This window comes from Temnothorax longispinosus, chromosome 7 (genome assembly GCF_030848805.1).
Source record: "Temnothorax longispinosus isolate EJ_2023e chromosome 7, Tlon_JGU_v1, whole genome shotgun sequence".
Classification (NCBI taxonomy): domain Eukaryota; kingdom Metazoa; phylum Arthropoda; class Insecta; order Hymenoptera; family Formicidae; genus Temnothorax; species Temnothorax longispinosus.
This window is the reverse complement of record NC_092364.1, coordinates 5,794,450-5,918,142: the sequence shown is the minus strand read 5'-3', so window position 1 is coordinate 5,918,142 and position 123,693 is coordinate 5,794,450. Positions and strand designations below refer to the sequence as shown.

Genomic DNA, 123,693 nt, shown 5'->3' with positions numbered 1-123,693 from the left:
GTTTTCAGACTTTAGCTAAAATAAAATGGATTGAATGGTTCAAAGAGAAAAAAAGAGAAACGTACCCTCTCTCAAATGTAAAGTCGGTTTGGGAGAAAAAAGCCACCCAATTGGCAGAGAAGTGGCAGAGTGTGTCCACTTCTACAGATGATAAAGATGAACCCCAACTTATAGAAAACTTAGAAGATTGGGAAAAAATAATTTTTCTAAGAATGTTAAAGTTTGATTACACAAAATTAAACATAACAAAATTAAGAAGACTTGAAGAACAATATAATTTTGAACGAGAAGCAACGATGATAGATATAAGGTAAATATGCATATCTTCATTCAGTTGAAGTATTTCTTTAATTCTTAATCTCTTAATCTCTTTATTTCAATTAACCAATTTTTTATAATAATATTTAAAAAATGTTGAAAGATAAATATCATGCAAAAAGAATGGTTTTGATATCTGTTTCACCTTGCCCAATAAAATTTCGTAAAAATGCCTCTTTTTTGACCCATCAAGAATGGATCCTTAAGCGGCGCTACATTCTGTTGTTTCTTCGATCTAATGTATAAAATGAGTCTTCCCAAGAGGGGCGATAGCACTGATTTTCAATCATAGTAATTACGACAATATTTTGGGTCTTTTACCTCGCTCTGGTACTGATAAAGATTGCGAGGATTTAAAAAAAACTTTAGAAAAGCTTGGATTTGAAGTGAGGCCTTTCGATAATTTTACCCACAAAAAAATAAACCAAGAATTACAAAGAGCTGCCGAAATCGACCATACAGATAGCGATTGTATTTTAATAACCATTCTAACTCATGATTCAGAAGGTCGACTGTGGGCTTATGATACAAGTTATGAAGCTAATTGTATTTGGTATCACTTTACGGCCGAAAAATGCCAAAGCCTGGCAGGAAAGCCAAAATTATTTATTATTCAAGCATGCCAAAGAAATAAATCTGACCCCGGTTGTGACGTGGATATAGAAATGGATGGGTTAGATACAATTTCCGCACCAACACTTCGTATACCAATTCATGTGGATTTTTTAATAGTTTTCGCAAGCACTCCAGGTTTTGCTTCCCACAGGAATAATACAGATTATGTTCTTCAGGTGTTTTCAGGTACACGCCACTGCGGGTCCAGTAAAGCTATCGAGAATATCGAGATGTATCGAATCGAATCGAATCGCGCGAGGCGATTATCGATCGAGGGACCAAGTTTGAAGAATTTTCGGTGTTGTCATACTTGCAATTACTTGTCATCGAAAGGTTTGACGGTGACGGTGCGTCTTATAAGATTAAATCGTTCAACCGCTTGGTGTGACGATGTCCAAAGACTTCTGCAGGTGCAAAGGGATCTGCACAATTAAATGGGCATGCAAGTGCTTAACTATTACCCACATAGCACAAAACTCAACAAATACCTTTCAGAAACCTTCGCAAAGCGTTACAAAAAAATCTCATAAATGTCTCATATACGTCTCGGATACGTGAAAATGTCCGCTCTTTTGTCACAAAGACATTTATGAAAGGTTGCACATACATCTCCTAGAGATTTTGCAACCATCTCTGAGATGTTTTGCAAAACGTTTCGAGTACGTTGTATAGAGGTATCTAGAAATTATTACATGCGCTCAAATAAAATAATTAAAACCGTCAGCTAAATACAGGGTATCTATAAGTGATCGGGTATTTGCAATCACGTAATTGATCCTGCTTAGGTAATCCAATATGGTGGCTTTGGCACGCTTTTTTACAAATAGCTATATTGTGCAGAAGTTTTGTGTCTTATCCTAGGATTATTCTGGATTCATTCCTTTGCTCTTAATCCTACGATAAGACACAAACTTCCGCACAATATAGTCATTTGTAAAAAATTAAGCGTGCAAAACCACCATATTAGATTGCCTAAGCAGGACCAATCACAGGCTACTGTGAATATCCGGTCTCTTAAATATACCCTGGATAAATAGGAAAAAGCTATGGCAAACCACAAAATAAATTGTATTTGATCGCGTAGTTTGTTTATATATTTATTTACAATCTTAATTATTCTCTAACGTTCTGCCTCATATAGATTTATATTAACTTTCAATTTTATTAATTGTATTTTATGTATATTTTTGATTGATATTTATAGTCCCGACTGAAAAATCACTGATCATGTTAACAAAAAATAGTTTTATCATACTTATAATTTTGTATTTGAGAAAATTATAAGATTATTTTTAAAAAATATGAAATTTTGTATTTGAGAAAATTATAAGATTATTTTTAAAAAATATGAAAAAATATATCAATTAAATATTTAATATTAATTCTTTTCTTTGCACCGCTTTATTTTATAATTAAGTATATAAAATAATTGCAACAAAGACGAAATATTATCAAAAAGGGTAATTTTATTTTAAGATCATAAGTATAAACCATTATTAAGTATATAATTTTCTATAATATAATTAAGTATATAATTTTATATACTAAATTAAATAAAAAAAAAAAAAAAAAAAAAAACAATTTTGTAATGTAAAAATATTTAATATAATTACCATTGCACATGGAATATTATAAGTAAACAAAAAACACAAATATTAAGAAATAAAAAAATATTACCAAATAAGAACGTTAAAAATAAAATATTTCTTAAAGCACACAGGACAAAAACGTTCTTGAAACTCTGTATCAAAATGACAATTTTAAATTAGCTCTCGCTCTCATCAGATGTATTTTCTTCCTCGTCATCCATGTCTTCAGTAAAAAATTCTTTCTCGGATTTCTTAGACCTAGAAAAGAATAAGCTGTTAAATGCATTTATTTAAATTTAATTTGAAATTAAATACCTTCTAGTCATCAATATATAATAAACACTTACGTAGCTCGCGATATTCTGAGCTTAGCATTTATTAACCATCTTGAAATTATTGGTTTTATTCCATTTAGATCTTGACTGGGCCAACGACGCCTAACTGCTTCTAAAATATATATGACATTTTACATAGTACTCACAATAAGTAGAATGTGTATGGATAAACACATTACAAATATTTAGAAAAACTAACTTGTAATTTCTTTCAGTATATGTAGATTACGAAAACATTCCTTTTTTCGACCATCCCAACTGAACTGAACAGCCACACTGTCTGCCAAAATTTCTTTAAGTATATTTGTGATCATTTCTTTGAAGTCTCTTCCCCCAATCGACAGAAAGTAATTTATTAACTGTAAAAAATATATTATTTAAATAAGTATCTTGCAGCAAATAATTGTATCTTAAAGATTAATAATAGTAAAAAACAATAATACATATCTACATTATTAAATTGTATTATAATACACTATATACAGATTTTAACAAAAAGATGGGGACACACTTTGAGTGCTTGTAGGAAGGGTTGATATAAGTAATTTGAGTATAGGAGTGCTTGTCTGCTAAAGCCTTGTTTCCGTACTACACCACTGTGAAGTTGCCAAAATTTCTGTGTAGGTAAAATGTCTTTTCGGTAAAAGATAGGTAGGAAAAGTTTTATTTAAGAAAGCAGAATTAAAAATCAGGCATATATACCAAATTTTGAATCAATCGACCTACTTGATTCATAGCATATCTGACTTAATGACAGTTAATGATACAAAAGCAAAAACGCCAAAGTATGCCGATTAATTCAAAATTTGATATACGGTCCTGATTTTTAATTCGAAACAGTTTTCTCAAATACAATTTTTTGCCGAAATGCCGAAATGCAATTTTTTACCGAAAAGGTACTTTACCTACACAGGACAAGGCAACTTCACTGCCGTGTAGCATGGAAACGAGACTTCAGCGAACATGCATTCCTATACTCAAATTACTTATATCAACCCCCTTACAAGCACATAAAGTCTGTTTTTCATCCATCTTTTTGTTGCACCCTGTATAATAAAAATATATTATTTTTTTTGTAGGGATAAATATATAAAATAAAAAGTATTTACCACTTCTCTCGAACACGTTTTATTTGCTAATTTTTTATCAAAAGAATATAGATCTTCCTGAGTCCTGAGAGGAAATATTTCTTCCAAACTTTCTGATTCTGCTTCTTCTATATTTTGTTGTTTATATGTCGTATTTTGTTCATTATTTGCAATCGTTGACATACCCTTATTTAGCAACTCAACCTGCACCACTAAGGTACTCAGTTTCTGAAGTACTTTCTGCAACACTTCTAGTAAGAACAAATTTAAATAAAATATTTTGTATTATGTTTGCTGGTATATAATATATTATAATTAGTTAATGTAAAAAAATAAACATTACCTATTAAGTATACAAGTTTTTCATCAGCAGTTGATGAATCAAGGGATAAATTACTACTAACTTCCTTACGATATGAAACATTCTTCTGTTTTGTCATATTACCAACATTATTGACATTGTTTGCATTCTTATCCAAATTAATTTTAAACGATAAGTTTTTATCATATTCTTGTTCATTATTTGTTTGCCTTGTTAATAATAACGTATTTAAATTTTTTGTAAATAATGATTTCCTTGATGAAAGTGTTGAAGTAGATTGCTTCATAACAGTAGGACAATCACTTGTTTCTATGTCAACATCTTTAGAAGAATTTCCAGAGAGTAATAATTTTTTCTTCTTTTCTGATATTTCATAATCCTCATTGTCAGATAAATCTAAATAATGATTGTTCCGTTGTTTTACATTCGAATCTTCGAATGATGATGTAGCAGTTGTAGTACATTTATTGTTTACCGACATTTTTTTAACTTTCTTCATATTTTGTTTTTTAGAAGTGTCACTAACTAGAGGTACGGCAAATTTATCACATAATGTTGACGGTGCTTTTGGAAGTGGTGGCATATTTTTTTTCTTCTTTTTATCCTTCATATTTTCTTGGTCACTTGAGATTGCATTATCTGTAAGTACAACTTTTGCGCGGGAATGTCTAGTTTTTATATCGGTGAAAACATCATCAACGTCAGAAGAAGTTTCAGCAGATTTCAATTTTTTCACTGCGGTCTCATAACAATCTGAAATAATTACTCTTTACAATTTTTGTTAAAATATTCATCATACCCGGGAAAAAAATATTCATATATGATCATATATAATCATATATGATTGGCCATATATGGTCAGATATGGAAATTGGCCAGATCTGAGGATATATGATCTGGTATTATTGTATATGTTAATATCTGATCAGATATGATCAGGTATCATCAGATACGAACTGACACAGTTCAATCTGGACATATATATTTAAGTAAGTTTCAGAACATTGTTATATATTTTCAAAAGTTATTTTTTAAGTGTGCCACTTTATTATAAAAGTGGACTCCACTATACAACTGATACAAAAATTGTGCCGCTTCATAGCGCGAGACAGTGTCGTGTCTTTTGATACCATTCTTATAACACTGTTGGTCAATTTTAAATACGAGAAACAGATCCCATCGAATGCCATCTATCGGATACTTTGAGATGCAATATCTGATCTGATCATATATAATCTTATATGACTATATAAGTTCATACATGATTATATATGATTTTCAGTTTAAATTATAAGATATTATGTTTGCAAAATAATACGATTAATATATTTATTTATAAGAACTATAATATATATTATATAACAGTTTTTTTCATGAAGGTAAAATTTTATTGTTTATAAAAATATTTGATAAAAATTAATATGTCAATTAAAAAAGATTAAGTGTCTTATGCAAAATTAGAAAAAAAGAAAAATTTAAAATAAAACAAGCACTGAGATGCCGTTTTTGGTCGAAGTGGATCTGGGTGCTTAATAATATTTCACAATATCAATTATTATTAAATACATTTTTCAGTTTTTTAAACTGCGTGCCAATATGGACTTTGTCGGACTTAAAACACACATATATATATAAACGCTCTATATATGGGCATGTAAAACTTATATCTCATTTATATATGTTCATATACTGTCAGATATGAATATTTTTTCCCGGGATATAATGATATAAAATGTCCGGGAAAAATATTCATATCTGACAGTATATGAACATATATAAATGAGATATGAACAGATATAAGTTTTACATGCCCATGTATAGAGCATATATAATCATATATGGTTATCTATCGCCATATATGATTCTGATCACCATATATGGTTATATATGCTCTATACATGGGCATGTAAAACTTATATCTGTTCATATCTCATTTATATATGTTCATATACTGTCAGATATGAATATTTTTCCCGGAAATTTTATATCATTATATCCCAGTCTGGTCATATATACATCGCGTCTTGTCATATATGATCATGTACAGTGCCGATATAGTTATGTATGACCATATATAATTATATCTGATAATACATGGCCAAACATTCTTTATATACGATCATGTAAGGCCAGATACGATTATGTATAGTGTCATATCTGCTACACATAATAATATGTCTGACCATATATGAACTTATATGATCAGATCTTGTGTCATGTATAATATACGATCTGATCATATATGGCAATAGATAACCATATATGATTATATATGCTCTATATATGGGCATGTAAAACTTATATCTGTTCATATCTTATTTATATATGAACATATATGAACATATATAAGTTTTACATGTTCATATATAAATATATATTGTCAGATATGAATATTTTTTCCCGGGTATATTTAAATATATCATATTACCTTACCAGCTGTGCTAATAATCCTCAATACGTCAAAGGAGCTCCAATCCGATGTAGGAAGTTCCATTTTGTCAATAGCTAGCATTATTTTTCCATCATCCTTGTAAGGAGGCCATTTTGCCTTTGTTTTATCCTCGTTTAACCAATTCTCTGGTATCATTGCTATTGCATTGTCTCCAAATTCAACAATAAAGTACATCATGTTAAAAGACCAAATATTTCTATGTAGGGCTGTGTCAAAACCGACTATTCTGAAATAATTAACAACTTTATGTTACGGAGCTACATAATCTTGTTCTTTTATCTTATTTTAATATAAATATAGCATAATATAGCATAACAATAACATTATTAAATATTACGATACCTGTGTTAAATTCATGTTGAAGATAATAAATAATCATAAATCTTATATCAGCAATAATACATTATAAATTTACTAATACATGTTAAAATATGTGAATTAAACGTTACATAAAACTCTTAAAAAGTATGATTATTAACAACTAAATTTATATTTTAAGAATCAGCATTTTAATTATAAACTTATCTTTTTTAGCGTAATATACATATAATATTTATATATAATAAGAACATATTATTTTACAATATAGTCCATATTCCAATAAAGTAGATAATACTAGGACTCTACAATAAACATACGTATTTTGTCTCATTACTATGTGTACCGCAATTAATACTACTAAACTGTAATGTAAATTTGTTAAACTATTGAAAAGTATGAATAATAGGTATGAGAACAAAGCTGCGTTTATATGGCAATTTACATAATTTTGCTTTTATAAGTCTACATGGCCATATTTTTAAATTGGACATCTCTTCACATTCGTTATTAGTAACCACATGTATATTAAAGTTTCGTGAATGACAAGGTTCCGTGTATAGATCTGACGAATTATGCATTATTTCTTTTCCTATTAAATAGCTTTCATTCTCATATTGTATAAAATTATGTATTTGTACACCGATCCCATTGTCTAATAACACACAATCATTTCTTGTATTATTAATATCTAAAAAATAATGTTTTGTTTTTAAAATAGAAAATTGGCGACAATTTTTGTGGCTGATCCCGTTTAGTAGTGGTCCATTGCGATGACGTTTTTTCAGTTCAATGTTATCAATATTTTCTAAAACTTCGTTGCCATTGCAACTATTTGTATCAATTTCAGTTAATCTTCTTGCAATTTGTTGCAAAGGCTTATCACCTTTACGAATCAACTTTTTTATTGTAGATAGATAGTTTTCGAATCTGAATGCGCTAAAATTGTCTAATGGACCAAATTTTTCTGCATCATCAGCTAGATGCAATAAGTTATGTACATTGTGCGAAACGTACTTCTTCCCATATATTATTTGGAAGCATTTAACAAAATGTTGTAAAAGTTCTCTTGCATACTGAATATTTTCTATCTTAGCAGATAAATGTGGACTAACTAAAATTGTTATTGCTGCGTGTAATGTCAGAAAATTGGAATAAACACTCTCGTCTAAAATACCTTTAAGTGCTATAGGACCGGTATACAATAAAAACTGCCTCAACTCAGTTGCTTTCCATAATTTAATGTAATTCAGATCTCGTGGTTTTCTAGAAAATTCAACAGGGACGTATTTTCTAAAATTAATTAAAGCAGTTGAAATTTGTTTTTTTTTAGCAATTGATAATTTGAAATAAAAGGGTTTTGTAATCCACAATAAAAGAAGTTTTCGGACTATACCCAGACAAACTAGATGCATATGGTCTAAAAGCACATTTGTTACTAAACCTAAGTAAGGAATATTACATAAAATAGTCTGCCCAATTTGGTAATTGTTGTTATATGCAAAATTTCTGAAATTTTCATCTGTTCTAAGTACTTCATTTCGATCATAGGGAAAACAATTTGTGTCATCTATATATTCTCCTTTTATAATACATTTAGTACAACTGTAGTAACCATTGTGAGACTTAACTTTTAAAATATAAGCTTTTGCAGGTGCATCACATATTATACCTGATACTCTGATATTAAACAAAGTATTATTTACGGCAATGCCATTATTTATAAAATATATTGCTTCATTCACAGTTTGTTCAAGCAAATTATTAGAATCCTTTGGTTTTGCTTCACCACAGTAGATACCGATAAGAAAAACTTGTTTTGTAAGAAAATCAGAACATAAAATAGGCCACAAACTTTTTTCACTAGACTTTCCTAAAGGAACACCATCTATGTTAAACATCAGATTTACAATGCGTGTTTCAAACCCTAATTGTAAATAATTTTCAATTATTTTAATAATTGCGTTTTTTAATCCTAAGTGACAGTACTGTCCGCTTTCCATTCTAGAAATATTAGTCGTGCGAGGTGTTTTTAGTAACGTTCGAGCATCTTTCGGAAAAGGAGCTTCTGTATACTTTCGCAAAATTTTAAGCAAAGTAGTAATTGCTGCAAGCGGAATCGTAGAAACAAACTCAACTGCCCACATTGCAATTTCGCTAACAAATTCATGTTGACGTTGATCTTCATAAAAATTATTGAAATCATCGTTCTCTGAATTTCCACCATCCGATGTTGTACTTTCATTTTCATCAACGAAAGACATGTCATTTATGTCTTCAATATAATTGAATGATTGCAGTGATAAAACACTTTGCTCGTTGGAAGTGCTAGTATTGTCAACGTCGTTTACGTTTGCAGTATCAATATCTATATACAAATATAAAATGTATTACATATATATATATACATATATACGTGTATGTGTGTGTGTTACAGTTACATTTCATATTCCAAATTTTTAAATAATTTTATAATTATAATTATAGATGTCAAATTTTATTTCAAAACATAACTTCAATGAACGTTTTAGTATAAAGTTATTTTTTTTTAGTTCATATACTTTTACTGTAAAGATAGCTTTTAATTAAGCTTTTAAAAGTAAAACCTTAATTATTTGTAAATTTACCTGTATATTCAGTTGATTCAACTTCATGGATGGGTTGTGAATTGCGTAATCTATCGTATATTTCAATGTTATGTTGATCATAATTATCAGAATTATTAGAATTATTTAGCTGTTGTGGCAATACTATATGTATTCCTCTTTCCAAAGATAACCGTTCATTATGAACCAAACGACGAATATGTCTTTTAGAATATGTGCGTTTCATGTCTATGTAGGAATACACGGTACTTAAATTGAATGAGAACGTAATAGAATTGTGTAATATACAGACATAAATAATTATTTTATAAAATAGATAAAATTTGTGATTTTTCAACGCAAATAATTAGCTCTATAGCATATTCTGTGCCACAGTATTATAACGTAATAATTTAAATAAATAATATACAACCACTTTAATGAATATTAATATACATATTTTTACTTCACGTTTTTATGTTTTTTGTTTGCGAAAGAGCAAGTCGTAGCTGAGTGAGTCCAATCGAAAAATACGCACGAGATTTGCGAGCAACTGACTAACATAGAAACGTCGGTCCGTATTTCTCGGTATCCGATGAGTAAGAGTATGTGCATGCACCTTACAATTAGCAAATAAATAGACTATTTACATAGAATAAGCGATAATCAAGGTATATTGGATGAGATTCTGTGCCAGCAGAATTTAATTTCATGGATGTCAACGCACCTCGCAATTATTCTATAATCTATATCATGTTACATATGTATACACATGCTCCTACTCGTTGGATATCGATAAATATGTACCAATATTTGCATAAATGATTAGAGCAAACTCACCGATATGGCCGGAATCCTGTTTGTGGAAAATTCTCACTAACCTCGCTTTTGAGTGCCTTGTTGACATACACGGCACATGGGGCCACTGCAGATCTTCTTTTTTATATAACGTAATACGTAAAAAAATCTGCGTAATAACAAAATCACAGCACTGGCACTTGATTGCACGACAACGTACGGGGCTAATGGCAGGATGATACAGGATCGCGATCGAAAGAGTCGATGGGTAGCGGCGGCTTGTGCTTGCACAATGGGGGTGAGCCTCACGCGACCGTTGGCGTAGTAATAATAGCGCCCGGCCGCGTGATACGCGCGTGTTTTGCAGCGCGACGCTTCGCGCCAAATCCAAATGCAGTACTCGCCGTTTTTCGCGGAACCATTAACGATACACAGACCTTTTTAATTACAATGAGACATTTTTAGAGAGATGAGATTTTCTCTTATTGTCTAATTACAGGGGAATATTAAATTTTTGTTATGTAATAATTAACGGACTTTTTTTTTAGTCTCCTGCATATATTTGTAGATATATATAATATGTACATAATTACTATATATTATATATATATATATATATATATATATATATATAAAATTATAATATACGTAATATATATGTAATTTATATATATATTATATTTCAGCTGAGACTTCTACGTAAAAACCTTCCACAAACATCGCCTAAACGTTTCAAATATTGTGTTTCTATGTCATGTTTTTTAAACATACCAGCGACGTTTCAGTGTTACTTAGAAACTTTTTGGAAACTTTGAAACATTTCTGAAACATTTCTGTTAAGTTTTGTGCTATGTGGGTAATAATATAAAATGCACGAAACGATGCCGATTATGTAATTGTAAAGATGTAAGTATAAGGGCCGATATCACAGTCTCCGATTAACGTGATTAAACCTCCGATTAAACTCACTCTGCATCTCTTTCTAACTGCCCCCCTAGTGGGTTTACGATTGTTGCAAATATGCTTCTCCATTACATTTGTCTTTCAAAAACTTTAAATAACGAAATGCTGAAATGTAAATGGATTTGGTCTTGAATTTAGAGAAGATTTCGACAAAAACGTACAATAATTGTTTCGAAACTCTTCGTATAAAATGCTTAAATTGCTTAAATGCTTAAAGGAATAGATGTCCAATCAAAGCATTGGACAATAAAGCACCGTTGGAAATGTGGAGCGATCGAAAACCGTACGTGGGTTTCATGCGTACTTTTGGATGCAAGGTAATATCCTTGATCAAAGGAACAAATAGAAGAAAATTCGAGGCTAAAGGGAAACCTATGATAATGGTAGGCTATTCAAGTAAATTCAAAGTTCAAAGTTTACAGGTTGTGGCAGCCAGGCTCGAAAACGATTATCAAGCGCCGCGACGTGCGCTTTCTCGAAGATGCACAGTCGAATTACAATCAAGCAGTTGAACTTTTTGAAGCTCCAAAGAATTTAAACGAAGAAAACATTGACAACTACAATAATACAAAAACGGAATCGATAGAAGAAAAGGAAGAATTTAATACTCCAATCGCGATCGTGGACCGTGAAGAACCGTGCTACACTCCAAGGGGAATCAGCAATGAAGATAATGATCTATATAAAGAACCAAATGCATCAATGGAAAATGTAAGAATCGAGAGCGGATTTTGGATAAAATCACCAACTATTACTAAAAGGATCAGGAACTATAGAACTCGACTGAATGCGACAAGAACTCCCTTTTATTTTTGATCTGCTGGAAAATGATATGTCAACTTCACCGACATCAAAGCAAGACATATAAATCAAAACACCCGTTCTCGCGCACCCGTTCTCGCGTGTCCGGATTTTTTCGCGACAGTTCCACCTTCAAACCGACGCCAGCACCACCGGTCTGGGGGCCGTGCTGACGCAATACTTCCCCGAGGGCGAGCGCGTTATCGCTTACGCCAGCCGCACGTTAAATAACGCCCAGCGGAATTATAGCGCGACCGAACTGGAGTGCCTAGCCGTAGTATGGGGAATCCGACGGATGCGCGGCTGCTACCTTGAGGGGTACCGATTCACGGTAATCACCGATCACCAGTCGCTAAAATGGCTACAAAAGCTAGAGTCTCCGTCCGGCCGGTTGGGGCGATGGGCATTCGAGTTACAACAATATGACTTCGAGATCAAATGCCAAAAAGGGGCACTCAACAAGGTAGCCGACGCGTTATCCCGACAACCCGAAATCCTCGTCGTCACGCAAGCAAAGTGCCCATGGTATACGCGCATGTGGCACGCGGCCGACACTACGCCCCACGAGGTGCCGGACTTCCGGATCGACCAAGGCCGGCTGTGGAAGCACGTGCTCCACAGCCTTGATTTCAAAGACACCCCAGCCGCCGAACAGTGGAAGGAATGCGTACCAAAAGCCCAGCGAGGCCCGCTCCTCGAACAATACCACGACGCACCGACCGCCGGCCACCTTGGAATAGCAAAAACAATCGCAAAAATCGCGCACAGGTATTATTGGCCCGGGATGTTCCGCGACATTGCCCGCTACGTCCGCGAATGCCCGACGTTCCTCGCCCATAAAGTCGCGCAAGAAAAGCCCGCCGGACAATTACACCCGACCGCACTCGGCCATCCGTGGCAACAGGTCACCCTCGACCTCGTCGGCCCACTCCCGCGATCCGCCGCCGGCCATGTCTGGCTCTTCAACATCCAGGACCGCTTTACGAAGTGGGTCGAGCTCCGGCCATTACGACGGGCCACCGCGCCGGCCATCGTAAAACACGTAACCGAAGCCATTATCCTCCGACACGGATGCCCGGACGAAATTCTGTCGGACAATGGCACGCAATTAAAATCCCGGCAGCTCGCTAAACTCCTCGCCGACTGTGGAATCCGCCACCGCTTTACGCCAGCATACGCGCCCCACTGCAACCCCGTAGAGCGCACCAACCGCGTAATCAAGACCATGATCGCGCAATACGCAAAACGACACAAAACCTGGGACTTGCCGGAGCTCCAGTTCGCCTATAATACCGCAACCTACGACGCGACGGGCTACACGCCCGCGTTTTTAAATCACGGCCGCGACGCCCCGGGGAGAACGCGCCGCGCGACGAACCAACGCCGCCGACCCACATGCATCGCCGGTTAGCAAAAGCGTACGACCTAGTGAAGATCCAGCTGGCCCGCGCGTTCCAGCACCAAGAAAAACACTATAACCTCCGCCGCCGCGAATGGAGACCGCATATCGGGGAATGGGTATGGAAGCGCGACCGCCCGCTCTCCAACAAGGCAGCGGCGTTTAACGCCAAGCTCGCGCCAAAATTTATTGGTCCGCTAGAAATCCGCCGCATTATTTCGCCCGTCATAGTGGACCTCCGCAGCCGCTCGGGGAAATGGTATCGACACGTACATGTGCAGGATCTAAAGCGCGCCCCGTCCGACGCACCATCCGACGTACCTGGCCCGGACCTCGGTAGGGGGGACACGCTCGCACCGACCAGCGCCGCCGTGCAAACATACACGGCCGGAAAACGCGCGCCAAGACGAGAACGCCGACGAGCGAAACATTGTGACGCGACCTCCCGCGACCCAAACATTACTGTTAACCACAGAAAAATGGAAACAAGCGCTAAGACACCCGGCGTACCGAGGCGGGGTCAAGCCGATCGTCAGAACGACCGCAACCATGACGGACGAAACAACGTCGCAAGAGCGAGACATTCTAACGGAGATAGCGAAAATCCTCGGCGAGGACGACAAGGAGTACGATCCGGCCAACCCCGGGATCGGGCAAAGGTGGGCCGCATTCTATCGGGGCGAGCCCGACACGGCACCGCCACCACCGCCGCCGGCCAGACCGGCTCCGCCGAAGACCGTGCTGCGGGATGTCGCTGAAGCTAGCAGCGGGAGCTCAGCAGCGGAACGTCTCGCGGACAGGGCCGAATATCATGTGGGTTCCTCAGGGGGTCGAACGTATCGTAGGTTAATTATTATCGGCCGCTGGGCTTTCTTAGATATTATTAATTAATAAAGATTATATTCTCAAACTTTTTTTCATCGGTTTGATATAAAAACATGTTTTAATAATTTTTTCTCCATAGGGAATTACGTTCTTGCGATAACCAAACGATTCAGCAATTATTTGCGAAGGGACGAATTGTTATTAATTTTTTATTAATAATTTATACAGCGCGACCGATCGGTACAAAGAACGATTCTCTCTAAATTTTTAGGAGATCACGTTCTTGCGATAACAAAACGATTTAGCAAGTATTTGCGAGGGGACGCGGTTTCCTTTAATTGTTATTAATTTTTTATTAATAGTTTATTCGGTGGCGACCGACAGCAAACACGATTTTTTCCAAATTTTTAGGGGATCACATTCTTGCAATAACAAAACAATTTAGCAAGTATTTGCGAGGGGACGCGGTTTCCTTTAATTGTTATTAATTTTTTATTAATAGTTTATTCGGTGGCGACCGATAGCAAAGAACGATTCTCTCCAAATTTTTAGGGGATCACGTTCTTGCAATAACAAAACAATTTAGCAAGTATTTGCGAGGGGACGCGGTTTCCTTTATTTGTTATTAATTTTTTATTAATAGTTTATTCGGTGGCGACCGATAGCAAAGAACGATTCTTTCCAAATTTTTAGGGGATTACGTTCTTGCAATAACAAAACAATTTAGCAAGTATTTGCGAGGGGACACGGTTTCCTTTAATTGTTATTAATTTTTATTAATTGTTTATTCGGTGGCGACCGATAGCAAAAAACGATTTTCTCCAAATTTTTAGGGGATCACGTTCTTGAGATAACAAAACAATTTAGCAAGTATTTGCGAGGGGACGCGGTTTTTTTTTAATTGTTATTAATTTTTATTAATAATTTATACAGCAGCGACCGATCGCAAAGAACAATTCTCTCCAAATTTTAGGGGATTACGTTCTTGCGATAACAATACGATTTAGCAAGTATTTGCGAGAGGACGCGGTTTTCTTTAATTGTTATTAATTTTTATTAATTGTTTATTCGGTGGCGACCGATAGCAAAGAACGATTCTTTCCAAATTTTTAGGGGATCACGTTCTTGCAATAACAAAACAATTTAACAAGTATTTGCGAGGGGACGCGGTTTCCTTTAATTGTTATTAATTTTTATTAATTGTTTATTCGGTGGCGACCGATAGCAAAAAACAATTCTTTCCAAATTTTTAGGGGATCACGTTCTTGCAATAACAAAACAATTTAGCAAGTATTTGCGAGGGGACGCGGTTTCCTTTAATTGTTATTAATTTTTTATTAATTGTTTATTTGGTGGCGACCGATAGCAAAGAACGATTCTCTCCAAATTTTTAGGGGATCACGTTTTTGCGATAACAAAACGATTTAGCAAGTATTTGCGAGGGGACGCGGTTTTTTTTAATTGTTATTAATTTTTTATTAATAAATTATACAGCAACGACCGCGCGATCGCAAAGAACGATTCTCTTCAAATTTTTAGGGAATCACGTTTTTGCAATAACAAAACAATTTAGCAAGTATTTGCGAGGGGACGCGGTTTCCCTTAATTGTTATTAATTTTTATTAATTGTTTATTTGGTCGCTTGCCAAAATGTTTTGTTATCGCAAAAACGTAATCCCCTAAAAATTTGGAGAGAATCGTTCTTTGCGATCGGTCGCCGCTGAATAAATTATTAATAAAAAATTAATAACAATTAAAGAAAACCGCGTCCCCTCGCAAATACTTCCTGAATCGTTTTGTTATTGCAAAAACGTGATTTCCTAAAAATTTGGAAAGAATCGTTCTTTGCTATCGGTCGCCACCAAATAAACAATTAATAAAAATTAATAACAATTAAAGGAAACCGCGTCCCCTCGCAAATACTTGCTAAATCGTTTTGTTATCGCAAGAACGTGATCTCCTAAAAATTTTGAGAGAATCGTTCTTTGCTATCGGTCGCCACCGAATAAACAATTAATAAAAAATTAATAACAATTAAAGGAAACCTCGTCTCCTCGCAAATACTTGCTAAATTGTTTTGTTATCGCAAGAACGTGATCCCCTAAAAATTTGAAGAGAATCGTTCTTTGCGATCGGTCGCTGCTGTATAAATTATTAATAAAAATTAATAAGAATTAAAAAAACCGCGTCCCCTCGCAAATACTTGCTAAATCGTTTTGTTATCGCAAGAACGTAATCCCCTAAAAATTTGGAGAGAATCCTTCTTTGCTATCGGTCGCCACCGAATAAACAATTAATAAAGAATTAATAACAATTAAAGGAAACCGCGTCCCCTCGCAAATACTTGCTAATTGTTTTGTTATCGCAAGAACGTGATCCCCTAAAAATTTGAAGAGAATCGTTCTTTGCGATCGGTCGCTGCTGTATAAGTTATTAATAAAAAATAATAACAATTAAAAAAAAACCGCGTCCCCTCGCAAATACTTGCTAAATCGTATTGTTATCGCAAGAATGTGATCCCCTAAAAATTTGGAAAGAATCGTTCTTTGCTATGTTCTACAATTATTTATCGAATAATCTATAACAATTAAAACATGTTTTTATATCAAACTGATGAAAAAACAGTTTGAGAGAATATTGTCAAAAATATTTATATATAGATATATTTAATCTTTATTAATTAGTAATATCTAAGAAAAGCCCAGCGGCCGATAATAATTAACCTACGATTCGTTCGGACCCCCTGAGGAACCCACATGATATTCGGCCCTGTCCGCGAGACGTTCCGCTGCTAGCTCCCGCTGCTAGCTTCAGCGACATTGCTGCGGGTCGGCACGATTATACAGAGGTCCGATGCGGTAAATCGAGCGAAGCAGGCCTGGCTCCTGGCACCGCCACCGCCGCCGCCGAGGCGCCCACGACCACTGGTAGAGGCCCCCCGACGACCACGGCCGACGCTCCAACCCGCGAGAGTGATGGGACCATTGCCGTCACCTCCAATCCCGGTCCAGGTCGAACCGGGGTGATCGTGGAGGTCCCCCATTTCTCCTGCCATGCCCGGCAGTATAAGCATACGATCGGCGCTGGCACATCCGGGGACGGTTCCGTCCGTTGGATCAAGGACAAGTCCCGGAAACCGCCAGCATAAGGAACCACCCGGTCGACCGGCACCTCCAACCAGCCGGACATTGTGCCCCTGTGCCTCTCGATTCAGGCACATCTAAGGGGAGGGTGGTGTAACGATGCGCCCCTCACGATAAGGCATCGTCCCCGGCCACCACACGCCGGATGCCGCCCGGCCGATCATCCGTCGGGCGAGGACAGGGCGCGGTGCGCCCACATCTTTTTTAAACACTCGAAACGCACCGTGTGCGCGGGGAACCCGCCGCACCGGTGCCTTTCCGCACGACGCCGACGAGCGCCGACGGGAGCCGATCCCCGCCGAAGACGAGCGCGCGGGATCGCGCCGCTCCCACCACCGCGCGATTCGCCTGACGATCGGCCCCCTCCTGCCGACCTCGCCGCGCCGGGCGATATATAAGCCGGCGCGCTCGGCGAGAAGACACTTCGTCTCTACCACGGCATTCCGCTGCTCCTGGCGAAGCCTATCCTCCAGATCCCAAGGCGACACACAAAACGAGGTCCAGCGTATGAGCCTCGACTGAGCGTTCTCAGGTGTCTCCGAACTCCATCAAACTTACTCCCAAAGGTCACGGCACAACGAGGTCGAGCGTGCTCGGCCTCGTAGCGAGGGTTATCGCGACCGTAACCCCGGGATCCCGCAATTCCCCGTTGCATATAACGCGTTCCCGCCCACGGTCTCAGCCTTGCCGGCATACAGCACGAGGTGCATACGCCCCGGTAAAACACCGCGTCCCTCGACTATTGTAAGCCCGCCTTCGTTTTATCGTCCAAATGTACGGGCACCACCGAGCATTGTAATATACCGCGTTTCACTAGTCTCTGTAAAGTCGCGTTCCGTTATTATCTCGTATACCGCGCCGAGTGCACATGCACTACCGATTTGTGTAAATACCGCGTCCTGCCGTAAAACCGCGTCCATTCCTATCTCGTATACCGCGCCGAGTGCACATGCACTACCGATCTATGTAAATACCGCGTCCAGCTATCAACCCGCGTTCCGCATGGTCTGTAAATACCTATTAGAAGTTAGCCCCCCACTTTTAGAATTAACATATTTTCACGGTTGTGCTGAATTGTGCTAGGTTTGTGCTATATTGTGCTCGAATATTATAACCATAATATTGTTACGTCCCTGGTCTTTCATCTCCTGAATATCTTCCCTTGAGTGTCATCGTGGAGTTTCATCATTAAGGGGGTTGTTTATTGACAACCGCCCGGTCGTTGTTTTTGGGCTCCATGACAGATTTGGTCTGGCTGTCGCATCGTGCAGACGCTTTCGAGGCTAATGAGCATTTGCGGATATTACATATTATATTGCATTGTTCTTTTGTACTGGATTATCATATTAAAACTCAGTACCACCTTAAGAGCTTTTATTCTTTTCGGGCGCGTTCCGGGAGTGTGAGAGTGTGCGAGTGATTCGTGAGAGAACGTCCGATTTGCGAACGTGCGATCGGCGGTGGCGTCGGCTTGGCGGCGATTGTCTTGCGCGCCAAGTATGTTGCTGCGGTGATGCGGCGGGCCGGCCTCGGTGGTGGCGGGGTCGTCAGCCACTCCATTTTTCGTCGGTGCTGGTGGTCCGACCTCTGGACCATGCATCCGACCGTTGGCACGTTTTTACGTGGCGGCGGAGCTGCTGCGGGTCTTGAGTCCTCGGCGGCGGCGGCAGCGGAGACGGCGGATCCCGTGCTGAACAGCTTCGTCCAGGTTGTGCCGAAATCCGGGCAGGCCGGGTCGTAAGCGACAGGCTCGGCGAGGAGTTCCTCGATCTCCTCGAGGATGCTTTTCTCGGTCGTGGCTGTCTCCATCTCGGGAAATTTGACTCGAGTGTGTCTTTTGACTTCGGGGCTCGTTTATATAGCCGACTTTTTGTTTATTTAGCGGGTGTCCGGGAGGGGATATAGGGCAATGTTTAATACTCGTTGTTGTCCTCGGTGTCGTTGTCGGGGTCGCTGGTGTTTTCGGCGTCGGTTTCGCTGTTGCTCTCGCTGTCTGTTTCGGCATTTTCTTCCCCGGTCTCGTCGCCTAGAGGGGGGTTTCCGGCACGGCTTTCAAGTCTTGTACGTGGATATGTCGGATCCACTTGCCGCTCTTATCGCGCAGGTCCACGATTACGGGGGATACTATACGTCGTACCTCGAGGGGGCCTCTGAATTTCGGCGCGAGTTTTGCGTTGAATGCTGCGGCTTTATTGGAGAGTGGGTACTCACGCTTCCATACCCAGTCTCCAATTTTTGGTGTCCATGCTCGTCGTCGGAGATTATAGTACTTCTGTTGTCGCTGAAACGCGTGTGCGAGATGTATTCTCGCGAGTTCGAAGGCCTCCTCGAGATGTCGGCGCTTTTCGTCGGGCGGCGGTGCGGCGCACAGTGGGCCAAAACGGCAATCTAGCTGGACAAAAGTCGATTTTCGAAGATTAATATTTCTTAAAATAAACGATTATATTTTTAAGAAAGATATCTGATAGTTTATTTTCTACAAAATATTTACCATTTACACTTGTAGTTGTGTTATAACAATCATTTGAATACGTCGTATAAATGTCATCTCGCAAAACGTTAAATGATTACTTTAGCAGCGCTTGAGAAAGAAAGAAGTATTCTGCTTATATTGAAGAATATTAAACTTCAAATTAGATAAATATAGAGAAAGGTATATATTTTTAAATTTTATTAACAAATTTTAATAATAGTTTTTTAATAATAGCGGTATTTTAAGTCAAACATTGCCGATTTTTAATTATAAATTTTCAAAGTATGAAACTTAGAAAGGTCTACAAAAAAAACGCTGTGGATTGCTGCCGTCATTTTACCAGCATATTATTCCTTAGACATTTCTGAGTTTTTCCTTGAAAACTAGCTGCCACTAAGTGCCGCTCTCATAGATACAGCGTTTTTTAGAACTCGCAACTCGTCCGTTTGCGTAAAGATACACGAGACGGTCTCGCGCTGCGCGTGTACTTGGCGAGACTACCGTGTCTCTTGATATTGACATCTATCTATGGTTATCTATAGTTATTTATTTTACATTTTATTTTTTCGACATGCCTTATTCATTTCACTTTTTTATGTCTTTATTTTTCTCACAATTTATTTATTTCCATATTTCTTTATTATAACTTTTATTTATTACCTTTCTCTTTCACATGACTTTTATGTCCGTTTATCACTTGCGAATTAGTGTCATCGTTGTTATTGTTAATATTGTTTATCGTACACCGTTGCAGCAATTATAGATAACCATAGATAGATGTCAATATCAAGAGACACGTAGTCTCGCCAAGTACACGCGCAGCGCGAGACCGTCTCGTGTATCTTTACGCAAACGGACGAGTTGCGAGTTCTAAAAAACGCTGTATTTATGAGAGCGGCACTTAGTGGCAGCTAGTTTTCAAGGATAAAACTCAGAAATGTCTAAGGAATAATATGCTGGTAAAATGACGGCAGCAATCCACAGCGTTTTTTTTTGTAGACCTTTCTAAGTTTCATACTTTGAAAATTTTATAATTAAAAATCGGCAATGTTTGACTTAAAATACCGCTATTATTAAAAAACTATTATTAAATTTGTTAATAAAATTTAAAAATATATACCTTTCTCTATATTATCTAATTTGAAGTTTTAATATTCTTCAATATAAGCAGAATACTTCTTTCTTTCTCAAGCGCTGCTAAAGTAATCATTTAACGTTTTGCGAGATGACATTTATAGACGTATTCAAATGATTGTTATAACACAACTACAAGTGTAAATGGTAAATATTTTGTAGAAAATAACTATCAGATATCTTTCTTAAAATATAATCGTTTATTTTAAGAAATATTAATCTTCGAAAATCGACTTTTGTCCAGCTAGATTGCCGTTTTGGCCCACTGTGCGGCGTCGCGATTGAGAGGGGATACCGGCTCGCGACCGTAGACGAGATATGCAGGGGTGTATCCGGTTGCCTCGTGCCGCGCCGTATTGTACGCGAATTGCAACTCTGGTATTCGCTCGTCCCAATTGCGATGATTTTGGTCTACATATTGGGATACCATTGTCTTTACTACGCGGTTCGTTCGTTCTACCGGGTTGCAATGTGGCGCGTGCACGGGTGTATATGCATGCCGCACGTGATGTGCGGCTAGCATTTTTTCAAGTTTCGCGGACCGGAGCTGCGTCCCATTATCTGACAGGATTACCTCGGGGCATCCGTGTCGGTACAGTATCGCTTCGGCAATGTTCGTCGTGACGGCAGGCGCGGTGGCGCGACGTAAGGGACGCATCTCCAGCCATTTTGAAAAACGGTCCTGCATGGTCAGGAGCCATGTATGCCCTCCCTTGGAGCGCGGCAGCGGTCCTATTAAGTCTAACGTGACTTGTTGCCAGGGGCGGACGACAGAAGTGGCGTGTAGCGTGCCGGCTGGTCGTGTTTGCGCGACTTTATGCTTTAAGCATTTTGAGCAGTTTCGGACGTACTGCGCTATTTCCCGAAACATACCGGGCCAATAATAGTACTGCGCGATCCGGGCGATTGTTTTCGCGATCCCGAGATGTCCAGCCGTAGGGGCGTCGTGATTCTGGTATAGGATTTCGGTGCGGCGGTCTTTGGCTACGCACTCTTTCCATTGCTCGTCGGCGGGTGTTTCTCTAAAATCGAGACTGTGGAGTACGTGACGGAGTAGTTTTCCCTCCTTTATTTCGTAGTCTGGATATTCGCGCGGGGCGTGTTGCACGGCGCACAATGTGCGGCGATACCAGGGGCAGCGGGGCGGGGGGGTAACGGCGGCTGTCGTGGGTTGGCGAGATTTATGGCGCCCGAACAGGGACCCGACCGAAAGGCTCAGGCACAAGACACGGGTAAAATGAAAGCGTATTATTATCGGCTGTCCAAAGCCGAGCTAGTAAGCGAACTCCAGACCCTCGGGCTCGACACCGAGGGCACGCTCGAAGAGCTCCGCAACCGATTAAGCCAATTTATCGACGCCCATCCCGAGATGTTCCAGAAAACCGCGTTAGAGAACGACCCCCCGCCGCTGCTGACACTGACCGTACCCGCCGCGACATCACCGGTAACCATAATTCCGGCCGACCGCCCGGCACCCCCCGCACCCCCCACCACCCAGATCATGGACCAAATGCGAAAATGGGGACTACACTTTGAAGGAAAGAATCCCTGGGCGTTTCTCGAGCGCATCGACGAACTTCGCGCCGCGTACGAATTCTCGGACGAACACTGGCTCCGCGGATTACCCGAACTCCTGCGAGGAGACGCGCTCCTCTGGTACCGTAACAACCGCGACGGATGGTTCGATTAGCACGACTTTATCGCGGACTTTAAGGAAACATTCCTACCGCGCCGGTACCGATTGCAGCTCGTTAACGAGATCCGCGACCGTACGCAGCGGGACGGGGAGGCCTACATGAAATACGCGACACACCTACTCACGCTCATGCGACGGGCAGGGGGATACTCCACCGAGGAGCAGGTCGAGCAATTATACGAAAATTTGCACCCCGACTACCAGAGCCGCATCTGGCGAGGCGACGTTAATAGCCCTCGCGACCTTCAGCAGCGAGCCAGCGAATACGAAAGGCTTCAGCAAAATCGAAAGAAACGCGCCCCCGCGAAAGCCGATACCGCCGAAACGCCAATCGCCGCCGCCGCGCAGAGTTGAAGCTTGAACTGTGCTACTGTGAACTACTGTCTGTGTTCGGAATAAAATACAGTTCCACAGTTCTCGGAATATGGCTCAGCCACCTTATATACAGCCAGATGTTGCAGATAACACGTATGTCCCCGAACTCCCCGATCTGCAATATAATATCCCATTGCCGGCCATGCCGGCAATGAACAACGAGCAGCAGCGATTCCAGCTGCTGCTCGTCGCGGATTAGGAAACCACCTCGGGAACCACCAAACCATCAATTTGTTACAGTACAACAGTGGCACGTACTATCGCAGGAAGTACGCCGGTTACAAAGTTTTGTGATAGAACTTCAACAAATGGTATTGAAGAATAAAGATGAGAATAAGCAGACATCTCTGCGCCGTAATCGCCGTAATCGACACTAAGTTTAGATCGCCGCCAATAATAATATTATAAAGATAGGAAACACCGGTAAGTGATTCAACGAAGTCATTAAAAAGGGCGTCCTTAGGTCTTCTACAAATCGATGCAAACAGCACCCCCTCGTCACTCGGCAAACGAATTTCGACTAAAAGAAATTCCGGAGCATTCAACTCTACCCCAGTAGAGGTAGCAATTAACTTGACCTTTAAGGAGTTGTGTATGTAGTAAGCAACTCCTCCACCCATCCGCCTTACCCGATCATGACGGACTACTGTCTGTGTTCGGAATAAAACACAGTTCCACAGTTCTCGGAATATGGCTCAGCCACCTTATATACAGCCAGATGTTGCAGATAACACGTATGACCCCGAACTCCCCGATCTGCAATATAATATCCCATTGCCGGCCATGCCGGCAATGAACAACGAGCAGCAGCGATTCCAGCTGCTGCTCGTCGCGGATTAGGAAACCACCTCGGGAACCACCAAACCATCAAATTGTTACAGTACAACAGTGGCACGTACTATCGCAGGAAGTACGCCGGTTACAAAGTTTTGTGATAGAACTTCAACAGATGATATTGAAGAATAAAGATGAGAATAAGCAGACATCTCTGCGCCGTAATCGCCGTAATCGACACTAAGTTTAGATCGCCGCCAATAATAATATTATAAAGATAGGAAACACCGGTAAGTGATTCAACGAAGTCATTAAAAAGGGCGTCCTTAGGTCTTCTACAAATCGATGCAAACAGCACCCCCTCCTCACTCGGCAAACGAATTTCGACTAAAAGAAATTCCGGAGCATTCAACTCTACCCCAGTAGAGGTAGCAATTAACTTGACCAGCTGGAATCGCTGCTGCTCGTTGTTCATTGCCGGCATGGCCGGCAATGGGATATTATATTGCAGATCAGGGAGTTCGGGGTCATACGTGTTATCTGCAACATCTGGCTGTATATAAGGTGGCTGAGCCATATTCCGAGAACTGTGGAACTGTATTTTATTCCGAACACAGACAGTAGTCCGTCATGATCGGGTAAGGCGGATGGGTGGAGGAGTTGCTTACTACATACACAACTCCTTAAAGGTCAAGTTAATTGCTACCTCTACTGGGGTAGAGTTGAATGCTCCGAAATTTCTTTTAGTCGAAATTTGTTTGCCGAGTGACGAGGGGGTGCTGTTTGCATCGATTTGTAGAAGACCTAAGGACGCCCTTTTTAATGACTTCGTTGAATCACTTACCGGTGTTTCCTATCTTTATAATATTATTATTGGCGGCGATCTAAACTTAGTGTCGATTACGGCGATTACGGCGCAGAGATGTCTGCTTATTCTCATCTTTATTCTTCAATATCATCTGTTGAAGTTCTATCACAAAACTTTGTAACCGGCGTACTTCCTGCGATAGTACGTGCCACTGTTGTACTGTAACAAATTGATGGTTTGGTGGTTCCCGAGGTGGTTTCCTAATCCGCGACGAGCAGCAGCTGGAATCGCTGCTGCTCGTTGTTCATTGCCGGCATGGCCGGCAATGGGATATTATATTGCAGATCAGGGAGTTCGGGGTCATACGTGTTATCTGCAACATCTGGCTGTATATAAGGTGGCTGAGCCATATTCCGAGAACTGTGGAACTGTATTTTATTCCGAACACAGACAGTAGTCCGTCATGATCGGGTAAGGCGGATGGGTGGAGGAGTTGCTTACTACATACACAACTCCTTAAAGGTCAAGTTAATTGCTACCTCTACTGGGGTAGAGTTGAATGCTCCGGAATTTCTTTTAGTCGAAATTCGTTTGCCGAGTGACGAGGGGGTGCTGTTTGCATCGATTTGTAGAAGACCTAAGGACGCCCTTTTTAATGACTTCGTTGAATCACTTACCGGTGTTTCCTATCTTTATAATATTATTATTGGCGGCGATCTAAACTTAGTGTCGATTACGGCGATTACGGCGCAGAGATGTCTGCTTATTCTCATCTTTATTCTTTAATATCATCTGTTGAAGTTCTATCACAAAACTTTGTAACCGGCGTACTTCCTGCGATAGTACGTGCCACTGTTGTACTGTAACAAATTGATGGTTTGGTGGTTCCCGAGGTGGTTTCCTAATCCGCGACGAGCAGCAGCTGGAATCGCTGCTGCTCGTTGTTCATTGCCGGCATGGCCGGCAATGGGATATTATATTGTAGATCGGGGAGTTCGGGGTCATACGTGTTATCTGCAACATCTGGCTGTATATAAGGTGGCTGAGCCATATTCCGAGAACTGTGGAACTGTATTTTATTCCGAACACAGACAGTAGTCCGTCATGATCGGGTAAGGCGGATGGGTAGAGGAGTTGCTTACTACATACACAACTCCTTAAAGGTCAAGTTAATTGCTACCTCTACTGGGGTAGAGTTGAATGCTCCGGAATTTCTTTTAGTCGAAATTCGTTTGCCGAGTGACGAGGGGGTGCTGTTTGCATCGATTTGTAGAAGACCTAAGGACGCCCTTTTTAATGACTTCGTTGAATCACTTACCGGTGTTTCCTATCTTTATAATATTATTATTGGCGGCGATCTAAACTTAGTGTCGATTACGGCGATTACGGCGCAGAGATGTCTGCTTATTCTCATCTTTATTCTTCAATACCATTTGTTGAAGTTCTATCACAAAACTTTGTAACCGGCGTACTTCCTGCGATAGTACGTGCCACTGTTGTACTGTAACAAATTGATGGTTTGGTGGTTCCCGAGGTGGTTTCCTAATCCGCGACGAGCAGCAGCTGGAATCGCTGCTGCTCGTTGTTCATTGCCGGCATGGCCGGCAATGGGATATTATATTGCAGATCAGGGAGTTCGGGGTCATACGTGTTATCTGCAACATCTGGCTGTATATAAGGTGGCTGAGCCATATTCCGAGAACTGTGGAACTGTATTTTATTCCGAACACAGACAGTAGTCCGTCATGATCGGGTAAGGCGGATGGGTGGAGGAGTTGCTTACTACATACACAACTCCTTAAAGGTCAAGTTAATTGCTACCTCTACTGGGGTAGAGTTGAATGCTCCGGAATTTCTTTTAGTCGAAATTCGTTTGCCGAGTGACGAGGGGGTGCTGTTTGCATCGATTTGTAGAAGACCTAAGGACGCCCTTTTTAATGACTTCGTTGAATCACTTACCGGTGTTTCCTATCTTTATAATATTATTATTGGCGGCGATCTAAACTTAGTGTCGATTACGGCGATTACGGCGCAGAGATGTCTGCTTATTCTCATCTTTATTTTCAATACCATTTGTTGAAGTTCTATCACAAAACTTTGTAACCGGCGTACTTCCTGCGATAGTACGTGCCACTGTTGTACTGTAACAAATTGATGGTTTGGTGGTTCCCGAGGTGGTTTCCTAATCCGCGACGAGCAGCAGCTGGAATCGCTGCTGCTCGTTGTTCATTGCCGGCATGGCCGGCAATGGGATATTATATTGCAGATCAGGGAGTTCGGGGTCATACGTGTTATCTGCAACATCTGGCTGTATATAAGGTAGCTGAGCCATATTCCGAGAACTGTGGAACTGTATTTTATTCCGAACACAGACAGTAGTCCGTCATGATCGGGTAAGGCGGATGGGTGGAGGAGTTGCTTACTACATACACAACTCCTTAAAGGAAACCATCTCGGGAACCACCAAACCATCAATTTGTTACAGTACAACAGTGGCACGTACTATCGCAGGAAGTACGCCGGTTACAAAGTTTTGTGATAGAACTTCAACAAATGGTATTGAAGAATAAAGATGAGAATAAGCAGACATCTCTGCGCCGTAATCGCCGTAATCGACACTAAGTTTAGATCGCCGCCAATAATAATATTATAAAGATAGGAAACACCGGTAAGTGATTCAACGAAGTCATTAAAAAGGGCGTCTTTAGGTCTTCTACAAATCGATGCAAACAGCACCCCCTCGTCACTCGGCAAACGAATTTCGACTAAAAGAAATTCCGGAGCATTCAACTCTACCCCAGTAGAGGTAGCAATTAACTTGACCTTTAAGGAGTTGTGTATGTAGTAAGCAACTCCTCCACCCATCCGCCTTACCCGATCATGACGGACCAGAAAATAGCCATCCAAGGTCACAAGTGCATCAGAGACATCAGAGTGCAGCCAGGTTTCCAGATACCAAAATGACGTGAAAGAAGTTGGTAGCAAAGTGTATTCTGATGAAATCAATATGTCCCCTAAGTGAATTGGCATTGAACTGAGCCACACGAAACTGAGACGATTTCACGAGAGGTTTTTCACGATAAGCTGAAGGCGTCTTGCAGTGATGTCGATCTGGTCAAATTAGTTTAGTTAGGTCCAATTCAGAATCAATGTAAATCACAGGCTTGTCGTCTGAAAGTCTTACACGTCCGCGCTTAGTTCAAACATACTTATAGGACTTATTCTTTGCAACACGCTTAGTCGATTGCAACAGATCATAGGTGACCTTGGGTAGCACCTCATTCACATAAATTATATTATCTGTGTTGTTTCCGCATACCTCTCTCTGCTTGATTACACGCTTAACCCGTCTTTTAGCTATGACGGCATCGCGAACCGCTCCAGAGGCCAATTAACAATTAACGAGTTAGTGCAAGAAGAAGCCAAGGGTCTGCTATCCGCAGCCACCGGAAGAGGCTTACGGACAACAGTTCTAACATTAAGAACATGACACGACAGACCTGGAACATCAAGCGCAGCAAATACATTACTAACGACCATGTCAAGCGTAATTGACATTACCGCCGGCACACCAGAAATAATTATTTCATTTCTGTTTTAGTCATGAGCCTGAGGGGCCACCAGAGTTGACTTCAATTCATTGACCTCGCGCACAATTGCCGCGCTCTCCCGCTCCAAAACTGCAATGCGCTGGCAACTCTGATCAACAGTTTTCGCGATTCGATTTAATTGGTTAAGTTTATCGTTGATTTCACTGTTTGTCTTCTGTTGACTCTCAATGAAAGTAGAGAATCTAGTATTGGACTCTCTCAACTGTTCCTTGATTTCACTGTTTGTCCGCTGCTGACTCTAAATGAAGGCAGAGAGTCTAGTATCAGACTCTTTCATCAAGCTCATATCATTGTTGGCCTCCGTCCGTAAGACCGTGTTGTCGCTTTGCTATATTTCTGTATCTATCTCTGGACGACTCTCAAAGATGTGGGCGACGCTGTTGGTGCTGAACAGGCAATTTAATTGTTCAGGTTACAACATGCAATCTGCACCTTTACGCGTCTGTGATGACATAAAGAAGAGAATTGATGGCAAGCTTATCACAATTATGATTCTCTTCGACTTCAGTAAAGCCTTTGATACTGTTCCACATCTTCGTTTACTTATGAAGTTAAAAGAATTAGGATTCTCTGACGAGATCCTTGTGTGGATATTTTCCTATCTCACTGGCCGTTCTCAGGCTGTAATTGATGACGAAGATAATCTCTCAGACTGGCTGTTCACATCGTCCGGCGTCCCTCAAGGTTCTGTACTTGGTCCTCTTCTGTTTGCACTGTATATTAATGATATAGGTGGTTTTCTGTCGTTTGTGTATCATATGCTCTTTGCTGATGATATACAAATATATCTCCACTGTTTTCGCGCTGACATTCTCCATGGTCTTGAAATGATTTCCAGAGATGCGAACGCTATTTTTGACTATGCCAATTTGAATGGTCTTAGACTCAATCCTGGAAATCTAAGGTTTTGATTTTTGGTAGTCATTCCTATGTTAATGATATCAACTTCCATAGTTTACCACCTATTAATAAAACCAAACATCTATACCCTTTGTTAATGAAGCCAAAAATTTGGGTGTAATTTTTACGTCTAACTTGTCTTGGAGGAAACACATTTTACATATTTCTCAAAAAGTTCATTTTTCTTTACATAAACTTAAGTTTAATAAAAATTCACTTTCTACGAGGTTAAGGATAAGGCTGGTATTAGCTCTAATTATGCCACACATCGATTACTGCTGCTTAGTCTATCACGGTTTAAGTGGTGAGTTAAATACTTTATTACAGACTCGTCAATTGTTGCATCCGCTTTATCTTTGATCTCAAGAGAGATGAACATATTACTCCGTATAGACGCCAACTAAGATGGCTTTCAGTTAAAAATAAAAGACTATATTTTCTTGGTTGTCAAATGTTTCGCATACTTCACATGTGCTCCCCTTCTTACTTGCGGAAATATTTTACGTTGCCTGATCCGCTGTTGAGGAAATCTGACCGCCTTCCTCTTGCATCTCATACATTTCATATTCCTTCTCATAGAACAACCACCTACAGAAATTCTTTTCATCTTTCTTTTATTTATTTCTGGCACTCACTTCCTGTTAATATCACCTCTACTTCCTCATTCCCCACCTTTAAGAATCTTCTCAAAGCATTTTTGCTTGCTCGGAAAACAGAGTAACTTTCTTACTTATGTCTTCTGTTTTCTCCTGTACTTCTTGTTTGTTGTTGTTGTTTCTTTACTACATATTATACTGTATATATAACCAGTTAAGTTGCGTTTATTGTTAGTTGCACTGTATATACTACTAGTTAAATTGCGTTAGTTCTTAGTTGTACTATTGTTTTGACTATACTTGCTGGTTTATTGGACACTTTGATATCCAGCTCTTCGCTACTTCATTTGCCTGTCTCATATGCGAGAGAGAACACGCATATATTTTTTTTTTGTACTGAAGCACTGTATCTTAATTTTGCCCTTTAGCCTTGCTTGGGCATAATAAATCATATCGTATCATATCATATCTCTCTCACGCACAACTGCACATCCGCACCCACACCCGCAATACAATGTACTATTCTGCAGTTCTCCACGCTAACCAATTATAAAATTCTGTCATACAGTTATGTAAACCCTCTTTTCTTTATCTTACAGAAGCGTATTTACACTCTTGCTATCACAATCTGTCACCCAATAAAAATTTTGCAATTCTCTAAGCCGTAACGTTTAGTGTAACTAAATGATCGCTGTAACATTTTGCGACAACCCGAATGTTTTAATGTCATGGAGCTCACACACCTACAATGTACTAAATTCCGCAATTCCACGCATACCAGTTACAAAAAATTAAAAAAAAAATTAAAGAAATTAAAGAAATCAAACAAACAGCTCAAAAAATCAAACAAAGAATTAAAAAAAGAATTTAAAAAATCAAACAAACAGCTCAATTCAAGGCTTAATGAGTTCGAAAAAGAACTGCCTAAAAGTAACAAAAAAATTAGAGCATTTACCAACTTAATATAAATTTTGACCTTGGGCGAGGACGCACGAATCATTTAAAAAATTATCGACAAATATCCACGACATCCACGACAGATCAAATTCTTGAAGAAAAATCAAGTTTTTCTATAGAATCTCTTAATAGAGATATACGCGTAATAATTAAACATCGAAACAGAATTGCGCATTGCAAAAAAGAGGAGGTAGATAAAATTTTAAATAAATTTTATAACTAGACTATTTCGTTACAAGAAACTGAAAAAAAAATTTCTAGGAACAAAATCTATTTTAAGTTAAAAAATTTAATTGTAAAAATTTTATGACAAATTAAATTATGAAAAAAAGAAGAAAAGAAAGTATATAACTTTAAAACTGAATAGTTCTGAATAGCTCATCTGAAGCATTTTGAAGAGTACTAGAATTCCTGATAAAAGAAAAAATTTTAATTTTTTTCAAAAAACAAAAAAAAGAAGTTTGATTTAAAATCAAAATAGTTCTAAGTAGCTCATTCAATTCCTTTCGAAAAGTTCTAGAGTTTCTGATAAGTAAAAAAACTGCAAAACCGTAGAATTGTTTTAAAAAATCATCATCAAAACGCAAATGACATTCACGGCAGACCTTCGAAGTCGAATATCTCCTTCATTCGAAACTCCCATCAAAACGCCTGCAACTCTATCACTAACTACTAGTGATCCGGCCACTAGTTAAGAAGATATTCGAAGATGCAACGGATGAAATTCGACTAAGACCCATTGTTGAGAATCTAACGCTCGAAAAGTGAAAGCGAGCACCGTAAATATTCGAGAACGCTCGATTTGCTCCAAACAACGAGTATTTGCTTTCCCCCCTTTTTTTTGTGTGTTTTCGCGAGCGCCCGGCTCGCAGGTGTACATCGCGTGATCGCACGCACCGCGCCCAATAGTCGGTTCGCTAGACGATTTGGAGCCAATCAGCGTTTCTCACGTCTCGAAATTCCTCGCGGAAAAGTTCGGAACTCCGGCCGCGATCGTTTCGCTTGCTCCGGCCGGGAGCTCAGTGAGCCATCACAAATCGTACGCGACACTTGTGTTTGTCGACATCGAGAATACGGAGTCAAATCGTAGCGAGTACGAAAGTGCGAAATAGCGAGTGCGATATTACCACGCGAATATTCTGACATTGTAACCAGCTTTGAATAAAGTGACGCTTGTCTCGTTTTAACGAGATACTGACTATTTTTTGTGCTTTCCTCGGCGCGGCGCGCGAAAACATCGAGCGGTCCACTAACACCCATTTCACACGTATCCGACACTGGACTACTGACGCTGGGTATCCGATCGCGAAGTGTATGGATTAATATGGGAGCATTTACACGTTTGTAGAATAGCCGAATTGTGAAAACAAAGAAAATCCATCGGATACCCGGCATCGGTATAACTCGGTGCCGGATACCTACGTGTGAAAAGAGCCTAAATCTTTCTGTCCGTAAACGTTACGGGCACGGCACGGTTATGTCTAAATCGACCTTAAATCGGAGATATATTTACGGAGGGAGTTCGTTATATACGAGTACGAGTAATATTGATATAAATCTCGCAGCATCAATATATACGCGCATAATCGATTAAAGATGCAACGATAAGAGTAAAACGCATAATTTGTTGCATCTAGTACAGACATTCATGGTGGCGTATTAAAAAGTTAAAGAAAATTAAGTGCAACGTGCGTAACTTTCTTTCATTTAAAAAAGAAATGTATAATTTTATGAAATAATGAGAGATTCTTTTTCTATACGGCTAATTCACTACAAATCCAAGTGTGATATTTTAACTAAAGCTCTTCTTACACATTTCTTGTCGTTTTGAATGATGCCATTTAACACGATTAAACATATTAATACGGTTAAACGCGTTGATTTAACACGCAACAAAACATGTAAAATGAGCTTCAGTCAAATGTATCATTTTTAAACGTTTATGCGTGTAAAAATAGCACACTTGGATTTACAATGTATGATAAAACAGCTTGCAATTACAATTAATTACAAAGTTTTCTATACATATAATCATTAGTCTATATACTCTATATAAATCAAAATGGTATAGTTACCATAGTTGCCTCTACGCTATTAAATATTAAAAGATAAAATAGAAGCGAGTTCACGCCGACAAAATTGGAAACGATCAGTCAGATTACGTGATCGAAGGCACTGTTGGTCGTGTACCGGACTCGCGGCCGACCGACCGGTCGCTCGCCGATCCGCGGTAAGTACGCGATCGCGTATGCAGTATTCATTCTCTCGGTCGGATCTAGTACCGGTAATCACGCTGGCCACGGCGGCCTCTCTCCCGTCCGCGTTGCAAACAGTGGCAAGACTACTACCTTTTGTAATTCGTGGCAGAAAAGAACGCGAAAAAGTGGCGAATCCGTGTTAGAATCCGAAGATTCAAATAGCCTAAAAACTATGCTGGTGCGAGCACTCTCGTATTGTATTGAAGTCAGGCTGCCTTAGGCCCTTGATTCTCTGCACGAGTCTCTTTGGGCCTGAGGTCAAAATCAGTTACTGGTCTGGTGATGCGAATATATAGCCTCTCCCAGTCAACTCATGCGCCCACCTCCCAGTGGTCTCGCTGGACCGCTGCAATGAGGCTGTTCCGATTCAGTACGGCTCGGTCGCAAGATCTGATGTCGGCTAACCGGCGCGCTCTGCAGTAACCAAGTGGCGTCAATGGCGATCTGACTGCGCCTCTAGTGAGCTTGTAGTGATACAGGCCCAAGTACCGCTGGTGAGTTGTGGAGCCAAGGAAGAGCACGGTTATCTGGGAAGGTTTTGGCTGTCAATCCGTTTGCTCCCCAACACGCAGTAAATATGAAAAAGTCAAGAATGAATCTTCACACCCGGGTGCCTGTAATATTCTCGAATATTATAGGCACTGCACGCACGATGCGAGATTGATGACTCGGTTAGTGCGGAAACACCCAGTGACTGCGTAGCTGGCTCCTCGAGAGTAGGCGCTAGTTATCGGGTATAGAAACGATTACGCCTCTTGATGCACGAAACTCATGCCACGAGTAGCCGTGGCCCCCAATAGCTTTTTTCTTTTTCTTCTTCTTCTTCTTTGTAAATTTTATGGCACCTAATCCTCCTCAGGATCACATAACGGCCAAGAACAAGTCGAAAATAATAAATACAGACTCAAAAAATTCAATTCCAAACTCGGCGCTGATTGCATCAGCAATCTTCAAAAATTATTCAGGACAAAACACGTCCGAACATGTCCACGGTCTCGACGAGATTCGCTCCTAGTAGCCGTGTCAAATTAAAATAGAAATAAATAGTAATAAGTTATTTCGTGAATGGATATCCATCTGTGTCAAACGCAGTGCACGGGCAATGCGTTTCAATCATGCCCGGCGCCGGGGATCGACTCGCAACGGTGGCGGGATTCGCGTCCGCTTCTCCCACGTTGCAAGGCCGGCCAACTTCGACTCCCCAGCTAAAGTGAAAGATAATCGTATGCTTTAATGGGCTTAGAACCCTTAAAAGGGGGTCGTTCGGCTGATTATATTCGGAGTCGTAGATCAATGAGACCCCTTCGTCGGGACTGGAATCCGATTGGGCCTGATAATCGATCGAATGATGCTTTCGCTTGAACCGTAACTGACCCGTCTCGCGAAAACCCTTCGCGAATGGATTGTTATTGATCTTCAACTTTGTGATGTTCTCGTTTTCGTAGGCCGTCACTGCGATAAATTCCGTCTCTTTAAAAGCAAACAACGCGGTTGGATGAGTAAAGAGCTCGTTGTAGTTCTTCGCATCGAAGCAACGGACTATCCAGATCCTAGGAACGTATTTGTGCATCGATGTTAATACCACGTTATTGTTGGGATCGTTGATGTTGTTCGTGAGCTTCAATTTATTGAAGCTGATCGGATTGTCCATCCAGTGGCTCCCCGTTGCCGGACTCTCGGGATGCTTATAAATCCTATAGCCGAAGAGCTGTTGCGGTTCTGCCGGCCCCGTAAAACTCCAGCCACCCATATTGCTGTTCTTGCCTCCGTTCTGGTATCCACAGTACTTGTTGCGGCGATCGGAGGCCGGTGCTATCTCCATAAAAACATAATAATTCTCACGTTTCTTCAAACCGCTTACGTTTATCTGAACGGACAGGAACATGCGCCGACCGCTCTTGGTAATTATCATTTCTGTATTATTCTCGTAGAATTGCTGTCAGAAGTTTCGATTAAGCAGCTCCACGTTGACTCGCTTGAATTCATCCTCTCACCTAATTTGCGTTGTAGAGCGATCAGTGACTGCGCGAAAAGTGGCGATGCCAGTTGCATATTCAGTTCCAGAGGCATCAGTGCGTTGATTGGATCCTGAAGAAACATTTCCGATGATCGACGTTTCTTCTCCGACACCGTCTGTGTAAGGTATAAGGCAAAAACGGAAATGCTCAAAACGAATGTCGAAATCACGTGCAGTTGTAGAATGGAACTAAGACGACCGGTTCTCGCCTACCACAAAACGGGATCAGTGCAATCCGCCGAAACTAGGCGAACTATATGTGTCGTCGGTCGTTCGGAGCCAACACATGAGACAACCATGTGTCCATGAACCTTTTGTCCTTTCTGCCACGATTAACAAAAGGTAATATATAAGGTAACAAATAACGTTCACGTGATAATTTTAAATGCCATAATCACACTAATCTACTGAGCCAGTTAAAATAAATATTAACTTATTACGCGTTGCTAATCCATTTGTCGTAACTTTCTCTGTCTTTAACCCTTTAGGGGCCACACATCGATCCCGTTGGAGTAAAATGTTATAATTTATAAGGTGGTCTTAAAAAACGTCCCTGATAAAAGTTTTGTAGTTTTTTTTTTATGTACATAATTATGTACACAGACCACTAAAGGGTTAAAAATGTTCAGATACTGTCTGTTCCTTTTCCGGGTAATCTCAGTAGAGACATCCTGCACTTTTTCAAGCTTTTCATATATTATACATATTTGCCTTTCCGCTGAAACTCGATCAGTCGAATTCAAGATATTAAGAGTCTCTAATGATTCGATAATATTCCAACAACGTTCAGATGAAGAAATTATTAGATTAATGCGTGTATAAATGGCAACAACTGGTTTCTTTTATGTACATTTTACATTAGTGATATATATTAGCGATGACAAATGTGGATGGGGTTTCCGAGATTCCACAGTGTATAAGTATAGACAAAATAAGACTGTGTATACCTAGGGTTAAAAAAGATAACATGCAATTTATTCACGCTCATGTACAAAGTAACGTCGACTACGCAGAAATTATTGATAATGATAGTACGGGTACAAAATTCGGTTTTATAAAGCGCAAACGAAAGCCAGAGACTTGCAGAGTTTCTTATTCACGCATCATGGAAATGCACGCCCTTAATCTATCTACACATACGGAAAGAACGGTTTTACTAAAGTATCTAAAAATTTAACTAGATACAGTCTATAAATAATTTTGTTGCACCGTTAAAATAATTATGTAAAGCAATCAAACTGATTACTAACATCAAAATTTTTATCTGTATGTAGCTAAATTTTTAGATACGTCAGCAAAACTGTTCTTTCCGTGCACCATTCTTTTTTACACTCTTTACAAATATAGAAAGAGGATATCAAAAAATGAAAATGAATTAAGTTATTACAATGTTAAATTAACGTAAAAATCCATGTACACGGGTGATCTCGAGATTTTTAGAGTCTCTTTTTTCTCTCTCTGCGGTAATAAAAGTTCACGTTTTCACGCCAAATCGCGTGTTACGATATCGTATTAAAACTTATAATAAACGACCGTTTCGGCCAAATAGATTCGGCCGAACTTTAACCGATGATATAATGTGCGCCTTTAAATATAAAAAAAAATACATAATTATACTCAATGTATATAAAATAGAAAACAATAGACGTTTAACTTGTACACGTAAGTGAATCTCGTGTATCACTAATGTATATTATAAAAGTGTACTTGGCGCTTTTTTTTACCTTTTTTGAAAATTACATTTACATCATTAACAAAAAGATATTTTCACAAGCTCGAACTATTCTTATAGTATATCTGCTGTAATCTACTTTTCATTAAAAAGTACTCTTTCGTAAACTATTCATCATACTGTGGGTACCAATAAATTCTAGATTTAGTAAAAACATAAGATAAATGGTATCATTTATCAAAACTCATTTAACCGATAAGCTTAAAAATGCAATTAATTATACGGATTTAACTTTAATTGTGATATACAAATTATCTAATTCTCTAATAAAAATTCAAACAGTTAATTCCACTTAAAAATGATTAAATGTCTAATACAAAATCTAGAATATTATTTTGCATATAATAAAAAAAAAGAAAATATCTTATTAATTATTTCGGCTTTTGCGGAGAAAAATTATTTAATTTTCAGATCCAATTAAGGTATAAAGGTACCAATACTCGGACACTTAAGAGTAGGTAAATGTACCAATGCCTGGACACGTACCTGTCTGAATACCTTTAAAAAAATATAAATTTATGGAAGTAAACATTTAGATATCATAACTAAAGTTTCAAACTACAAGAAAAAAATATTTTTATTTTTTATTTTAATTCACGTTATAATTATAAATAATAAAGGTGTCCAGATATAAGTACACATGTCCGAGCATTGATACTTTTAACTTAATTTCTAAATGTTCAGCAAGAAATAATATATTAACTTCTTAATGGCTAATTAAGAAGATATTCGACTTCGAGGATGCAACGCGTGAAATTCAACTAAGTCCGCATAACATTTTTTTTTTTAAGTTCTAGACGTTCTGATAAGAGTTCCGTGTTTTACTATAGTAGAACTCTAAGAATTGTGAAAGGAATTTCTATGATCGAAAACGATCCGGTCACTAGTTAAGAAAATATTCAACTTCAAAGATCTGCCGTGAACATCATTTGCGTAAGTTTTGATGATTTCTTTCAATAGATTTTTTTTGCAAAATTACCAAAACTATCGCTAAAAAGTATCAGAAACTATAAAACTCGACTGTATGAGAGAAGAACTCTCTTTTATTTTTTTTCTGCTAGAAAATGATCTGCTACGGGAAGTTAGCAGATCATTTTTTCGATCGATTGTTTTTTGGGTAAAATCATCAGAACTATTACTAAAAAGTATCAGGAACTATAGAACTCGACTGCATGCGACAAGAACTCCCTTTTATTCTTTATCTGCTGGAAAATGATACGTCAACTTCACCGACATCAAAGCAAGTCATATAAATCAAAAAGATATATTTCGTACATCATACAATCGGTAGAATAATGCGTATAACATGTAACAACACTGTCTTAAAAAAAAACATATGACATTAGCGTTACACATCGACGTCATAAATGGACATAAAAAAATTAGAAAACCAATAAAATGCAGAAATGAAAGAAATCACAATTAGTTTAAAAAAATTTAAATTAGACTAAAATCTATCGTTCGTTGTTAGGTGCTTCTTAAGTGTATTAATTTTTAGAAGAAAGCCGGTATCTTTACATAAATTCGAATAAGTTGAAACTAAAAAAAAAAACAATTTCTTTAATCTGACGATAAAATTATTAACTATTCATATTTCTAAAAAAGTATTTCTAAAAAATTTTCCTTAATATTTTATTAGTTATATGTTTTCTTTATATTTATTTATACGCATGTTATTTTCTTAAAGAAAAAAGAACACATATATACAAGTCAAGAAATATCATTTCATAAGAAAGCGTTTCATAGACTAAACTAGTCGAAAAGAGAGGTATGGTTTAATTACTTATTAGTAATAAATTATTACCTAAACCTTAGATGAATGTAAATATGTACGTAATAATATGTTGGGCAAAAGATTATACGTATATCCATATTTACAAATAATTAAACCTCTCTCTTCGACCTTTGTAAGCAGTTTTTCAAACGGTTTTTAACGCGATTTCTGTATCGCGCTTAGTGTTACATAGTGTTTCAAACCAAACAGTACAGAACTTTGCTAAATTATAATGGAATTAAGAAAAATTATAAAACGTCAGGCGAACACATGGTTTAAACCAAATCCCGAAAGAACAGAAGTAACGTGTTCCATTTGTCCAAAAAATTTCCAAAATTTTAAAGTATCCAAAACACACAAAGCTCGAGATATCAGAATCCATATTAAGGAAAAAGGTCATGATAAGCATTCAATTTATTAAAAGAGCTATATCCAATACCTGATCATCTACAGTCTGCTTTCGATGAATCAACATATATTCATCACTATTAATATATTTTTGTTTTTAGATGTTAGATGATGTGAGATTGAACGAGTGGTTTTTTAACAAATATAAACTTATCGACCCCCTCTTCGCGCAGACAAAGTCGGTTTGGGAGACGAAGAGTTTTAAATTAGCAAGGAAATGGGTTACGTGGAGTAGGTCGCATAGAAAAATACCTGATGCACCTGAGGGATTTGTCGATATTCAGAAAATAATGTTCCTACAAATAATTAAACCTCTCTCTTCGACCTTTGTAAGCAGTTTTTCAAACGGTTGTTAACGCGATTTCTGTATCTATAGGGTCAGTGCACCATTTGTGGCCACTGCTCCATTTGTGGCCACTTCGACGAATCTTTCGAATTATTTAGTTAATGATTTATGTTCGCGCTACGTAAATTGGAGGATTTTGTTTTTACGGTATTTGTGTTGGTCAAGCTACCCGCCAATGCAGAATACAGAACTTGTTTTATGACAAAACTATGGTTTATAACCGAAGTGTGTGAACTGTTGCATTTTCTTATGGAAAACGTTAAGGATACGAGATAAGTTAAACGTTATAATAATTGTGTAAAAGACATAAATTTGTGTAAAAGACATAATTGTGAGTAATGTTTGTGTAATTGGCTTTCGAAAAGTCTAAAAATTGACCTCGAAGTGCATAACCACGTATTTGACTTCTATTTAAAAAATAATAATGAGTGTCGAAAACTAGATCATGCATTAATATAATTCTCCATTTTTGGCCATGGTATGGCCAGAACTGGTTATTGCAGTGTTCCAGTTGTGGCCAGATAATCTCCAGTATCGTTATTATTCGTGTAGGTATACCTAATGCATATACGACGTACGTATAAGTATTTGAAATACTTATACACCGATGTTATTAACCGAGGTTGTGGTGTATCATGTCTGGAAGACAAATTAGGTAAAAGTTAAATATGCCACATATTATATTTTTATCGTTTATAATTTGCAACTAAAATGTCCATGAACCGCATGAGAATTGTTTAAACAATGATTTAACTAATAATGTTCAGGAAATTTGTACAACGCAAATATCAGTAATCTCAAACACTAGAGAAAAAACTTTGAAAAACATTTTAGTTTATCCTGAAGTAAAAAAGTCATCAAAAAAGAAAAATATAAATAAAATACAATTACCTTCAGTGATTACAAGTGATTGGTTACAGTTAAAAAAACAAGAAGAGAATAAAAAGCGATTATTGTTAGAGACAGTTAAAGACAAAAAAAGAAAACAGAATTAAGTGATAAAATAAGAAAAAAATTTAAGAATAAAAACAAAAAAAAGAGAAAAAGGCAATAGAGAAAAAGAAAAAACAACAAGAGAATGAAAAAAAAGGATAAAATAATTGCTAAAAAAATTACAAACTGCTAATAAAACAAGAAAGTTTTAGAAGTAAAAACTCTAATAGATAAATTATTTTAAACAATGTTAATTTTTTGATATTTTTATTTTACAATTTTATTTGATATTTTATTTTATTATTTTATTTGATATCTGATTTACAATTCTAATTAAAAACAGTTAAGTTACTATTGATGACGTATGAATCTTCATAAAATACATAAATTTTTTAAATTCTCGATATTAGTTGATAGAGGTTATGTATAATATGCTATATATATAATATTTTATTAAAAATAAATATTAATAATTAAAATAAATCATAATTTTTATTATATATATCTATTTATTAATTGTTTAATTAAAAATTAACCTTAGTTTTATTATGTGGCCAAAACTAGTACTTATTGTGGCGAAAACTGGTGTTTTGATGGCCAAAAACGGTGAAATCGGAACTTATAATAAAATTTTTATTTTTAAAACATTTATTTAAGTTTATTTGTTTGCCGAACTTAAATTTCTTATCTAAAAAATTCTTAAAAATATATTAAAGTAGTTAAAAGCGTTACATAACAAAACGTATTTAATTAAAACGCATTTATTTCGTCAAAAATCCTTAAAATGGCCACAAATGGTGCACCGACCCTATAAAGAACTATTTCCTTCACCATTTTTTATAGGAAATATGGTGGTATGTATATTTCCTGGTATTATACATTATTGTCCCGTAAAAAGTAAACACAATTCAAACTTACAAGAGTTTGTAGTATCTGACACTTTTTGACTTTTTAATACAGATATGCAGTGAAGATGTCGATATTTTAATATCATCTCCATGGCAAAACAAAAAACCTGCGCCATGGGTAAATTTTCTCGGATGGAGTGTCGAAGATAGTTATATTGGTATGTAATATTTGAATTAGTGTTACATAGTGTTATTGATATTAGTGTTACATAGTGTTACATATCTAAATTTATTTTACACAAACCTGAACAAAGTAAAATTAAGAGGAATATTAGATCAATATGAATTTGATAGAGAACATACGATGACTGAAATATGGTAAATATGCATATCTTCATTCAATTTAATATTCAATTGATATTCAATGTATAACTTACGTAGATAATACGTACAATTTCGCAGATTTACTTGGCTACAATTTCGACCTATTTTAGTACGAGAAATTACCTTATTCTCACTTGTACTACGATTTCGCGCCCTACCCTGTGTATATACATATAAAACTACACGTATATTGTACTAATAAAATATCTTATGACCACGTAGGTAAAAAAAGAAACTTGACATGGCGCCATATCTCACGATAAAATGTACAATGTGTGATTACATTTTTCGGAATTATAAAGCACAAGACGTGAAGGAACACCTAAAAACTGAACATCAATCAGTAATAAAAAATCTATGTGAAGAAATTCAACATATAGGGCATTATTTATGAAGTAATCCACCCCAAATTTTCAGTTTTCCGATCATGCTGAAATTTGCACAAATTGTAGTCCTATGAGAACTAAAATAATTGCCCAAATTTTTTTTAACCCCTGTCCAACGGATTGTCCACTTACAGGGGCTTGGATTTTTATCATTTACGCCGTCGCGTCGAACTTCAAACGCCGATAAATGCCAGTAAACTACTCCGATTTTAAAAAACAAGGTGTGATTTTAAAAGGTCTTTTTATGCCCTTTAATGCTATAGAATCAATTTTTTTTCTTCAAATCAAACTTAAGATTTTTGAAGGTAAAGATAAAAAATCGTTTTTTCTCAAATTTGAACACCTTCGATTTTCTTCTAAAAAATTTAAAAAAAAAATAGGATTCTTTAAAATAATTCCAGGCTCAAGATGGGCAGACTTTTAGTTTTCGAGATATGGTCCATTTTAGGACCGAGCGCATCACCCATGGTGCAGTGTGGGCGCTATTACAAGTGCCACAGATGAATATAGCAGTAAATCTATTGAAAATCGTGTGATTCTTGGTAACTTAGTGACTTTTGTAAAAGAACGGCATAGCAATAGTTCATCTTGTCTGTCGCGGAAAGCGAAAAAAAAAACAATGTAAAACCAACTGAAAAGCAAAGTAGGTTAATCAATATTAATCGACTCATGTCTTACGATGCTAGTTATGCAACCACTTCTATTTGGAATTATTTCACGGCCGAAAAATGCCCAACTCTGGCGGGAAAGCCGAAGTTATTTTTCATTGGAGCGTGCCAAGGCAGTCAGTTTGACCCGGGCTATGTTTTCTTTATATTTATTTATACACATGTTATATTCTTAAAGAAAAAGGAACACATGTATACGAGTCAAGAAATACCATTTCATAAGAGAGCGTTTCATAGACTAAACTGATTTTTAATTTTTACCGTAATCTAACTAACTTCAACATTTTTAATTCTCATACACGCTGCGTGTGTTTTAACTTAAAATTAATTTAAATTTAGTAATCAAAGGAAGAGAAGATAGAGCCGTACGATATGATATGGTTGAGCAAAAAATTATACGTACATCCACATTTACATACATCCAAAAAAAGTTTAAGTAATAAATAAAGTAAATAAAACATCCCTCTCTCTTCGTTTTGCTGAGCAGTTTTTCAAACGCTTGTTGACGCGATTTCTGTACCACGCTTATTACTTAACCGTCTACAATAGAAGACGCAAGTAATTGTGACAATCGTTATGGCAGAAATATCGAACTGGTTTGAAGTAGATAAAGCCGAAAACAAAGCAACGTGCAACGTATGTCATAAAAAATTCAAGTTATCAAAAAGAAATAGGACACGTGATTTAAGATCACATATTAAAAAAAAATAAATAACACCGAAAATTGGATGGAGTACTTTATATCAACATTTTCCTGATAAAAAGAAGGTAAATTAACATTTATTAACTTTTCATACACGTGTACTACTTCCATGTTGTTTTTAGATGTTAGACGATAATATGTGGTATATGCGGTTTCTTGATACAAAATCTCAATTTATTGAAAATCTTTTTACGCTTAGTTCCACATGGGAAACAGTATGTTTTAAATTAGCAAAAAAGTGAGCCACAAGTGAAGAAGTACTTAAAATTGCAAAGCCTGAAGAATTTATAGATATTCTACAAATAATGTTCTTAAAATATCTAGATTTATTTCTTATAAACCAAACAAATCTAAAAAAATGTGCAAGTAAAAACTTGCACATTGAAGAAAAAAAAAACACTGTAATCCCTCGCATGTTTATATTGTAAATTCATTTTGTTTCAGTTAGAGTTATATGGGATATAAATTTTTTTTTACTATTTTTTTTACTCAAATGTGTGAATCATATGTACATCAAACGTAACTCAAATAAATTCTTCTTTTACTTAAGTAATATTATAGATGCACTTATTTTGTGACTTTCTATATTAACATTGCCCTTATAGAAATTTAATACTGATAAGTGATTATTTGGCTATTAAAATACTAAACATATACTCAATACAGCAAATATGATAACACATATCGGTTATTTATATTCTATATTTATTTTAAAGGAAGTAATTGGTCTTAAAAAATGCGTGTTTTATTTTAGTAAAATTTTTAAATATATAAATCTGATATTTTACACACAATAATTTTATATATTAGAATTAATATTGCTCATTAATAAAATCTATATTTACCTGAACTTCTGTACTTTCTGGAAATAGAAAGAAGCCTGATATCTCTTCTATAATTTTTAACATAGGATACCACGCTACATAATTTGTTTCACGTGATAGATAGTGCGTGAGATTTTTGAAGAAACGGAAGTCGAGTTTATTCTTTAATAGGAAATAATATGCGTCATCGATAATCTGAGCACGATTAAGTACATGTATATTGATATATTCCGTTGAATTTAGATATTCTTTAAGTTTTTCCAATTATCTTTGTCATAATTTACACGATAATATCCTGTCGAATACAATAAATAAATTTCATGATTAATTATGCAGAAAATTATATAAAATGGATATAGAAACACAATAAATTTATTGATTTATATTCACCAGCTTGTTGTACGTTGACGATAATCCAGTCATTTTTCTTAATATCAGTTAAATGTAAAATTGGCATCTGCGGAGTCAGCCATTTTTCCTTAGTAATATTAAATGCATTCTGTGTAGTATAAGTCACTCGAACATACAAGTCTTTCGGATATGATTTATCAAGATATTCTTGCAATGTTATTTCGACATCGTCTCCAGAAGATTCTCGGGTCATCTGCAGTAGGGGATAGCGATTTCGCGTTGTCCATTTATTCATTTTCATTGTTAAATTAATATCTGATTTATACAACTCCACTTTTTGAAGAGCATCAAAGAATATGTCGGTTGTAGTAATATAAATATCGTCGGATATAAATTGGCTAAATTTGTAAAGTTCAATATTAAAAGTTAACAAAGACATTGCATTAGAAGACATAAAATTGCGATTCATTTTATCCGTATATTAATTTTATAATAAATATTTATTATTACATTTGTTCATGTATTCAGTACATAATTATTATATTATAGTTATTTTATTACTTACTACGTGCTTAAATATTTATTAAGACCTTGGAGAAATGTATGTTCGGATACCATTTGTGACAATGAACGTATAAAAACGGGTGCTACAACAATTAACATCATAGAAATGTGATTAAACAGGTGTAAAATAATTCAATTTTAAATTTTAATATATTCGAAATTATAACTAATTTTAAAGAGAAAAATGAGTTTAAAATTTTAAATTAGGCCTACGTATTGTTTTCTTAGTAAAAAATATGTCTTAGCAATATTATAACCGATAAATAGATTAGGTATAGACAAAGCAGTAAATCTTCTATATAGTTTTATGATCTATAATCTATACACTTAGATATTTTTTATGGATAATAATTTAGCGACACTTACTCTTACCTTTAATGTAATAAGTAAAAGAAAAAAGAGAATTTATATCAGACGGTGAATTAACAGGTTCTATTATAAGAGGCATATCGTAGTAATCATTCAAACGGAGAGACTCATGTTGAAATTGTACTGCGAGTAAATCCATCAGATGAAAATTTATAAACTAGTGACAAAAATTTTAATTTGATCAAATAATTATTTAATAAGAATATATAGTAATATATTGTTTGCTATTGCAAAATAAAGCTCTTTACTTTTATAACAATAACAGATTAAATGTATAGTAACATTTTCTAAAATGACATATATTTTAACGAAAACTAATCATACTTTTTAATAAGTTTTTATTTTACTTTTAGGAGGTGTGTGTAATTTCACACTTAATATTTATTTACACTAGACACTACAGCGCGCGCTTCGCGCGCGCTATTTAGCTTTAACATTATGCTATTACTATTACACAATTAACCCTTGATACACACAACTGTCAAAATATACAATGACAGCTGCAAATGAAGTAAGCGCAGCAAGAGAACCAATCGGCATCGCGGAAAAGTGACAACAATACCTACGACATGCCCTTTTTAGAAGAGGACTAAACACTACAGACGCGCGCTACGCGCGCGCTATTTATCTTTAACATTTCACTATTAACCCTATTATACACAACTGTCAAAATATACAATGACAGCTGCAAATGAAGTAAGCGCAGCAAGAAAACCAATCGACGATACGTCGTTCTGCAGGGACGGAGTCCGTTATATTGATTTTGTGCGGACGAGTCCCGAGAGAGATTCATTAACGCTTTGGCCGTGTCCTACTTAAGTACTCCAATCGCGAAGTCACTCAGGAACGAGTCCAGTGCGTATACACGGTGGAGGCGGCCAAGGTACTTCGAGGTCGACGAATGGAGTGGCCAAATCATGTCGTAGGTATTGTTGTCACTTTTCCGCGATGCCGATTGGTTCTCTTGCTACGCTTACTTCATTTGCAGCTGTCATTGTATATTTTGACAGTTGTGTGTATCAAGGGTTAATTGTGTAATAGTAATAGCATAATGTTAAAGCTAAATAGCGCGCGCGAAGCGCGCGTCTGTAGTGTCTAGTATATTAAAAAATAGTATATATTAAAAAATTATAATCAGTTGAAAATTTTAGTCAAGTTAACAACATTTTTATCTCAGTGTATATATAATAATTAAACTCGATATTAGTATTGTAACAAAGAAAGATGTCGTTAGAGCGGATTACTCCCATCGTATTTTTAATCTGACGATAGAATCATTAACTATTCATATTTCTAAAAAAATATTTTTAGAAAATGTTTCTTAATATTTTATTACTTATATGTTTTCTTTATATTTATTTATACACATGTTATTTTCTTAAAGAAAAAGGAACACATGTATACGAGTCAAGAAATATCATTTCATAAGAGAGCGTTTCATAGACTAAACTGATTTTTAATTTTTACCGTATATCTAACTAACTTCAGCATTTTTAATTGTCATACATGCTGCGTGTGTTTTAACTTAAAAATAAGTTTAAATTTAGTAAAAAAATCGAAGAAAGAAGATAGAGCCGTACGATATATGTTGGGCAAAAAATTATACGTATATCCATATTTACATACATCTAAAAAGTTGAGGTAATAAATAAACCATCTCTCTCTCTTCGATTTTTGTGAACAGTTTTTCAAACGCTATAGTTAACATGATTTCTGTACCGCGCTTAGTATCAAACAGTCCGCAAAATAAAAAGGTATAATACTAAATCATAATGGCACCAAAAGAAATATTAAAACGTGCAACAGTGAGTGACTATTTTAAACTATATAGAAACAAAATGAAAGTAAAGTACTTAAAATGTAATATAAAATTTGAAGTATAAAAAAAATACGGCCAAAAATATAAGACTGCATATTCAAAAAGCAGGACATAATGAAATATTCCAATTACTAAAAGACCACTACCCTCTCGTGAAGTTCGCTTTTAAACAATCAGTGTATTATATAACGCAAAATATGCCTTTTGTGACAAAACCATATGCTATCTATGGAAAAGATCGTACCTAAAAAACCATTTTGATGTCCAATATAGATTCACACAGCTCTGTTTTCGACCCTATTTCTCCTCCCCGAACTTTCCACCTGCTCCCCCGCCGAGGGCTAACGGGGGAATCTCACTCTGCGTATAATGGAGGTTCATGATGAAGATGCTGAATTTCATGACGCTATTCACACTCTGAATACACTGATCGGGGAGTATTATGATAGAGATGATGTATTTTTTTGGATAAGCCTGACTTTTTGGCTAAAGTAATATTTTCCGCAATAAATTTAATAATTTAATTTAATTTAATTTATTTAACAGGCTTTGCACAAATACACTTTTGCTATTATCCATGAATAATGTTTAATAATGCTCCACTGTATGTATGTATGTATATATGTATACGTGTGACCACGCAGGTGTTTGCATTTTAAAAAGATCACTGTGTCGAGATGCTGTTTGTGTATGTTATGTAGGTCGTATCGATATGATCGATCCGCAGAATGTGGTCGGAAATATCTCGGGGATTGGAATCGTGTCGCGTTTGCTCGCATTAGTTGAAACTCGAAATCATTTCTAGCATATGGAGCATTTAAATAAGTCGTTTAAATGTCACGGTACGGACTGGAATTTTTCGAACATCTGTTTTCGGATACAAGTCGGACACAAATTCACGAATTCTTAAAACATAAAGTGCTCCTCTAAGTAGGTTGCAGCGGCCACTTGACACGAAAAATTTGACACGAAAAAAATTGCAGGTGCCGTACTTTTAGAAAATCGCCTTTATATGCTATTCATGAGATACTCCTATAATATTTCAAATAAATAAAGCGTTCTATGTATATGGAAACGTAATGTTATTTCTAATCGTTTAGAAGTAGAAAATTATTGTATATCAAATAAATAAATTATAATATTTATTTATAGTAAACCTTCAACGAATATTGATGTGTTTCAGTTAAACCTTTTATACTTAAAGAATAAAAAGTTAATAAACTTAGGACAAATAGCGTCAAAAGTTTATAGCAAGATGAAAAAAGAATAAAAAGTTAATAAACTTAGGACAAATAGCGTCAAAAGTTTATAGCAAGATAAAAAATAAGTCAATATTTAAAGTTCACGCCGCCATTATAAATGTCTAATTATGCGTTTCTTGTGGCGTTTTCTAATTCAGTAATTGTGTAATGTGAGAATCTCGCGATATCGATTTCGAATCCGTATCGGAGACCTAACATATTAATTTCTCCACTGTGTCGAAATATAGTGATGGCCAAGATTAAAAATGGTGCAAATTGAAAATTTGCACTTGGCTTCCTCGTAGAGGAAATGACGTCTTAAGATGCTAATACAGCCCTTTGATTGGCTGATGACGCCTTAAGACTATACTTAACACGATCTTGAATATAAGACCCGACTATGAATACCGGCCTTAAAGAATTATATAAAATAGAAATAGAGAGAAGACTGAAGAATATAACAAAATTAAAAATAGACCGATATCTTAAAATTTACAGAAGTTAAAGCTATTACAGACATTTTTCTAAAAATTAGGGACCTTTGATCGCGTATAAAGCTGAGTCTAATCAACCAAATCTTAAAGAATCCATTTCTAAAAAAGGCGTGTTACCTGAGTGAATTTCGTTTGTATCGTAAAATTGAAGCCTCTTTTCCGCGATGCCAATTGGCTATCTCGATTGATTGCCGCGCCGCGTAGCTTGCTTCATCCCGTGAGGGACTGTCATCGCGGAGTGTGGCGAGTTTCGTGCGTGTAGTGCGTCGTGTGTGTCATGATGTGACAGCTCGCGTCGTGTCGCGAGATTAATCGTCCCGCGTCGTGTCGCGATTATTATACAATAGCATAATGTTAAAGCTAAATGGCGCGCGCGAAGCGCGCGCGTCTGTAGTGTCTAGTCCTTTTCTAAAAAGGAGATGTGAAGTTTATTGTTGCCGCTTTTCCGCGATGCCGATTGGTTTTCTTACTGCGCTTACTTCATTTGCAGCTGTCATTGTATATTTTGACAGTTGTGTATAATAGGGTTAATAGTGAAATGTTAAAGATAAATAGCGCGCGCGTAGCGCGCGTCTGCAGTGTCTAGTTATATATAAAATAGGGGTAGAAAAAACTGAAAAATATAATAAAATTAGAAATAGATCGATATCTCCAAATTTGCGGAAATTAAAGCATAAACAAACATTTCTGAAAAAATTCAAAATTTTATTTAAAAAGAACCCATTGATTATTAGCAATTTTTATTAATTCTATTATATTCTTCAGTTTTTTCTACCCCTATTTCATATATAACTCGCTAAGATTTGGTTGATTAGTTCTGGAGTTATAGAAATTTCGGTAAATTTGGCACATACACACACACACACACACACACACACACACACACACACACACACACACACACGCGCACGCACACGCGCACGCACACACACACACACACACACACACACACACACACACACACACACACACACACACACACACACACACACACACACACACACACACACACATACATACATTTTGCTTCCTCATAGAGGAAGCTTTGTTTTCGTAAAAAAAATTTTTTTTGAGTTGCTTTTGCCAATGTGTTCAGAATGTTCTAAAACGTCGAAAAATCGCTATTTTAAAAAATGTCGGTTGTGTGTATGTATGTGTGTATGTGTGTATGTATGTATGTGCCAAATTTACCAACATTTCTATAACTCCAGAACTGATCAACCAAATCTTAACCAATTATATATGAAATAGGGGTAGAAAAGACTAAAGAATATAATAAAATTATTAAAAATTGTTAATATAATAAAGGGGTTACCGATTTTTTTTTATATATAATTCTTTAAGGCCGGTATTCATAGTCGGGTCTTATATTCAAGATCGTCTTAAGAATAGGCTTAAGGCGTCATCAGCCAATCAGAGGGCCGTATTAGCATCTTAAAAAATATCACTTCCTCTATGAGGAAGCCATGTGCAAATTGCTAATTTGCACCATTTTTTATATCAATATAAACAAATTTATCTAAAGTAAATCCTATCATTACACAGAAAAAAAGAATATTCTTAATTTGATAATATCTTTAGTTTTAACGAGGAAATCTTGAAATAAGATTATATTGTGTTAAAAAAAGAAAACTTGCTTTGAATGAAGAAATTTCATATAGTTTAACGAAGAAAAATATATTCTTATTATTCAAGAATAATTTTCTTGAATGAAAATAGAGAAAGTGTTGGATAGAGAATAACGTATTTGCTAAATAAAAAATTATAATTTTCTTAAAGTAAGATTAAGTAATTTCTATTTAAAAATTCGTTATTCTTAAAGAGAGGCAAAGAATTGTTGGATCAAAAATAACATTTTCAAATCAAAGATTGTGCGCATAACGCACATGTTGATACATGTCGGTACACGTCTGTACCCATAGCAGAAATAAGACGCGAAGCTTTTTCGTTCATTATAGTGTGTCGTGTTAGGCTGGATTTTCACGAGCCGCTGAAACCGACCGTTCGAGCGACAAAACGGATCACGTGACGACGTTTGTATCGTTTGTATGGTACAAACGTCGTCACGTGATCCGTTTTGTCGCTCGAACGGTCGGTTTCAGCGGCTCGTGAAAATCCAGCTTTATACTAGTATTCGATATACGCGGGAACGCGGGAATTTGTGGCGCGAGACAATACCCGCGCGTTCCGTGTCGCAACATCGCGACCGTCACTTGTCTGTACGGGTCGACGACGGACGACGGAAAACACATCAGTCACAGTCAATTCGCGACTCGCGACCTTGGTTGTTTTGCCGAGCAAGCTTGTGATTGTGAGATTTTGTCAATTCGTCAGTGCAATGGAGAATCTAAACTTAATTGCTACTTTCAAAGGTAATAAGTGTTTATACCATGTGATATACAGGCGTACAACGCGTTGTAACGGTTCGTTTCCTGAGACAAGAGGCGTCATGAATATACTTCTATATTCCCCCTTATCTCAAGAAACGATTTATCCGCCAGTGTACATATATTTTCGCGTGTATTATTTGACACTCGGCTGAAAATTTACAACTAACCTTAACTCGATACTTTAATCTTCTTAATACAACTTTTTTTATTGTTGAAGGAAGATGTTTTTCTTATTAAGCTAATTATATTGTATTCTTCATGTGACAATTATATTATTGAAATAAGATTGTAATATTGTTGAAATTTAATATTATCAAATTCTTAGAAGAAGATTACATATTCTTGCGTATATACGAAACAATGATCGCGTTGATTTAAGTATATAAGTTTTGGTTTAACACTTCTTTTTTTTCTGTGTAGAATACATAGTTTTCTTTCTAATAATAATATAAATACATTCTTTAGAATCTCTTTTAATTTCAATCTCATAATTACATTTTGCTTTTTTTTATTAATCGATCGATTTTCTTGAAACCGGTGCCAAAATTTTTTCTTTGGCAAAACTGGTGCGCGCTCAGTGCACATTAAAGCCGTTGTACACAAATCAACGTAATGTGTATGTTTAATATATACGGGTTAAGTCATATTAAGGCGAAAGCCTTAATATTCTTTATTGTACTGTTTGGTAAAATATGTATTGGCTATTTTATCAATTGAACTATTTGCATTATACTTTAAATATTAAATATTAAATCAGTGTACAACGGCTTTAATGTGCACTAAGTGCGCACTAGTTCTGCCAATGAAAAACGCTATTAATTTTTCTTACACATTTAACGGTGACAAATTACTTAATCTTTTTTACATAATTCGTTGCAGATATAGAAGAGATACTTCGAAAAATAGAGTACAAAAGAAATCAGTATTGGGAGAAACGGCGAGACGCCGATCTACAAAGATTGATCGTCCGGGCGGGTGGCGGAGCGGCGGCGTCGGTAGCAGCCAAAAAATTTATGTATTACTGGAAGAAAGGAGACATCATGCCTTCCAATTGGCGCGAAACAATCGAGTCGTACCGGCCTGGAGATTTTAACACCCATTTAGGCGTAACCAGCTGGCAACCAGAGCCGTACGACGAATATTTCAATGACTGGCGTTACACGCCAGAATTCGTCGTCAAATCAACACCCAGACAGGCAGTGAAAAAAAGGGCCAGCGAAAGAAAAATGTGGCTGGCTGCCGAGGAAGAGCTGGAACGCCGACGCCGAAGGCGAAAACAAGGTGTGCGTGTGTCTATGTGAGCGCGTGCGTGCACGAGTGCGTGCGTGTTAATAATTTTATTTTAATACAGGAGTACAATGTGCAAATTGTATAGGCCAACCAATACAACCCTTTGGAGACGAAACAATAATGGTGAGCCAGTCTGCAATGCGTGCGGCCTTTATTTCAAATTGCATAACGTAAGTGTTGAAATTACATAATAATATTACATTTTTTTATTCGTATATATTAATCGTATTTCATTTGAACAGAAATTAAAAAAAAATATTTAACAAAAAGTAGCATTCCCTTTTTCTATCGGTGGTGTTTGCGAGTGATGTTCTAAGAACTGCTATAATGCCTTCTATTCTCGTGCGATATGAAAACACCAAAAAAACAGCGAAGAAATTTTTTTAATTAACATTAATCTTACTGCGAACTGGTCAGCACGTTGTTATCAGTCTTTTTACGATTGCTAACCGCGATAACGACGACTTGATTGTTTTATGCAACACGTGCATGGAAAGTGCCCCATTACGCACGCTACGCGTGCGTGATAGACCACTTTCCGGGCACTTGCAACATAAAATAGGGTGTGTAAGCCGTGTGTAAAAATGAAAATTCCCGGGTGTGGTTACCGCACTCGCCTTCGGCTTGTGCGTAAACTCCGCACCCGGGATTTTTCATCTTACCTCACTTGTTACACAAATTACTATTTACGCACGTGAGACGACCCCGTCTCGACGTTGAAGAGGAGCGCAGATTATCGCGCGAATCTGTGCAAACGATCGTAACAACAAATTTAATTAAAACAGAAATCGATGCGCGAATGTACCGAGGTTTTCGATCGAAACGATGCTCGTTCTGTCTACCTCTCTCCCCCCTCTCTCTCTCTCGCTTTTATTAGTCATAATATAAAAGTTCAAAATACAAACGATTTCATGCTTTAGCTAGTCAAAGATTATTAAAAGAAAATAATTTTTCGAAATCTCTTATACAGAAATATAATTAGATTTATGCGAATAGGTGAATAAGCCTTTAAGTATGAAAAAGGAAGAAATACAGACGCGGAAGAGAAAACCGAAGAATCATTCGAGCATCACAAATCTACCCGGTCCTAGCGGTATCCACAAGACCGATATCAAGTCCAGTCTACTTGGTGAGTCTTCGGTGAGCAAGTCATTATACAGTTTATTTTTACTAACACCTCCCATCAATTTACATTTTAACAACTATACGTGATATACATCTTCAGCTTTGAATTATTGTTCGTCAAAAATTTTTTCAATTGACGACAATACCCTAAATAGTTTCATTTTCACGAACATTAGTTGGGCATTCAACTAATTAGATTAGGTGTACCTACAGGTAGGAGCCAGTAAAATACTTTCAAGAATATATATTTGCATGCAAAATTATTATGATATGATATGATAAACTACTGTAATATCTTATTACTTAAGCAGTTATAAACACTAGGAATATACCATTAAGATGAATCATTATATTATTAGGATCATTATTAAAAAAAATATTATTTAAAATGTACAGTTTGGAGCTAAAAATTATTTTTAACCGTCGCTATCATAGACGTGTAAATAATAACTAACCGATTTCTCCGCGTACAAATATCATTCTTCATGGAACGGTCAGCCAATAATTCCCGTCCCCGTCCATCGGCAATCGCGATGGCCGACTAAATACACGTTCGCGTGTACATGTGACAGTATATGAAGAAGGGTCGGGGAAACTCTGACAAGAGCATACAAGAACCGATAGCGCCTCGGATTGGTCAGAGCTCGGGATGTACTCTGATAGCGGCTAACACATACCTTTCATCGATGGGGGATCAACCCGAAGAACACGCACGCGACGCGTTAAGATATCCGGGAGGGGGGCGTGAAACGTTACCTTCGGTTCGTCGATGTTTTCCTCACACATAAGATCATAATAAAATTAAAAAATGATCAGCGAGTGATCGGCATCACCAGGTTGCATGTAATCTTCCAGAAAGCTATACTTCTGATCGATTAAAAAATATATTAGCACGTTCGCTCCCAATTGAGATATACTTTTTTATTTACAATAATTAAACTGTTATATGGTATTTCGAATTAACGTGATCGAGCATTATCGCTTATTGTTAGTCGAAGTCCTTCAGATTTGCAAAACCGGATATATAAAACTGGTGAATAATAATTCGCGAAATTTTACTTGAGTTACACATGCGCTTATCTTTCCCTAAAATCACGCTACGCGGCCTTGGGGCACTTCCTAAGTAAATGACAAAATAAAGATTAAAACCGATTAATGATTGTATGAGCATCTCGAATATTCATCGTGATAAGAAGCTGATAGCTAAACCTTTCCGATTTAAGTGTCAAATATACATAATTAACAAAAAAATAAGTGAAAAGACATAAACAAATTCATTATTGGAAGAAATCTATTATTAACAAATTTAAACGTATCATAGAATAACATCACGAATAGTGCGTTACCTTGAAAAACAATTTATATCCATGCATATATTGCTTGTCAAAAGAAGTTATGAATAATGCAAGAGCATGATCAGCGCGTCAAGTGTGGTAGTCGAGTAAATTAATCATGATCGATATTGTTTTTTGTTGACATTGCAGTGGACTCGTTGCAGTTGAACATGTACGCAACCGGGGGTGCATGGGGGTAATGGAGGGGTTGAAAAATATTGTCTTCCTGTAAGTACACCAACTGGGACACAATTAGGGCATGCACACTCGCCTCTTGCATTACCTACCGCCGCCGTTTTGAATCGCTAAACCACTCTTACATAAGTTACGAATCACTTCATTTGCAACGCAGAAAATTTGTGCATATTCCATTTTATGACAGACTATCGTTAATTTCATTAATAAACTGACTATTAAAAAAATTAAAATCAAATCAAAGAAACTTCGAACGGAAAAAGCAAATAAACTGCAAAATAACTGCACAAACAATAAAGAAATAACGTGAAAAGTGGTATTCATTATAAACAGACTCTAATAAATCAAAAAATGATTGAACTGCTGTACGGTTAGAGCCCTTCGCGCTTGCAGGAAAAGTTTCTTCAAAATTCTTTTGCGATAATTGCTTATGCCTGCTGAGGAAATAGTAGAGCCACTGTTGCCCTGCTCTTTCCTTTTCCTTGTTGAACATATGTGGAATGTTGTTCTCTTCAGCAAATTCAAATGCGAGTTTTCATATATCTATTGAAGTGAGGCCAAATAAACTTTTTTTAAAAAATGGCACCGTTAATGAGAATGCGGACAACTTAATTAGTGAATATAGTAACAAATGAAGTTGCGCAGTATTTAAAAATTAAGAAGTTATTAATAATAGATGAATTTTGGAAGATTTGTGTAAAAACTTGTAACATTTAACTAAAATGGTTGCAAATTAGAAATTTGCACTTGGCTTCCTCATAGAGGAAGTGACGTCTTAAGATGCTAATACAGCCCTCTGATTGGCTGATGACGCCTTAAGACTATACTTAACACGATCTTGAATATAAGACCCGACTATGAATACCGGCCTTAAAGAATTATATAAAATAGAAATAGAGAAGACTGAATAATATAACAAAATTAAAAATAGACCGATATCTTAAAATTTACAGAAGTTAAAGCTATTACAGACATTTTTCTAAAAATTAGGGACCTTTGATCGCGTATAAAGCTGAGTCTAATCAACCAAATCTTAAAGAATTATATATGAAATAGGGGTAGAAAAGACTGAAAAATATAATAAAATTAGAAATAAATCGATATCTCCAAATTTGCGGAAATTAAAGCATAAACAAACATTTCTAAAAAAAATCAAAATTTTATTAAAAAAGAACCCCTTGATTATTAGCAATTTTTATTAATTCTATTATATTCTTCAGTTTTTTCTACCCCTATTTCATATATAATTCGTTAAGATTTGGTTAATTAGTTCTGGACTTATAGAAATTTTAATAAATTTGGCACATACACACACATACACACACACATACACACATACATACATACAGACATTTTTTAAAATTGCAATTTTTCGGCGTTTTAGAACATTCTGAACACATTCACAAAAACAAAAAAAAATTTCTTTTTAACGAAAACAAAGCTTTCTCTATGAGGAAGCAAAATTGCAATTTTTCGACGTTTTAGAACATTCTGAACACATTCAGAAAAAAAAAATTTATTTTTTTTTAACGAAAACAAAGTTTCCTCTATGAGGAAGCAAAAATTTGATGCTTATATAAATATCAAAGATTAGGTATTATTAACACTTTGACGATTAATCAGACCAAAACTAATAGTCGAATCGTCACAATAATAAATTATTGCCAGTTAGGCCACCGCTTACATCCAATCCAATCCAATCCAATCCAATCCAATCCAATCCAATCCAATCCAATCCAATCCAATCCAATCCAATCCAATCCAATCCAATCCAATCCAATCCAATCCAATCCAATCCAATCCAATCCAATCCAATCCAATCCAATCCAATTCAATTTAATTTAATACACACACACACACACACGCGCGCACACGCGTATATGAGTATGAGCAAAGAAAACCCATCCCGGCTCATGGAATTATTGTTGCGGGAAAATTAAAAATCGAAGAGCTTGGCCCAAGAAGTAGTTTTATTCGCTGAACATAATCTAGAAAACATGAAAAAATGATTCATGAATTATGAAGCAATGTTGCAGATTGCGAATGATATATGTGGATCTTATTCTTTGGGTAAAACATCAACTAAATTTTTGGTGTAATATATTAACACACACATATAAAATTTTGTTTTTTTAATTATAAATTTTTTTTATTTATTAAATTTTTTTGTTATTACGCTTAAAATTCTAGATGAACAAAATATATGCGTGCTTCCACGCATCATATCAACTAAAAATTTAAATACTGATTATCCAAATTTAATATTGGTATCAAACAATTCTATTAGCGGCGATGAAACTTATCAAACACAAATTTTAGCAAAGCACATTGCAAATACTCAATCAAAATATTATTTAATTCTAGCAGGAAATTATAACCACTTATGGTTATATAAGAGTTTCAATATGTTTCTGTATAATAAAATTATTTATCGAGCGCCATTCATTGATGGAGAAATAAAGAATTTTTTAATAAAAAAAGTAAAACGTAATTTAATAAAAAAGGTAAAATATTAACTTATTTGATCACACACACACACACACACACACACACACACACACACACACACACACACACACACACACACACACACACACACACACACACACACACACACACACACGCACACACGCACACACGCACACACGCACACACGCACACACGCACACACGCACACACGCACGCGCACGCGCACGCGCACGCACACACACACACACACACACACACACACACACACAGTTAAATGTCCGCAAATTTGAAAAATAAATTTGAAACGGAAGACAGAGCCACATATGAGTATAAGCAAAGGAGACCCATCCCGGCTTATGGGATAATTATTATTGCGGGCAAACTAAAGATCGATGTGCTTGGCCCAAGGATTAGTTTATTCGCTCAACATGATCAACAACTAATAAAACAATCATTCAAGAAATATGAAACACTATTGCACATTGCAAATGACATAATTGGAAATTATTCTTTGGGTAAAACATCAACTAAATTTTTTGCGTAACACACATTTAAAAATTTTTTTTTTTCTTATTATAAATTTTCTTTTTTATTTATTATATTTTTTTATTATTATGCTTAAAATTGTAGATGAAGAAAATATATGTGTGATTCCAAACATATCAACTGAATTTTTAAATATGGATTATCCAAATATTATATTAACCCCTTCGTTGGCAGAGAGAATTCGACAAAAAGTGCCCAAAATGGCAGGACAATTTTTTATCCTAAAAATTTGTACCCTGGGGTTTTTGAGGGCCCCTGATTACGAATCTGAACTTAAAATTCGAAAATTCAAAATGGCAAATTTCATCCCAATCAAGTAATTTTTTGCATTTTTATCCGCCATTTTGGATCCGCCATTTTGAATTTGCAAATTTTGAATTCAGATTCGTAATCAGCGACCCCAAAAACCCCCGTGTAAGACTTGGATGCCAAATCAAAGCAAGTTATAGGAAAAAAAGGTTGACGCACTTTTGCGTCAATGCCACACAGGGCACGGAAAAATTTGACGCACTTTTGCGTCAATGCCAACGAAGGGGTTAATAACAAAAAATTTTATTGGCGCCGATGAGAGTCACCAAACTAAAATATTAGCGAAGCACATAGCTAATACTAGATCCAAGTACTATATATTACCACCAGAAACATATAAGGATTTATGGTTGTACAAAAGTTTTTATATGTTTTTATATAACAAAATAATAAATCGGGCGCCATTTATTAGTAAAACAATAAAAAAATTTTTAATCACAGAAGTAGAACATAAATATAAATTGAGAAGAAAAGTAAAATATTAACTTATACGATTACGCACACACGTACACACAAACACACACACACACACTGTGTTATTTATGAAATTGTATTACAGTTTCAAAAGTATCAGGATAAATTAGAAAGGTTGGTCCCAGTAAATTTAGGCAATATTTGCCCAAATAAATACGAAAAATACGTTCCGTATGAACTGGGGACCCTGTATTTAAAAGAATTGGAAGAAAGAGTAGGAGGACCGAAAGTATTCCAATTGTTTTTAAAAACATATATTTTTGTAAATAAAAACAAAAGTATACAAACTAAAGATTGGAAAGAAGATGTGGCAACGTACTTCGGGAAAGAAAATGAGATAACAATTTTATTAACAATTTTTGTTTGCATAAAAAATAATGATTTTTGTGTTGGTTTCAGGAGTCTCGTCATACAGACAAAATTTTTGCGAGTAAATTAATAGAAGTTCCGGAATTGGTAGTAATCAAAGTAGAAAAAACATGTGACGAGTTCATATTAGAAATAATACGGAATGAAAATGTCGAAGAAATATCTGAAAGTTTGAAAAAAATAAAATCTTATTCAGATATCTGGAGAATAGAATTCTTGAATCGTTTATATTTTTTACCTCATGTAACCGAAATTAAAATTATCAATTTTTGTTTGCATAAAAAATAATTATTTTTGTGTTGGTTTTAGGAGTCTTGTCATACAGACTTAATTTTCAATGGTAAATTAACTAAAGTTTCAAAATATTTAGCAACCAAATTAGAACAAACATGCGATGAGTTTATAGAATTAATAATGTGGAATGAAAATAGGAGGACCGTATTCGAATCAGTATTCGAATTATTTCTGAAAACACATTTTTTTAATTATAAAAACAAGAGTATACACACTAAAGATATACATATTTGTATATACATTTGTATATGTATAATAAATAATCAATACTTTACATAAATTTCAGGTATTAGATGTGCAGCTCATACTCTGCAATTAGCAGTTGATGATGCCTTAAAAAGAACAAAAACTGCATCACAGTTAATTTCAAAAGCCAGAAATTTAGCAAAAAAGCTTAGAACACAAACATTTATATATTTAATAAAAAAACAAAATTTTAAAAAACCTACAATTGATTGTCCAACTCGATAATGTTCTACAATAGATATGCTTGAAAATTTATTATTACTAAAAGATTATTGTAAAGAGCTATCTGTAACAAAATTTCAAAATTTTGTTTCATTAAAAGATACTGAATGGTCAAAAATTGAAGAAATATGTATGTACAGCATTGCGACCATCAAAAATTTGTACTAAAAAGCTTCAAACAGAACAATTGACTCTCAGTGAATTTTTTGGAGTTCGGTTTGAAACAAAAGTAGCAACAGAAGCAGTACATACTCTTTTTGCTACATTAATTTCAGAACAAATGATACACCGCAAACAAAAGTTACTAAATAATGATACATTATTATCCGCTGTTTTTATGGATCCTACATACAAGGTGTTATTAGACAAAACACAAATAGAAAAAGCTAAAACTCATTTAAAACTTCTTTGGGCCAAAATAATATCATTAAATCGTAATGACAATTCAATGAACGAATCAAACAAAAATTTCAATGAAAGTTCTTCAAACTCAAGTGAAACAGGTTCTACATATGATAAATTTGAAAATCTTTTAAAATTAGAAGAACGACAGCACAATTTCACAAATTCATATTCATCATCCAAAGAAAAGATTTGTGTCTTTTACATCGAGTAGAAACTGAACTTGAAAAATATAAGATTGAACAAAAAAGACTTAACAGAAAAATCAATGTATTACAATTTTCGGAGGAAAAGAAACAAAATCAATCTAAATTATATCAATTAGCAATGACTGTTCTATCCGTACATGCTACTCAAGTCAGCGTAGAACGACTATTCTCTGGATTAAAATTTATTTTATCGCCATTAAGAACAAACATCAACGAACACAGTAATTACGACAATATTTTGGGTCTTTTACCTCGTTTTGGTATACTGATAAAGATTGCGAAGATTTAAAAAAAACTTTATAAAAGCTTGGATTTGAAGTGAGGGCTTTCGATAATTTTACCCACAAATATGCACAAGCATAATTTCGTAACAAAATGCCTCTTTTTTGATCCATAAAGAACGGTTTCTTAAGCGGCGCTACATTCTGTTGTTTCTTCGATCTAAACGAAAATTTATTGCGTGATCTATTTCAAAAGCTATTGGCGCTAAGCTACGTTTCGCTCGAAAATATCTCGATATATCTTCGAGGTAAGTAAGACAAAACGTTTCTACTCCGTCTGATCTACTCTTATTCAACATTTTAATAAATTATACATTTGGGTGGTATACAAGCAAGAGTTCCAAAAAATTACAAATGAGAGACCACAAAGAGAACTTATTTATTTCGCCGATCAGATTCAGCGGCGACCTTTCTTGCGTCGTTTTTGGGCTTGCTGAAAATATCTCACAGAGCAGCAAATTTTAACAACCGATCGTTTTAAGAGCGATCTATGTAACAGGTTTCGCGTTCTGGAGTTAATAAAACTATAAATAGTTTTGTTCTTATTTGTATTGTCGATGTCAGAGCTTTACGACTTTCATCGGCGCAGTATTGAAATACAGTAATTATGAGTATCACAATTGAATTGTGACATTTTAAATTTACCAAAACTCCCAAGCTCCCCAAGCTTGACGACCAATTTCAAATTTAATGTCTCCTCCGAAAGATAGCCCAGTTTCACCGCACGAGCCCCACTCGTGCGGGGGGTGCAGTTTGGAATATAAAAATTCCTGTGATCAGATGGACTCAAACCCGGTTCCTCGGGTTTACGAGTCTGGCGCTTTACAACAAGACCACACTGCCACCCTTAATTTATATTTTGTTTTGAAACATATTTTTGCGACCAACAATATACTTAAGCAGTATAAAACTCCTAAGCTCCCCAAGCTTAACGACCAATTTCAAATTTAATTTCTCCTCCAAAAGATAGCCCAGTTTCTCCGCACAAGCCCCACTCGTGCGGAGGGTGCAGTTTGGAATATAAAAATTCCTGTGATCAGGTGGACTCGAACCCGGCTCCACGGGGTTACGAGTCTGGCGCTTTACCACAAGACCACATTGCTACCCTTTTTTTTTTAATAAAAATCTTTATTTAATATTCCGATCTATTCCCTATATGTGCAATACAAATCTTGTCTAAACCCATTGTGCGGCAGAACGGGCCATATAAATCTGAAAAAAAAAAAACGGATCTGTTCTGCATTACGATAATTAACATTTGTATCCTCTTGAATAATTCCATAAAAAATGAATTAATGTTTATTAACTGAAGTAGGGAAAAGCCTTCGCGCGTTCTGAAGGAAGGCGGACGGGCGGCAGATAGAATCGAGTCGCCGTCGCCAAACAAAGAACACAACATGTCACAACACGGAGCTGCTCTCCAAAGTTGCAATCAGAAGCTCGTCAATTATTGACCCAAAACTCCCAAGCTCCCCAAGCTTGACGACCAATTTCAAATTTAATGTCTCCCTCCGAAAGATAGCCCAGTTTCTCCGCACGAGTCCCACTCGTGCGGGGGATGCAGTTTGGAATATAACAATGAATATTTTAAATATGTTCCATACGAATTGGGAACGATATTTTTACAAGAATTGGAACAAAAAGTAGGAGAAGAAACTATGTTCGCGATCGAACAAAAACCAGCGTCGGCGAATCTACACCACGAATCTAAGAAAATCGCTATTTCGAAATAATTTCGGTTTTTCTGCCTTTCAGAGTAAAGTCGACCAAATTCGCAGAAATATCTGTATATTTCCTAGTATACATTTGAAGGGCAGAAAAACAGAGTTCCACGGTGGCCTATATTTACTCGCTCCTTTGTCTCGGGGACTCGGTGCGCGAGGCATACCCCGGGACAAAGCGAGCAAATAATATTTCAAAACAGCTGATCGGTGGCCGGCCTCGAGTTCAGCGTGACGTGCGTTAATACTAATTTCTCGAGACGCCGACAGCGGATTGGCTCAGCTGAATTTTCGGCTCGTTACCGGGGGTCCGGAAGATTCGAGAGAATTCGGAAGTCGTGGGAATAAAACTCCGGACCTTCGCGCGCGAGCCCGCAATCGTACGAAAGTTTCTCGGAACGAGCGTGTTAAAGTAAAGTCACTCGCATATCCGTTGCTTACGATCATCGAGTTCTTATTTTCACGCGCGGGAATAGCCGTCGTTCGTGTGTATTAAACACTTGTAAATAATGTACATTCTTGTATTATAGACATTTCACAAAAGAAGACTTTCTACGAATTAATTCCTTCCTTCCCGCGACTCCTTCGACCATTCGCGCACAAACTATATTCGTATTATTTTTAAAAACATTTTTTTTTTACGTATAAAGACAAACGTATAAATACACGAGATTGGAAGGAATATATGACACGTTTCATCAGTTACTTTGATGAGGTAACAATTTTATTAACAATTTTTTATTTAACACATTTTATTAAAAATAATGATTTTATATCTTCAAGGTAAGTAAAGCAAAACGTTTCTACTCCGTCTGATCGCGCTATTATGTTACTCTTATTCAACATTTTAATAAATTATACATTTGGATGGTGTACAAGCAAGAGATCCAAAAAATTCCATATCAACCAATGAAAGCGTATCGAAAATACCCAAAACTCCCAAGCTCCCCAAGCTTGACGACCAATTTCTAAATTTAATGTCTCCTCCGAAAGATAAATTTGGTAAATTTGGCACATACACACATACTGATAAAACTCATCAAACAAAAATTTTAGCACAACACATTGCAAATACCCAATCAAAATATTACTTAATTCCACCAAAAAATTATAACGAATTATGGTTATATACAAGAGTTTCAATATGTTTCTGTAAAATAAAATTATTTATCGAGCGCCATTCATTGATGGAGAAATAAAGAATTTTTTAATAAAAAAAGTAAATCCTAGGTTAATAAAAAAGGTAAAATATTAACTTATTTGATTACTCACACACGTACACACACACACACACACACACACACACACACACACACACACACACACACACACACACACACACACACACACACACACACACACACACACGCACGCGCACGCGCACACGCACACGCACACGCGCGCGCGCACGCACACTGTGTTACTTATGAAATTGTATTACAGTTTCAAAAGTATCAGGATAAATTGGAAAGGTTGGTCCCAGTAAATTTAGGCAAGATTTGCCCAAATAAATACGAAAAATACGTTCCGTATGAACTGGGGACCCTGTATTTAAAAAAAATTGGAAGAAAGAGTAGGAGGACCGAAAGTATTCCAATTGTTTTTAAAAACATATATTTTTGTAAATAAAAACAAATGTAAAATGTTTGATTGATAATTATCAAAAGAAACGATAATTTACAATCAAACATTTTACAGTTACGTTTTACAGAAATGTCGTAAATTTTTAATTTTATTTTTAAGGATTATTTCTGATTTATTTTAATAATTTGGATCAATATGGCTCAAGTCACGATTAACCTTCCATCCATTAATGGTGAGATTGAGGCAGGAGTTACAGTTGGTGTTGATTCATCTCTACCAGATGAGAAAAAGCTCCCAATTGCAGTTTCTGGTAACAATCCTTCACCCATCGCTACTGTTAAAGCTATTGCAGGGGCCTGGGCTATGAATCAATTCCAAGATGCTGTGGCAAAGAAAATGTTTGTTAATGGAGTTCTTGGCATTATTGATACTGGCTTGATTTGCGAGGTAGAGGGAACTGGGATTCCAGATGGTGATTGGCATAAGCAAGTAGTTACGAAGAAAGTAGTAGGGGAAGAACAAAGAGCTCTGGAGGCCATAGCTAACAGGGAGGAAATGATGAGGGGTATAACAATTGCACTGGCAACTAAAGCAAACTATTGGCTTATGAACCATCATACTGGACAGGGAGCGGTTGCCGGATATGTGAAGAAAGTCCTAGAGGTGTTCTACCCTAATATGGTGACTGAGCAGGTTGTATCTGCAGCACATAATCTTGGTCATTTTGTGAGCACCTTAAAGGTAATGTCTATGGCTGGCATAGAAAATGTTAGAGTGGCAGTTCCATTTGTGATAAATGAAGGTGCAGCTATCAAACTGTCCGATGATGCAAAGTTGAGATTCCAATCAATGCCAGCTGGAACGCATAGACTTGCTATTGCTTTTGAAGCAGCAAAGCGAATGGTTAGAACAGTCTATGCAGCCTTCTGCCCTGAAGTAGAAGATTTCATAACATTACCCGAGATACGAGATAGGGTTATAGAAAATCCAGCTGCATACCATACTGGAGCATCGTATCTGACCGGAGAGCCAAGAGCTGACTACCAGGACACTGACATGAACAACTATCTTGGTAGACTTGGTACATTCATAAATGTGCTATACAAGCAGTCTACACTTGCTAAATCTCCTCATCTAACTACTGCTAGAGTTGAGAGTTATGACGACTATGATGCCGATTTCAAGGCAATTCTAGGAAGAATCACTGCAGCTCAAGCGCAAGCAAAGGGCAGGTTAGTTGAGGAACAAATTCAAGAGTTCATGGCTGCTCCAAAAGAGTTGCTGCAGAGAATAAGAGTTCTGAGGAAATCTCCGAAGAGATCGGACGTGCGTCGGAGGGCTCGTGCCTTTGTAATCGTATCCCGGCGTATCGGTTCGTAATTCGTAAGTCCGTGCAATGGACTTCGCGGAGATGTAAAAGTGAAATACATATTAAATAAGCGTTATCTATCCTTGTCTTCTTTTCCCCTCAACACCACCCTCGTTTTCCTTCGTAATAAGCGGTGTCGATAATACCCGCGCCACGTTGTCGAGGTCGTCCTGCAAATTCCTTCGTGAATACCGGTGAAACAATAATTATCAAAAGAAACGATAATTTACAATCAAACATTTTACACAAAAGTAGTGTTGCGCCCGTGCTCTGACACCCGTTACAAGGCGGCGAGTTGCGAAGCGTCCCTGACGACCAGCTGTTATTGATTTATCGATTTACTGTTTTTCGGTTGCTGTTGTTCCGAGCCTCCGTCTCCGAGCGAACGTGACGGCTCGATTCTGTATTTACATCCGTTTGCTCTAATAAACGAGTCTTTCCTTTTCTAATATTGTGTCGCCTCATTGACCGCGAGTGCCGGTTGCGCGAGCGAGTGAAAGAACGAGCGGCGAGACGTGAACGCGGACTCGGCGAGCGCAACAGTATACAAACTAAAGATTGGAAAGAAGATGTGACAACGTACTTCGGGAAAGAAAATGAGGTAACAATTTTATTAACAATTTTTGTTTGCATAAAAAATAATGATTTTTGTGTTGGTTTCAGGAGTCTCGTCATACAGACATAATTTTTGCGAGTAAATTAATAGAAGTTCCGGAATTGTTAGTAATCAAAGTAGAAAAAACATGTGACGAGTTCATATTAGAAATAATGCGGAATGAAAATGTCGAAGAAATATCTGAAAATTTGAAAAAAATAAAATCTTATTCAGATATCTGGAGAATAGAATTCTTGAATCGTTTATATTTTTTACCTCATGTAACCGAAATTAAAATTATCAATTTTTGTTTGCATAAAAAATAATTATTTTTGTGTTGGTTTTAGGAGTCTTGTCATACAGACTTAATTTTCAATGGTAAATTAACTAAAGTTTCAAAATATTTAGCAACCAAATTAGAACAAACATGCGATGAGTTTATAGAATTAATAATGTGGAATGAAAATATAGGAGGACCGTATTCGAATCAGTATTCGAATTATTTCTGAAAACACATTTTTTTAATTATAAAAACAAGAGTATACACACTAAAGATATACATATTTGTATATACATTTGTATATGTATAATAAATAATCAATACTTTACATAAATTTCAGGTATTAGATGTGCAGCTCATACTCTGCAATTAGCAGTTGATGATGCCTTAAAAAGAACAAAAACTGCATCACAGTTAATTTCAAAAGCCAGAAATTTAGCAAAAAAGCTTAGAACACAAACATTTATATATTTAATAAGAAAACAAAATTTTAAAAAACCTACAATTGATTGTCCAACTCGATAATGTTCTACAATGGATATGCTTGAAAATTTATTATTACTAAAAGATTATTGTAAAGAGCTATCTGTAACAAAATTTCAAAATTTTGTTTCATTAAAAGATACTGAATGGTCAAAAATTGAAGAAATATGTATGTACAGCATTGCGACCATCAAAAATTTGTACTAAAAAGCTTCAAACAGAACAATTGACTCTCAGTGAATTTTTTGGAGTTCGGTTTGAAAAACTCCCAAGCTCCCCAAGCTTGACGACCAATTTCAAATTTAATGTCTCCCTCCGAAAGATAGCCCAGTTTCTCCGCACGAGCCCCACTCGTGCGGGGGGTGCAGTTTGGAATATAACAATTCCTGTGATCAGGTGGACTCGAACCCGGTTCCTCGGAGTTACGAGTCTGGCGCTTTACCACAAGACCACACTGCCACCCTATTTTTTTAAGAATCAGCCAACGAATGAATTAAGGTCACATGAATTTAAAATTGTACACCAACTTTAATCGCAATGTTCTGAAGGGAAGCGCTTTATTAACTTTAAATAAAAAAAAATTATGGTACAATCAACTAGTTAGTATAGACATTTTCTTTTAATTTAAGTTATATATATATATGTATATATATATATATATATATATATATATATATATATATATTTCGATTCGTCATTAAACTTTCGGAAAAACATTCCATGGCTCTAGTGGACTCGAACCTGGTTCCTCAGATTACGAGTCTGGCGCTTTACCACTAGACCACACTGCCGCCCTATGATATATTATTATATTCTTCTCTATTATTTTAATGATCTGAAAGTTTAAATTTTCTCAATTTGCACATGCATTCTGTCGTGATTGTTATCTTTCCAATTTGTGTTATTTGCATTACAATTCGAAACAATAGGTGCGAGTCTTGATAAACTGAAAAATATTTTTATCTTTTGTAAATAAATCTTCTTTTTGGACATAGAACATCATCGGATATCCGATGCAGTTTTAATTTTCTTTCTATCGCAACGAGATATGTACTGTATTGATATAAAAATACAAAATGACTGGAATATAAAACTGTATAATTCGACTATAGAAAAAATATATAATTAATTTCGCGTGTAAAACAAATGTACAAGAATTTCAACATAATGTTATGTATTTTGCAAGCAAATTTATAGCTAGGCTTTATTCAGAAAATACTGACAGAAAAACTATTCATGACACTATGTCTTCTATCAATACATTCTTCTTCTCGATTTGCTTAAATCAATTACAATCTGAATATGAAGAATTAACAGATCTATGTGGAAAAATAGAAGTTATGAAAAAATCGTTACAAGTTTTCAAGACCGAACACATGACGCTTAAATTTTTTAAAGACAATGGTTTTTTATTCATGCTAAAAAAAATAATTATTGCATTTTCTCTTTCATTACGCAAACGCAAACAAACTACACAACTGTTAACGAAAAAAACGAATATTGTTACAATACCTCTCAATTTAGTGCTAAAAAATTTTTAGAAAAGCCTCGTGTTTTTTATAAAATTATGGAATAAATGAGACATCACGCAAGAAGAACCGCGTTTGACCCTTATAGCCTCTTTTCTTCCCGTTTTATAAAATTATATCTTTCATGAAAAGTTGTACAGATTTTTCTGTGATAAAGTCAATAACATAAGGTACAATATGGAAATCTCAAGATATAAACGCTGAAAATATAAAAATACCTTTGACTTTCTATTTTGACGAGGTCGAAGTAAATAATCCTTTAAAATCACATAAAGGTATTAATAAAATTGGAACAGTTTATTGTACAATATCCTGCTTACCATCTAAATATGTGCAAGTATGTTAGAAAATATCTTTTTACTGCAGATCCATAAGTATACAGATCATAAACGTTTTGGTAATGACAGAATATTTCACAACATTGTTCAACAAATAACTGATTTGGAAAATAATGGCTTAATAATAAATATTTGTGGTAAAACATATAAAATCTTCTTTAGTCTTACATATATAGCAGGAGACAACTTAGGATTAAATAGCATTTTAGGTGTCAATAAAAGTTTTAATTCTATGTACAGTTGTAAAATTTGTACTGCTTCTAAAACAGAACTTCATAAACAATTTGTAGAAAATGCTCAACTAATTAAAAAAATTGAAGATTACTCGAAACATTGCAGTAAAAAAATATTTGGTGTTCAAGAACCTTGTATTTTCAATAAGATACCTGCTTTCCATTTTTTAAAGAACTTATCCATAGACCCAATGCACGACTTGCTTGAAGGTGTATGCAGATATGATATGGGAAAAATACTGAATAATTTTATTAACGTTGAAAAATTTTTTACTTTACAACACTTAAATAATCGATTAAGTAATTATGAACGCATGTCTTGTGACAGAAATATTACTCCAATATTACAAGCTGAACCAATAAAAATTAAACTTCTAATTTTATCTGCTTCAGAAATGTTATTTTTAGTCAACAATTTGTGTCTATTAATTGGTAATTTAATTCTTATGCAAAACAAATTTTGGAAACTATTACTTACTTCTCAGGAAAATAGTATGTATTACCTGCACATTAAATTCTTTGACATCAGATACTCATCGATTACTTGAAATATGTATAAAACAATATTGTTTCGTGCTCTGCCGAGGTGCCCTCGGGACACGAATGAATGCCGGGACCACCCTGACCAGGACGCGGGGCAAGAGCCACGCCCTTTATATTTGATTGACAAGCACAATTTATTTTGCTGTCTTATACACATGCACTACTCGCACTCTCGCGCACCCGAACGGGTTGAGCCTTCGCGGAAATGTTGGGCGGAAATCTTGAGTCGCTCGGTTTCTCTGCGTGGCTCGCGAAACGGAAATTTTAAAGAACGATGAATGACCGCCCCCGCGATCGGAGATCTTGCACGCGACCGACGGATATCTTGCTCGCGAGGCAGATGAGCGACCGCAAACACGGAGACGTGCGAGAGACTCAGGCTCACTTGGGTTACTCGGGGACGACGACGATAGCGGGCACGAATTTTACACTAAATCACAGAGGTACGAGGCGCGGTAAAGCCGCGTTCACAATGTACGGCGCGGTACGACAAGATGGCCGCGAGCGGGGTCGATATCGGGATCGAACTCCCAACGTTGATTTTATGAGAAATGATCGACAACTCTCACGCTCGGTGATCGCGACGCTCGAGATAGAGGCACTCGCGAGAACCGGATTCGCGTCGTGGTGGGACGGTTTCGCCGTCGACACGAGTCTTTCGCCAAGGATCACGCTACCGCACGCGGTGATCACGTGATCCGTCTGTGTGCGTCGGTCGTCCCGTCGTATTACGGGCGACGAAAACTCGGGAAAAGAGATGTTTAGCGCGACGACCACTCGAGCGGGTGCAGATCGCGACGAAACTTGGGCGCACGATACAACCCTTTGCACAGATGCACTGAGCGCACTCAACTTTCCGAAATTCGCGCGGATCAATCGACCGGGTACGCGCGCGACGAAAACCGGCTCACTCTCCGTTCACGTGAACGGAAAAGCTATCTGAGATGTTTCACGCGGCGACCACTCGAGCGGGTGCGGCTCGCGATGAAACTATTACGGACTTCGCGCAATTACTTTCGGCACTCCCGATAGTCCCTGTTTGAAATCAACGTGTAAATAGAGAGAGAGAGAGAGAGCTCAAAAGTTAGCACTTGTAACTAAACACAAACTGTGTTTCAATTGCTTAGGAAATCATCGAGTTTCCCATTGCAAGGTAGTTAAACGTTGTCAGAAGTGCGGGAAAAAGCATCATACTACAATACACAAAGTAGAAGCTTCATCGGAAAAGAAAGATGTAAAGTCTGAAGATCAGGTTCAATCTAGTTCTGCTGTGATAGATGCGAACGCTGCTAAAGTTTTACATTTTATTGTCGATTCAAATGTACCTGCTTCTTGTGTCTTATTAGCGACAGCTAGAGTATTTATAATTTCTGATAGAAATGAAACAAGGAGTGTTCGAGCACTCATCGATCCCGGATCAGAGGTATCAATTATTACGGAAAGAGTCGTTCAACAATTAAACTTGCCTCGTAGTAACTCTTCAATCTCTTTAGCAGGTATCGGTGGACAAGGGACGAATAAAACTAAAGGTATCACCTCGTTCGTAATCAAACCACGTTTTTCATCTAAATTCGAAATAAAAACAACCGCTTATATTCTGCCAAAGTTGACTTCGTCTATTCCTTCTCTTTCGTATGATAAGGATGCATGGTTGCATTTGAAAAATCTTAATCTAGCAGATCCGTCCTTTAATAAGCCAGGTTCCATTAACCTAATAATAGGAATAGATTTGTACACTCAGATTATAGAAAAAGGTATAGTAAAAGGAGAACCCAATACTCCTATCGCTCAGTTGACCAAACTCGGTTGGATTGTTTCAGGATTAGCTAGTCTTAACCAAATTCGTTCTCATGCTCAGGGCTATCACGTGTCAGTTAATGATGATCTTCATGATCTACTTAAACGATTTTGGGAAACAGAAGAAGTTTCATTGTCTACTCAAACGTTGTCTAAAGACGAACAAGATTGCAAAGATCATTTTAAGGCTACTCACTCTCGCGACGCGGACGGTAGATATATCGTTAAACTTCCGTTTAAAGATTCTCCGGATAAATTAGGAGATTCCAAAGCTAAAGCCATTCGACAAATGGTTAATATGTCTAATAAATTTTCGAATAACAAATCTCACGGTAAATTGTATACGGACTTTATCGAAGAATACGAGAAACTAAACCATATGAAGCGCGTAGATAAAAATCTCATTGAACCGAATAGAGCCTATTATATGCCTCACCACGGAGTTTATCGAGAACAAAGTCTCAGTACAAAGTTGCGAGTCGTTTTCAACGGCTCCAGTAAAACAACTACTGGTTATTCGCTTAATCAAATTCTGCATGCAGGAGCAAAATTGCAAATCAATTTGTTTAACGTTCTCATATGGTTTCGAGTGTTTCGATACGTCTTTTTCGCGGATATAGAAAAGATGTACAGACAGATACGCGTACATCCTGACGATTGGGATTTTCAAAGGATTGTGTGGATAGACTTTCTTGGTAAACTTATCATATTTATTCTTCTCACAGTAACTTATGGTTTAATATGCGCACCCTTTCTAGCTTTACGGGCTTTTGAGCAATTGATTCTTGACGAAGGCCATAGATTTCCCTTGGCTATGCCAACTATGAAAAAAGGGAGGTATATCGACGACTTCTTTGGAGGAGAAGATACAATTGAGTAAACACAATTGGTAATTGAGCAAGTAAACAATCTTTGCATGGCGGGCGGTTTTCCTTTAAAGAAATGGGTCAGTAACAATCCAGAAATTCTAAGGTCTATTCCGTTGAATCATAGACTTAACAATACATCAGTTCAAATAGACGAATCCTCCATCATACATGCGTTAGGTTTAGCTTGGCATCCATCGACTGATCAATTTCGATTTACTTTAAATCTTGAAGAACCAAATGTCATTTCGAAAAGGACTATTCTCTCGACTATTTCAAAGATATTCGATCCATTAGGATTTCTATCTCCTGTTACTATTTCGGGCAGGATTCTTGTTCAGGAATTATGGTCTAGTGGACTTGACTGGGATGACGAACTCCCTCCTGTCCTTCTAGCTAAATGGAAGCAATTCATGTGCCAGTTACAAGAAGCATCAAGCTTTACGTTTCCAAGATGGATTGGATTAAATCAAATTGACTCATTTGAAATTCATGGATTTTGCGATGCATCTCAGCACGCAATCGCTGCTGTTGTTTATCTTAGGTCTTGTTCTAAGGAGTCAGTAGTTACCGTCACACTTGTAGCAGCAAAGACGAAGGTAGCCCCTCTAAAAAGACTTACTATCCCGCGACTAGAATTATTAGGAGCAGTTCTACTCACTAAATTGATGATTTCGATTCTTCTTACTCTCGAAAGACTTGATATTCCTTTATTCGCTTGGATAGACTCGCAAGTTGCTTACACATGGATCACCAATCATCCTTCTCGATGGAAGGAATTTGTTCGTAATAGAGTTTGTTTCATACAAGATTCGTTGCCACAATGTAAGTGGGGTTTAGTTCCAGGAATTAAAAATCCTGCGGATTTAGCTACTAGAGGGATTTCTCCTTCGCATTTGAGTGAAAGCTCCATATGGTGGAGTGGACCAGAATGGCTTTCTCAACCCAGTTCTGATTGGCCACAAACTCCGTTGCCATGTGGCATTGAAAATCTTGAAGAAAGAGAGAACAAAATCTGTTCGGTGGTAACTAATAAAGTCTCAGAAGTATGGAATCTCATCTATAAATATTCGAATCTTGCCAAATTGCTTCGCGTTACTGCATTGTGTAGAAAGTTCGTTCGTAGGACACGCAAAGATCTTGATGTAACTATAGATCCTCTTCTTTCAATTAGTGATATTTGTCATGAGCGTGACTTTTGGATAAAGATTATTCAACGGTGTTCATTCTCCTCTGAGATTAAAATTATCTCGCAAGGACAATCACTTTCTAAATCGAATCCGTTAGTTCGCCTAACTCCCTATATAGATACAAATGGAATGCTTCGAGTAGGAGGAAGACTTCAAAATTCCTTATTAACAGAAGAAAATAAACATCCCTTCATACTACCCAAAGATTCAGCTCTCACGAATTTAGTTATATCAGACGCACACTCTCGAACCCTTCATGGTGGAACACAAGTTACGTTAGCCTTCATTAGACAAACTTATTGGATTATAGGAGGTCGAGTAAAGGTTAAGTCATTCATTTTGAAGTGTGTTAGATGCACTCGATTTCGTCAACAACGAGCTCAACAACTTATGGGGCAGCTCCCAGTTGAACGAGTTATTCCATCTCGAGCATTCTTACACTCAGGTGTAGACTATGCTGGACCGTTTACTCTTAAAACGTGGAAGGGTAGAAAAGCTAAGACATATAAAGGCTATATTTCACTTTTCGTTTGCCTTGCAACTTCAGCTATTCATCTAGAATTGGTCACTGATTACACCTCAGAAGCATTCATTGCTGCTTATCGACGTTTTACTTCCAGACGAGGTATATGTTCTACTCTTACTAGTGATTGTGGCACGAACTTTCAGGGAGCCGATAAGAAACTTAAACAGCTTTTCTCTGAGGCTTCTGATCATTGGAAAGAAATAGCTTCTTGTTTACTAGGTGATGGCACGCAATGGAAGTTTAATCCTCCTTCCGCTCCTCATTTCGGAGGAAAATGGGAGGCTGGTGTCAAATCAGTCAAGTATCATTTAAAACGCACTATTGGGGATACTTTACTAACGTACGAAGACATGACTACTCTTTTAACACAAATTGAGGCAATATTAAACTCGCGTCCTCTTTGTCAATTGTCGGACGATCCAGATGATATTTCGATTATTACCCCGGGGCATTTTCTTATTGGAGGCGCTCTCTCAACCATTCCTGAACCATCGTTATCTTTAGTTCAAATTTCTCACTTAAACAGATGGCAATTACTGCAACAAAAACTTGAGCACTTTTGGTCGCACTGGTCAAAAGATTACTTACAGAGACAACTTGCTATTTATAAATGGAATAGTGTAAATCATTCTATAACAGAGGGTTCAGTGGTTCTCGTGGTTGATGAGCGTTATCCTCCGTCGAAATGGCCTTTAGGTAAAGTTATTAAAAGACACCCAGGACCTGATGGTCTTACTAGAGTTGTTACGGTCAAGACTCAATCGTCAGAATTTAAACGTCCAATTGCTAAGTTGTGTCCTTTGGCCGTTGATCAGGTTTGTTTGTAATTTATTCGTCAACTACGTTAACGAAGGCGGGCGGAAATGTTTGAAATCAACGTGTAAATAGAGAGAGAGAGAGAGAGAGAGATTGTATAAGTGCGGCCACCAGGCGTTCGTATTGAGGTAGGTCGGCACGCGCGGATATGTATGCGCGAAATAGGTCCGACCGCGTAGTAACCCAGGCGCTCGAGAACGGTCGAGCGCGGGCTTCCCGCGCGCTTGCGTAAGGATATCGGGAGGGGCGCGCAGCCCGGGCGAGCGAGCCATTCGTTACCCAGATCTCGTGCACGATACATCGTGCACTGTTGCTAAGTTCGCTATAGAATTGCGTCATCTTTTGAGTATCGAGTCATTAAGTGGTGAATTGCCTCTACGTGTTTCGTGATAGATTAATTACTTCAAATATCTGACTCAACGAGAGATACGTTAAACTGCGATCGTCACCGAGAGGAATCCAGGGATATCCGTCCCGGCAAGCCATGCCGGCACGTGGAACGAAGGAAGGCAGCCATTTGCTGCAAAGTTCGAGAGAGCCTGGTCTACAGGAATCACAAGCCCTTTCGAAGTCATGAATATGCGAAAGAGATAAGGATTGAGCCCTTTTTATATATATTCATTGTGTGAATATCCGAGGTGATGTTATCGTCTATGAAAGGTAACCTGTTTAAATATATTCGCGTGAAAACGTTAGACTCTCGTTTACCGTTACTGAGTGTGAACGTTAAACATTCGTCTACCGTTACGAGAGAGATCATCAATCCTCTCAAGGTTAGTCTTGGATATTACAACTCGCAGAGATCACGAGAGCAAGTGAGAGGAAAACTTCCTCGCTTTTTGAAAACGACGATAAAAGTTATCTCGAGTCTTATTATTATACTGAGCTCAGTCTAAAGTAAAATAATTAATCGTGCGGTTGCAACCATTTTCGTGACAAGTAAAAAGAAAGACTTTATTTCTTCTTTGTGCGATGGTTTCTTTCTCATTGACCAGACAATTTTTCTTATTGTTTATTATGTTACTTTGCGAACAGTCTTTACATTCACTTGTAATAAGTATTAAATGAAACTGCGTTCCTTGCGAAGTATATAAATCGTCTCTTGCGTGATTATCAAACTACATATTATTCGTTTCCGTGCGTTGCTATAAAAGCTATTTCTCATTGACTTGATAATTATTCTACTAAGTATTTTGCGAACTCTGAATTATTGAATGTTATGTTCATACCAAAGTGAATTAATGTGTCGATCAAAACCATAAGGCCTATGAATACGAGAAATTGAGAAATTATTATACCTTATTTTTTTTGTACTGAATACATGATTTTGCTGAAAAGGAGTTATTTGTTCTAGAACAAATTGTTTATATATGGTAAATTGTAACAGGCCAATGAAAAGTAATTATTATTAAGAATTCAAAGATTGATACATTAATTCAGTAACTATTTCAATTATGTTCGAACTGAAATTTATATTCTGATTGATTTGCTTTACTTGTTGAACAGTCCTTTCTTGATATTAAGTGATCTGTTTTATTTTGACTACGTCAATAGAAACTATGAGATTACATACTATAAATATTTCCTTTATGATTAACCTGATTACATAACAAAGAAAAGTATCAGTGAATTCAACTTTTATTTTGTCATCAATACAAGGAAAGGACTGTACTATAATAATTATTGATTTGTTTCTTTTGTGTGTTTTATGCATTTATTGTATTTTCATTATATATTATATAATCTATGTAATAATTTGTTCATGAATACTGGGAAGGTTTTCGGGCAGTTTCCCTTCTCCTATGCAACAAATGTTGGTATTCTTTGTATAGTTCTGCCCACTCGAGTCATTTCAAATTACTTAAATTATTAAATGCAATCTCTCTCTCAATAAACGGATACTTTATTATTTGTTCCTTCCTCATCTAATTCTAGAGTTCAGGCTTGTGCGCGAGCTTGTGCAAACAGTCCCGATAATATAATTGCCACGAACGGCCGGCTCGACTTTCTCCTTAGCACGGCAGAAACGGAAGAGAGCGCGGATCGATAGCTATTGATCATCCTTCGTCCCGATAGACCCTCGGTGGGGGTCGTTGCCTCACGATTCACGAAGGACGAATCACGTCGATCCACGAAGTTATTATAGGTGACGAATCACATCGATCCGCGATGTAACGCGTTGCGCGGTATATGCGAATTAGGAAACGCGTGCGCGTTTTACCTTTGCATGTCGGAAGTTCCGACTCGGAACAGTAGTAGGCGCGACAACCGGATGATTTCGGGCAAATTCGGGTCAGGCCCGAGGATTGTTTGTGCTCGCGCCAAAGGCGTTAGCTGTTGCGACAGCGCCCCACCGTAACGACTTTACTGTAAGGGGTCATATAATATACGTTTTTCGGCTCTGAAAAGTGGTTGAGGGATTACCAGAAAACTATTAGACCGATTAAGTTGATTTTTTTTTACTGTAAAGAGTGTCTTTTGCAGGAAAAAAAAACATACACTAAGAAAAAAAATACAAAAAAAAATGTAGCGGCTTCTCATTATTCTCGAAACACCACTTTTCAAAACGGTGGGCATGATAACTGCCTCAGCATTCGTCCAATTAACTTCATTTTTTTATACATATTCCTAATGAGATTCTTTATCGTGTCACAAGGGATTTTTCAAAAAAAAATTACGGAAATGGTCACACTTTCGAAAAGTTGTCGTGATTTTTTCTGAAAAAGTCGTTACATTTTTTATTATTATTAAATCATGATTGAACTTACCAATAAAAGCCCCCGTGACACGATAAAGAATCTCATTAAGAATATGTATTAAAAAAATGAAGTTAATCTCTAGGACGAATGCTGAGGCAGTTATTCATACCCACCGTTTTAAAAAGTGGTGTTTCGAGAAAAACGAGAAACCGCTACATTTTTTTGTATTTTTTTTTTCTTAGTGTGTTTTCTTTCCTGCAAAAGACACTCTTAACAATAAAAAAAAAATTTAACTTAATCGATCTAATAGTTTTCTGGTAATCCCTCATAATTATTGGACTACTTTTCAGGGCCGAGAAACGTATATGACCCCTTAATCCTAAACAAATATTTAAAGTTAAACATAGATCTTTTCGGAAATAATTTGAAGCCGAAACATCACAAACATCATTCATTATTCATGAATGAATGAAAAATATGGACCATTAAAAAACCTATCATGCATAAGGTTCGAAGCTAAGCACAATTAAGTGATTGCTTATTCAAAGACTATGTCTTCACGAACAAACATAGCTTATTCATTAGCATTAAAACATCAACTAAAACTTTGTTATATAGATTCGTTTGTAATCCCTTACAGAATTTTAATACTGTAAATGATTATTTGGCTAATGATTAATTACTTATTTCGAGTATTAAAAGTACTGTTTTTTATGATTTCAATACTCAAAATAAGTAATTAATTACTAGCCAAATAATCACTTACAGTATTAAATTTCTATAAGGGATGAAGGTTTTGGTAATCACATATCTCATAGTGCTACAATTAGAAACTTTAGTGATACAAAAGAATGGTTATATTTGAAATCTACAATTTCATTTACAAAATATAGAAGTTTTCAATGCTTCAACTGGATTCAGTTGAATGGTACGAAATGAGATTAACAATATAATACGAACAAACAAAACCCTTCGTGTGTAACGTCGGGTCACTCGTGCCCTGGCGAAAGTGACTGTCCCCTGTAGCTCGAAGGGAGGGGGGAGGGGGGGACCAAACTATACTGAAAAAAATTGTATGCTACTAAGCTACTAGCTCCCCAAGCGCCGACGGTCTAGTGCGTAAACAGCCGTTGTGAGAGCCAGACGAAATTTTGAAAGTGCACGAGTGACCCGACATTACACGTTACGTTGATTAAAAATAGCAGGTGAGTAAAATGTTTATTTTAATTTGGATGTTTTTTTTTTTACTAAAAATTCATGTTCTTTCATTGGGAATTGATAGATTAATCTTAGTTATCGATAAATAACAAAATAACAAAATAATAAGGTAACATAAATTTTTTCAGATTTTTTTAGAACACTTTAAAGTATTTTTTAGGCGTCGGACACGAGTGACCCGACGTTACTCGTTGCAGGTGCCGAAAAAGACGTTACACATGAAGGGTTAATACAGTTTTACATTATAGTTGCGACAAATAAATATTTGATGATTTAAATGGATTCGTGTGCAATAAAGTCATGTGTGCAATGTGTTTGGCCAAACGTACGTTCGTATTTTTAACTATTACATATGCGCAATAATGCTTGTAGGCAATTGCTCTGTAGGCAATCGGGATTGTAGGCAAACGGGACCCCCCCCCCCCCGGATTTACACCTCAGAGAGAACAATAAAAAATGGGAATTTTAGTTTAAAAATTTCAAAGTAATTTTTATGTGACCTTAACAAAGCTATAGTCACATTAATATTACTATGTAATGTACTAAAGTTCCTGATAAAAGAAAATGTTTTTTAATTTTTTTCAAAAAAAAAATAAAAAAAAAAGGTTTAATTTAAAAACAAAATAGTTCTAAGTAGTTTACTTGATTCTTTTCAAAAAGTTCTAGAGTTCCTGATAAGTAAAAAACTGCAAAACCTTAGAATTGTTTTAAAAAATCATCATCAAAATGCAAATGACATTCACGGCAGCCCTTTGAAGTCGAATATCTTCTTAAAACTCCCATCAAAACGCCTGCAACTATAACACTGACTAGTGGCGATCCGGCCACTAATTAAGAAGATATTCGAAGATGCAACATATGAAATTCAACTAAGCCCCGTTTCACACGTATCCGACACTGGACTACTGACGCCGTGTATCCGATCGCGAAATGTATGGATTAATATAGGAGCATTTACGTTTGTCCGATAGCCGAATTGTGAAAACGAAGAAAAACGATCGGATACCCGGCATCGGTAGCTCGGTGCCGGATACCTACGTGTGAAACGAGCCTAAATCTTTCTGTCCGTAAACGGTACGAGCACGGCACGATTATTTCTAAATCGACGTTAAATCGGAGATATATTTACGGAGGGAGTTCGTTATACGAGTAATATTGATATAAATCTCGCAGCATCGATATATACGCGCATAATCGATTAAAGATGCAACGATAAGATTATCGTAAACAACATCAACGAGTAAAACGCATAATTTGTTGCATCGAGTACAGATATTCATGATGGCGTATTAAAAAGTTAAAAAAAGTTAAGTGCGTAACTTTCTTTCATTAAAAAAAAAAGTATAATTTTATGAAATAATGAGAGATTCTTTTTCTATACGGCTAATTCACTACAAATCCAAGTGTGTTATTTTAACTAAAGCTCTTCTTACACATTTCTTGTCGTTTTGAATGATGCCATTTAACACGATAGAACATATTAATACGGTTAAACGTGTTGATTTAACACGCAACAAAACATGTAAAACGAGCTTCAGTCAAACGTATCATTTTTAAACGTTTATATGTGTGTAAAAATAGCACACTTGGATTTACAATGTATGATAAAACGGCTTGCAATTACAATTAATTACAAAGTTTTCTATACATATAATCATTAGTCTATATACTCTATATAAATCAAAATGGTATAGTTACCATAGTTGCCTCTACGCTATTAAATATTAAAAGATAAAATAAAAGCGAGTTCACGCCGACAAAACTGGAAACGATCAGTCAGATTACGTGATCGAAGGCACTGTTGGCCGTGTACCGGACCCGCGGCCGACCGACCGGTCGCTCGCCGATCAGCGGTAAGTACGCGATCGCGTATGCAGTATTCATTCTCTCGGTCGGATCTAGTACCGGTAATCACGCTGGCCACGGCGGCCTCTCTCCCGTCCGCGTTGCAAACAGTGGCAAGACTACTACCATTTGTAAATCATGGCAGAAAAGAACGCAAAAAAGTAACGAATCCGTGTTAGAATCCGAAGATTCAAATAACCTAAAAATTATGCTGGTGCGAGCACTCTCGTATTGTATTGGAGGAGTCAGGCTGCCTTAGGCCCTTGATTCTCTGCACGAGTCTCTTTGGGCCTGAGGTCAAAGTCAGTTACTGGTCTGGTGATGCGAATATATAGCCTCTCCCAGTCAACTCATGTGCCCATCTCCCAGTGGTCTCGCTGGACCGCTGCAATGAGGCTGTTCCGATTCAGTACGGCTCGGTCGCAAGATCTGATGTCGGCTAACCGGCGCGCTCTGCAGTAACCAAGTGGCGTCAATAGCGATCTGACTGCGCCTCTAGTGAGCCTGTAGTGATACAGGCCCAAATATCGCTGGTGAGTTGTGGAGCCAAGGAAGAGCACGATTATCTGGGAAGGTTTCGGCTGTCAATCCGTTTGCTCCCCAACACGCAGTAAATATGAAGTCAAGAATGAATCTTCACGCCCGAGTTCTCGAATGGTCCGAGCACTGCACGCACGATACGAGATTGATGACACGGTTAGTGCGGAGACACCCAGTGACTGCGTAGCTGGCTTCTCAAAAGTAGGCGTTAGTTATCGGGTATAAAAACGATTACGCCTCTTGATGCACGAAACTCATGCCACGAGTAGCTGTGGCCTGCAATAGCCTTCTTCTTCTTCTTTGTAAATTTCATGGCACCTAATCCTCCTCAAGATCACATAACGGCCAAGAACAAGTCGAAAATAATAAATACAGACTCGAAAGATTCAATCCAAACTCGGCGCTGATTGCATCAGCAATCTTCAAAAATTATTCAGGACAAAACACGTCCGAACATGTCCACGGTCTCGACGAGACTCGCCCCTAGTAGCCGTGTCAAATTAAAATAGAAATAAATAGTAATAAGTTATTTCGTGAATGGATATCCATCCATCCATCTGTGTCAAACGCAATGCACGGGCAATGCGTTTCAAGCATGCCTGGCGCCGGGGATCGACACGCAACGGTGGCGGGATTCGCGTCCGCTTCTCCCACGTTGCAAGGCCGGCCAACTTCGACTCCCCGGCTAAAGTGAAAGATAATCGCATGCTTTAATGAGCTTGGAATCCTTAAGGAGGGATCGTTCGGCTGATTCGATTCGGAGTCGTAGGTCAATGAGACCCCTTCGTCGGGACTGGAATCCGATTGGGCCTGATGATCGATCGAATGATGCTTTCGCTTAAACCGTGACAGACCCGTCTCGCGAAAACCCTTCGCGAATGGATTGTTATTGATCTTCAACTTTGTGATGTTCTCGTTTTGGTATGCCGTCACCGCGATAAATTCCGTCTCCTTAAAAGCAAACAACGTGGTTGAATGAGTAAAGAGCTCGTTGTAGTTCGCATCGAAGCAACGGACTATCCAGATCCTAGGAACGTATTTGTCCGTCGATGTTAATACCACATTATTATTGAGATCGTTGATGTTCGTGAGCTTCAATTTATTGAAGCTGATCGGATTGTCCATCCAATAGCTCCCCGTTGCCGGACTTTCAGGATGCTTATAAATTCTATAGCCGAAGGGCTGTTGCGGCTCTGGCGACCCCGTAAAACTCCAGCGACCCATATTGCTGTTCTTGCCCCCGTTCTGGTATCCACAGTACTTGTGGCGGCGACCGGAGGCCGGTGCTATCTCCATAAAGACATAATAATTCTCACGTTTCTCCAAACCGTTTACATTTATTTGAACGGACGGGAACATGCGCCGACCGCTCTTGGTAATTATCATTTCTGTATTCTCGTAGAATTGTTGTCAGAGGTTTCGATTAAGCAGCTCCACGTTGATTCCGCGCAGCAATGAGGGTTGAAATACCCATTCGCTTGAATGCATCTTCTCACCTAATTTACGTTGTAGAACGATCGGTGACTGCGCGAAAAGTAGCGATGCCGTTGCATATTCAGTTCCAGGAGCATCAATGCGTTGTTTGGATCATAAAGAAATATCTCCGATGATCGACGTTTCTTCTCCAACACCGTCGGTGTAAGGTATAAGGCAAACACGGAAATGCTCAGAACGAACGTCGAAATCACGTGCAGTTGTAGAATGAAACTGGAACGACCGATTCTCGCCTACCAGTGACCTACCACAAAACGGGATCAGTGCAATCCGCCGAAACTAAGCGAACTATATGTGTCGTCGGTCGTTCGGCGCCAACACATGAGACAAAACTATGTGTAAATGAACTTTTTGTCCTTTCTGCCGCGATTCACAAAAGATAATATATAAGGTAACAAATAACGTTCACGTGATAATTTTAAATGCCAGAATCACACTAATCTATTGAGCCAATTAAAATAAATATTAACTTATTACGCGTTATTAATCCATTTGTCGTAACTTTCTCTTTCTTTAACCCTTTAGGGGCCACACATCGATCCCGTTGGAGTAAAATGTTATAATTTATAAGATAGTCTTAAAAGACGTCCCTGATAAAAGTTTTTTAATTTTTTTAGTTTTTAGTTTTTTTTCTGTTTTTTTTGTTTTGTTGTTTTTTGTTTTTTTGTCTTTCTTGTTTATTTTTGTTTTTTTTTTCTTTTTTAGTACATAATTATGTACACAAGCCCCTAAAGAATTAAAAATGTTCAGATACTGTCTGTTCCTTTTCCGGGTAATCTCAGTAGAGATATCCTGCACTTCTTCAAGCTTCTCATATATTATACATATTTGCCTTTCCACTGAATCTCAATCAGTCGAACTCAAGATATTAAGATTCTCTAATAATTCGATAATATTCCAACAACATTCAGACGAAAAAATTATTAGATTAATGCGTGTACAAATGGCAACAACTGGATTCTTTTATGTACATTTTACATTAGTGATATATATTAGCGATATTTAGACCCTGATAAAAATGTGTGCCCGGAAAGAACGGTTTTGCTAAATATCTAAAAATTTAGCCAGATATACAGATCTGAAAATAATTTTGTTACACCATTAAAATAATTATAGTAAGTCGCTGAAATATGATGATTCTGTAAAAAATTTTGACATTTTAACAATCAGTTTAAGTTCTACATAATTATTTTGATGGACCAACAAAATCATTTTCAGATATGCAGTTTCTTATTCACGCATCATGGAAATGCATGCCCTTAATCTATACATATACGGAAAAAACATTTTCTGTTTAAAAATAACTTTGTTGCACCATTAAAATAATTATAGTAGGTCGCTGAAGTACGATGATATTGCTGTAAAAATTTTGATATTTTAGTAATCAGTTTGAATGTTTTACATAATTATTTTGATGATGCAACAAAATTATTTTCAGATCTGTATCTAGTTAAATTTTTAGATACTTCAGCAAAACTGTCCTTTCCGTGCACCATTCTTTTTTACACCCTTTAGAAATATAGAAAGAGGATATCGAAAAATAAAAATGCGTTAAGTCATTACAATGTTAAATTTACGTAAAAATCCATGTACACGGGGGATCTCGAGGTTTTTAGAATCTCTTTTTCTCTCTGCGGTAATGAAAGTTCACGTTTTTATGCCAAATCGCGTGTTACGATATCGTATTAAAACTTATAATAAACGACCGTTTCGGCCAAACAGATTTGGCCGAACTTCAACCGATAATATAATGTGCGCCTTTAAATATCAAAAGAAAAATACATAATTATACTCAATGTATACAAAGTAGAAAACAACAGACGTTTAACTTGTCACGTAAGTGAATCTCGCGTATCATTCATGTATATGATAAAAGTGTACTTGGCGCCGTTTTTTACCTTTTTTGAAAATTACATTTACATAGTATCATTAACAAAACGATATGTTCACAAGCTCGAACTATTCTTATATAGTATATCCGCTGTAATCTACTTTTCATTGAAAAGTACTCTTTCGTGAACTATTCATCATAAATATCTTATTAATTATTTCGGCTTGTGCGGAGGGAAATTGTTTAATTTTCAGATCCAATGAAAGTATAAAGGTACCAATACCCGGACACTTAAGAGTAGGTAAATGTACCAATGCCTGGACACGTACCTATGCCTGGATACCTTTAAAAAAATATAAATTTATGAAAATAAACGTTTAGATACCATAACTAAAGTTTCAAACTACAAAAAAAATATTTTTATTTTTTATTTTAATTCGCGTTATACTTATGAATAATAAAGGTGTCCAGATATAGGTACGCGTGTCCGAGTATTGATACTTTTAACTTAATTTCTAAATGTTCAGCAAGACATAATATAAGGTAAACGTACCAGTGGCCGCACACGTCCCAGTCGCCGCACACGACTTTAATGTTTTCAATTTATTAAGCATTTCGTGAAGAATATTGCAAATCTAAAAAATTGTGTAGGGATCTACAATACGTTATTGTAATAACAAACAAATTTGAAGTATGATTCTGCACGGATTACCATTTATTTTAAATTGTTTATTCGGTCTCGCACGTCACGGCTGTTCGGATACTGGTACAACCCTGCGAAGTTCGCTAGTCCCAGTAACCGCACATCGCGTAGCACGCTGTTTCTCGATCGATGCAAAGTTGTTACTACGGAATTAATTCTGGTGTTTCGATTAAAAGAAAACAAAATATCGTGTGGAAAACCGATTGATAAGTAAGTACTCATTGTTGATAATATATCTGCAATAAATCTAATGTGCATGCTGAATCTGTGCAACCAGTATCAGAAAAATTGTTTGCTGTTTACATGGAGAGGTTATGTTACGGCTGAATATATTTTGGTTTAAGGCTGCGGTCCACTTGACGCCACAAATGCTTTGAAGCGTTTTTCTTCTCCTTCTTTCTTCATTGAAGGAGGAATGCTTCGAAGCATTTGTAGCATCAAGTGAACCGCAGCCTAAATATCGTATTGTGCGGACACTGGGTGGGACATACCGAGTAAGGCTGTGCGGACACTGGTACATTTGACCTTTTATCATTTTCGCGGCATAAATAATAAATGACTGAATATTAAAATAAACATTGCATGTGTTTAGAAACTAGAAACCCTAAGCTTCAAGATGGTTCAAGTCATTTGTACCAAGCATGCGTCTAAATGGGCTAAATTTGTATCACAATCTGAATTGTGGCTTAAGTGTGCGACCACTGGTACATTTACCTTATTAACTTCTTAATGGCTAGTTAAAAAAATATTCGACTTCGAGGATGCAACGTGTGAAATTCGACTAAGTCCGCATAACATTTTTTTTTGAAAATTCTAGACGTTCTGATAAGAGTTCCGTTTTTTAGTAGAACTCTAAGAATTGTGAAAGAAATTTCTATAATCGAAAACAATCCGGTCACTAGTTAAGAAAAGCGGTCAACGCTTTTACTAAACTCAACCGCGACAGTAATATTGAAATTAATTGCTTGGTCGTTCAGAAGAGACACCACGTGCGTCTCTTCCCTAAATCCAATACAACCGACACCGAAGATACAAGAAATTATAACGTAAAAGCAGGCACGATTGTTGACACAACTATCACTCACCCAGAACATATCGATTTTTATCTAGTATCACATCAGAGTGTTCGGGTAGGTCGATACGATAGGTTAATTTTTCTAAATAAAAATATTTGTTATATATAACCAAAAAGGTTTTGTTGTTGAAAAACATTAAATATATGACAAAATTTTCGCAATAGTAATATATAGCGACCAATAGTAATTATAGCAGTAGTTAATTTGTAATAATTGCAATAATTTACTTTAAGAAGCATATTAAATGATATTAATAATTAAATTTATAAACTATAAATATTTTTTCAATGAAGTTTATTTGATGTATAGTGTTGATAATTATGATTTTAAATGTAGGGTACAGCGAGGCCTACAAAATACAAATGCCTCTACAAGGATTCCAAATTTACCGAAGATCAGCTTAAAGAATTAACATATTATCTTTGTCATTTATTTGTCCGCCGTTCAAAAGCAATAAGCTATCCGGTGCCTACCTATTATGCTCATATAGGAGCTTATCGTGGAAGAAGCCTGATAATAGAGTAAGTAATCTATTACGATATGAATATTGATTACGATCATGACATGTTATTTTCATTTACTAGAATGATGCAGGACAAAGACTTCAAGTTGAGTGACTTAGAAACGAAACAGAGACTTTTTAAAGTAAAAATGAAGGATCACCCAATGTTTTTTGTAATTAACAATACAATTTATATTTATAATTAATTTATATTTATTTATATTTATATTTATATTTTTTTATTAATTATAATATTATTCAAAAAAAACAATTTATATAATTATAAATATATTTAATTATAAATATAAATTAATCATAAATATAAATTGTATTGTTAATTAAATAATCAATTTCTTTCTTTTATAAGTACCATTGTTTCGAATGGTATTGTCATACGATTAAGATATAATACATAATAATTAATTGCATGCAACTATACTTTACATTAATGAATTTACAATTATTTACAATTGTTGAAGAGGACTACCTGAGATCTCAGAAATAAAAGCGCGCTTTTATATCGATAAAAGACAGTTCAGAATGTGGGCTTATGACTGGCTGCGTTCGGGGAGCGCGCTATTAGCGCTATTTGCGTATTCTATCATTGTTCTACACTTGATGAGCGATAAAAATAAAATGATGCAATAGCGCTAATGGCGCGCTCCCCGAACGCAGTCTATATGATGAAATGTATATATAGTCATGTGTGTGTGTGTGCGCGTGTGCGCTTCGTGTCTTTACATAATATGAACTAAATAACCTTGTGAACAAGGTTTGCTAATTGTAATTTTTAATAGAAAATTATTCAAATGTTGACGATATAGTTATATCACGTGCAATTATATGCTGACGTAGTATTATATCCAACTTTTATGATCTGCATTTTCACGTGTAAGAACATACAATTTATATATAATTACATTTAAGATTATGTACTCGTTAAAAATGGAGCAAATAAATGGCCTTTATACGAAAAAAGATACTTCGTTACATTTTATAATAGTTTGAAGGCTACAGAAAGATTGTTGATATACGATGAGAGTGGTCATGCCCGCGTTTTAGGTGGTCCCCGTCCACGAGCGCCTCTATGTGCACAAAACGTGCACATTGAACTACGTAGCCATGTCCACGAAAATTTCTGATGGGTAACGCGTTATGTGCACGCTCTATTGGTTCTGATCCGTGCTATGTGCACGATCTTTTGGTTCTGTTCCGTGCTATGTCCAAAGCGTCGGTAATGCATGATAATGCATGACACTTACCCGTAAAGCGGGTAGCGCACTAGGGATGGGCGATACTGTATCGATATTTTGAATATCGATACTTTTGGGCTGTAATATCGATATTTTGTATCGATATTTTACATTTCGATATTAGCCAGTATCGATATTCGAACATGAATATCGAACTTTCGATACAGTCCATAATTCGACGGATATATCTTCCTCGCCTGATCGTGAGTGTATACCGTCAATTGCGCACGCAGCAGCTACTTGGCATGTGATAGTTGTGATTGGTTACCAATTACGTGTCTAGCACGGGTTGCAACTACTCTGACCGCGACTGTACATTGTCAATTTGTCAACTTTCTATTTAATCATTTACAGGAACATGTACCTTCTTTTGTTCTCTGTTTGCGTGAATTTTGTATCCAAATTTATTACAATTAGCATAAAACTACTTGTCGCATATGTATCTGTCATAATTGATTTCTCCTTTTCAAACAATAACTTGATCTCCATGCCGTTTGCAATACTGTGACTTTATATTTAAGATAATTAGTGTATATTAATAGTGTATTTCTGTAACTTTTTTTATCATTATAACACATATGTAAATAACTAATCGAAGAAAACGAACTTAACAATGACGACGGATTAGCGGGCTGCTTTGTGTGTTCTCAAAATTAAATTAAAATATAACTAATAATAGAGGTATCGACAGTATCGATACTGTTAAATATCGATATTTTTCGCCCGATATTTCTAGTGTATCGATATTCTTATTTATGATACGTATCGATACGAAATATCGATATTTCTCTTGTATTGCCCATCCCTATAGCGCACACTTCTGCATAACGCATAGTACGTAAGCGTAAGAAAATTGATTGGTCTATTTTCTTATGCTTGTACATTATGCGTTATGCAGAAGTGAGTGCTCCCCGCTTAATACTATACTACTATACCCGTAAAACATGATTATATGTATATCATACAGATTTCAAATATATATAAACGCACACATGTATTGTAAAATTGATTTTTGCGTTTATGATGTAATTTACAAAAGATCTGTTGTTTTCAATAATCTGTAATTTGAAAATGTACATTATGTTATATATACTTTTAGAAATTATTTTAATAAATTATTTTTATATTTTAATAATATATATTTTGTCTTCTTATAATTTTAATATTGCATTTTTATTAATATTTGAAAGCACGATAAAATTAATATTCAAAAATAATTATGGAAATAATATATTTTTTAAAAATTGATATTACCAAAATTGCAACAAAGTCTTTAGTGAAAAATGCTAGCATGTCAAACAAGAATGCAAGTCTATAAGCAGTAACAACGATTATTTTATCTATATTTTGAAACGACTACAGTTTTACAAAACGCGTCGCTACAGCGAAAAATCTAATATAAATATTATTTATATTGTTACAAATGTAGACACTACAGAGTTTGTAGCAAACAATATCTTTATACTTCGGCAGCATGTATTATAAAAAAATCTATGGACTTATAATAGATAATGAGGCTATTTTCACACAATACATGCGGCGAAAGCTTCTATAAGTAAGTCATATATTGATTAAAACATAGGAACCAAAAGTGTTAAATAGGAACGAATTAAGAAACATTCAATGCACAAAGTCCTGTTTCTCAAGAACAAATTGGTCGTTATAGCGTTAGCTTTCGTATATAGAATTAATTATACATAAAAGAGCTAATATAATCCTTCGTGAAGCACCTCAAAATTATAAAACATGATGTTACCTGTTATTAATTTAATAATGTATGCCAACAAAAAAGTGTCTTATTAGGAAAAATATTCAACTTCGAAGATCTGCCGTGAACATCATTTGCGTAAGTTTTGATGATGATTTCTTTCAATGGATTTTTTTTGCAAAATTACAAGAACTATCGCTAAAAAGTATCAGAAACTATAGAACTCGACTGTATGCGAGAGAAACTCTTTTATTTTTTTTCTGCTAGAAAATGATCTGCTACGGGAAGTTAGCAGATTATTTTTTCGATCGACTGTTTTTTGGGTAAAATCATCAGAACTATTACTAAAAAGTATCAGGAACTATAGAACTCGACTGCATGCGACAAGAACTCCCTTTTATTTTTTATCTGCTGGAAAATGATATGTCAACTTCACCGACATCAAAGCAAGTCATATAAATCAAAAAGATATATTTCGTACGTCATACAATCGGTAGAATAATGCGTATAACATGTAATAACACTGTCTTAAAAAGAAACAGATAACATTAGCGTTACACATCGATGTCATAAATGGACATAAAAAATTAGAAAACCAATAAAATGCAGAAATAAAAGAAATCACAAATAATTCAAAAATATTTAAATTAGACTTAAGTCTATCGTTCGTTGTTAGGTGCTTCTTAAGTGTTTTAATTTTTAGAAGAAAGCCGGTATCTTTATATAAATTCAAATAAGTTGAAACTAAAAAAAAACAATTTTTTTTAATCTGACAATAGAATCATTAACTATTCACATTTCTAAAAAAGTATTTCTAAAAAATTTTTCTTAATATTTTATTACTTATATGTTTTCTTTATATTTATTTATACACACGTAATTTTCTTAAAGAAAAAGGAACGCATGTACGAGTCAAGAAATATCATTTCATAAGAGAGCGTTTCATAGACTAAACTAGTCGAAAAGAGAGGTATGGTTTAATTATTTATTAGTAATAAATTATTACCTAAACCTTAGATGAATGTAAATATGTACTTAATAATATGTTGGGCAAAAGATTATACGTATATCCTTACACCTTTGTAAGCAGTTTTTCAAACGGTTGTTAACGCGATTTCTGTATCGCGCTTAGTGTTACATATAGTGTTTCAAACCGAACAATACAGAGCTTTGCCAAATTATAATGAATTCAAGAAAAATTATAAAACGTCAGGCGAACACATGGTTTGAACCAAATCCCGAAAGAACATAAGTAACGTGTTCCATTTGTCCAAAGAATTTCCAAAATTTTAAAGTATCCAAAACACACAAAGCTCGAGATATCAGAATCCATATTAAGGAAAAAGGTCATGATAAAGCATTCAATTTATTAAAAGAACTATATCCAATACCTGATCATCTACAGTTTGCTTTCAATGAATCAACATATTCATCGCTATTGATATAATTTTATGCTGTTTTTAGATGTTAGATGATATGCAATTGCAAAAGTGGTTCTTTGATATGGAATCTCAACCTATCGAGAATCTCTTCGAGCTGAGATTGTCCGCATGGGAAACAAAGTGTCTCAAGCAAGAAAGTGGGTTACTTGGAATATATCATATCAGAAAGTACCTGATTATCCTGAAGCATTTATCGATTTTGTGAAAATATTGTTTCTACAATGTCTTATTAAATATCACCCAGAACTGGACAAAAAAAATTTAAAAAAATATTAGATCAATATAAATTTGATAGAGAACATACGATGACTGAAATACGGTAAATATGCAAATCTTCATTCAGTTTAATATTCAATCTATATTTTTATTACAAAAAAGAGGTAACACCTTTTTCATAAATGTGTATATTCGTATAGATATTCATATATTTTTAGCATTAAAAATAATGAATTTTATGTTGTTTTCAGATGTTAGATAATATAAAATGGAACGAATGGTTCAAATACAAACATAGAGAAACGTACCATCTCTCGAATTTAAAATCGGTTTGGGAGACGAAAGCTACCCCCCAATTGGCAGAGAAGTGGACTACGTGGAGTGTGTCCACTTCTACAGTACCTGATGTATTCGAAGAATTAGAAGATTTTGCAAAATTAATGTTCGTAAGAATTCTTAAGTTTAATCATACAAAATTGGACGAAATAAAATTAAGAAAAATATCAGAACAATATCGATTTGAGAGGGAACATATGATGACTGAAATACGGTAAATATGCATATCTTCATTCAGTTTAATATTCAATTGATATTCAATATTCAATGTATATAACTTACGTAGATAATACGTACAATTTCGCAGATTTACTTGGCTACAATTTTGTTGAGAATCTAACGCTCGAAAAGTGAAAGCGAGCGTTAGGAATATTCGAGAACGCTCGATTTGCTCCAAAACGCGTTTATTTGCCTTCCCCCCGTTTTTTTTTTGTGTTTTCGCTCGCGCCCGGACCACAGGTGTACATCGCGTGATCGCTCGTACTGCGACCAATAGTCTGGTCGCTCGACGATTTGGTGCCAATCAGCGTTTCTCACGTCTCGAAATTCCTCGCGGAAAAGTTCGGAGCTCCAGCCGCGATCGCTTCGCTTGCTCCGACCGGGAGCTCAGTGAGCCCTAGCAATTCGTACGCGACACGTGTATTTGTCGATAGCGAAAACGGAGTCAAATCGTAGCAAAGCCTAAGTGGTGTCCCTGTTGAAAAAAATCACGTAACTCTGTAACATAACAAAATCATGTAACTGTGTGACGTAACAGAGATACGTAATTTGCTACGTATCAGTTTCGGACGTTTTGTTACGTAACAAAATCATGTATCTCTGTCACGTAATGAAATCACGTACTTTTTCCTAAATGCAGGATTTCTCTTTTTAGTATTATTTTGAGTTTCAGTGTTAAATTGTAGTGTCATTTCAACTAACTCTTCTGCATGAGTTTTCTACTAAAAATTGCTTTCATGTAAATCAAGTCAAAATTGTCCTATAAATAATACAAACTCAGTTAACTCGGTTTTGCGGACAGTAATCTTTAATTTTATGATTTATTTGACCAATAAATTAAGTATATTAAATGTAGTATTTATGGTACTTATAATATATATATTTTACAATATGCATATGAGTTTGAAGTTTGCACCGCTGGAATACAGCGAACAAATCTCTCTCTTTCTCTCTCTCTCTCTCTCTCTCTGTAACATTCTTTATGTTTCATAATTAGATCCTTGTTGTTATAATAATAATAATATTAGTACAGTATTATGAAAATTTTAAAAAAAATATAAGACCTGTTCGTTTTAGCTCAACATCTTTCAACACATTTTCTCTAACGTGAAAAGAAAAGGAGGAAAGGTGAACCGTGCAAGAAGTTCAGCTAAAACGGACAGGCCTATAAATAAAGAATAAGATCTCCTTGGAATAATAAAAATTTTTTAAATATTTTTTTGTTGCACTTCAACAATGCATATTTCAAACTCATTACAATGCTAATGTTTTGTAAAAAAAGACAATACATAATTACAAGTTTATTTGTTTTATTTGATTAATGATTTACTTAATACATAAAGGTTAACTTTCTCTTTTCAGGTTTTTTTTTAACTGATAATGCATATATATTAATCATACATATAATTCATACTATAATCTTTATAGAAAAATTTATAATGATTTAAGCTGAAAAAAAATATTTGCATACAAAAAAGTGTCTTAATTGCCATGTTTTTACTTTATTCGTGTTAACACTGTCATACTCGTTTTTAATTTAAATCTTGCAAGTCAAAATGGGACGATACCGATACAATTGTACTTGTATATCGGTTGTATTTCAATGTTAAAACATGAGAATTAAAACAATAATTGCGTATATGAAAAAAAATGTTATTAATAAAAAAACAAATTTGGCACTGCACAAATATACATCGCATTATTAATATCAATAAAAACGCAAACCCTTTCAATCGTATTAGTTTCTATTGCAAGTAATGCATTAGGAATATCTATTACTTTTTTCATCGATGTATTATTATTATCGAAAATATGTTCTGTATTTACTACATTGCATATTGTATACTCTTTTCTACTTAACGGGTCGATTATAAAATCTATTATTCGGATAAAACTTCCTTCCTTTGTAAGAGCAAAAGAATTATTTGAGCGGAGCCTATTTTTTCTGGACGATATATATAGACAACGCTCTTTAACAATTTTATGATACACCCTACTTTCATGTGATAAGCCAAGTTCTTGAATCCATCTTACATTTGTTGGATAGTTTGTTCCAAAGTATCTTGCATGAGATATTTTGAAGGTTGTTTTGGCATGTTTTTTGTCAAGATAGGATATAAAATTACTGATCATTGAAAACGGTCTTAGTGCTACGTGTTCTTTCAGAATTAATTGACTTTGATTCATAGCAATTGTCCTACATATCTGATGAATAACTCCCTTAGCAGCTTGGACTTTCTTTACAATTTGACCATTACCACTTTCGAAGCAATATCCAGAGTGAGCCCATAGCGGCCCCCAATCTGCCACGCTTTGTGCCAAGTGTAATAGCTGATGAATGTTAAATGTCATTGCACTTTCTGAATAATATATTTCAGTGTAAGCAACAAATCTTTTCAATAGACCATCTGCATGATTTAGTTCAATGCGTGTAATACTTCTTTTTAATAAAATGTAATATGCTTCTACCAAGAGCGCCCAATGTTTCGCATAAATTTGCAAATGAGAAAAACACATTAGAATCGGAATGCTATAGTAGAGAGTCCAATTTTCGTACTCTCTCGCCTTCCACCATTTTCTGTCTCGAATAGAGCGAGATAATCGGGCAATTTGATTTGGAACTTTTATTTCTTTTAACATAATATCAATATTATGAATATCATTATTAGTCAATGAGTATGGTAAGTTGTTTGATTCAATCCAGTATTGTAAAAATTGTTCTGCTATTCCCAAATTGATGCAGTGCATACTATCCGGAACAAACCCAGAAATTACGTTAAAACCTCTCAAATTTAGTAGAACTGTTGGTTTTTTAACGCCATAAACAGGATTTGCAGATGTTAGACTCTGCTGCATGTGTCTAATCATTTGCATCTCAGTTCGTTTGGATGGCATCTCATCTAAAAGGACATATTTGATACTTCCACCTCTTTGTAATGCAACATAAAAACCTGGATGCAAGCACCAATTACATCCATAGTAACCATTATATTGAACTAAACCTTGCATTGGTGCACGAGCCACGGAATCGACACAGCAACATACTGTGTACACTTTAATACAATGGTCTTTATTTTTTATGGTACACCAAACACCTTCGTTTGATAATTCGTTCATGTAAGCAACAAATGGTTCTAAAAAAATATTCATATCCGGTTTATCTTTACCAAACCATACTCCGCAAACAATGGGATTAGACATTCTTATCTCAAATGGCATTTCATTAATTATTAATTGAATAGGCCAAATTGAAAATTTAGAACTTTCAAAAACCGGTGATCCATCACTATTGAAAGTCGCTGTTACAAAATTTATTTTGTCATTCGCTGATAAAGCATTCATAAATTTCTTATACATTACTCCATCAATAAATTCATCAATATTTTCCTTATTTCGCATTCTATCATTAACTACAGATTCATAATGTCTGCTGTTGTCTTGAATTAAATTAGCGATTTCATTGCGTACCTTAATAATGGTAAAAAAGTCTGTATACGTTGAATCTTTTAATAAAATTTCTGTATCACATGTATTACACTTAGCACGACGATCTTTTCGATTAAATTTTTTAACGTATTTTTTACAATTTGGACAAACAGCATGGTATTCAATGTTTTCATTTGAGTTAAATATCTAATCAATAAGATAGCGCGTATCTGGTAATATCGACAATCCCAAAAAACTATTTAACATTTTAAATAAGTCAGCTATGGCAGATTGTGGTAAATTATATGTTAACCCATACTTTAGCACTGTAAGTAACATTTCTGCTTTTCTCACTGTTATTGGCACATTAATTGTGAAATTCATTTCGTCTTTTTGTAACATTTTTACTAATCTACTAAAACAAACGTCATGTGCTAAGGCAGCCGTTGATTCGTTTTCTATTTCGTTGAACTGTTGACAGATATTTCCATCATCGTCGTCACTATCGTTGTCGCTGTCATTATCATTACCACTTCTTTCAAATAATTCTTCATTTGCTTCGTGTATCCATGTATCCTACACATAGAATTTTATGTTAATTGTTATTACGTTAGAAAATTTAGAAATGTAAAGTATCGATTATACTTTTCTTTAAAAGCAGTTAGCGACATTAAATAAACAATACTGAAATTTTCGATTTTTGCAAAAATAATTTTAAAGTATTTAAAACAAAATATATTCTACATTAAAAGATTCATCATCCGAATCTGTTAAACCAAACAGGACAGTTCGATTATGCATTAGTGATGAAGATGCATCTAGTACCTGCAATATAAGTATTGTATATCTATTAATATTATGTATTATAAAAAACTTGATGGTTAAATTCTACGGTAAGTAATAAGTTTCTTTTTTCATCAATGTAAATTTGAATGGATTTTCATATGGTGAATTTGTACAATATCTATATAGATTTCTATACATTTTCAACAGTCAATAAAAGAGTGTTAATTTTATTATATGTATTCGTTATAAAGTAAGACGTTAATTTTGTGTTATATGTAAATTAAAAAGTTTTGTAAAACTATTAATTTTAAGTGTAACAGAAACATATTAAGAATGAAGTTTCATGATAAAGTTATACTAACCTGCTCCGGTACTGACAATAATGATTCATTTACATTCAACATAGATTGTACAGGATCGTTTTGTACCGATAGCAGTGATGAATTAAAACTTTCTTCTGTAAAACCTGCAAGGTTCCCTTGTGCTAATTCTAGTGGCACAGATAATGAACAAACATTATTTTGTTCATTGCTGTTGCTTTCTCTTTCACTGCTCTCATGGCCACTGGGTGATTCATGATATGAACACTGCTAAATAAAAATAGTAAAATAATATTAGTATGTATAAAAATGCATTTACTTCTTTTATCAGTATATTTTAATATTTAAAAAACTAGTTTTTATTTTATTGTTGATTTCAGTCCAGATAATAGAAACCCAGACAGCACGCATGTTCAAAATCTAAGACGTCTAAAAGACATATTTTAGACGTCTTGCAAAATAATGGCTAAAAGACGTCTTATGTCCCGATTTTATAGTATTTTACAGGATATTATAGGATTTATAGGATTTTATAGGATATAGTGCTGTCTGGAAAGCAATATAAAATCATATGAGTAATTAAAAATACTATTATACTTTATAGCATATCTACATGTTACTAAATCTGTGACTTTCATGAAGATAAGATATTATAATATTTTTAAATGTTATTTATGCCAAAAAACATTTCATACTAATTACGTATATTATACTTATATAAGTAACAATATAATATAAAGATTTTGAACATATTATTTCGAATTATTAAAACATGTTTTTGTGGATATTACATTGTAATGCTTACCCGCCATTTATCATCTTCGCTACTGTCATTGTTCTGACTCCTGCTTCGCTTTCGACGTCTATCATGTCTAGTTGATCTTGGTACTTCTTTTGATTGATCTTCAAGATATATGCTGTATCTTCTCTTCATCGTGTACTATTTTAATTATAAGGAAAACAAGTAAACAAAATATAAGTAATAATGATGATCAACGATCTAAGCGTGTTGACCAGTGTTATTAATCACGTACAACAAACGATTAAGGTTATTCCCCGATAAAGCGGGCACGATTCTTATTTTTTCTTTGCAATTACGTTTTTTAATAATAGCGTGAAGCTCGTTTAGACAAGGAGATTAAACACGAAAGATTTTTTTTGGTAAGTAAGAAAATAGAAATTAAAAATATTGTAAACAGTATCCAGTGAAAACAACTTAATCAAAATGATGTCTAAGTGACACGAAATTGATGAGGAGTTTGATGTCTAAATGAGTGCTCAAAATGATGCCGAAATGATAGCAATATGACTTCATAACGTTCCATACCGTGATGGTGATTTTGACTGTCTGTTTGACGTCAAGATGACAGTCACCCTGCACAGGAATAATACACCTTCTATTCTGTATATTTATAAGTGCTTGATAATGTCTCAGGAAACTCCGGATTCCAAAAACCTTTAAAAAATTATATTTATTATATATAACACAAAAAGTGATAATAAAATAAAATATTACCTTCTGGTGTATTTGGTCGCTCATATTTGTGTCGATGTCGCGAGACTCGATTCTTCCGTTTTTGTAACTCTTCTTTTGTCAAATTCAAACTTTTATAATACTAAAAATTAAATATCATGAATTACTTTTTTTATGAAATAAAAAATTTATTTATTTATTTATATTTATATTTATTTATTTTTATTTCTACTAATTTTCTTTATTTATATGTATTTATTTTTATATATATTTATAGTTGTTTTTTTATTTATACTTATTTATTTATATTTATTTTTATTTATACTTATTTTTTTATTTATATTTATATTTATTTATTTATTCACATCTCATTTAACTATACAGAGTATCTAAGACCACCCGTACATCCCTTTTAAAATAAAAGGTAGTTTTTATCAAAAATCCCTAAAATTTTGATAACCAAATCGGGTACCTCTATGGAATGGTATTTTCATCGATATTTTCATCTTCCGGTACTGTTTATTAAAATTTTTGGGATTTTTCATCAAAACCACTTCTTTTATTTCAAAAGGGGTGTATGGATGGTCTCAGACACCCTGTATACGGTTAACATTGCATTACCTCTTTGCATTCCCAACAATCCCTGCCGTTTGCTCTGTCAGCTTTTGCGACGCACGTTAAGCTGCTCTGAATTGTCTGACTTTTTTTTGGCAATCTGTAAATAATATGTTATTTAGACATATAAAAGCAACTTACACAACCACAGTTATTAAGCAATATTTACAAATTAAATTTATCCAATAACAATTTTTTTCAGGTGACTTATTTTCAGTAACAGTTGCATTTGCATCATTCTTCACTGGATAAAATGTAAGTCGACATTGTTTCCGTCTTTTTCTTCGATATGATAATACCGACGGACTTGTTGGCTCATTATTTTCGTCGGTATTTTTGTGCAAAAGATTTGCATCTGATGGAACAAATTCCGTATCGGAACCTAATTCCAATAATGGGATACTATCGTTTTCTTGCATAGCATTATTTAAGTGTTGACATCGCTTCATCTTTTGTTTTCGAACAAGGTATTGATTGTATTAACTGTAATTTGGGATAAAAAATGACTACAAAATCACATATACATATATAATAATTAATTGATGATCATAGGATCAACTATTTCCAACGTTCTGTTAATCTCTAACCGACGGTTAAGAGCACAAGACTCTCGTGCGGTCACGTAGCGTAACATAACGTGAGCCAATTAACGCACAAGAAACGTATTGGTTACGGCGTTATACGTTTCTTGTGCGTTGATCTACGTTACGTTACCATGCGAGAGCTTGTGCGGAGGCTCTAACCGATACGTTTCTTGTGCGCTGACTCACGTTACGTTACGCTACGTGACCATACGAGAGTCTTGTGCGGTGGCTCTAACTTATCAGAAAAGCGAATAGAAATTGGCTATTTTGAAAGTTAATCGTCAGTTAGAGGTTAACAAACATTGGAAATAATAATCCTAAACGATGGTTTCGACGTCATATTGACATAATTTTGACTACACTGTTTTTACTGGGTAAGGTACTACCAAAAATACAGAAAAATAGGTGTTAAAAATAGGTGTAAGAAAAATAGGTGTGAAAAAAAACCATAGACTTAGGAAGAGATAGACGGAGTGTAAGCTTGCGGGGTAGGTGAAAACGCGGTGAGGGGAAATAGAGACCATTCTCGACAAAGTTCGGTTAGACTCGGTAATATACGGGCGTTCGACAGCACCCGGACAGCACGCGGACAGCACACGGACGTGTCACGTGATTGCCGCTTTGGTGTGTGTATAATACGCAATGCTACGGCAATATGATACACACACCAAAGCGGCAATCACGTGACACGTCCGTGTGCTTTCGAACGCCCGAATATTACCGAGTCTAAAGCCTTGTGTCCACGATACTAGAAATCGCTCCGAGATCTCGGACCGAGAAAAAATTGACCAATTATATTTAAATAATTCGGCAATTGACCAATGTGATTGGTTAATTCTTTCTCCGTCCAAGATCTCGGAACGATTTCTAGCATCGTGGACACAAGGCTTAATAACCGTATTCTAAAAGATCAATCCAGACAAACTTGCATAGCGCACACGGAAATTTGTTATGCACTCACACGCTTTGCAATAATACCGTCTTTGTAACTTTGCTGTTAATTGTAGAATCACGATCGCACGATACCACTGCTGTCGCGAAAAACAGTAACGTACAATGAGACCGCCAAAAGTACGCACATATATATGTGTATATTTCCTCCACGCTCTGTGACGTTTTAGTAACGGACAGCGTCTCATGGAAACATCGAAACACTTGTTTTATAACTTTGCTGTTGATTGTATATAGAATCACGATCGCACGACACCACTGGTCGCGAAAAACAGTAACGCACAATGAGACCGCCAAAAGTACGCACATATATATGTACATATTCCCTCCACGCTCTGTGACGTTCTGGCGGGCGGTTCTGGTTGCCAACTTCGACTTCGAGGCGTTGTCTCCGCTGCCTAGCATGCTGCCACCTCCACATGCCAGTGGACAGTGTCTCGAAATGGCAACACTGACGATGTGTACTTTTATTGGCGGGCTTATTGTACGTACTTTTGGCGGGTTCATCGTACGTACTTTTAGCGGGCTTATTGTGCGTCACTGTCTTTCACGACCAGTGGTATCATGCGATCGTGATTCTATATACAATCAACAGCAAAGTTATAAAACAAGTGTTTCGATGTTTCCATGAGACGCTGTCCGTTACTAAAACGTCACAGAGCGTGGAGGAAATATACACATATATATGTGCGTACTTTTGGCGGTCTCATTGTGCGTTACTGTTTTTCGCGACCAGTGGTATCGTGCGATCGTGATTCTACAATTAACAGCAAAGTTACAAAGACGGTATTATTGCATTATCAACAGCAAAATTACAAAGACAGTATTATTGCAAAGCGTGTGAGTGCATACAAAATTTCCGTGTTAATTTTTCGTAAGTAACTTTGTTATAACCTATTTTTCTGCATTTTTGATAGTACCTTACTTTTTACAAGATTCACGCAACATATACCCTACTCAAGCAATATAATTAAAGAAAAAGATCAATATTATTAGTCACTTAATATTGTTCAATATGAATTATTTAATAATATAAGAAAATAAACATAGACCTCGTTTACTTGATACGCGTATTAAATAGTAAATAATTAATAAATTAGTTTGATTATTGACTAATCAGTTTAAATTTACTATTTAATACGCATATCAAGAGATCGGTGTAAACTAGGCCATACAAATATTTGGTTCAATTTCTTTCATTTTAAAAGTCTCTTATACCTCCTTCTATTATATCAGAATGAATTTCTTGTAACTTTTCATAGGAAGATATATTTTGAGATTTAAAAATATTTTGCAAACAATTTTACAGATCATGCATGAGGAAAGTAAAAATCTGTATGCAGCAGTACGGTTTTATAACGATGAAAGAAAAAAAATTGAAATTGTTTCTGTTGCATCAATTAAGGATTTCATTTTTAATGATAACTACCCAGATCCATTTTATGTGAAAAGATTTAGTGACGCACAGGATGAAGAAATTTATGAACCGGCACAAATTCTGGCTGTTTCAGGTAAGTTTACTATTTAACATTTTACCTATATTTTTCTACTTTGTATTTCTTTAAGTACAATAGCTAAGTTTATAACGTTTGAATATTTAACAATTTTTTAAGTATAACATTTATGCTATTAATAAATTACTTATATTTATATATTATTTTCGGCAAGTAATCCAGTTGAATTTTTTTAACAGATTGGAAATTAATACAAATGTTATTTAATATTATATATTTATGCATTTCAACCCATTTTGAATAAAGATAGAAAGCTTAATTATAATACTTTCTTCAAATATTTTTTTTATCAATAGCTTTTTTAATTCAATGTCATACAAAACCTTGTGATCAAAACTTAGAAATAAATTTTTTATATTTTTCTTCATATATACTCATGTTTTTGTAATCATTATATTCAATCATCAATATGTTTATGTAAATCTATCTTTTTTACATTGATTTCAGTTGATACAGTAAGACAGAAAATAAAACTTAAGGCTCCTGAGCTCTTTTTGACATCGTGTGAGATTGTGACATCAGAAACGAGAAATGACACCCTGTTTTGTTGTATGTGCCATTCTCAAATAAAAAAAAATATTTCAATAATCATTAGAGATCGTTTCAGAACATTTATAAAATTGATTGAAAACTAACCTTTTCCCTCGACAATAAACAAACAGCCGTAAAATGAATGTAAATTCGAAAACTAGTCATACGCCTGCGCCTGCATTGTATTACATTCATTTTACGGTTGTTTGTTTATTGTCGAGAGAAAAGGATAGTTTTTGGCCAATTTTAGAAGTACTCTGAAACGATCTATAGTGATATTTTATTGAAATATCTCTTTATTTAAGAATAACACACATGACAAAATAGGTAGTCATTTCTCGCCTCTCACGTCACAATCTCACAAAATGTTGGAAAGAGCCTATAGGAACCTTAAGGAATCTAAATTTCAGTGTTATTGGCAACAGGTTTTTGATTTATTTTTCTTATAGATAACAAAGAAGAATTAAGCTATAATAAGAAGCGTTACGTCTTCCACAAATTACGCTACAGTGATGCTGTGGAGTTTTTACGAAAACAAGCCGTTGAGCAAAGAGACGACCATAGTGACGTACTGAACAAGCCGAGAAATAAAACCAACGTAATGTTAAAGTTTTTGTTTTTTATATATGTATGTGTATGCATGTGCATGTGCATATCCCTGCAAGTACACGGAGAGAATTGTTTGATATATTTTACCATTAAATTCACTACAAACTTAGGACAACTTGGCAACCAAGGAATTTTTAAAATATACAAAAGACATTTTACAAACATGATAAAAATTACTAAGCAGATTGGTAAATTTTGAAAAATTATTGAAATTTTTTAGATATATTTTAATAAAATTAATCAAACATATTTTATATTATAATGTAATAGATATTAATGTTTTTTATTTTCGTAGATATTAATCAGAATAGCTCGCATAAAATTCTTGGTGGTACATGTTGTCCCACAACTACCATGATTTCAGAATAAATTTTAAGAAAAGATTCTCTCTGTGTACTATGTATGAGTATTAGGGTGTCATTTTGGAGCAACTTTTTTTTTCTTTCACGAATAGCAAATACTTGCAGGAAGGTAAAATAAGATACCTGTTAAAGTTTTAGCCCGTAATATTAATATTAACAGGTCGCTCATCGCGATTTTTTATTTGTTATTTAGTAAGATAGAAAAAATTTTATAACTATCTAACAAACAGTAATACAGCATTGTCTACATAGATTTTTGTAGTAAATTTACCGCTCTACAAAAAAGATCTCTTATCATTTTTTCATAAATTCAACCGTTCAAAAGATATTCAAAGTTAAAGTTTGATAAATTTTGTAAAACTTGTTTTTGCTTCTTATGAATTTTGTATTATATCGACTATAAAAAATTATGAAATAATCAATACATATTTTTATAGAAAATTTAACGATCTACAAAAAAGGTCTTATATTTTAAGGTTTAAAGTTTGAACTTTATGCCTTAATATCGTCTAAATAGTTATATTTATGAAAAAACTATAAGAGACCTTTTTTGTAGATCGTTAAATTTTCTACAAAAATATATATTGATTATTTCATAATTTTTGATAGTCGATATGATACAAAATTCATAAGAAGCAAAAACAAGTTTTATAAAATTTATCAAACTTTAACTTTAAATATCTTTTGAACGGTTGAATTTATGAAAAAATAATAAGAGATCTTTTTCGTAGAGCGGTAAATTTACTACAAAAAACTATGTGGACAATGCTGTATTACTGTTTGTTAGATAGTTATAAAATTTTTTCTATCTTACTAAATGAAAAATAAAAAATTGCGATGAGCGACCTGTTAATATTAATATTAAGGGCTAAAACTTTAACAGGTATCTTTTTTTTACCTTTCGGCAAGTATATATGCTATTCGTGAAATGAAAAAAAAAAAGTTGCTCCAAAATAACACACCCTAATGAGTATGTATGTGTAAATGTATATATGCGTGGATGTGCATGCATATTAGAGATCCTATAATAAGAGTCTGGCCATAAGGTGATTTTGTCAAAATCCTGCGAGAGAGGAGGATATAAGAGACAAAGAGAAAGTGATATACATTTATATCACTTTTTCTTTCTCTCTTATAGGCCAGTTATATTAGACATTAAACCTTCCAATTAATCTTCCCAGGTTGCAACCACCATGAAACGATTTGATTTTAGGTGCTATAAGTGGGATTTATTTTGCTTCGCAAAATTAACGCGCATTAAAAAATTATTAACAATATTATCAACAAAAAACGCATTTTTTACATTTTTTCTCAAATATCTCGAAAACTAAGCAAGATAGGGTAACTAACTATACGTACCTTTTTTGTAGAGCGTACAATTGTCTACAATAATGATCTGAACAACATTTATCGTCAAGTCAATCGTTTAGCTTGCACGCGTCGTCAAAGTCCGAGTCTTGGATCCCGAAAACCCTCGATTTCATTATTTTTTTGATGTTGCGCCGGTGATTTTTTTCCGTCATTTAAAATGGAATGCGTGTTAATTTTGCGAAGCAAAATAAATCCCACTTATAGCACCTCAAATCAAATTCATGATGGTTGCAACCTGGAAAGATTAATTGAAAGATTAACTCCCTAAATTAGTCTAATATGACTGGCCTATTATCTCATTTTCTCTTTCTGTTTCTCTTGCTTTTGACAAGAAATAACGAACCAACCAAAAGTTGCTATCATATGGTCGGACTCATATTATAGGTCTTTAATGTATAGTATGTGCGATCGCTTTTCTTTTACATTGTTAAGGATCGAACATATTCTCGATGTAATCGGGTCGCGAGGCTGACTGCTAGCTACGTGCCTGCCGTCAGTCTTGTGGCCCGGATTCGATCCGTACAGGGTTGTCGATCACGCCGTCTCGCGTGGTCGATCACGCGTCGATGCCGCTCCACGTACAGGTGCGCGCATGCCGGCATTGTCGAGAATCGGAGCACGGCGCAACTCCTGACACGCGCAGTGTCTTTGTTCGCGAAAATTGTGCCCACAGCGCAACGCCGTCAATCATCGGATCAATCAGAGAGCGCCGCGTTCCGGATCTCGCCTTCGTTAATTTCCGTCCCTCGAGAACCCTCCCGGCGGAAGAGAACGATCGCGCGAGACAAACTCGTTTCGCACGTCTCCGAATCAAGTGATCTTGGCATAACGGCATTCTCTGTGCGTGGTTTCTCCACCGATTCGTGCGCGGTATCGCCGCCCGATCACCTCAGCAAATGCGGGAGTGCCAAAACACTGTACATTCTCTACGAGAGTGACCATCGAGCTCATAAAGTGAGCTCGCCCCCGAATCGCGGTCGTCGTGTCGCGTTCGCGCTCGTAGTCTGCCCCGCGGACAAGATTTCCTTCGTTCGACAGCAAGATTTCCGTCGTAAGTCTAGACAGCACGTATGTCTAAAAGACGTCGTAGACATCTTTTAGACACACGTGTCTAAAAGACATCTTTTATAGACATCTTTTAGACATGCGTGCTATCTGGGAGGGCATCAAGTCGATGCTCGGCAAGATCTCCATCTCGCGTTTGCGGCAGACGACCGACGCCTCAAGATTTCCGAGCGATTCGAACCACGACAGTGTCCGTGAAATTTACCTCGAGCTTCCGGTGCAAATCTATACCGGTTGTGTAAGTCGTTCTCTCATCCGCAGCCCTACCCTCGTTTCGCACTTTTTCTAAGTGGTGCCGGCATAAATCGCGCTCTGCGGAATCTCCGGTCGAGCATGAAACATACATTATATCAATAATTTACTTTCAGGAATGGAAAACATCAAAATTAAAAGAGAGATCAGACAATAATCTTATAATACAAAAAAAACTTGATGCGTTAAACAGTGTGGCATTGACCTTTGAAAGTAGCAAAAGCGTAAATAAATTCGTTACAAAAAACCCGCAAGAAGAAACATCTGATTTAGAAATACAAATCGATGAAAACGAACTTTTAAATAAAGTGGATATTTGCTATACGAAAATAAAAACTTTGGAAGCAGAGAATGAAAAATTACAGAATGTTATAAAAGAAAGAGAACAAGAACTAAAAGAAAAAAATTTTGAGTTGCACAAGTTAAAAGAAAAACTAAACTATATGGAAATGTGCAATAATAAACAATCACCAACATGTACTATAAAGTCGCCGCGTGAATCTGCAACCAGCAGGAAATTATTCTCTCAAAGTAAGTAAACTTTCAAAGGGGTTATTATATAAATAATGTAACATATATTTGTTATTGAATAGTTAATATACTTTTAATTGGAAACATCTAAATGAATTTTAAGAGGATTTGTATCTATCTTTAATATTCGCCTTTACTGATCTTGGTAATATATTTGGGAAAATAGACTTTTTATAAGAAAAATTTCGTACTGATATACATTTTCACTTTATATACGAAAACTGTTATATACTTAATAATTCCAATATAAATTGTTTATAATAAAAGATTATGCGTACATATTAAAAAATATTAATTTTTATTAATTATGAAAATATATTTTTTAAATATTTCTTTATGTAGCAAATAAGACACATTTTGCTTCTCCATCAACAACACTGCAAGTTTCTCCAATATTGGGCTCGTGCAGACATTCGACATTGAGAAAAAGAAAAATAAAATATGACGATGTAGTGGACGACGAGGATTGTCGAGTGACTGACAATGAGCCACCAGCCAAGATTGTTCCAAAAGAATCTAATGACGTTGCAGTTTCAACGAAAGTCAAGCGAGTGATGAAAGAAGAAAAAGTAAAAAATCGAAAAAAGATACATTGAAAATAGAAGATCGAAAATGTAATAAAAATGATATATATGATTCCGATGAATATAACAGGTCGGCAAATCGAATGGAAAATTTTACTGCGTGGACTGATGATTCTAAAGATGGAATAAAAGTAAGTAATGGACAATTGATAATTTCATTAGGTATCTGATTATAGATTTGAGGTCTTTTAAAGATTTAAACAATGAATTTAATATAATCTGTTTCTCATCTATGAAGAAATTAGTTGTTAAGTTGGCAAAAAAATTATTTATCTTTTATAATCATATATTGTTTCATCCTTTTACATTTTATAAAAGATTAATGTTGGTGTACGGATCTACGTTAGTATTAAGTATTAACTTGTATACTATTTCTAAAAAGAAAATGTTTATGCATGTTGACTCTCAGGTAAAAATGATGCATTTACGCTACGGAGTTTCAATACCTTATAATGCGTGGAAAGAAGCACGAGACCAGAAGACAGCTTCCCTGTTCGTGAGAAAAATATCTAAGGCTATATGGGGATGTCATACCTTGATGAATCGTGCTGTGGAACTCCAAAAAATAAATAAAGAACGTTTGGTTCATCGTTCCCCTAGAAAACCGCTGACGCCGAAAAAGAAGGCCGTTTTAGAAAGTGAGTTTACGTCAAAAAATATAATATAAATAAAAAAAATTCAATAAATGTATTTTTTTTATTTCAGAATGCTATATTCATTATTTACAACTGCACAATCAGCTGCCTCAAAATATATCTTTTGAAGAACGAAAAGTACTCTCAAAGAAATGGCGAAGATATTTGAGTGTATACATTAATTACTTAATTACGAGTGAATTAGAAAAACTGAAAGGTGCGTATATTTTATATTTAAAATATTATTCATAATTTTAAATTTATGTCAATCATGTAACTATCGTACATATATTTGCAGAGACAAAGAAAGAAGAGGCTGAAGGACAGGACAGTACATCCAACTCGTCGAGTTAAAGAATTATGAAGATATTAGTTTCTATTGCAAGTAATGCATTAGGAATATCTATTACTTTTTTCGTCGATGTATTATTATTATTGAAAATATGTTCTATATTTTCTATATTACATATTGTATAATCTTTTCTACTTAACAGGACGATTATAAAATCTATTATTCGGATAAAACTTTCTTCCTTTGTAAAAGCAAAATAATTTGAGCGGAGCTTATTTTTTCTGGACGATGTATATAGACAACGCTCTTTAACAATTTTATGATACACCCTACTTTTATGTGATAAGCCAAGTTCTTGAATCCATCTTAAATTTGTTGGATAGTTTGTTCCAAAGTATCTTGCATGAAATATTTTGAAGGTTGTTTTGGCATGTTTTTTGTCAAGATAGGATATAAAATTACTGATCATTGAAAACGGTCTTAGTGCTACGTGTTCTTTCAGAATTAATTGACTTTGATTCATAGCAATTGTCCTACATATCTGATGAATAACTCCCTTAGCAGCTTGGACTTTCTTTACGATTTGACCATTACCACTTTCGAAGCAATATCCAGAGTGAATCCATTTTAAAGTTGGATAGTTTGTTCCAAACTATCCAACAAATTTAAGATGGATTCAAGAACTTGCAATAGAAACTAATACGATTGAAAGGGTTTGCGTTTTTATTGATATTAATAATGCGATGTATATTTGTGCAGTGCCAAATTTGTTTTTTTATTAATAACATTTTTTTTCATATACGCAATTATTGTCTTAATTCTCATGTTGTATTCATGTTTGAAATACAACCGATATACAAGTACAATTGTATCGGTATCGTCCCATTTTGACTTGCAAGATTTAAATTAAAAACGAGTATGACAGTGTTAACACGAATAAAGTAAAAACATGGCAATTAAGACACTTTTTTGTATGCAAATATTTTTTTTCAGCTTGAATTATTATAAATTTTTCTATAAAGATTATAGTATGAATTATATGTATGATTAATATGTATGCATTATCAGTTAAAAAAAAAACCTGAAAAGAGAAAGTTAACCTTTATGTATTAAGTAAATCATTAATCAAATAAAACAAATAAACTTGTAATTATGTATTGTCTTTTTTTACAAAACATTAGCATTGTAATGAGTTTGAAATATGCATTGTTGAAGTGCAACAACAAAATATTTAAAAAATTTTTATTATTCCAAGGAGATCTTATTCTTTATTTATAGGCCTGATTTACATGAAAGCAATTTTTAGTAGAAAACTCATGCAGAAGAGTTAGTTGAAATGACACTACAATTTAACACTGAAACTCAAAATAATACTAAAAAAGAGAAATCCTGCATTTAGGAAAAAGTACGTGATTTCATTACGTGACAGAGATACATGATTTTGTTACGTAACAAAACGTCCGAAACTGATACGTAGCAAATTACGTATCTCTGTTACGTCACACAGTTACATGATTTTGTTATGTTACAGAGTTACGTGATTTTTTTCAACAGGGGTAATAGCGAGTGCGATCTTTCCACGCGAATCTGACATTGTAACCAGCTTTCAATAAAGTGACTCTTGTCTCGTTTTACACGAGCTCCTGACTATTTTTTGTGCTCTCCTCGGCGCGGCGCGCGAAAACATCGAGCGGTCCACTAACAAATTTCGACCTATTTTGTTACGAGAAATTACCTTATTCTCACGTGCACTACGATTTCGCGCCCTACTCTGTATATATGCATATAAAAGTACACGTATATTGTGCTAATAAAATATCTTATGACCACAAGGTAAAAAAAGAAACTTGACATGGCGATATCTCACACACGGAGAAAATTTTATAGTAAATATTACTATGGTGTCGCACTAGCTGCGGACCATCGAGGAATTTTAAGTTAAATTACTATGTTTATGGTAAAAATTACGTTATTTAATCGTTTTTAAAACAATAATTATAGTATTTTAACTTAAAATTCCTCGATGGTCCGCAGCTAGTGCGACACCATAGTAATATTTACTATAAAATTTTCTCCGTGCAATAAAATTTACAATGTGTTATCACATTTTTCGGAATTATAAAGCACAAGACGTGGAGGAACACCTAAAAACTGAACATCAATCAGTAATAAAAAATCTATGTAAAAAAATTTAACATATGGGGCATTATTTATGAAGTGATTCACCTGGGGGGAAATTCACAGCCGGCATTGGTGTACAAAATTTCGGCAGTGGACTGAAAAAAGTAAGCAGTGGCCTATAATATTGACGGCATTGTCGTCAATGGTTGGGGAGTGGTAATAATGACATGTGGCAGTGGCAGTGCAGGAGGTATTGCATAGCATTGCTAAGGCAGTGTCCGAATTTTATCCGGCATTGACTCGGCAGTACGGCAGTGGACGCCCCCTACGTTTTTTTAGAAAATACATATATCCGAATACCTAATAGATAGCACTATATTGACTACATCTTAAACAACGTTATATTTCCAAAATGTTTTTACGCTATCTTAAAGCAACAAAATAGCAACAAATTCTGGTATAAACGTTTATTCGATTTGAGCACTCTATATATTTTTTTTTTGCATGGGAGGCCAGCTTGACACAGATTCTAGCCCCACCACATACTAAAAAACTCATAGAGTGCTCAAATAAAAAAAAAAAAACAATACACCAAAATTTGTTGCTTTTTTGTTGCTTTAAGATAGCGTAAACAAGTTTTTGAAATATAAGGTTCTGTAAACAATGCCACTAATAAATACTGCATCTTCGACCGTTATCTACGACTTTGATGGCTAAAAACTAAGTAAAAAAACTTGTTGCTCAGCTCTTTTTGGTCTTAAAATATTCTATGGACCGTGCCCTATCAAAATATGCAACTTACGATTTTGTTGCTCGCCCCTAACTGCAAATAAACAAATTATTTATCTCCTCGTCGATCGTTATCTACGACTTCGATGGCTAAAAACTAAGTAAAGGAATTTGTTGCTCGGGTCTTTTTGTTATTTAAATATTCTATGGAACGTGCCCTACCAGAATATGCAACTTACGATTTTGTTGCTCACCCCTAACTGCAAATAAACAAATTATTTATCTCTGCGTCGACCGTTATCTACAACTTCGATGGCTAAAAACTAAGTAAAAGAACTTGTTGCTTAGCTCTTTTTTGTCTTAAAATATTCTATGGACCGTGCCCTATCAGAATATGCAACTTACGATTTTGTTGCTCGCCCCTAACTGCAAATAAACAAATTATTTATTTCCGCGTCGGCCGTTATCTCGTTATCTACGACTGTGATGGCTAAAAACTAACAATAAGTAAAAGATTCTTTTACTTTATAGTTTTAAGACCAAAAAGAGCCGATCAACAGATTCCTTTACTTAGTTTTTAGCCATCAAAGTCGCAGATAACGGTCGACGCGGAGATAAATAATTTGTTTACTTGCAGTTAGGGGCGAGCAACAAAATCGTAAGTTGCATATTCTAATAGGGCACGGTCCATAGAATACTTTAAAACCAAAAAGAGCCAAGCAACAAATTCTTTTACTTAGTTTTTAGCCATCGAAGTTGTAGATAAAGGTCGAAGATGCAGTATTTATTAGTGGCATTGTTTATAGAACCTTATATTTCGAAAATTTGTTTACGCTATCTTAAAGCAACAAATTTTGGTGTATTGTTTTTTTAAATTTGAGCACTCTATATGTGTTTTTTAGTATGTGGTGGGGCTAGAATCTCTGTGTCAAGCTGACCCCTCACCATGCGAAAAAAAATATATAAAGTGCTCAAATCGAATAAACGTTTATACCAGAATTTGTTACTATTTTGTTGCTTTAAGATAGTGTAAAAATATTTTGGAAATATAATGTTGTTTAAGATGTAGTCAATATAGTGCTGTCTGTTAAGTATTCGGATATACTTACGTAGGGGAGACCGGGGCTAACTCGACACAATTTTTTTAAAGGCAATTTTCAACAATTAATTAAAATTTTCAAACAAATTTAATGGTACACATTTAAAGAGCGTTCCTTCAGGTACAAAATTGCTTAAGAAAATTTTGCTGTACGTCGCTTAGTTTTGCCCGAAAGCTCGATGAAAGAGTAGACCATTTTCGAGAGATCAGAAAAATTACTTTTCACTATCAAAAACGCTTATGTCGCGTTAAAAATTACACTATAACTCAGAATGTTACCAAATTCCGTTGATAATACTGGCACATAAAGACGCATTTACAATAGGAAAGGCAAGTTTCTACGATAGATTTAAATTGCCAAAAAGCCTAGTGTCAAGTTTGCCCCGGTGTCGAGTTAGCCCCGGTCTCCCCTACCGTATTTTCTAAAAAAACGTTATATTTCAAAAATGTTTTCACGCTATCTTGGAGCAACAAAAAAGCAACAAATTCTGGTGTATTTGTTTTTTGGATTTGAGCACTCTATATAGGTTTTTTATTATGACGACAAGCTGCCCCCCCCCCCCATTTCGATCGCCGTTTCCTGCTAAACGGCTTGAGCAACAAAATCCGGACTAGAGCAACAGCACATAAATAGCACTAAATTTTTTAATAGGTGCGGATTTTTTTGCAATAGTGGGGGGGTTAACTTGATAGAGGTGGCATTGACGTATAATAATGGGCAGTACGCGACAGTGTTCATAATTGCATGGCATTGCCTTAATTTTATATTATTTATATATAGGATTGACGGCATTGTAGGTATTGACTAAGCATTGTCGGCAGTGTACGAAAATGTCGGCAGTGTTTTACAGCAATGCCAAAAATCGGCATTGGTGTACAAAATTTTGGGTTGTGAATTCCCCCCCAGATTCACCCCAAATTTTCAAAGTTTTCCGATCATGCTGATGCACAAATTGTAGTCCTATCAGAACTAAAATCATTGCCCAAATTTTTTTACCCCTGTCCAACAAATTGTCTACTTACAGGGGCTTAGATTTTTATCATTTAGGCCGTCGAACTTCAAACGCCGATAAATGCTAATAAACTACTCCGATTTTAAAAAACAAGGTGTGATTTTGAAAGGTCTTTTTATGCCCTTTAATGCTCTAAAATAGTCGATTATTGCTCGGCAAGCGAGTGCTCTGAGTGTACGATCATCGAAGATGTTTTCGAAACATACATCCTGAATTAACAAGCAGAATACCATAATTCTGACCGCCTCATAAGAATCCTAATTGACCAGACCCTCTGGTGATCGGAATCCGAGCCGCGAATAACCCCGGTCGCAGATATGTCAGTCTCAGAGTGTACCTATTTATCACTTCTCGCTCGTCAGTTCCATTTGTTCGTTCGTTGGGTTCTTCTGTGTCATTTTTTGGGTTTATTTTCATTGTACGCTGTCCTATGCCACCACTTTTCGATGGCACCCACCAAGTGCATAGGCTGCGATGCTGTGCGCCGAGGAACGACTCCATTCTACTTCCTCGATTCGATCAAAAATGCTCTGGATACTTTTGGAACGGTAAATAGGTACACTCTGAGAATGACATATCTGTAATCAGCTTGACGAGTCCTTTCGTTTGGTACCTACTTTGCAAAGTAGCGATACAATTGTGGATTTATTATAATTATTATTTTATGTTATTCCAATTATGATTACCGTCAATAATTGACATTACGAGTTGTTATGTGTTGTTATGTGTAAATATGATTAATTATACGAAATTGTAATTACATTTTTGTACATCAGGTTAGTCTACAAAGAATAAGATATATATTTGCAAGTATATAATTACATAAAAATAGAAGTTACTTAATATTTTACTATACTATATTCAAAGTTTTCTTATGTCTTTTTAACTTGTGTATCGTGAGATGTGTTACTTATTTTTAAAATTGGAACTTTGTTGAAAGAAGACCAGCAGAATCTTGTGCCGGCAAAGCAGTTCTATTGACGACAAGCAGTGAGGCATAGTCACGTTCTCCCAAAACTGCTGCGGCGTTCCTTTGAGAAGATCCAACAAAAATCTCAATTTTATGAAATCCTTGTCTCTCCGTAGTTCTATTCGATATGCAGTAACTCCTAGAACGCTTGTGTGCACGTGTTGAGGGATATCATTTAACATATCTAGTACCAGTTGCTTGCAGTCAAAAGCCTCGAGAGTTAAAAAAAGATTTATTGTCTACAAATTAACATTTCATTATATACAAGAGTGTATGATATAAAATGATTTTCCTACTCAGAAAAATGTGAAGTATTCTCGCTATTTGTAGAATAAATTTCAATCTATACTTTTCTTTTATATGGTTCACGCTTGTTAAAGTATAAAAAATTGTAATTTGTACATGTAATATGTGTATATAATGTATGTGAGGTACTTGAGACGAATTGAATACCTGACATTTGCTAAGTATAGTTTCGTCTGTCAGAGTCTCCGTCCAAATTTCTATTAGATTTGTTAACAGAACTTTCCACGACTCGTTTTCCTTTGTAAAACAGATCATGTGATCTTTTTCGTTTAAATTTAATATGGTTTTTCTGGCTAGTAATGGTAATTGGTTGATTTTTAACTGCAAATAATTTCTGCTTAATATGATTTTTCTGGTGCATTTTTAATGTGATTTTTCCGGTTAATAATGGTGATTGGTTATTATGTTCCACGAGTGAGAATATTTTGTTTTTTCAAAGTAAATGTATTCACATGTAGCACATATCACAATAGCGTAAGTAACACACACACATACAACTGAATATAAAATCTGAAGTTACTTAATTTGATATTGAAGTAGAATGCTGGTTACTAGTTAATAACTTAATATTTTACTATATTATGTTCAGTTTTCTTATTCTTGTTTAGCTTATGTATCGTGTGAGATGCGCTACTTATTTTCAAAATTAAAGCTTTTCTGGTTAATATGATTTTTTTGTTCAATTTTAATAAAGCGGAAAGTTATGAGGAAGCAATATGCAAATATCTGAGTTGGTGCAAGGGTTTCTTTCTTCATTTGTCTTATTCTGAATACTGTTAGATGAAGATAAAAATGTATATATCAGAAATAAAAAAATTTCGTATTTATAAAATAAATCGCGCTCAAAGAAGATAGAAAAAGAAATAGAAAAAGTGAATATTGCTGATTGCCAGCTAAATGAAAAAGTTGAAAAACTAACGAATAAATTTGAAGAATCGGAACAGTCACATAAAAAATTTGAAGCATCAGTATTGCAATCCCTCAGCACTATAGAGAGCAACTGGAAGCAGCTACAGAGTAAGTACTTTTTGTTACACGATAATGGTGAATATTCCAGTCTCCATCCATCCTATTAAAGAAAAATATATAACTAAAAATATATGGATAACAATGGCTTTGAGTCTCGAACACGGTTTTTAATGCGTGTTAATAAAAATATTTTAATTTTGTGATGTCATTAAAAATGTCATTAAAAAAGTATTTCTAATTGTGAAAAAACTTTCAGTCATAATATTTTTGTCGTTAAAGGTATTAAACATCCTGATTTATCAGGTCAATGAAAGTAGTTTACTTTCAAAATTGTGAAACAAAATTCTTTGTACATGACTCCGTGTTATTACATAATAAATATGTATAAAAGTAGGTAATTTAAAAAATTACCAGGTGCTCGTACAGCAGCAGGCGACAATAACGAAAACGTACATCTCGAAGACATCAATAAACCTCCGCTCCCGGGGTTTATCCGTAAAGATGGCAATGAAGAAAAGGTAAGCCAAAGTATATTGAATTAACAGTTTGGTTGGATAATGTAGTTAAGCTGCAAATGTCATTTCCGCATTAACATGTGGTCTATATTCGCTTCTCTTCAAAATGCCAACGCATTTTTGCAAAAAAAAGATATTCTGAAACTGCTATCTTTCGCATGCTCTTAACTTCCAGCTGCTTCATGTCAGCCTATGAAAAAAAGTTTATTACAAAATGTTTTAAAGAATTTATTTTGAAAATAACAGGTACACTGTGGCCAGAATATTTGGATAAGTAAAATGACCTATGACAATGCCGTGTTTAATGGACGTTCAGACGGGATGTTTGTAAAGAATATGGCTCTCGCTATTTTTTGGGATAACAATTACTACGTTTACGCGAGCGTTACTTCTGTAGTAACTTACGATATATCACTCGTTTACGCAGAGTAAATTTTATATATATATATATATAATATATATAATAAATATTATATATATTTATAATAGTTTATAATATAATTATAAAATTTATTGCACTCTGCCTTAATAGACAAATTAATATTCTTCTACCATTTCTACTTTCAAGTTTATAATAAATATGTGTATCTTTACAGTTCAGAAGTGGGATTCTCATCGTGTGCCGCCATTATCGTAAAACGATCCGGCTTGCTACCGATTTCCCTTTTCCTTCTGTCCTCATTCCTTTGCTCGGACGAGTGATAAGTACAGCGTGCAAGGCTGTAATAGATATTCGGGTGCGGTATTTCCGGCCAGTTATCCTGTGGAAAATATTCGGGTCAACGACCGTTATCGTTATCGTAATATCAAGTGAAAGACGTTATCCCGTCGTAACGACGTTAAAAAACATTAATATTTGTGGATCGGCGACCAGAGATATCGGTCCGCCACGCTACAAATTAACATATTTTCGCGAGTGAGAAATTACGTTTCGAACGTTCTCGAACGGTATCCCCGCCATTTTGAGTGCAGAGTTCAACCGCCATCTTGGTACAATCGAACGTTCTCGAGCGGTCTCCCGCCATTTGATACGTCTCGAATATTCTCGAGCGTCTCCCGCCATTTTATGGTGCCGTGTTGCCGCCATCTGAGTGTGTTCGAACAATATCACGCAGTATTGGTGTGTTCAAACATTTATCTTTCATCACGGAAGATCAATCGTCTGTATTCAAAAAAATATGGAGCGACAACGGTTAGAAAAGTTATCTGTGAGTGAACTGCATGACGAAGCCAAGCGATATGGACTGAATCCACCACAAAGTGCCTCACGTTGCATAGACATGATTATGTCTCATTTAGAAAGAAATGGACCAGCTGACCTGTTTGATCAACATAAAAAGACACAATCAACAGCAAGTCAAAATGAAAGTCTTGCGCGAACGTCTAGTGTTGTGCCTTCCGAATTAACGCAAGTTTGTGCTTTGCTAGCGGAGCAGATGCGAGTCCAACAGCAGGAGTCGCGGGAACGACAAGAATATCAGCGAGAGCAAGCACGATTACAACAAGAACAGCAGCGTCAAAGTCAAGTGATGATGCGGCAAATGTTGGAATTGATGAACTTGTCTCGCGAAGACTCACAAAATAGTAGAGTGCATAATGTGATAAATAATGACAATGGTGATGTGCAAATGACTGCAGGTTTTGCGACTACTCGTCGTCAGCCAATTTCGTCAGTAGCAACCGCCCATGCTGTAAAATTATTAACGGCCCAAATTCCGGAATTTGCTGGAACAGAAGAAGAGAAAATCGAAACATGGATAGAAACGGGAGAGAGAATTGCTCAAATCCATGCGGTGTCAGAAGATGTATTACTCTTGGCAGCTTCTAGTAAACTCGTCAAAAATGCCAAAAGATGGTTTGATCTTAATGTTACAACATTGATCGAATCGTGGCAGATATTTAAAGAAGCCATAATACGCCGATTTAAACGGAAGATATTATTTCATGTGGCCATGCAAAAAGTTGAAGCAAGAAAATAGAATCTTTACAGTTCAGAAGTGGGATATATATATATAATAGTAGATATATACATATATATATATCTACTATTCAGTCAAATAGTTCAAGAGTGTATAAAGGACATACATACATACATACATACATACATACATACATACATACATACATACATACATACATACATACATACATACATACATACATACATACATTCATTTTTATATATATAGATTAACTTTGTTGTAACAATACTATATCTAATGAATTACTTAATGAATGGAAAAAAGTATGGCCGCATGTATCCGTCTATACCATGCGGTAAACAGATATCCCGTTAACTCGCGCGGACACTTGAGAGCGTCACATACATTTTTTTTTACCTATACATTTCACGTGATATATATATATATATGAGCTGTACAGCTCCAAAGATGGCCAGGACGAACGATGTAAACATTAAGTAACTGCATTCCGATATTTACTGCCAGTACCTTTTGAAATAGTTTCCTAAGATGTTTTAAAACTTTTTTTTTTTTTACTTTGGCTGGACATTGATCGTTTTTTTTCCCTGTACACTTCTATATATATATATATATATATATATATATAGTTCGAGAATTTCATATAAAAAAAATTTTTTTTTTTTTTTTAAATATCCACACTTCTGTATTTAGCTGAAGGAATACACCAAGGAGACCTGCAGCGATACCACGACGAATCCGGGCGACGCCGAGGAGTTGCGCGGCGTATTCCCCGATAACGCTCGCGGTGACGAGAATGTCTCGGGGACCGCGGGCGTTCAGGAGAATCCCGGCGATGCGGTGGAGGTGCAGTTAGCGGAAACCACTACCAACTCTTAACAAAGTAATTTTAGAACTATTGATAAAGAAGAGTGTATAGCATGTGCAAATCTTTCGCATGCCATACCAAAACTCCCAAGCTCCCCAAGCTTGACGACCAATTTCAAATTTAATGTCTCCTCGGAAAGATAGCCCAGTTTTCTCCGCACGAGCGGGGTGTGCAGTTTGGAATATAAAAATGAAAACATTATAGATACAGAAACGTGGAAAACATACTTATTAACTTACTTTAATCAATAAACGAGAGGTAACAAAATTTACAAATAAACTATGATATTAATATATTAACCCTTTTTGTTTTCCTTAAAAATAATGATTTTTTTGTTCCTTTTAGGTCATAAATTCTTGTCTTCCGGATGTATGTTTCACAGGTAAATTAGTGGATGTTCCACACAATTTATCTACCTATTTAGAACGAGTGTTTTGATTATGTAACAAGGGAATTGGATAACATGGGATGACAATATCGATATATCTAATAATACGACATTTGTGAATGTAATATCATTTTCCGATATTTGGCAAATATGAGTATCACAATTAAATTGTGACATTTTAAATTTACAGAAACTCCCAAGCTCCCCAAGCTTGACGGCCAATTTCAAATTTAATGTCTCCTCCGAAAGATAGCCGTTTTCTCCGCACGAGCCCCAATCGTGCGGGAGGTGCAGTTTATATATAAGCAGTTTATATGACAACCATAAGTGATATTATGAGAATAGATGTGTCATTGTTCGTCTAAACGTCGACGAGACACATTCTGTTCTGCCGCTCACATAAACATCCGTGCAATTTTGACAATACGATCAGATTTAACAAATGGCATCAATAATTGTAAGTAGTGTTACGTCTCTCATGTCTTATTGAAGGTCTCTCCCTTTTCTTTATATTATAAATTTCAGGAAAGAAAATGTGGGTATTGCCACTGTATCCTCCCAAACAATGCGGAACTATCAAAGCATTCCTGCTTTTATAATCTGGATGAAAAGAACAACGTTCTAATTGTTGATGAAAACAACATTATAACAAAAGGTCAGTTTAGACTCACGTAGTGATTCGGTATGAGACGAGACTGTCAAGCATCTCGCTCGATTTTCTTTGCATTTATTATTCAGTTGAAGATCTTGTCTCGATCGTTTAACATGAAGTTTTATATTTGTCTCGAAATCAAGAAAACAAAAAAACAAGCGAGACAAAACGAGAATTTTGAAATCTCGCTTGAAATATATGCTTATATATAAGGCTGGGGCGCGTTTTCGCGAATCGGATTCGCGAATCGTGCATTTGTATACCATGTGTGCTTAGCACGAATAGTATATAAATGCACGATTCGCGAATCCGATTCGCGAAACCGCACATAGTGTAGCCCCAGCCTAAGAGACAACGCATATTTAATTAATTAATAACGAATTATTGATTAATTATTAATAATTATAATTATATTAAAATTATGTCAGTACATAATAAAAATTCGGAATTATTTTTGTCCCGACATAATTTTAATTTCACAAATTAAAATTATGTCTGAACATCATAAAAATTAGATGAATTAAAATTATGTCGATACATCATAAAAATTGTATAAATTAAAATTATGTCGAGACATCATAAAAATTGTATAAATTAAAATGATGTCGACATCATCAAAATTGAATGAATTAAAATTATGTCGATACATCATAAAAATTGTATGAATTAAAATTATGTCGACATCATCAAAATTGAATGAATTAAAATTATGTCGATACATCATAAAAATTGTATGAATTAAAATTATGTCGACACATCATAAAAATTGTATGAATTAAAATGATGTCGACATCATAATAAAAATGGAATGAATTAAAATTATGTCGATACGTAAAAATAATTCCGAATTTTTATGATGTGTCGACATAATTTTAATTCATACAATTTTTATTATGTCTCGACATAATTTTAATTTATTCTATTTTTATGTCTCGACATAATTTTAATTCATTCCATTTTTATGGTGTCTCGACATAATTTTAATTTATTCAATTTTTATGATGTCGACATAATTTTAATTCATACAATTTTTATGATGTAGACATAATTTTAATTCATACAATTTTTATTATGTCTCGACATAATTTTAATTCATTCCATTTTTATGATGTGTCGATATAATTTTAATTCCGGAGTTGGTGAGATTTTCATCTCACAATATTGGCAGCATTGAGTAAGTAGCGCCAACAGTTCTTACAGCTTGAATTCGATGTCTACGTATCCCAGGTTGCCGACGACGAGGTCCAGATAGTGCGCTCTGTAGTTTTCGGTGTCCAGGTGTACTTTGTCCAGGTGTACAGGTGTAATACTTTGAATTCGATGTCTACGTGTCCCAGATTGCCGATGTCGACGTCCAAATAATGCGCTTCGTAGTTTTCGGTGTCCAGATGTATTAATACTTTAAATTCGATGTCTACATGTCTTAGGTTGCTGATGACGACGTCCAAATAATGCGTTCCGTAGTTTTTAGTGTCTAGGTGTATTAATACTTCGTCGTTGGCAACCTGGGACACGTAGACATCGAATTCAAAGTATTAATACACCTGGACACCGAAAACTACGGAGCGCATTATCTGGACGTCGTCATCAGCAATCTGGAACACGTAGACATCGAATTCGAAGTATTAATACACCTGGACACCGAAAACTACAAAGCGCATTATCCGGACGTCGTCATCGGCAATCTGGAACAGGTAGACATCGAATTCAAAGTATTAACACACCTAGACACCGAAAACTACGCAGCGCACTATCTGGACTTCGTCATCGGCGACCTGGGACACGTAGACATCGAATTCAAGCTGTAGGAACTGTTGGCGCTACTTACTGAATGCTGCCAATATTGCTCTGGCCGAGATCAGTATAAAATCACCATCCTCTAGAATCACTTTCTTCGCGCCGGACGTGCTTTCCGCGTGGAAGTTTCATCGCGTGCGTTTCAACCGGCGAGAAAGCTCGTCGTGCGCTTAGAAAGGATTCCGCTTTTTCGGATCTTAGTGTCCAAGAATTTTACATCTCGCGAAGAAAACTAGAAAGGGAATCTGAGAGAGAAAGATTATCGTGATCACGAAGGCGTACAGCTGGGATAATCGTGTAAACTAGAAAGGGAATCTGAGAGAAAAAGATTATCGTGATCACGATGGCGTACAGCTGGGATAATCGTGTTAATTTCATAGTGAAATTTCTGTACGGTTAGTAGATGCAGAGGATATTGCGAGGGTAGTCAGGATAGATTCAGGGGAGAACAACAATTAGATAGACAATGTGATTGTACACGAAAAAGCGGCACATACGAGAATCTCGTATATCAAGAAACCAAGGAAACGAGATCGAGACGAGATTTTCGCTCGTCTATCAAATCAAGAACAATAAAAAATCTTGCTATATTCATACTATCAAGCTTCGATATTAGATCAAAATTCAAGCGTATGAGAAGAGTCTCGATATCGCCGTTTTCTTGTTTTGTCTCGCTTGCCGAATCACTCTGGTGGACTCGAACCCGGAATTACGAGTCTGGCGCTTTACCACAAGACCACACTGCCACCCTTTTTGCTTCCTCATAGAGGAAGCTTTGTTTTCGTGAATTTCGTATATGAACCTTTGATTGCGTATAAAGTTGGGTCTAATCAACCAAATTTAAGTGATTATATATGAAATAGGGGTAGAAGAAACCAACGAAGAGATTGGTTTTTGAGTTTTTGATGCCAATATGTTCAAAGTGTTCTAAAATGTCGAAATATCGCATCAAAATCGCCTGTCCGTATGTGTGTATGTATGTGCAGATTTAATGTCTGTGGTTGCTCTAACTTTCGCAAATATTGAGATATCGGGCTGTTTTTTTTTAATCGATAAAGTATCATTCAAGGAAGGTTGGTATTGAATTTGGCGATGATCGGTAAAGGGTTTTTTTTTATTTTAATTTTTTTAGATGTGCAGATTTAATGTCTGTGGTTGCTTTAACTTTCGCAAATATTGAGATATCGGGCTGTTTTTTTTTTTTTTTTTTTTTTTTAATCGATAGAGTATCATTCAAGGACGGTTGGTATTGAATTTGGCGATGATCGGTAAAGGGTTTCAAGACGAAATGACCATCTTGCAGGATAAAAATATGAAAAAGTCTCTTAATGTGAGAAAACTTAAAAGGGAATTGGTCAGGAAGCTGAAAAGTTTGATAGAAGAAAGAGAAAAATCAAATTATTCATGTATCAGAAAGCCATTTGGCGCCCAGAGTTGCCTCCTCCCCCCTCATAAGAAGACCTTTAAAGGTCTTATGATACGATGAGGGGAATGTTAAGGTGGACAAAATTGCCTGAACAGCGAAGGCAACTGTTAAAACTTTATTTAAAAACTTATTTTTCCCAATTATAAAATGTATCCGATTTTCTGCACTCCGTGAACCTAACTTTGCTGTCGTGCGCTCCTGTTACTTGTGGAAGAATTATATGCGTAATTTGAAAAATGCACGATTTGAAGATTTGTTTGTTATTGCAACGCATTGTACCGAATCCAACGTAGGACCGCAAAGGTTTAATTCCATCCACCGTCGAATGCTGTCGAGTCTAATCCAAATCGGGAACAAATTAAGCACAAATTATCGTTCGTTTCACACGTAAATCGCCGAGGGGATGAACGTCTCACAATCAAACTCAGATCGTACCAATCAGGTCCAGCTGAAAAGAGGCTGATCTTAATTTCAGACAATATACGAGAGGGTGGCGAAGGGCATGTTAATTTCTCCTCTAACTACATATTATCTAACGTACAAAAAAGCAGACGCAAGTATCCTTCCAAACCTTTTCGCATCGCGAGGAACAGAAGAACGGCGCCGGCGTCCAGATATGTCCGGGGAGAGAAACATCCCCTGCGATCTCTGTGCTTATAGAAAGATAAAATGTTACATTTTTCTAAAATCTTTGTTTTTTTCTAAATCTTTCCAGAAACTTAATTATTATCTAGCATTGCAATGAGTGTTAGAAGAATTGGATTACAATCAAAACAATAGCAAAGCATTGGCAAGTAGTCTACAATAATATGTCTATTATATCAATAGCACAAAAGTTTGTTATATTGGCACTAGGTTGATGCATCATAGGTTTATTCCTTACATCTATAAAAAGTT

General features: G+C 35.8%; 8 protein-coding genes, 3 long non-coding RNA genes and 3 pseudogenes across 22 annotated transcripts; 8 read left to right on the top strand and 6 right to left on the bottom strand.

Annotated features, from left to right (window-relative positions):
- Positions 1-2,324: 2,324 nt before the first annotated feature.
- Positions 2,325-11,542, bottom strand: LOC139816192 (uncharacterized). 3 transcript variants are annotated; one of them, XM_071783578.1, is made up of 7 exons: positions 10,463-11,494; positions 6,701-6,945; positions 4,289-5,020; positions 3,967-4,196; positions 3,057-3,216; positions 2,870-2,969; positions 2,326-2,780 (listed from the first exon to the last, which is right to left on the bottom strand). In XM_071783578.1, the coding sequence occupies exons 2-7, from the start codon at positions 6,894-6,896 to the stop codon at positions 2,699-2,701; spliced, it is 1,500 nt and encodes a 499-aa protein (XP_071639679.1). In that variant the 5' UTR covers positions 6,897-6,945; positions 10,463-11,494; the 3' UTR covers positions 2,326-2,698. The 3 variants fall into 3 exon arrangements, with proteins under 3 accessions (XP_071639680.1, XP_071639679.1, XP_071639678.1); XM_071783579.1 differs by lacking the exon at positions 10,463-11,494 and having other exon boundaries at positions 2,325-2,780; positions 3,967-4,193; positions 6,701-7,095; XM_071783577.1 differs by lacking the exons at positions 2,326-2,780; positions 2,870-2,969; positions 3,057-3,216; ... (1 more) ...; positions 4,289-5,020; positions 6,701-6,945 and adding exons at positions 7,159-9,405; positions 9,665-9,871 and having other exon boundaries at positions 10,463-11,542.
- Positions 11,543-34,187: 22,645 nt separating this feature from the next.
- On the bottom strand, positions 34,188-35,233 carry LOC139816322 (T-box protein 2-like; annotated as a pseudogene).
- Positions 35,234-37,248: 2,015 nt separating this feature from the next.
- Positions 37,249-49,766, top strand: LOC139816659 (uncharacterized). Its single transcript, XR_011733054.1, has 3 exons — positions 37,249-39,393; positions 41,304-41,409; positions 47,533-49,766. It is a non-coding gene; the product is annotated as an uncharacterized lncRNA (long non-coding RNA).
- A 1,355-nt stretch (positions 49,767-51,121) lies between these two features.
- On the top strand, positions 51,122-55,879 carry LOC139816488 (uncharacterized). Its single transcript, XM_071784009.1, has 5 exons — positions 51,122-51,366; positions 52,264-52,665; positions 52,736-52,844; positions 53,671-53,814; positions 55,284-55,879. Exons 1-4 carry the CDS (start codon positions 51,333-51,335, stop codon positions 53,672-53,674), a joined length of 549 nt encoding a protein of 182 aa, XP_071640110.1. The 5' UTR covers positions 51,122-51,332; the 3' UTR covers positions 53,675-53,814; positions 55,284-55,879.
- A 4,518-nt stretch (positions 55,880-60,397) lies between these two features.
- On the top strand, positions 60,398-61,157 carry LOC139816321 (uncharacterized; annotated as a pseudogene).
- A 9,007-nt stretch (positions 61,158-70,164) lies between these two features.
- On the top strand, positions 70,165-72,501 carry LOC139816320 (uncharacterized). Its single transcript, XM_071783732.1, has 2 exons — positions 70,165-70,267; positions 70,952-72,501. Exons 1-2 carry the CDS (start codon positions 70,165-70,167, stop codon positions 72,499-72,501), a joined length of 1,653 nt encoding a protein of 550 aa, XP_071639833.1.
- Positions 72,502-72,537: 36 nt separating this feature from the next.
- Positions 72,538-75,030, top strand: LOC139816319 (uncharacterized). Its single transcript, XM_071783731.1, has one exon. It carries the CDS (start codon positions 72,538-72,540, stop codon positions 75,028-75,030), a length of 2,493 nt encoding a protein of 830 aa, XP_071639832.1.
- A 6,545-nt stretch (positions 75,031-81,575) lies between these two features.
- On the bottom strand, positions 81,576-85,163 carry LOC139815763 (T-box protein 2-like; annotated as a pseudogene).
- Positions 85,164-85,942: 779 nt separating this feature from the next.
- Positions 85,943-88,505, top strand: LOC139815766 (uncharacterized). Its single transcript, XR_011732821.1, has 3 exons — positions 85,943-86,479; positions 86,762-86,946; positions 87,010-88,505. It is a non-coding gene; the product is annotated as an uncharacterized lncRNA (long non-coding RNA).
- A 302-nt stretch (positions 88,506-88,807) lies between these two features.
- LOC139815765 (uncharacterized) lies at positions 88,808-109,865 on the top strand. The gene is made up of 4 exons (XR_011732820.1): positions 88,808-91,649; positions 91,798-92,096; positions 92,190-92,570; positions 109,558-109,865. It is a non-coding gene; the product is annotated as an uncharacterized lncRNA (long non-coding RNA).
- Positions 93,512-95,500, bottom strand: LOC139815761 (uncharacterized). Its single transcript, XM_071782901.1, has one exon. The coding sequence runs from the start codon at positions 95,498-95,500 to the stop codon at positions 93,758-93,760; it is 1,743 nt and encodes a 580-aa protein (XP_071639002.1). The 3' UTR covers positions 93,512-93,757.
- LOC139815764 (uncharacterized) lies at positions 95,595-100,514 on the bottom strand. Of its 6 annotated transcripts, none has more exons than XM_071782911.1 (9): positions 100,386-100,514; positions 98,892-99,205; positions 98,729-98,822; positions 98,150-98,249; positions 97,961-98,089; positions 97,439-97,573; positions 96,676-96,903; positions 96,272-96,352; positions 95,595-96,103 (listed from the first exon to the last, which is right to left on the bottom strand). In XM_071782911.1, exons 4-9 carry the CDS (start codon positions 98,171-98,173, stop codon positions 95,735-95,737), a joined length of 966 nt encoding a protein of 321 aa, XP_071639012.1. In that variant the 5' UTR covers positions 98,174-98,249; positions 98,729-98,822; positions 98,892-99,205; positions 100,386-100,514; the 3' UTR covers positions 95,595-95,734. The 6 variants fall into 6 exon arrangements, with proteins under 6 accessions (XP_071639012.1, XP_071639011.1, XP_071639009.1 ...); XM_071782910.1 differs by having other exon boundaries at positions 100,285-100,426; XM_071782908.1 differs by having other exon boundaries at positions 100,268-100,409.
- LOC139815762 (uncharacterized) lies at positions 99,428-108,488 on the top strand. 5 transcript variants are annotated; one of them, XM_071782902.1, is made up of 8 exons: positions 99,428-99,680; positions 101,567-101,768; positions 102,752-102,900; positions 106,078-106,492; positions 106,835-107,207; positions 107,486-107,714; positions 107,782-107,928; positions 108,010-108,488. In XM_071782902.1, the coding sequence occupies exons 2-5, from the start codon at positions 101,570-101,572 to the stop codon at positions 107,086-107,088; spliced, it is 1,017 nt and encodes a 338-aa protein (XP_071639003.1). In that variant the 5' UTR covers positions 99,428-99,680; positions 101,567-101,569; the 3' UTR covers positions 107,089-107,207; positions 107,486-107,714; positions 107,782-107,928; positions 108,010-108,488. The 5 variants fall into 5 exon arrangements, with proteins under 5 accessions (XP_071639003.1, XP_071639006.1, XP_071639004.1 ...); XM_071782903.1 differs by lacking the exon at positions 99,428-99,680 and adding an exon at positions 100,809-101,131; XM_071782905.1 differs by lacking the exon at positions 102,752-102,900.
- Positions 109,866-113,772: 3,907 nt separating the features above from the next.
- LOC139816317 (uncharacterized) lies at positions 113,773-116,125 on the bottom strand. Its single transcript, XM_071783730.1, has 3 exons — positions 115,622-116,125; positions 114,236-115,310; positions 113,773-114,174 (listed from the first exon to the last, which is right to left on the bottom strand). The coding sequence occupies exons 2-3, from the start codon at positions 114,494-114,496 to the stop codon at positions 113,872-113,874; spliced, it is 564 nt and encodes a 187-aa protein (XP_071639831.1). The 5' UTR covers positions 114,497-115,310; positions 115,622-116,125; the 3' UTR covers positions 113,773-113,871.
- Positions 116,126-123,693: the final 7,568 nt, after the last annotated feature.

What these genes read in the sequence shown, in the direction of transcription:
- LOC139816192 (XM_071783577.1), bottom strand. Translation starts at nt 10,529, where the DNA reads ATGTCAACAAGGCACTCAAAAGCGAGGTTAGTGAGAATTTTCCACAAA. An exon ending in ACAGGATTCCGGCCATATCG is followed by an intron (nt 9,872 to 10,462) that starts GTGAGTTTGCTC and finishes ATTCCTACATAG; the next exon opens with ACATGAAACGCACATATTCT. An exon ending in TGAATCAACTGAATATACAG is followed by an intron (nt 9,406 to 9,664) that starts GTAAATTTACAA and finishes ATTTGTATATAG; the next exon opens with ATATTGATACTGCAAACGTA.
- LOC139816488 (XM_071784009.1), top strand. Translation starts at nt 51,333, where the DNA reads ATGGAGAATCTAAACTTAATTGCTACTTTCAAAG. An exon ending in CTTAATTGCTACTTTCAAAG is followed by an intron (nt 51,367 to 52,263) that starts GTAATAAGTGTT and finishes AATTCGTTGCAG; the next exon opens with ATATAGAAGAGATACTTCGA. An exon ending in ACGCCGAAGGCGAAAACAAG is followed by an intron (nt 52,666 to 52,735) that starts GTGTGCGTGTGT and finishes ATTTTAATACAG; the next exon opens with GAGTACAATGTGCAAATTGT.
- LOC139816320 (XM_071783732.1), top strand. Translation starts at nt 70,165, where the DNA reads ATGAGCGACCGCAAACACGGAGACGTGCGAGAGACTCAGGCTCACTTG. An exon ending in TTTTACACTAAATCACAGAG is followed by an intron (nt 70,268 to 70,951) that starts GTACGAGGCGCG and finishes TCAATTGCTTAG; the next exon opens with GAAATCATCGAGTTTCCCAT.
- LOC139816319 (XM_071783731.1), top strand. Translation starts at nt 72,538, where the DNA reads ATGGCGGGCGGTTTTCCTTTAAAGAAATGGGTCAGTAACAATCCAGAA.
- LOC139815761 (XM_071782901.1), bottom strand. Translation starts at nt 95,500, where the DNA reads ATGCGAAATAAGGAAAATATTGATGAATTTATTGATGGAGTAATGTAT.
- LOC139815764 (XM_071782911.1), bottom strand. Translation starts at nt 98,173, where the DNA reads ATGAGCGACCAAATACACCAGAAG. An exon ending in GCGACCAAATACACCAGAAG is followed by an intron (nt 98,090 to 98,149) that starts GTAATATTTTAT and finishes AATTTTTTAAAG; the next exon opens with GTTTTTGGAATCCGGAGTTT. An exon ending in CGGATGATGAATCTTTTAAT is followed by an intron (nt 96,104 to 96,271) that starts GTAGAATATATT and finishes TTCTATGTGTAG; the next exon opens with GATACATGGATACACGAAGC.
- LOC139815762 (XM_071782902.1), top strand. Translation starts at nt 101,570, where the DNA reads ATGCATGAGGAAAGTAAAAATCTGTATGCAGCAGTACGGTTTTATAAC. An exon ending in ACAAATTCTGGCTGTTTCAG is followed by an intron (nt 101,769 to 102,751) that starts GTAAGTTTACTA and finishes TTTTTCTTATAG; the next exon opens with ATAACAAAGAAGAATTAAGC. An exon ending in AGCCGAGAAATAAAACCAAC is followed by an intron (nt 102,901 to 106,077) that starts GTAATGTTAAAG and finishes ATTTACTTTCAG; the next exon opens with GAATGGAAAACATCAAAATT.
- LOC139816317 (XM_071783730.1), bottom strand. Translation starts at nt 114,496, where the DNA reads ATGATCTGTTTTACAAAGGAAAACGAGTCGTGGAAAGTTCTGTTAACA. An exon ending in CGAGAATACTTCACATTTTT is followed by an intron (nt 114,175 to 114,235) that starts CTGAGTAGGAAA and finishes GTTAATTTGTAG; the next exon opens with ACAATAAATCTTTTTTTAAC.